This window comes from Sceloporus undulatus, chromosome 4 (assembly GCF_019175285.1).
Source record: "Sceloporus undulatus isolate JIND9_A2432 ecotype Alabama chromosome 4, SceUnd_v1.1, whole genome shotgun sequence".
Lineage (NCBI taxonomy): Eukaryota > Metazoa > Chordata > Lepidosauria > Squamata > Phrynosomatidae > Sceloporus > Sceloporus undulatus.
Window position 1 is genome coordinate 102,503,813 of NC_056525.1, and position 124,168 is coordinate 102,627,980.

Sequence of the window (124,168 nt, forward strand, 5' to 3'; positions counted from 1 at the left end):
GCAAAATATGAAAAAGCAACAACAAAAATATTGCTACATTCAGAAAGGTAAAACTCTAATTAAAAACAACAAATAAGGAATGCATCACTTGTTTGTTGTAAACTTTTTCATACTACACATTTTGAGTAATTATATCCTTGCCTTGAAAAGCATTTTGCTCATCACAAAACAGAAAGTATAGCCGGCCCTCTGTTTTCGCGGGGGATTCGTTCTGGACCCCTTCTCCCCGCGAAAACTGAGGCTTGTGCATATCCAAGCCCCACAGGCTTGAATGGGGTGCATGCCCGCAAGCACATGCAGGGTGCATGCTGTGGGAGCGCACCCACTGGAAACAGAGGCCACCTCTCCGTGAGTATTCAAGACTGTGGATCCCAGATCCGCATGTTAGGAGAGGCAACTGTATTTCATAAGAATCCCCTCTCTCTATAAGAGTTAACTGTATTTTGTACTTTGTAATGTCTACATGGGCAAAGTGGCACCCCTTGGGCGAATGGCCTTTTAAAAGGATGGAAAAGGAGAAGGAATTTATTTGCACATGGCATAAGCTGGTGGAAAGCTATTTTGCCAAGGAGGCCAAGGAGGTGATTTGGTCCCCCTAATTTTTGGGGGGCTTCAGTTCCCAGAATTGCTTGTCCAAGTGGGGCTTTTGGGAACTGAAGTCCAAAATACCTGCAGAACTAAATTTTATGAACCACCAGTTTAGAGGACAAGTAACTATGGCCCGGTATATGGGCGGGAAGTGGTGTGTTGGCGCTGATTCTAGGGTTCAGGAGCACGCAGCAACCACACGCTCCTGAATCCTAGTCGGTACGGAGGTTGCCATCATGGCGGCCTCCTGTCTGCATGGGGGGCACCACAATGATGCAAGCACCGTGCAGTGGCCACATGTTGCAAGCAGGAAGTGATGTCATAGCGACACCCTTTCCTGTTTGCGGTGCTGCAAAAAAGAAGCGGCTCTAGGCAGCTTCTTTTTGGCAGCGTAACAGTGCTGCAGTGTGCGGCTGCTGCAGCACCAATTTGGGGCAAAGATGAGCGGCACGGAGCTGCTTGTCTGTCGAGCCCTTATGTTTCTCCCTCGTGTTGCCACCCTACTTTTTTCAATATATATTTGTCTACAGAACAGTTCTGCTGGCATAGAATGAGATATCATCTGAAATACAGAGAAACATTTTGGGTGCCCCAAAGTGACATTTTGTCAGTCCTGGTTGCTTTAGGGTGGCATTTTTGGTCCTTTTCTTTCAAAAAGGTGGGTGTTTGCAGGCCTGTTTTGCTAATCTGCTTTGGATTCCAACATAGGATCTTGAAATCTTGCCTTTTGGTCAAAACTATAAAGAATCAACTTTCCTGAAGTACACCCATGTTTGTATTGGTTCTAATCTGGTGTTTATTGGCTACTAATTTTGGATTATGGCTGCAACATAATACCAACATACAGCAATGCCTTTTTTAAAAAATGAAGGAAGACTTTCTGTTCATGAGTGGACCAGTTTTCAGGGGGGGGGGGGGGGTATTCATATTTGATGAATATGATAGTGAAAAGTCTTTCTGCTTATCAGGACAAAATCAATGAAAGCTATGTGGTAGGAATTGTGTACATTGTTTGAATGAGTGGGTAAAATTGCTCAATTATGTTTTTTCTTAGAGTAAAAAAATTGGTTGGCACAGTGTAGTTTATACATGTCTTAAATGTTCTTATTTTTTCTTTATTTCTGTTCTGATAAGATTCATTGGCAACATGGTTGGTTCAAGTCCTGATTGCCCTTTGTGCATTTCCAGTTATTCATCAGACCTTGCTGGAATTTATGTCTGTGAAGGAGAATTCTGCACGCAAGGCAACTGTGTTATTGACCAGCTGACAGACCTTTAAAGGAAGGGTGTGTCATTATGCATGGGAAGGATCAAAATACACCAACTTCTATAATGTACACGCAAACCTTATATAAAAACATAAAAGGTTACATAATAATCTTCTGTGATGTACATACAAAAAGTAGAATGAGACAGAGAGGTTATTTACAACTTTCCCTATAAATGTTCCATCATTTTGAATTATGAATCACATAGACTCCTGAGGCCCTTTCACGCTGCACAGTTATAGTGCTATGATTCCACTTTATTTGCCATGCTTCCATCTTATGGAATCCTTTGAGTGGCAATTTAGAGAGGGCAGCGGCGTCACTAGGGCTGGCGTCACCTGGTGCAGTAACTCATGGTGTAGCCCCCCTCCCTTGAACCCCCCCCATACCACACTATGCAGAATCCTTTGTGATTTTTTTTGTACTAATGTTACTCATAAATCATAAATACTGTATATCACTGAATGTAATGGCAATAGTTGTGACATAAACAACTAGTAAAAATAAATGTATACTTTTAAATTACAATATCATATGGACAGCCTCAGTGCATTTACATGTACATAGTTTCATGTTGGTAAAATATGATGTTTTAAAAGATTTTTTAAAATTTGCTTTCCTGAGAAAAGCAGTCTAGTCCTCCTTGCTGTCAATCCAGAGTCATGATGGCTATGCAGGGAGCACAGTTAAGCTATTTTGAGGGCCAGGTTCAGGTTCCAGTCCAGATAAATTCATGTTGGCTTGGGAATTATGGGAATTTAATTCCAACAAGACAGTTTTCCAAGCTTTGGTGAGTGGGCAACTGTAGTTGCTAACCAGATCCTCTGACAGCACTGATTTGCTGACTAGGAAATACAAATTGATCCAAAAAAGTCTATTTAAAAAAAATATTTTTACAAGCTGATAATTTTCTTTTTGTGGAGCCTATTGTATGCATAACATCTGACAATAAATTTTAGAAGTACATGCTAGCTGCATCTCTCTATGTTTATAACTTGCTTTCCAAACTCTTAGATACTGTTGTGACTTATAAAATAATAAAACCACAAGACCAAAGCAGTTAAACAACAGGAAAGAAAGGTAACTAAAAGTTCAGAAAAGTTGTACACTTATAATTAAAGTGAGCCAAACAGACAATAACAGTATAAAAAAGAACAACAGAATAGAACAGAAAAACAACAAAAGGTTAAAGCACACACTCTATAGTAAAACAAATTCAGTACTCAAAGAAAGGTTCAGGCAAATCGAAAGATCTTCACTCTGCCATACTTTCAAGTATTTCATGTATGAAAATGAGAATGTGTGGCCAAGCAACATCAAAATGTGATCAAAATGGCAATATTTATTAATGAGGAAGAATAAACAAACTGCAGCAGTTTATTTTTGCCTGAGCCAACTGGGAAGGACAAGATTTTCTATCTTCCTCGCCACTAACAACCCCCCCCCCTCCGCTGAGGTCAAACTATTTTTCACTTTGAACTTAGTTTATAGCAGTTGAATAAGCTGAGAACAAAAGGGGAAAGTGGGAGGAGGAGAGAGAAAATGAGACATTTTAAAAACTGCTAAAAACAAAAAGTGGGATGACAGAGAATTAATCAGGACTGCCAAATCAAGATATTTGGAAATATGCTCTGTGCCTGATATTTAACCTTGGACAAGAGATTCCATAAACAGCTCTGAGAAAACCCTATCATTATTTGATGTTCAACTTTTCTCTGAAGATAGGTGGCAGACCTTAGCATCCTCTGGCTCCTTTGACTGAGTGACTGGAGTGAGCAAACAACAGGTTTGCATGCAATTGCTCCAGGAGACAGGGTGGATTTGTGGACTTTACTCTGCATTTGTGTCTTGTGAAAAGCTCCCTGCTCCCCCTTTTCTCACTGTTCCTCCTATTCCACTGCCTTCTGGAACCAGCCTAGGTCTGGTTCCAATCCAGTGCTTATTTCTAAAGGGAGAGATATTATTCATTAGCTCAGGAAAAGCCTGATTTACCATCACCGGAGCCTATTATAGATTATCAGGGACACAAATGACTTCTGGAAAGACGGAGGAAATTGATCAACACTATTTCAAGAAGAGGTTGAACGTGAATTCTTGTAGCAAACTCTGTAATAATGTGGTGTTGTGGTTTCCTACTTGCCCCTTTATGCTAGGGGTGAACAACTGAGTGGAGGCTGGGGACCAATAGTATCCTGTGGGCCACCATTGTACAGCACCCCTTAAACTTGTTTTTTTCACAGTTCCTCCCACGGACCCTCTTTTTGTACTAATGTTACTCATAAATCGTAATTCCCATATAACACTGAACGTAATGGTAATAGTTGTGACATAAACAAGTAGCAAAATTAAATGTACGCTTCTAAATTTCCATATCATATGCACAGCCTAAATGTTTTTACATGTACATAGTTTCATGTGGTTAATGTGAAAAAAAATTGTTTATCTGGTGTTTTTAAAGAAAATTTAGAAGGAATATTTTTTAAAAAAATGTAATTTTTAATTTAAAAATATTTTTTTGTTAAAACCTGGGGCCTCAGCTCAATCACACCAACTCTTAAGCATCTTAAAAGGCCACAGCCCATATCTGCCCAAAGGCAGATGTTTGGTGAACAGTGCTGTCACCCTCTTTTGAGTGTCACCTGTCGTGGGCTGCACTCCCACATCCCCTTAGTGACACCCATGTTTGTATGCTCCTTTTTTTTCCCAACTGATTAATCTATTTCAGTTCTATTCAAACTGGTGGCCCCTGAACTGGTGCCAGTCCCTAAACTATTGCCTCCTACGTACTCTCCAACTGTCCTCATTTTGTAGGTACAGTCTTGATTAATCCTCTGCCATCCCAGTTTTTTAGCTGCTTTTAAAATGTCCCAGTTTCTCTCTCCTCCTCTCACTTTCCTCCTTTGTCCTCATCTTACTTCAAATGCTGCAAACTGAGTTCAATGTGCATAGCAGTTTGAACTCAGTTTTGATCAGGGGCAAGGATGAAGAGGAGGAAAAGAAAATCTTGTCCTTCCTGGTAGGCTTACGCAAAAGCAAACTGCTGCATCCTTCTCCTGGCTTGTTATTAATTATTCCTTATTAATATCTCTTGCCATCTTAACCATACTCTGAAGTTGGTTGGTCAAAGATGTCCTGGTTTTCATTTGTGAAATGCTGAAAGGTATGCTGTTGGTTCTTGGCATGTTTCCAGGAACATAAGCAACAATTGTATGGAATGGGCATAAACATAGTGCTGGCCCTTGCCCTGGCACATTGGAAAAAATAATTGCCAGCCTGCCACATCAGACAGCATGATGAGGAGCACTGATCTATTTCACACATGCACTGCAGATTAAAGCCTCACTGACTGATCAATGAATGAATCATTGATTCCCAGGGACCACCTGCATTACCCTCAAGGATCACTAGAGGTCCATTGTTTGGCACCACTACTGTCAAGCATTAATGCATCTCTTATATTTCTTTGCTTTCTTTCTTCTTGCCTTCAGATGTTTGAATTCTATGATGCAAGTAGCCTTAATACAGAAGCTCTCAATCTTCAGATGTAATCCAGAGCTCTGATAGCTTGAAATTCAGTGTTCCACTGAGCAGCAAGAAGTTCCCTTTGCCTCCTAGTTTCTCACTCTTACAGCCTACTGACAGAGTGATCTGTGATTTTTACCAGTACCTGTAGCATTAATGAGGTAATGAAGAAAGAGATCTGTTGTACAAAGGGAAAGTTTTGGATAAACTGTGCTTCCATATAAACTGTGTTAGTGTATTGCTTATTATACGTAATTCATGCCCTGCTGTTGGAAGAGAATAATACATTTAATAGATATAGCCATCTCCCCCTCCCCACCCCCAGATAGATATTTGGATAATCATATGCAGACGTTGATGTTATACAGAACTCTTGATAAAGAGAAAGTCACTGTGGTGGATTAGTTAGAGCGTGGGATATGAATGTAACTAATAAATAAATAAATGAGAAGGATATTACTGCTCCAGACTTGGCAAATGAATAATGAAGTAATGTTTTATCTTGTATAGCACAATTGATTCTACCATATGCATCAGGCAGTAGAAGTGTATCTACTGCAAATTGTAGAAGATAATTCCTATGTTGGGATTTGTCACTTTCAGTAACAAAGCGCAAATCAACTCTTGGAACTGCCAAATATCCAAAAAGGATATATGAAAGTATCTTGCTTGAGACTTGCTAGTTGCTTCACTAGGCAAAGACATAAGTGTATGCTCCGGATTACAGGTTGCAGTAAAGGTGAGTGAGTTATTAATTCTGGTTACTTTTGCAATATCTAAACTCCAGTGAGAAAAACTAGAGTTTTTCTCACTGAGCTATTCTAGGATTTCTTAAAAGTGCTACTAGATGTAAACAGATGCTTGATTACTAAAGAAAAAAGATTGGAAAGATGAGAAATATAACAATTTTATTGTAAAAGAAAAAAAAAACCAAAGGCGTAAATTTAAAGAAAATAAAAATATGTTGAAATCTGCTACATCTTAGGAGTTCAAATGGATAGATCCTTCACGATTTTTATCCCATTCAATAGTTAGATAACTTTCAGAGAAGGTTTCAACCTTGACCGTGCAATTCTGCAAATGTTGTATCTGAAAAAAGTCCCATTAAGTTCAGTGGGACTTGGAAGTTTAACCTAAAATTGATTAAACTAGCACCACAAATACTTTTTTAAAATCAACAGCAAAAATTAAATTAAATTAAAGCTATCTTACCCACAATGTTAACAAGCACAGATGTCAATTGACAGGTTTTCATCTGGTGCTGAAAAGACAGCAGAGTCAGCACCTGGCAGCTGAGGGTGGGTTTATGCTGGCTCAAATACTCTGGGCTGCTCCCGGAGGACTGTATTCTGGCCCTGAAACTGCCCTGAATTCCCTCAGTTAGCTGCACATTTTGGAATGATGCTGGGTGGTTTTTTTTACACAGCATCCCATTGTGTTCCTTGGCACTGCCATTGGAAAAGGTCACTCTCTTTGAAGTCAAAAATGTGGCACTCAATATCGATCATATGATAGGGCATCTTGTTGTGACCTTGATGGACACTATGTAAACAGCTACCCTGTGTTGCTCTGAAGTGGTCCAGATTTCCCTGAAAGATCTGGAGTAAAAGGTAAGTTATTTTAAACATGGCCCACATTCAGTGTGGAATTGGCTTTACCGCTTGAAGACAGTATGAACTCAAATTGAGGTTTTGGACATGCATTGTCTGGACAGATGATGTGAGGATGTGAGGGGGCGGCAGTTTTAATGGCCCATGTAAAGATGATCTGAGCTTTCTTTGAAAGAGCATTCAATACAAGGGGGAAAGTATCAATCAGAGCCTTTTTTAGCTGCCAGTACAATGGTCTGATTGACTACAGGGTACCTTCACATGACCAATGTTTTGAGAGAAAATTAAGCCAATACATAATTACCATTCATGTCCTGGGACCCCATCTTTAGCCCAAAGTTGCAGAAACTGAACTGATCATGAAATCACATGGTTATCTATTTGGGCTTAGCAAGACAGAAATTGGCATTTCAGAGAGACGTGGGGGAAAAGATCCTTCCAGCCCTATTATCCTGGAAAATGTGGCATTCAAAGTGGCACAGAAATGGTGTAATGTTCATAGGACACCTTTCCCAAACTGGTCTATTGCAGCTCATAGGAGCCGTATTGCAAAACTTTTGTGAGGAATTCTATCCTGGATTGGGAGGGGGATACTATACTGGAAACGACAGAGGTGTCTTCATGCTTTTCTTTTTATGCTATCTTTCAGGTAATGATGGTGTTTATGAAAGAATAAAGTACTTTGCTTATGAATCATATATATATATATATATATATATATATATATATATATATATATATTGTGTATTTCACCCTGGTGACACATAGGCACAACAGCACGTAGCTTAGGAATCCTTCTGATACCACCTGTTTGTTCACTTTTTTTTATTTGAGCATTTTATTGTACTATCAAATGTATCTACCATTCTCTCAGCAAATAAATAGCTAGAAGGAGATGTGTAACGTATACATGGGTGAAGGTCAGTAGCTCTCTTGAATGAGCAATAACAAGAAGAGGTGTGGACTGTGAAGCATATTCGGAGAAAAGTCTGTGCCTTTGGTACACTCCCAAGCATTCACCACACAAACCTTCTAGTAAGACCTGGGGCTCAATCACATCATACAGTTATAGAGCTATCATTCCACTTTAACTGGCATGGCTCCATCCCATGGAATCCTGTTACTGGCAGTTTGAGGAAGGGTATAGAATCATTGAATCATAGAATTGTAGAGTTGAAAGAGACCGCAAGGGCCATCCAGTCCAACCCCTGCCTTGCAGGAAATCACAATCAAAGCATTCCCGACAGATGGCCATCCAGCCTCTGTTTGAAGACCTCCAAGGAAGGAGACTCCACTACACTCCGAGGGAGTTTGTTCCACTGTCAAACAGCCCTTACTGTCAGGAAGTTCCTCCTAATGTTGAGCTGGAATCTCTTTACCTGTAGTTTGCATCCATTGTTCCGCATTCTAGTCTCTGGAGCAGCAGAAAACAAGCTTGCTCCCTCCTCAATATGACATCCCTTCAAATATTTAAACAGGACTATCATATCACCTCTTAATCTTCTCTGCTCCAGGCTAAACATCCCCAGCTCCCTAAGGCGTTCTGCACAGGGCATGGCTTCCAGACCCTTCACCATTTTAGTCGCCCTCCTTTGGACACGCTCCAGTTTCTCAATGTCCTTTTTTAATTGTTGTGCCCAGAACTGGAGACAGTATTCCAGGTGAGGCCTGACCAAAGCAGAATAGATGGCACTAATACTTCACTTGATCTGGACACTGATGCAGCCTAAAATCGCATTGGCCTTGTTAGCTGCCACATTGCACTGTTGACTCATGGTCAACTTATGGTCTACTTGGACTCCTAGATCCCTTTCACATGTAGTCTTGTTCAGCCAGGTGTCCCCCATCCTATATCTGTGCATTTCATTTTCATGTATTTGTAGAACTAGCATCCAGAATGTTCCTGTGCCTCAACAAACTATAAATCCCAGGATTCCATGGGATGGAACCATAACAGTTTAAGTGGAATAAATGTGTAATTTGAATGTTGTATTTAACAATGCAGGTAAGAGGTGAACTTGTATACCCCATTCCTGTGGCAAAGTGCATGCTAAATTTATATGCTAGTGGACTCAAGCAGTCAAAGAATTATGTTGGGTCTATCGATTTTAGGTTTTCTTTTGTTTTAGTTTAAATTTCCCATGTTTTCCCTTTCCTTTCCTTTTCCTTTCTTTTCCTTTCCTTAACTAACATCGCCAAAGGAATTCACAACATTTTCAGGCTATGACAATTTCATGAACTCTTTAAATACATAAAGAAAATGGGTGCTTCTCCTTTGGAATATTTATTTATTGACATATTTTAAAGAGAAGAGCCCTGAAAGTACGATGTAACAACTTTAAAAACAAACTTCTACCAAAGCAATTGATTTAAAAATCCACGATGTACAATCTATTCAAAACTCATAAAAAGCCAAATGCTCTTGTACATTTTTCACCTGGAGTCCTGTGTTAGAGGAGATTCTACTGGATTATATCTTCCATTGGATGATATAACAGTGGGCCCTTGGTATCTGCTGCGGTTTAGTTCCAAGGCCTCTTGTAGATACCAAATCTGTCGATTCTCAAGTCACATTAAATACAATGGCATAATAAAATGGTGTCTTGTATATACAATGGCAAATCAAACTTTGTCTTTTGGAATTTATATTCTTTTTGAATATTTTCAACTCCCATGGACATCTGAATCCATGGATAAAAAATCTGTGGATACTGAGGGCCAACTGTACTTGGGAGTTCTGTGGCACAAGTGCTGTGAAAAATGTTGAAGCAGAGAACTTGTTTGTCCCCTTTAAAATTATTCTCACTGTTAAAATTAAATGAAAACATTTAATTAGATGTACTGAAAGCTCAAGCTCATTTAAACGCACAATTAATGGATCATTATGTTCATCTTTGAACAAGTTACTCAGATGTGCTATTAGGATAATTTCTAGTGGATATTTATAAAATGCATTTCTACAGAATTACGATGATGTTTGATTCTGACTAGAAATGGCTTTCCAGAGTTTCAGGCAGAAGCCTTTCTCAGCTATACTGCTGAGGCTGAACCTTGTGACTCCCTCATAGATAGCATGGACTCTGCCAATGGGATATTGCCCATTGCTGTTACGGCTTTTTGTTACTGGTGGTTTGGGGAAGGCTTTACATATTGTTCTTTCTTTCTTTCTTTCCACTTGCCCAAGTCTACCTTTCTCAATTGTTTTTTTCCCATTCTATTTCTTTGTCTTTCTATTTCAAATATATATTAATGTGAGTGTTTTTAAAACTGCACTAGTTTCCTTTTGTGAGCTCCTTGGATCCCATTCTGAGAGAAGGGCAGCATATAAAATAAGTAAATAAATAAATAAATATTAGTAAACTGGGGTGGGGGAAGTTATACTTTTTAAAAGAAAGCAGCTCACTGATAGCAGATCAGGTATTTCAAAATTGCTGGAATCTAGGTTTGGAATGTTATAACCGGAATGAGGAGAATGTTTTTAAATCAAACGTTGTTGTTGTTAATTTATATGCTGCCTTTGTCCAAGAAAGGGACTCAAGGTGTCTCACAGATATTTTCTTAGAATAGGCACACTATTCCTTTGGTTCAATGACTTGTTTGTTAACATGAAAGCAAGTAAAATCTGTGGAGAAAAACTGTTTTGTTTTCAACTTCAAGATATGAAGTAAGAAGAAGGGAAAGTCTTCTGGAATTGAGAGACAATTTTGGAAAGGTTGCACCCATAAACACTTCTACCTTGACACTCCGGCAGGCTGTTGCCAAGGAAATATTTGTGTTTAAACCAGAGGCTCTAACAAATATGGCATTTACGTGGCCATTCGTAGAGCTGATAAAACCTTCCCGCACTCTGACATATCCAACAGAGTACAGAAAGTTATTCTTCCTTAGAAGGATAGTGTCACTGCTCTTGCCAAGCATAGTGCCATAACCATTACACTGACATGTGAACTGTTATCTTTAGCAACTTCTTACCTTATTGTAGGCATAGGTTTATGTACTTTAAGGAAAAAGATGACTCATGAAGCCATACTGTGACACTCAGATTTTACTACTTAGATCTTTTTATGTTTTTCAACGAGAATTAATATACACAGATAGCCATTTCTTAATTGTAGAGGAAGAGTGGAAAATATGTACTGTATATGGTTAACCTTTGATACACAATAGAAGCTTATTTCTAAGTTTAGCAATGATAAAAATATAGTTTCTCATTGTAAGGGTTATAAATGTACAGTATCCACCTGCAGTTTACAGCAGGGCTATCCTGTGATAGGTTTTTCAACAAAGTTATAAGAATATGTATTTGTATGGATTTTTTTGACTGTGACAGACTTTTGATCACCATTGAGGAAAATAGTTTGTGGTATATGTGTGTAGGTATGTTAAAAACGGCATTCTTTTAGAGGGCCCTAGAACAGATCAAGACTGAACTCTCCCTGGAAGCCAAGATGACTGAACTGATGCTGTCATATTTTGACCACATCATGAGAAGGCAGAAAAGACATCAGACTGGATGTCTCCCTTATGATGACATACACCAAATGTATGTCAATATAAACCACTTTTCCGGTCATTGCTGAGATCAGGGATTTTTATGCAGTGGCTAAAACCGCCTGACAAAACCAGTTTGAGATGGCCATTTTCATGTTGGAGAACAAGAGGAGCAGCAGAGTCCAGCTACTTTCCATCATCTGGACATTTAAGGCGTCTGTTGCAGTGCATCCAGCTACAGGAAACTAGCTAGATTAGTCGCTGCAGCCTGCCTTGCACTCCACCAATCCAGAAATTGTTGTCTTGGGGGGATGCAACATAGAAAATTTGGACTTCGGGGTTACCTCAGGAGATGTAGACTTGCCTCCCCCTCTATTACACCCCTATTGCTACTGATACCAAAATTGTTTGATACCATCTAGAGGAAGATGCGTTTCTTCCGCTAATCTGCCTGAAATTTTAATGTATTCCTATTGGTTAGTTTTAAATTCTTTGATGTTTAATCTCTTTTTGAGTGAATCACTGTTTTTATGATTGGGGGGAGGGTTGGGGTCTTGGGGTTTTTAAATTGTAATTTTTATTTGTTTGATGTTTTATTTATACTGTTGGAATCTGCTTTGATTCCTTCAGGAAAAAGTGGAATACAAATAATAATAATAATAATAATAATAATAATAATAATAATAATAATGTAGTGCAGTTACAGGCCAGAGATATAATAATAATAATAATAGTAATAGTAATAATAATAATAATAATAATAATAATAATAATAATAATAAATTTTTTATTTATATACCGCCCTTCCAACGATCAGGGCGGCTTACAGTAGAGATTTAAAACAACAGGAGCAATCCATACAGCAAACGATTAAAATACAAAAGATTAAAATACAAATACTACAATTATCCAAAATAACAGATAAAAAGCCCCATAGCCCAACCTCATGGCCACGGAAGAGGAGGGAGGCCCACAGGATTTTTATTCGGGGAATGCCTGTTGGAACAGGAAGGTTTTTAAATCCTTCCTGAATTGGGCCAGGGTGGTAGATGAGCGGAGCTCAGTGGGCAGCGTGTTCCAAAGGGCTGGGGCAGCCGTGGAAAATGTCCTCCGCGTGGTGGAGGCTAACCTTGCCCCAGGCACCTTCAGTAATTGCTGCCCAGATGTTCTGAGGGTGCGAGGCGGAATGTACGGGGAGAGGCGGTCCTTTAGGTATCCTGGGCCCAAGCCATTTAGGGCTTTATAGGTAATAACCAACACCTTATATTGAGCTCGGAAGCGAATGGGCAGCCAATGGAGGTCCTTTAAGACCGGTGTTATATGGCTGGTCCTGGGAGCACCAGTGACCAGCCGGGCTGCCATATTCTGCACCATTTGCAGCTTCCGAGTTTGGTATAAGGGTTGCCCCATGTAGAGTACATTGCAGAAATCCAGTCTCGAAGTTACCAGAGCATGTACAACAGTTTCTAGGTCCCTCTGGGCCAGGTATGGGCGCAGCTGGCGGATCAGCCGGAGCTGATAACAGGTGCTCTTGACCGTCGCATTCACCTGAGCAGTCAGGTGAAGCGACGAGTCAAGAAGCACCCCCAGACTGCGCACGGAGTCCTTCACAGGGAGCGTGACCCCGTTCAGGACAGGTGGAACCACCGCCATTCCTGGACCAGGAGAACCTATCACTAGTACCTCCGTTTTCTCTGGATTCAATTTGAGTCGGTTTTCCCTCATCCAGCCCATTACTGACTCCAGACAGGCCACGAGAGGAGAGACGCCATCCCCGGTCACTGCATCAGTCAGAGACATAGAGAAAATGATTTGGGTGTCATCAGTGTACTGATAACCCCGCGCCCCATGTCTCCGGATGATCTCTCCCAGCGGTTTCATGTAAATGTTAAATAGCATGGGAGACAGAATGGCTCCTTGAGGGACCCCAGTTTTTAGGGGCCTCTCGTCAGAGCACACGTCTCCCAGCTGCACCATCTGGGACCTCCCGGAGAGGTAGGACCGGAACCACTGAAGCGCAGTGCCCCCGATTCCCACCTCTGCCAGGCGTCCCAGAAGGATACCATGGTCTATGGTATCGAAAGCCGCTGAGATGTCCAAGAGCACCAGCAGGGACACGCTTCCCCTGTCGATGGTCAGACGGAGATCATCGACCAGGGCGACCATGGCCGTCTCAACCCCGTAACCCGCCCGGAAGCCAGTTTGAAATGGGTCCAGATAATCCGTTTCATCCAAGACCGCCTGAAGCTGGATCGCAACCGCCCTCTCGATCACCTTTCCCAAAAATGGTAGCAGCGAAACAGGCCGATAATTAATATGTACCAGGGGGTCGAGGGAGGGCTTTTTTAAAATAGGTTTTACAATGGCCAATTTAAGTTGTGATGGAAATAGCCCATCCCTCAGAGATGTATTAATTATCCAGTGTAACAATGATGTTACCACCGGTCCCCCCTGGGCCGCTAACCACGAGGGACAGGGATCAAGAGAGCAGGTTGTTTTCCGAACACTTCCGAGGATCTTGTCCACATCCTCGGTACTAACCAACTCAAACTGATCCAGTTTAACATAGTCCACGGAGGCTCTGGACACTTCTACCCTAGGTTCTGCTATAATGTCGGCGTTCAGACCTTCGCTTATACGAGAGGTTTTATCCGCGAAAAAGTCGTTAAACAGGTCACAGCAGGCCTTAGAAGGTTCAAGGATCTGGTTCAGGGCGGGAGGGAGCTGAGTTAGCTCCCTGACCACCCTGAACAACTCTGCCGGACGCGACTCAGCGGACGCAATACGAGCACCATAGAACGAGTTCTTTGTTGCTTGTATTGCCTCTCCGTAGTCCTTTAACAGTTGGTCTAGGAGAGTCTTGTCGTCTAAGCGAAGGTGTTTCCGCCAACGGTACTCTAGCCGTCGCAGAACCCGCTTCCTTGCCCGGAGATCTTCTGTATACCAGGGCTTACGTTTGGAAGCGGGCCTGAGAGGGCGCTTGGGAGCGATCCTGTGTATAGCCCTGGAAAGACCGGTATTCCAAATACCGGTGAGGGCATCAACAGAGTCGCCGTCATATCCAACCGTGAGCCCCTCTAAGGCTTCTTGGAACCTCTCAGGTTCCATCAGCCTTCGAGGGTGGACCATTCTAATAGGTCCACCACCCCCGGAGGGGATCTGGGTTGAGGCCTTGATTTTCACCTCTACCAGGAAGTGATCCGTCCATGACAGGGGGGAAACATTAGCTATTTCCACCCACGGATCTTCCGCCTCCGAACAGAAGACCAAATCGAGAGTATTACCCGCACAATGCGTAGGACCCTGTATCAGCTGGGACAGGCCCATGGCCGCCATGGTATCCATGAATTCCCGAGCCGCACCGGATGGAACATAGCTGGCCATGAGGGAGATGTTGAAGTCGCCCAGGACAAGAAGCCTGGGCGTCTCCAGCATCAGCTCAGCGACCAGCTGTGTCAGCTCGTTAAGGGAGTCCGCTAATGCACGGGGTGGCCGATACACTAACAGAATCCCTAGACTGTCCCTAGCCTTTAGGGTCAGGTAAATACACTCGATGTAGGAGGTCTGTCGGATGTGGTTCCTGGTGAGGGACACGGTGTTCCTATGTATCAAGGCCACACACACCCCCGCCCACCTAACCTGCGCTGGTCCTTCACCGAGTACCCAGCAGGCAGGGCCTGAGCCCACACAGCGTCCCCTTCAGGCCCCAGCCAGGTCTCGGTAATGCAAGCCAGGTCCTCCAACAGATCCTGGAGGATGTGGGTCTTGTTATTAAGAGACCTGGCATTGCACAGGAGCAGCGACAGGGTTTGTGGCACGGTTGGAGAGACCCTCAGGTCCTTCAGGTTGGGAGGGGGACAGGAAGGCGAGATAGATAGATAGATATGATGCATCGATCTCGCCTTCCCCTGGAACGAAAGTCCCTTCTCCCACCACCATATGCCTCCTGATGCAGGAGTTTGGACCACAAAAGTCCCATCAACACTTGCACCTTCCAATTTTTATCCCCAAATGGAGAATTCCATCATACTGTAAGGTCACAGTATGTTGAAAAGGTTCTCATGTGCATGTGTAAAGGGGAAAGCTCACAATGTTTTTAATTTATTTATTTTTACTTTTTGTAGCCATATGGGTCCAGTTCATGCCAGACTGGATGGCACACACAGCCTTGTCTCCCTCAGCGATAGTCAAATGCCTGTGTCTCAGATATGTAAAGAAAAAATGTGTCTAATGCATGCATGGCATACATGTCAAAAGTAAGCAAACCACTTTTCTTTTCTATCAAGGAAGAAAATAAGATTACTGGAAGAAACAAAGGAAGAGTTTGGTACATAATGTATAAAATCCCAGGGTTGTGAAAAGACATATACAGGTTGAGTATCCCTTATCAAAATGCTTGAGATCAAAAGTGTTTTGGATTTTGGATATATGTTTTTTTAAGATTTTGGAATATTTGCATACACATCATGAGATATTTTGGAGATGGGACTCAAGTCTAAACTTGAAATTTATTTATGTTTAGTATATACACAGAGATTGAAGGTAAATTTAAATAATTTTGTGCATGTGACAAAGTTTGTGTAGACTGAACCATCAGAAAGCAAAGGTGTCACTATCCCAACCACCCATGTGGACAATTTTGGAGTTTTTCACATTTTGTATTTCAGCATAAGGGAGGTGCAACGTGTATACACTACACAGACAGCTGGCGGGGTTGACACTGGGTGGTGGGTGGGTCACCCCTTTGGGGGAGCCGTTTCAGGGGAGGGCAAGGGCCAGTCCACCCTTGGAGGGTATATTTTATTATATTTTAATGTAATTAATTTAACTGTATTCTGATGTTAACTGTAATTTGATTAATTTAACTGTATTTAGTTAAGGTAAGGGGATGAATTTTTAGTTGTGTATGTGTTATGTAATTGTTTATGTAACTGTTTATGCATTTTTGTAAACTGCTTTGATCTGTTGGAAAGGCGGTATATAAATAAAATTTATCGTCATCATCATTATTATTATTATCCGAAGACTGACCAGTTATGTGAAATGAAACGTTAATAAATGTACTTGTCCTAATAGGGGATTCATTCATTGAGACAATTGCTGCTCCTGTTGAGTAATCAGAATCTGGGTGGGCCTTTCTTCTTCAGCTTGTGCACTAACTAAAATTGGGGGATATGCAGGCCCCTCCTGGCAACAGTCTACATAAACTGCTACTCAGATGAGTCATGTCAGCAGCATGTATTTAAACTGAGTAATCATAAAGCGTGTATCTCATTTGTTTGGCTAGCTCAAGGTGCATGTGTGCCTCTTGTAAAAGGAGTCAATTTAAACTTTTTGCCTGATTTTAAAGTGTGATAAAACACTGTGAGTGCAGCAGAACTGTTTGCCTCAGTGATGTAGCAGTTTCAACTCCAGGGGAATAGGACACTTGGAGAAGGCACATTTTTTAATGTTTAGAAATGTGATGCATTCACAAGATTTATTCCATCTACACTTGTTGATACATAGTCTGTGCTTCTCTTCCCTCCAAGAGTTTGGGTATATTACTTTTACTTTTCTATTTCTTCCTGCCAGAACCACACTGAAACAACCCACACCTGATGCATAACCTCCTGTCACACATGCCCCACTGGCCTCTCTAATGTGAGGGGGCAAGCAAGGATGCCAGACTGCCCCACTACTCCCCTTTCCCAGGGGGAAGGGGGAAAGAGGATGGAGTTAATGTGAACTACAGAGCATGAGTGGGTGTTACCCCTCTTCTGAGGTGTCACTCAGTGTGGACCACATCCTCCACACACCCCGACATCACTGGGATGAGGGTACTGATGATGAAATGAACTGTCCATTGTGGTATCTGATGGTAATTTTCTGTTCCCACAGTGGAGAAAAAATATAGAGGCTCTGCAAAATGTGATTACAGGAGGTTCTAACTGCTATCTGGTTGCAAACCTGGAAAGTAAGAAGATGAAAAGACAGTAGTGTTTAATTTGCAGGTATATCAATAAAGCAGAAAGTTATAATAAATGGCTTTTAATAGAGCACATACCCAGGGCTAATGTGACTAGATTAAAAAATGAGGGAAGCTGGGAGTTTGAGACGGGGTGGGGGTGGGGGGTGGGATCGTTTTTGACAAACTTCTAAATCCAGAAAAACTTTTGACTAGAAGTCATGTTAAAGGCTGACACCTAAGAGCAAAATTTAATTTACAATTTAAATACCATATATACTTGACTATAAGTCTACCTCATGTATAAGTTGAGGGCAGGTTTTGGGGACAAACATATGGATTTTTATATGACTCATGGAGCAAGGGGCAAACTTAGGGGCATGTAACAAAGGATCTTAAGGATGAAGCAGGGGAAAACAATGACAAGGAACTTAAAAAAACCAAGCAGGTATAACTGCTTTTGCACACCCTAAAGGCTGGGGGGCTGAGAAAATAGAGAAGGATCAGTGCTTCCAGGACAACCTACACGCCTGACTTCTACCAGGGGAATGACTCCATTTAAATAAGAGTTAAAGTATAGTACATATATTGACCTGTAGATAAGTTGACTCAGAGTTTTTGGGTCAATTTTTGACTAAAATTTCTAGACATACATGAGTAGATACAATAGATGCATTTTTCAGTTTGTATGTCAAATCCTACCGTTTTATGAGAAACCATATATATATATATATATATATGAAACACGGCTTTTTGGACAATGCAACTTTCCCTTAGTGCAAGGGCAGGATGCAGGGGGATGGAAGATATGCCAGGCAGTGCATGGTAACTGATAAGCAACACTTATCTAATGAGTGCACATGGTTGGGTAGGGATGGTTCAAAACTGAAAGACAGAGGAACAGCCTACCCGGTATTTTAGAAATACAGGCGTTTAAACAATGCAAATTGGGAAACAAAATTATAATTAATAGTCTCTTCAAATTAACCAATAAGAGGCTTCTTTGAAAGGCAGGGGGCCAAGGGAGTGATTTCACTAATGTTCACAGATCTCCATCAGGCTTTTCACAATCAGAACCAAAGACAGAAGCCTAAATATAACATTCTTCTAACAGTATGTAGAGAGATCTTGTAGCACCATTGAGACTAACTGAAAAAAAGAAATTGGTAGCATGAGCTTTTGTAGCTTTAAGTCTACTACCTCAGATGCATTTAAGCCTACAAAAGCTCATGTTGCCAACTTCTTTCTTTCAGTTAGTCCCCAGGGTACTACAAGATCTCTCTACATACTGACATTAGACACTAACACGGCTACATCTTCAAATTCTTCTAATAGGTAAGTGCTGTTCTGTTTGTTAACTCAATAGAAAGGAATTAGTAATCTAGTATAAAGTTACACAGGAGTTAGTTATCTGATTTACATTTAACAGGGGTTAAAGGAAGAAGAAGAAAACCATCCGGATAAGCCTGCCAGAAGAGAGTGGTCTTTAATGCTCTTTTAAATTTGGACAGCGTATTCAGATGTAAAATTTCTTCCCGCAGGTCATTCTACAGTAGGGTTGCCATCCCGGGGGACCTCAAAACTGGGAAAAATGTAGGACAAGGCTTAAAATGTAGGACATTTTTTTAAAATTTCCTGGCCAGGAAATTAACCAAAAAAAAGGTCCTACATTTTTAAACCTTCTCCAAGGCCTTGCTGGGCTTGGGAGACAGCCTCTCCCAAGCCCCAGTGAGGCCTTGGAGACTCTAGGGCCCCGCTGGGGCCTGGGAGACTCTGTAGGCAAGAGGTGCACCATGTTAAGAACTGCATTAAGCAAACTTAGGCTGCTGCACACTGCTTTCACTCTCATCACTCCATCCTATGGAATCCTGGGATTTGTAGTTTGTTGTGGTGCCAAGGCTGGGCTTTGAAATCTCAGGCATAAGAGAGGCAAAAGGCTTGGGCTGCATCTACACTGGAGAAATCATCTGGTTTGAGACCACTTTAACTGCCTCAGCTGAATGCTATGGAATTCTGGGAATGGTGGTCTGTTCCAGCACCACAGCAGAATGGCAGTTAAACCCCTGGAAAGCTATCTGACCAAGGTGACCAATGTCCTCACCCCAAAATGTAGGGCATCCAAGCAAAAAAATGTAGGACATGGCCAAAAATAAAAGCTAAAAACACCCATGTAATTATAAATCCATGCTTCTTAGCCATGATCCAAATGGAGGACATGTCCTGGAAAAGGAGGAGGATGCCTGGTCACCTTGTCTCTAATCCAAAATGCACTGCAGAAATAAAACAATGCTGGACTAAAATGCCCAGAGTTCCTCACCAAAGCTGCATCCACACTGAGGAAAGAATCCAGTTTGAGACTGCTCAGTGCTGGGGAATCCTGGGAATTGTAGTCTATTGTGGCACCAGAGCTCTCTGACAGAGAAGGCCAAATGCCTCAGACACCAGAATTCCAGAGCATTGAGCTTTGGCAGTTAAAGGGGTCTCAAAGTGCAGGGGGGGGGGAGAGAAAAGCCTGGGAGTGTGAATGAGCAGCTCACCTTGGCTGTGGGGCTGCTCCGAGAGGAAGAGGAGGCGGAGGCGGAGGGAGGGAGGGAGCCAAGGGAAGTGCCAGGACCATCCAGAGCAGCCTCCTCTCTTCCACCGCAGCCCCCAGGCAACGCCTCCTCTGTGGATTATTCAGGCTCCTTTTGTCAAAAGAGCTCTGGTGCCACAAGAAACTACACTTCCCAGAATCCTATAGCACTGAGCCATGGATGTTTAAGGGGGGAGTCAAACTATTTCTGCAGCCTTTGCTACCGCAAAGCCCTTCCTATTTACAAGCAAGGCAAAAGCTCTTCCTTTACCAAGCCATTGAAAACCAACCCAAGCGGAGGGCTGATTGCTTCTTTCTCATTGGTCAGCTTCGGGATAAATTTGCATATTACAATTAAAGGGGTTTAGGGCCTCAAAAACGATCCTGTGATAAAGAATTACAAGAATACTGACGCGGTTTACATTTAAAAGATGAGGCAATTAAACTCCCAGTGAAACATGAACGATTGATGGCCTTTTTTTCTTTGCTCACTGTAACCTGAAAAGTAAGGCTTCCTGAGGGTATATATACCAAGTGGGCTCACTTGGTATATAATAGCTCTGAGTGGCAGATGTTTTAAAGAGCTGCTCTCTAGGCTACACCAGTGCGCCAGGTGGGGAGAGTGGCGCACAGCCGCGCGCGGAGGAGCGGACCCCGAACCGGGAACAAGGCATGGGGGGGCCCCAAACTGGGCCGTGACCGTGAGGGGCCCCCCAAAAGCGTGATTGTCACGGGGGCCGCCGGGTTATGGCATCCCTACAGTCAAAGGATGGCTAAAGAAAATGTCATCTGGCTGACAGCTACCAACCTAGTCCTGGCTGACTGGAGTAAACCAGCAGAGGACCTGAGTGTATGGGGTGGATTATAGTGTACGGGGTGGATTTAAATTCTCCATATCAACGTATGAACTTGAATCCAAAGAGACACCTGGGAACCACTGTTGGTAGGTATTCATCAGGCTACCAGCCAGTAAGGCTATGACTGTGCCTCCTCCTTATTAACACAGCCAAGAACCCACAAATTCAGATTAAAACAACAATGGAAATAAACTACAGCTACCTGATTCTCAACTATCCAGACTAGCATATGACATCCTCACCAGGGCACTTTGATGACCCAGGCCACAAAATTGTCAGAAAATTTTCTGTACTGTTATGTGTGTGTGTGTGTGTGTGTGTGTGTGTGTTTGTGTATGGATTTATACCCAAACCACCCAAATCCTGAAGGCAGGTGGCTTGCCTGGCCCACATAAGAGCCATTGTCACCCCAATGTGCCTCAAAAGGCTTGACTAGGCCTGAGGATACAGACCCCTCCCATATCCTCTGCTACTAAAATCAGTCCCAAAAGAGCAAAGGGGGCAATGGCCAGCAGGCGATGGGCCTCTGACATCAATGGCCAATGGGCCTGACAACAAACCCACAGACCTACTGGGCCTACAAAAGCCTCAATAGAAGGGCCAACTAGGGAGCTAAGACTAAAAAGGGGGGAGTCGAGAGAGCAGTGATTCCCAGACTTTGGTCTTCCACAAGTTTTGGATTACAACTCCCAGAAGCTCCAACAAGGTTGGCCAGCAGTCAGGAATTCTGGGAGTTGAAGTCTGAAACAGGTGACTGGGAACCACTGTTGGCTCTTTGATGAACTGCTACTTAAGAGAACTAATAGGAATGCTGTTAATTCACTATTAGTGTTTTATTGATTGTATTTGTACTATTGTATTATTTTATTGATATAATCCTGCTTCGATCTGTGGGAGAGGCAGGAAATATAAATACACGTTTATAATTATTATTTATTATTATAGAGCAAAGATTTCTAAACGTTGGTTCTCTAAGTATTTTGGATTTCAATTCCCAGAAGCTCCAACAATGTTGGCCAGCAGTCAGGAATTCTGGGAGTTGAAGTCTGAAACAGGTGACTGGGAACCACTGATACAGAGCAGAGATTTCTAAACTTTGGTCCTCCAGGTGTTTTGGATTTCAACTCCCAGAAGCCCCAGCCAGCTTGGCCAGCAGTCGGGAATTCTGGGAGATGAAATCTGAAAAATCTGGAGGACCAGAATTTGGGAACCACTGCTACAGAGCAGAGCTTTCCAGACTTTGGTTCTTCAAGTATTTTGGACTTGAACTCCCAGAAGCCCCAGCCACCATGGCCGATGTCCAGGAATCCTGGGAGCTGAAGTGCAAAACATTTGGAGGACAAAAATTTGGGAATTGTATAAAGCATATAGGGGTCTACAAAGAAACCAAAAGAAGGGGGGGCTTACAATTAAACCAATGAGGCCCACTGGGGCCTACAATCTTCCCAGAGGCCAGTAGGCCTGCTCCAAATACAATAGGCCTACCAAGGCCTAACTTTACCCCCAGTCCTCCCAATAGGCCTACTGGGGCCTCCAAAGGCTTTCCTACACAGGGTGACCAGAGGTCCTCCTTTTCCAGGACATGACCTCCACTTCAGCCTTCTTCTGTCCAGGAGGAATTCCAAAAGAGAAGAAACATGAATGCTTATTTCTATGAATGTTTCTAGGTTTTATTTGGCAATGCCCAACATTTTTGGTGCTGCTCCAAAGCATACAACAAGAAAGAGGAGGCGAAGGGAAACAGGAGGACATAAATATCCTCTGGCTCTGCCTCCATCAGTTGATGTCCAGGTGAAACTGCAACTTACACTTGGACTGTCCCCATTGGAGGCAGCATTAGCAGCCCCTTTTCCCTCAAAAAGCTTCATGCTCTTCATGGAGATGTATAATTAAGAGACCCGTCTTCTTAAGAAATGGTTGCCGTCTATATCTGCTAGGAGCAAGTCCCTGAATGTTGTTGACAGAACAAAGTCTGCCATAAAATACTCATTAAACACAACACAGGTTTTCTCTCTGTGTATGTATATGTGAATACATATTTACGCACACACTTGCATAAATAACCCATCTGTCCCATAATTTCTGTCCAGGATACAGTTTGACACAAGCAAAGATGTTGAACCTGTGGCATCTTTTAATGGTGGTGGTGCTCCTGCATGAAGGGTCGAAGGGGACCCTTGTAAAGCTCAACAATGGTGGATTTGAGGACGTTGTTATTGGAATTAACCCTGGGCTACCTGAAGATAACAAAATCATTAACAACATACAAGTAAGATCACTAGTTTCTTTAATGTATTAATTTAGAAATTTAGCCATTAGTGACTTTATTTACAATAATGCAGGAAAATATTCTATTAGCATGTATGTATATTACAGACTGTTACAGGGAGGATCTACACTGGAGAAATAATGCAGTGTGACACCACTTTAAGTGCTGTATCTGCATCCTATGGAATCCTGGTGCTGATGCCTCACAAAACTACAAATCACATCCTACAAATCCTGTAGGATGGAGCCATAACAATTAAAGTGTGTCAAACTGCATTATTTCTACAGTGTAGATGCACCTACAGTCTCCTAAGGCTAATTCAAGGGTATAAGTGGGATCTACAACAAAAAGTTGCAGTAAGATGTGCTTCAAGGAGCCAGTGTGTCATAGTGGTTTTTGTGTTTGACTACAGACTCTGGAAACCAGGGTCCGAATCCTGGCTTGGCCATGGGGTGATCTTGGACAAGTCATACTCTCCCAGAGGATGGCAATGGCAAATCCTCTCTGAAGAAACCTGTCCAAAAAACCAAAAAACCATGAAAGTTTTGCCTTAGGGTCACCATAAGTCAGAAACGACTTGAAGGAACACAACAACAAGATGTGCTTCTGTGAACTTTTTCAGTCACTCAGCCATGTCCCAGGACAATTTATCCCATTCTTCTTCCCACATATTCCTCCCTGCTCTGCTTTCTAACAGTTGGTTGCTGTTCTATGGCCGTTGAGCATGGGTCATCTTCATTACATTTAAGCTTTTTTTAGGGTAGGAGTTGTTGGAATATTTTTTATACTTTGGCAAACTTTTGAGCTGGGAGTTCTTCCAACTTGTTGATATTACTCTGTTGTGCACAAGTAGTAGCAGGTATTTTTGGGTGAGGAGAGGCGTATATAAGCAATGCTATTTTGAACACTGGAAAGGGAGAGAATTATGATTATAATAAGCCAACATCCCTTCCTGTGCATGGTTATGTTAACCCTCTGTCTCTATCCTGTGAGGTCATTTTTTGTGAGTTTTGATTATTTAATAAAACATCACATTTACAGGCATTTCTATTAATGAGATGTTCATGCACCAAATTTCAATATATAACTCAATATCAAAATACGTTAATTATTTGGGGGATAAAATTTGAAGGGGAAAATATAAATACTTCCCTTCAGCATTTTAAAGTGATTCATTTATTCGCTGATGTTTGGCTTTCTCCCCATACTGGAACCAAGGTGACTCACAACATGATTTTAAAAGAGGTCAGGACTAAAAAAAAAGCAATAATATTAAAACACAAAGAAAATGATTATATTAAAATAGCAACTGATTTTTTTTTTAAAATGTTAATAGCATGCCAGGAGAAAAATGTTCTACATTAAAGCCCACTTCTTCAACAATAAGTCAGTGGCCCAAAACATGGCCAAATGAGAAGGTCTTTTTTGGTGGCAAGAAATACAACAGAGATGGGGCAGGGACCCAAGATAACCATCCCTTGCGTCTTCACAAAATTTGCCTGTAAGAGTAAATTGGCACAAAACCCAATAAACTCCAGATCAAAGAAATGTCAACCCAAGCTCCCAACAATCCCTAAAAGATTCCTACCAGCATCCACAATTACAAGGGACCAGCTCCACTGCCCATGATCAATACAGAGGGCCCTTGGTATCTGCTAGGGTTCAAGTTTTTCTTTCTGGAATTGATATCTTTAAAGATATATTTTCAAGCTGTGGATGGTTAAATCCATGGATAAAGTATGTGTGGATATGAAAGCTGGCTGTACAATCCACTTGGCCCTTCATATCCACAGATTTATTATCCACAGATTCAAGCATCCACAACATGAAAATATTTTAAAAATATATACATTCCAAAAAGCAAATCTTGATTTTGCCATTTTATATAAGGGGTGCCATCTTACTATGCCATTGTATTCAATGAATCATAGAGTTGGAAGAGACCACAAGGGCCATCCATTCCAACTCCTTGCCATGCAGGAATGATTTTGGTATCCACGGGGGATCCTGGAACCAAACGCCAGCAGATATCAAGGGCCTACTGTACTTACAGAACCCCCCAAAAGGGGAGAGTTAATATGTTCCCTTCACCAGTTTTCATTCCTCAAGCCCAGTTGAAACTGTTGGCGAATCCTCCTAGAGGAAGCATAGGCAAGGTGGTACTTTCATGAAGGCCCTTCCCTTTCTGCTTTCCCCATCTCAGATGCCACTGGTAGCAAAAGAGACCTCCATTTCAGCACACAAGCATTCAGTTTCCTTTGAGTGCTGGAGTAGATCAACTGTTTTGTGTACTCTTTGGTTTGCTTTCTGCTTTGGTTGAAAGATAGTTGTACAAATGTCCCATTGCAGACATTTCTACTAATTTAGGTGCTGTGTATATGCATATGCACCAAATATCAGCTGCTGCCACACTGCAGAAGTAAAGTAGTTTGTCACCACTTTAATATCCATAGCGAATGCTATGGAAATCTGAGATTTGTAGTTTTGTGAGATATTTAGCCTTCTTTGTCAGAGCACTCTGGTGCCACAACCAGCTATAGATGCCAGAATTCCTATAGCACTGATCCATTGAAGTTAAAGTGGTGTCAAATTGCTTTATTTTTGCAATGCGGCAGCAGCCTTTAACTTGTGAACGTACAAATAACCACCCAACCTAAAATGGCTGGTTATATACTCTAGCGGTATAAACCTATATTGTTAATAGCCAAGTTACCAGTACTACCAATGTTTTAATGGCTCTTCTCCTCTGCTTCTAACAGCAGACAGTAGCTCAAAAATGGCATGTTCCCACCTGTTTTCTCAATACCAAGTATAGCTTCATGTGCTAAATCAGTGGTCCCCAAACTTTTCCGGTTTACTGCCCCTTTTTCCTCTTGAGCGACCATCCTAGTGCAGCCCAATGGCTATTTCTTGATATTAGGTCTATTTTTAGTGCAGCTGCCACTGGCGAGCAGCATCTCCCTCAGCTGCACCCAGCTTGCCACTGCCTCTTCCTCCTCTGCCTCTCATGTGTGAATACAGCAGTGGCAGTGGCCCAGGTCTACTCCTCCCTCTCAATTGCACTGGCCTTACAGCAAAATCAAGCCCAGAGAGCCAGCTGCTAAGTTGCTCCTCCAAGTGTGACCAGGAGCAAAGAGAGAAGCAATTGAGCAGCTGATCGAGCAGCAACTGAGGAGTCTTTCACCATGCTGATCTTGTGTGCTTGACTGGGGCTCAGTCACTGCTCTCTTTGTCAATCACCTTAGGAGCAGCAAGGCAGCGGATGGTTGAACATTGACTGAAAAGTCTATGATAGCCTTGTGGGTTAAGGCTGGCATGGGCGAGAGGATTCTCAGTCACTGCTTGACTAGGTGCTCAGTAGCTGCTCCAAAGGCAACTGGGTACAAACAGAGAAGCTTCTCCCCGATGAGGAAAGACTCTCAATCCTTCACCTGAGTGGAGAGGGGTGCAACTGGCTTTCAACTTTTCTCCCTGGCAAGGAAGGACTCTCTCTTCAAGAATAATCGACCCTGGATACTCCTCCCGCTCCTTTGTTTCTTCTGCTACCTCTTCTCCCGACCTGTCTAACAAAAGACAGCAGGAGCAGCACCACAGCTCCAACCTGCCAGCCAGGTCCCAGTAAAGCTCACAAAGCTTAAGCAGGGTCCCAAATGTGAAAGCTCCTTTTTGCCACTGATTTCCCCCCACCACCATATGCTCTAACCTCTTATCCCCACCACGGTCCTAAAGATGCTGGTTCCCTTTGCCTTTCTTGCACACCAAGTCTTTGACTGAAGGCCATCCCCTCCCCCCCCGCCTACTGCCTCTCCCCCACCCCGATCTTTCCAGTACCCCCATGGGGGATGTACAGCCCACTTTGGGAATCACTATGCTAAATAAATTTCTGCATTGTCAAAGTGCTGTTGAAGTTATAGGGGGGAATCTAACAGTATGAGGGGTAAAGATGTGAATTCAGCCTACAAGCTTAAGAAAATGTGTCTGGGTCTCACTGGTTTCCATCCCACCTATTACATATTGCCTTTAAGAAATACATCATGCAAGAAATCCAACTAAACATTTGTTGGCAGATACAAATGCAAGTAATGTAAACTGTAACAAAAGATCCTAGCACCTGACCTGAATATAGCTCTGAAACACATTACGTACTCTTTTTCTGTTCCTGTTAGGATATGGTTAAAGAGGCTTCATCTTATCTCTTTAAAGCTTCAGAGCAGAGGTTTTATTTCAAGACTATAAAAATTGTAATACCTTCAACATGGACATCAAAACCTGAATACAGAAGAGTCACCAGAGAATCCTATGATAATGTAAGTGGGCAGTATAAAGCTACCTTTAAAATCTAAATGTAATTTTTGCCCAATCTTCTTTTTTAAAAAAGCACAAATGCAAGATAACACAGTGATCAGATACATGTTTAATAGAACGAAAATGTTTTGAATGCAGTGGGACTTTCTGGATGGAACTGGGCTGTATACAATTTAATGTTCCTATGGATACGATAATAGCTTTAAAGAAAGATTCATTAGATCAATTAATAGAGGATCGATAATGGTCATTGTTAAAGCCATAACAACCAAAGGTAATTTCCAGGTTTACACAGGGATCACATACCTCTGAATACCAGTTGCTAAGGTGAGATAGGGAATAATCTGTGAAGTGTTGTAACTTCTAAATCCCACTACTTATAATCTTCCAGAAATTATCTTGGAAACAAGATGCTAACAATTACACCCTTAGCTAGATCATGTATGTTCAAACACTGTGGTCCTTATTTGGATACAAGCTGGCCATGCTGAGACTTGTTTTTAAACAAATCTTCATAATGGTCATGATCTTCCTCTTCCTCCTCTTCTTTTGCATCTGCTGCTTTTACTTCTGCTTTTGTTAGTGCTCTTTAAAAAGGTCTCATTTTATTTTAGGCTGATGTCATAGTGGCAGAACCTTTCCTGAAATATGGAGATGATCCCTACACCTTGCAGTATGGAGGATGTGCTAAACAGGGACGCTACATTCATTTCACTCCTAACTTCATGACAAATGACAGTTTGCGTGATTTTTATGGATCACGAGGTAGTACCTCTTAATTCAAATTAAAATGTCGGCTTTTAGTCAAAGTTTCAAAAGATCTCAGAATTAGGAAAGCCATGAGAAAGCATTAATGCCTTATCTTCAGTACATTCTTTAATGGATATTAAATTTACATAAGAATTAGCGGAATTCCATGTTTGATTCATCACTACATTTTTCAAGCTGCAGAAAAAAAATCTTTCTGAAGCCATGTGGATTGCTATTGGGTTACATTATTATATGTCTTCAAAATTTGGTGCTTTCTGCACCGGCATTTGGGACGTCCGGAGGACGTCCTATTTTTAAAAAGGGGCGTCTCTTATAGACGTCCCTGGGCCTAGTACGGACTCCGTCCGTACAAGATGGCGCCGGCCCTTCTACATGGCCGGCGCCATCTTTGCGTATCGGACGCTGAGCGTCCGTACGGGTCGCGTCCTTTGTGACGTAGCGAGTGCACCCCTGGCGCCTCGCTACGTCGCAAATGCGACGGAAAAAGAAGCTCCATTTTGGAGCTTCTTTTCCGGTCCGCGCGGGAGTCGCGCCGTGTGGAGGCTCCGGCTCCCCTGCGGACCTACCGGCGGCGGCGGCAGAGCGCCGCAAAGTGGCGGTATGTACCCCGCCCATGTGAAGAACAATAGGTGGGCTGGACAGCTTCCTTACATGACCTGTGCTAGGAATGAGGTGTGTCAGCATGATATTGGTAGACAGAACTGTATACACAGCCATCTCTATGTCCATTAAAGTACAGTGGTACCTCGGGATACGAATGCGCCGCCTTACGAAATTTCCGGGTTACGAAAAAAATCCATTCAAAAAAAATGTTCCGGCTTACGAACGTTTTTTCGGGTTACGAAAAATTTTTTGGTGCTTTTCGGCGCTATTTCACACGAAATCGCGGCTTTTCCCCATTAGCGCCTATGGCTTTTTCGGCTTACGAAGGATTCCGGGTTACGAAAGCGGCGGCGGAACGAATTAATTTCGTAACCCGAGGTACCACTGTAGTCAGTACACAGTATGGGAGGGGGAGTGATATTTGCTTGTGGCAGCAAAATGTTTTTGGCAGTCTAACTGTGATAAAATCAGAATGCTTCCATGTAGTGCACATGTTCTTTCCATTACACATTTTAATCTGAAGCCATCACCAATTCCTTTTGTTTTAATTGGCGATGTATATGTTGGTCAGAATCCTGTTGGGCCACTAGGCTAGTGTAAAAATAGTTGTACAAGCAGTTGCACAAGCGTAGTCTCTAGTGAATTGTAACATATATGGCTCTTGAATAATAGCAGTATAAGTATGCTTTCCAATATTCCCTTAGCAGCACATCTATTAAAGAGAAAAGATCATCAGCCCAAACAATTGCCTCTCTCTCTCTCTCTCTCTCTCACACACACACACACACACACACCCCTACTGTATATACTCATGTATAAGTCTAGAAATTTTAGTCAAAAATTAACCCCAAAAAACTGAGTTGACTTATCCACAGGTCAATGTAAGTACTGTACTTTAACTCTTATAAAAATGGAGCCATCCCTTGGTGACAGGCAAAAGTGGAATCTGTCCTGAAAGCACTGACCTCTCTTTGCTCTCTCAACCATCCAGCCTTTAGTGGGAGCACAAACAGTTATGCCTGCTGCAATTTTGTTAAGTTCTTTGGCATCATTTTTCTTTGCTTCATCCTATAGAGCTTTTGTCATATGCCTCTAAATTTTACCCTTGACTTATACATGGGTCATACCAAAATCCATAATTTTAGCCCCTGAACCTGCCCTTTTCTTATACATGGGGTTGACTTATTGTCGAGTATATACGGTATTCACTTTCTGATGTAAATAATTTCCAATGTTATCTTAGACCATCGGTGGGGGTTGCAGGAGAGTTATCATATTTAAACAACAAAAATGATGCTGCTACAATTAGGTTTGTTTTTATTGGGTTTCCACAGGCAAAGTCTTAGTCCATGAATGGGCTCATCTCAGATGGGGTGTCTTTGATGAATACAATAAAGATGCACCTTTCTATTCTACTGGGGGAAAAAAGGCTGAAGCAACAAGGTACCATGGTAAAAAGGTCATTTTGAAAGAAGTAATCTTGCTAGCTGTGGCATCAGTGGGGGGTGCGGTGTGGCCTGCACTGGGTGACACCTCAGAACAGGGATGACACCTGACTGGGTTTACCACTAACACCACTAAATCAGTATGCACATAGCCAGTTTACAAAGTTCCTGTTTTGCTGTCTTGGTTTTAATCCCTTCAACAGGCTTGTAAGAAAGATATGTTGAGAGGCAGAACTGTCCCAAGATCACATGGCAAATTCCATGTCCAAGCAAGTATTTGAACCTGACTCGCTTTGTGTAGCACTCTGTTCTGAGTCCAGCATTTTCTCAGAGGAGTTGTCACTATTATTATTATTATTATTTTTAAAAAAGTCACCAAGCTGCTTCAGGCACCAATTAAAAATGCTACTAAGGCTAAAACATAGTGATAGAAAATTAGAATGCAAACTAAAAATAGGGATACTTATAATAATTTGCACGAAATGCAGAATAGATTCCTGGGTTTGAGCAACCCACCTTTGCACAATTTATTTTCCTGCCTCCTCAGTCTTAGCAGCAGTGTCTTAGGGAACATTTTTATATTTTCTAGCTTTTAAAAAAATAACAATGAATTATAGCAGATCTGCTCTTTTTTGCTTCTAAGAAGCCTTTTGCTTTAGAATTGCTCCTTAAAATTGGCACTGCAACTTGGACCACGACTGAGAGGGTTTTGACAAATTTTGAGTTGTTTACAATGATTGCCTATGTGTTTTGGCAGGTCCTATGGTAGAGTTGTTAAAATTCAAAATTTTACTTATGCTCAGGAGTTGAACATTATAGTACTGAAATGAACTGAGGGCCAAGTTTGCCAGGATGAAGGATTCAGGTCATGTCAAATTTTCTGCTTTGGAATGTAAACAATTTGGAAATGGCTCCAGATTTTAAGTTGATAGCCCAAATAAAAGGAAGTACTGCAAGAGAAAGTTTAGGGACAGTGAAACAAAACATATCGATAAAAGATTGATTGATGGCTAACCCATGTGAGATAGAGACGTATGTTAGGACAGCCAATGAATATACAGAGGTGTAAATGTTTAATTCAATATAACCAATGAAAATGTGATTTCTATTTTCCTTTGTTCAAAATACTATAAAAACTTAGTTCATTTTAGAATCGTGGTCCCAGAATTTGGAATATGAATTTCCTCTGGGAACAATGCTGCAGCTGAAAATAAACATGTTTCCTTTCCAATCGAGCTCTTTGTTCTCACTGCTGATTTCTGGGTTAAAATTCTGGTTTTAAAATAATAAATAATCAATAATCTATAGCAGTTCCACCATATATATATATTCTTCTAAGTGATCTTCACACACACACACACACACACACACACACACACACACACACACACAGAGTTAAGAGACATAGGGGCGAAGCAGACAGGCATGAAGGAGCAGCCTCTGACCATTCTGCCCACAATCAGCTTGTGATCAGGTGGGGACTGCATGGCCAACTCTCAAAGTGGGCTGCTAACGCGGTCCCAAATGGGCCGCTGCCAGGAGCAGTTTTTCACTGCTCCTTTCTCTGGTGGCCTCGGAGCAGCTTCCAACTATTCTGGGGGTGTGCACTCCTTTTGACCCTTCTGTTTCGGGCCATAGACACAGAAACATGGATGATTTGGAATGTTGACCTGAAACTCAGTACTGCAATTTGGAGAAAAACCTTAAAAAGCCCTGTCAAATATTGAGACATCTAGCATGATGCCCCAAGGATATATGGCTGACATAGACATAATTTTCTATTATTATAACTGAAGAGGTTTTGCTTTTTCATTTAGAGTACCTGAATTTAAATGGTTCTTAAGCTTATCACACAGGCCCTGGGGAACGCAACCAGAGCGGAATGGAAAGGAGCGAGAAGGGAACGGAATGGGGAAATAACGCATATTACCACATGGGAGAATGCCGCCAATGCTGCCAGAAGTCCCTGATCCATTCCCCATCTTTTCCATAGGAGCCGATTTTCAAGAACTGTTCAGAATCGTTCTTGAAAATTGTTCTCCCGTGTGATAATATGCATTTTTTTCCATTCTATTCTGTTCCATTCCGTTCCTTTTCTGCTCTGTTCTGCTCTGGTCGTGTTCCCAGGGCCTATGCAATAAGCTTATCTGTTAGAGCCTAATCAGCCCACAACCACAGGATGTTCGGTGTTACATTTAAGTTTTGAACAGACAAGAATTTGCCATCGATAAAAGCAGTTGATTGCAACGCTTAAAAATATATGTAGAATGAAGAATCCCTGTTTTCATATACAATTTGATTAATATGAAAACAGACATGTATGGGCTGCCTCTTGCAGAACATTAGCCTTTAACCTTTCTCAATGATTTTTATTTTACATCTTCATAACTTTATTATCTACATCTCTTACTATATATAGTACTCAGGTGTAAGTCTAGATTTTTTTTTGTCAAAAATTGACCCAAAAAAACCTCAGACAATGGGGGCCAGAAAATGGTGGTAATGGCTCTTTTGTGCTTCCTCTCAAAGGAGTCCTGAGATGAATAGGACTTTGAATGATGTGAATAAGTCATTTGTGTATGTTTGACAATTTTTCTGGGTTAAAATTAAACAAAGTTATTACATTAAAGTTAAAGACTATAATTACTGCTAACATAGAGACTGTGCAGACCACCCCTATGGGGCAGCCTACAGCCACCTCCAGCTGTCCTGGATCAGGGCTGTGGCAACTGCATGCTGCGGCCCCCGATCTGGCCTTTCCAGGGTTCAAAAAGGAGCAGCAAAAAGCAGCTCCTTTTTCATCCTGGAAAGGATGTTCCCCCTACCCCCACCCCATTTTTTTTAATACACAGTGCATAATACAAATTGTATTATAATTTTCTCCCCTCTCCCCCCTCCCAAAAAAGAAAACAGTGTAGACAAAGTTACAATCCAATCAAATTGGAAAGGATGTGATAGCCGTGGTGCCACAGCTTTACAGCGCTTCTTTGGTGCTGCGTCATGTGGACACAGCACCATAGGAGTGCCATGATGCCGTGCCCCGTATGGTGCAGCGTGTAGTGCCACGCCAGTCTGGGGGCTAGCCAGGACATGGGTCATGTGGATGCCATGCTCTGACTCCGCCTCAAGACTGGCTTTTCCTAGAAGTATCACAGCCCCATAGCTCCAAAACAGATGGATCAAAAGAAGTGGCTTATGGCCACTGTGGCATTCAGATGGTGCATGCCCCCAGAGTAGACACAAGCTGCTCTGAGGCTGCCAAAGGCAGCCCAAAACTTCTGAAAAAAGGAGTGGCAAAAGGCCACTCCTGCCAACAGCTGATTTTGGGATTCTGGTGGTGGCCTGCTTTGAGAGCAGGCTGTGTGGTCACCATGGTCATGGGCTGATTATGACCTGATTGCGGCCTCTGGCCACTCCTTCATGGCTGTCTGCTTCACCCCATAGTCATTTTCTTTGCTTTGCTTTTTCATCCTTCTTGACATGTGTGCATTTTCTGAGTCCCACCTGTGCCTGCTAAATTTTACCCTTGACTTATCCAAATCCATAATTTTATCCCTAAAACCTGCCCTCGACTTATACATGAGGTCGATGGATAGTTGAACATATACAGTGTTTACAGTTTTATGAACTGCTTTTCTCGGAAAAGTAGAAGTAAAGAGAGCACCTAGTGAAAAATGCCAACCTCATTAGTGGGCACTGGATCTTGTTGTAGTCACATGGTTTACACATTACCTTTGCATCACCATAGCTATGTAACTATGTTACATTAATGTGATCAGCCACTTTTTAGTAATGTGCTTTCTCTTCTTTGTTTTATCAAGAGCAGTGTAGTACTATTTATAGCAGAATGTTATCAGTCTTGACTTTTTGACAGGGTAATTCTATTTGTTTCTAATACTCTTCAGATGCTCAGCTGATATCACTGGCCAATATATATTCCAAACTAGTATGGGAAAAACCAGAAAATGCAAAATTGTTCGTGAAACTCAGCTTTATGAGCCTGGATGCCAGTTTATTCCCAACAAAAAGCAAAAATCTCCAGCATCAATAATGTACATGCAAAGTCTCTCTTCAGTAAGTATGTCAGTAGGAATGTTATAGAAATTAGTTTATTCTGTGTCCAATTTGTTGCTAAACAAAATATTTTCCAGGATACTATAGTATAAATTCCTGCAGCTAATGCAAATTTGGCTGTAGGATTTTCTAATTGTTTTTATTAATGACCACAGATATTCGTTCATGTTTACCTTTTCCTGTTCCTCTTATTGTTCCTTCTCCTAACCTTCCCATTACTATTTTCTTTTCTTTTTGAAGTAGTTTTATGTGGGATTTCAGATCAGTAGGTAAACTGGGACAGACTTGTCATTATGTTTTTATGTGACTTGAGGACATACTATATTTCAAATCAAAAATTCAAAGAATCTCTGTAGCCTTTTTGTATGGCCTTTGTACCATCATTTAATAAAGCAGGAATGGCTGTCAGCAACTAGGAATTGTTAAAGAGGTTGTAATCCTGACCTATTCTTACTATCTATATACTGTAGATTACTCAATTCTGTGACAAAAGTAGTCATAACATTAAGGCACCAAATATGCAGAACAGAATGTGCAGCTACAGAAGCACGTGGGAAGTGATTATGAACTCCACTGATTTTGCCACTTCATCTCCAATTAGTACACTTCCTCCTGAACCCACTATTTCCTTGATGCAAATGCGGGAGAGAACTGTGTGTCTAGTACTTGATGTTTCTGGAAGTATGAGTAGGGTAAGTATGTCTCCCATTTCTACTAGAAATGTTTGAGGTCACTATTTCTGTATCTGATTACTGGTAGATATGCTAATCTGGATATTTCTAAGGAGATTATCACACAGTTTAAAAAAACAATTTACCACTACTGAATTCAATTTGAATTCGGGATACATCCAGATTTTATTGCATGTATTTTTGCCACCAATGCTGCTGGGCAGATGCATCCTGGGTAACATCCAGCTAGAATCTGAGTTCAGCTACCTGATTTGCAAAGCCGGGAGCTTCCTGGTTGAAAGAGCTGCAGCCAGGCTGCTAATAGGCAGGTTACAGAGATCATACAACACCCCTGTTGAAGCAGTTCCACTGGTTACCAGTTTGCTTCTGGGCAAAATTCAAAGTGCTGGTGATGACCTTTAAAGCCCTGTATGGTTCAGGCCCAGAGTATTTGACAGTATCTCCCTCTATGAGCTAGCCGGGGCTGTAAGATCTTCAGGGGAGGCCCTTCTCTCCATCACACCACGTTCACAAACACGGTTGGTGGGGACACGAGAGAGGTCCTTTTCTGTAACTGGCCCTAGACTCTGGAATTAATTTCTGTAATTTTTATGTATTTCAAAGCTTTCAATAAAAATAGTATAAAAACAATTTATGGACTTGTCTGTATTTTATTTAAAAAAATCAAAGTACAACAAGCTAGAATTAAAAACAGAACCTTCTCAATAATTTTAATTCGTTCTCTTTCCTCTAATGCCCCATCTCCACCCCCCCAAGCAGAATAATCGGATTTCTCGTCTGAAGCAAGCAGCAGAACTATTTATTCTCCAGATTATTGAAATGGGATCCTGGCTTGGAATTGTAACATCCAATAATGAAGCAACAATAAAGACTGATTTGCAACATATTGTCAATGACAGTGTGCGCCAAAGTCTTACAGGCTATCTTCCTATTACAGCAAGTGGTGGAACTAACATATGTGATGGAGTGCTCACAGGATTTCAGGTGAAGGAGAACATTTTTAAAAAAAACATTATGTATACAGCACAGATCTGTATAGATTCTATAAATGGTTCCAATTATCTATAAATACTTTTGTTTGCTTTCTTCTCACCAAATTAGTTAATTTATCTAGTTGAGCCATCTCCATCAATTTTTGAGGCTACTCCTTATAAGTTGGGATTTCATTGGCTTTCCACTTTCTTGTGAGAACCAATTTTGCTTCAATTACTAAATAAGGCGGGGTACAGACTGCCGCTTTGCGGCGGTCTGCCGCCGCCGCCGCCAGGTCCGCGGGGGAGCTGGAGCCTTCAGACGGCGCGGCTCCCGCGCGGACTGAAAAAGAAGCTCCAAAAATGGAGCTTCTTTTTGAGTCGCGTTTGTGACGTAGCGAGGCGCCAGGGGCGTCCGATACGTAAAGATGGCGGCGCCCGTATGAACAGGGCACCACCATCTTGTACGTATTCAATACGTACTAGGGTTAGGGGGGGTGCGGAAGCACCGCCCCTTCCTAACCCTAGTACGTATTGTATACGTACTATTTGGCGGTCTGTAACCCGCCTAAGTTATCAAATTTCTGTACTGTATTTCACTTCCTTTTTGTTTTCTAAAATATGGAACTTATTTTAGAAAATAAGTAAGAACTTTAAAGTCTGGTGATGTTTGAAGGTTAACTGGAAGGAGCCATAGCATATCCCTATGTATTTTTAGCAGGTGCAGTGCTACAGTAGTGCTTTTCTCCCTTTTAGTACTTTGGTAAAGGGAATGACTCTGACTCCCAGGGAAATAAGCAATCTGTTATGGCAGTTGTAACAGAGGAGGAGCTTGTTGCTGTGTGCCTTCAAGTAGTTTATAGCTATTTTGGCAACCCTAAAGTTGACCATTGAGGAGGATCATGGGGTTCTCTTGGCAAGATTTGTTTGAAGGAGACTTGCCATTGTCATCCTCTGAGAGGCTGAGAGAAAGTGACTTGCCCAAGGTCACCCAGTGGGTTTACATGGCTGAGCTGGGATTTGAACCCTGGTCTCCAGAGTCCTAGTGCAATACTCAAACCCCTACACTACACTGGCTCTCAGCAACATGAAGCTCAACAAAGAAGTCACTAGAAAAAGCTAGGACAACCATTTTGTGAAGATTTATTTAGAGGGCTGCCCTGATCCATAATATAGCGAAATGTTCTGTGTTGTTTATTTATTAATACTGATGTTCACTTATATTCACCCATCTCACCAAACATTGCATCCATTAGAAGTAGGAAAGTATTCATCTTTATTTCACAACCAAACCCCACTATGTCCTAAATTGTTTAAATGTTTTTCTTACACATGAGTTTCAGCTAGCTTCCTGTTATTCCTATGTTATTTTTTTCATTATTCCTAAAATTCTGAATCTTCTTTTCTGTCTAGGTGTTTTTACAAAAATATACGAGTACAGAAGGCTGTGAAATTGTGCTTTTGACAGATGGAGAAGATACGGCTGTAAGCTCTTGTTTTCCTAAGGTTCGAAGCAGTGGGTCTATAATTCATACCATTGCTTTGGGTCCAGAGGCTGCAAAAAACCTAGAAAAACTGGCAGAGATGACAGGTAAATGAGCAAACAAAATATCAGGACTTTGGGGCTTGACAGACAGGGGGAAAGGGGTGGTTAGACGCCGCCCCTTTCTGCCCCCAATGGACACCGCAGCAACCAAACGGCGCAGCCTCCGCTAGGCATAAAAAGAACCAGCTCCTGGATGGGGGCAAGCCATGATGGTGTCTGGACAGCGCAGTAGGGCCTGGGAGCGTTCGGATGTTCCACTCTCCCAAGCCCTAAAATCAGCCCCATGCCGGCACATAACACCAATCTGTACTGGGCCTTTTTCTTATGTGCTATGAAATGTCAGCTGGGTGGTTTGTCAAAAATGAAGTTACTACCCAGCCATTTTTTCAAGTTACTTTACAATGTCTTTCCTACTTTCTCTCCATATGGAACATTTCCTAGTAGCCATGATAACAAAATGAAATCTGCAGGTGCAGAAGAAATGTACAGATAAGTTTCAGATTCTGGGAACAAAAAATCAGGAGAACACTGAGGATCTTGTAAACTTCTCATAAGCTTTTGGTACAGATATTAGACTGAGATAAGTTATTTGCCCAACACCACATACAGAAAACCTAACTAGATGTGATGCAGATGGCTTGGGTCCAGACTACCTGAAAAACTGTATCTTCTGATATGAGTCAGCCTGAGTTTTAAAATTCTTGGAGGGGGGCACTTTCTCTTGATCCCATCAACATCATAGGCATGCTTGGTTGAGGACACAGGAGCGAGTTGTCTCAATGACTGCTCCAGGACTGTGGAATTAGGTTAGGTTGCTACCCTCCCCCCCCCACCCCCACCTCAGTTGCTCTCTTTTCACTGGCAAGTGAAGGCTCAAGCCTTTAAGCATTGATTGTTTGATGCAGAAGGTCTTTCAATTTTGGTATGTTGTAGGTTTTTGTTTTTTTTGACATTTTAATTGCCTTTTAAAACTGTTTCAAAATAATTATTTTTCATATGATTCTTTAATTGATTTTTAAAGTTTGTTTTGTCCATTGTTTTAACTCATATTGTGAGCCACTTTGGATCCCAAACTGAAAATGGCAGAACGCTAATTAAATAAATAAAATAAACAAATAAATACGTTCAGATCTCTTCACGTTTCCCCCCCAAACAGCATCTGGATCCCACCCACCCTGAATTGAGACTGTGAAGATGGGTGAAAAATATTTTCTTTATTTGTTTATTTATTTATTTCATTTGTCTCACAGAAGGGATCCAAGATGGCTGACAGTAAACATATTTTTTTTACAATTTTTTAAACAACAACAACAACAATCTGTCTTCTGCATGGTTACAGCACTATTGTTTATTATCTTCGGTTCCCCACCTTTCTTGGTTTTCTTATTTGGGGTGCTCCATCCTTGGAGCCCTCTGCTACTGGGAGTTTATATCTGGAGTTCTTAGAAACAGTACCTTTAAGGGTACTGGGAAGGTAAGTGTTAGCATCCTACATTTCCCATGTTTCTTTCAAATCCAAATTTTTAGTACAAAAGTTCATCCTTTCAGAATCTAAGTGCCTTTCTTTCATATTTCCAATCCATGCTCCAGATACTTCTGTGCTTTAAGTGTGTTTCGCCTGAGCACATAGCAACATAATCCCATGATGCATACGCTATCTCCTGACATAGGAGTTTGTGGTGTTACATGATCAGATGCAATTATTCCAGCTCGTATATCTGTCCTTGGCTGCATCTGCACTGCAGAAATAATCTAGGTTGACACCCCTTTAAGTGCCATGGCTCAATGCTGTGGATTCTGGAAATTGTAGTTGTGGTGCAAAGAACTCTGGCAAAGAAGGCCAAATGTTTCACAAAACTACAATTCCCAGAATTCCATCGCAATAAGCCACGGCAGTTAAAGTAGTGTTAACTTGGATAATTTCTGTAGTGCTGATGTAGCCCTTGTGACATGAGTAGACCAGGATGTGGGAACAGTGTGTTTGGGATGATTGGTTTCACTACTACAAAACATGCTATGTGCTATCTTTTATTCCATTTGGAAAACTATTCTTAATATTATTCCAATCACATTTCAGGAGGTTTGATGTTTTCTGTCACTGATAGTTTGGATTCCAATGGCCTCATAGATGCTTTCAGTGGGATATCATCAGGAAGTGGAATCATCAGTCAACAATCTATTCAGGTCTGTATTTTAAAGATTTTGAAGGAAGCAGCATTTGTTGGTAGCTGTAGAAATAAATCATAGCATGCTTAAAATTTTTAGGTACTAATCAAACATTTGAAAAGACACAAAATGAAATGAATTCTATAGTATGGTTTTTCCTACCATTGCTTGGTTCAAATGTATAAATAGATGGGCTATACATATACATTGTTTAACCCTTTCTATCTTTCAAAGTCAGATGTTTAGATCATGTTGCTAAACTATAATTCATTACATTGGAAGTCAAACCTGTTCTGATTTTTACACATTGCTATTATCATGTATTGTGCTATGAAACAGATTAATATGTAATTAGAATGTCTGTTTGAAATGTTCTACTAAGCTTCATCCCCCCCCCTTTGACTGCCATTTTGTATATTTGCTTGAATATCTCTGCCTTTTGCTTTAAAGCTTCTAAGACCTTATAGAGAATAATAAAATACAGATTCATTGGGGTTAGGAGCACAAGATCCCAGTGAAAATGAAAAAAACAAACTCACACCTTTTTTTAAACCTGAGAGAATACCTCTCTAGAAATCTCTAGGTCCTCCAGCACAACTCTGTGGCCAACATCTAGCAGAAGTTGACCACAGAATTATACTGGAGGACCTACTAAGCTTCATTAGAGAATTGTTTTCACTATGAATCTCTATGCCTTCCCACATGGAAAGTCAATGTCTGGCAGAGATGAGCTGGATGAATCTAGAGATTCCTAGGGAGAACATATTAATCAAATTTGTGAATAATCAAATCTGCAAGGGTCAAAGCCACAGATGTGGAGGGCCAACTTTATATAAACACACAAACAATAGCAACAGACAAAAAATTACTTAGGACATCTCAAAAATAGTGCTTTCGGATGTACCTGCAATTGCTCTTAAGTGCAAGATGTGGCTGCTCAACAGCTTAGCTATGTTTAGCTGTAAGACACTGGCAGCTGATGATTCCTATACCAGTAGGGCAATGAATCTACTCCAGCTTTTAGCTAGCTTTAAAGAAGCTATCCAGGGTACTGAATCTATTTATGAACAGGGTTTAGCACCTTGGAAAATGCCAATGAAACCTGGGTTAAAGCCTGAAATGGATTCACAGCTTTCATATAGTAAGTTTCAGTTTGATAATTGATGGACCAGTGGAATGTGTACAGCACAAGACAAATCTTATGGCTGCCTTACCAGCATGAGTACATGTCTAATTGTACTAGAGCAAATTCTAGCATAACTGGAGGCGGGCACAAGGTGAACACCTTGCCGCAGACATACAAGCACCTAAAAAACTTGTTCCAGACTGTCGGGAAAACGATCTGAAGCATGTCTTTGTCTGCAAGTGGTACAGAGAGGAGCCAAAAGGCCAACAGTATTGCATGCCTCATGTTGGATCTCAACCTATGTGTTTTTGGTCCACCAGAATATGCAATGTGAGACCACTGAGGCAATGTCCTGATCAGTGTGTGTCGTGGTGGGGGGAGGGGGGCTATGTAATATACTGTACTTGTTTTTCTGTTATATCAAAGTACTCTTTATTCCTCCCCACCCACAACAGCTTGAAAGTAAGGGAGAAACCATTGGTCCCATGAAATGGCTGGATGGTACTATAATTATTGATAAAACTGTGGGAAATGACACTTTCTTTCTGATTACATGGAGTGCGGGCAAAAAAGCACCAGGGATTTTTCTGACAGATCCCAAAGGAAAGAAGTACACTACCACAGACTTTGCAGTTGATAACACTAATGTTCGAACAGCTAGGCTGAAGATTCCTGGAACTGCAAAGGTAAAATCTGGATTTTATTTCAGTTTTATTTTAATTATATTTTATATATATTTAATTTAATATTTAGTCATTAAAATGTGCCTATTCCTTATGTGAGAGACAGCAATCTTACACAGCTGCTGGAATTACAGCATTGATCGCTACAGATAAAATAGCATGACAGATTATACCAATAATGGATAACTATTTATTTCCAGAAGTCCTATATGCAGCTTTTCATACTGTAACACTTTGATTTCCAGACAGGAAACTGGTATTATTCAATTCTGAATACACACACAGCAGCTCAAGTCATTTCGATAACAGTTACCACCCGAGCAGCATCTGCAAATGTTCCTCCAGTGACTGTGAAATCCTACATAAGTAGTAATAGCAACAACTTTCCAAATCCAATGATCATTTATGCAGAGGTCACCCAGGGGTTTTTGCCTGTTGTTGATGCAAATGTCATAGCCACAGTTGAATCAGCATCTGGGATATCTTCAGACCTAGAGCTCTTTGATAATGGTTTAGGTAAGTTTATTTTGAAGTGTTTGGGATATTATGTGCATTTTATTGTTGTTTTTTTTTTAGAATATTATTCACATTAGTATTTGCCAGTGTGCATCTCAAAGGCGGTTAGTGCATAAAATAAGATCTTACTTAACCAAAGATTCTGGAGGTAGTTCTATCAATATGTAAACCAGGTGCTGTGCAACTGAGCTGGAACACTCCCACTCCCATTGAGCTAAATGTATGTATAAACCTAACTGAAGGCTTGGAAAATTAACTATTCTTGGTCTATAACAGTTGCGACTTTCAGGATCCTCTCTTTGACCAAACTGTCACCTTTGAGCAGTCTTCCTTTTCAAACTCAAGAGGACAATTTAGTTTTGTTTTGCACTATATAAATTATACGTTGGCTAAAACCGATATATAGCAGATATTATATATATATATATATATATATATATATATATATATGAAACACTTGCTTACCAAAGTTGCTTTATGCATGTGGAAAGACACAAGACAGTAACAATTAACAACAACAACATCATCATCATCAACAACAAACTAAATAAAAGAATGCAAATTCCCTCTATAATTGTATTACTTCATAGTTGGAACACACTAAGGATCATCCCATGACATTTTGTTGCCTAAGGTATAGGACACAAGGCTACTCCTCCATCCACTTAAAGAAGATTCCGATTGGCAGTTTACAGATTCAGAGTAGCAACGGAATCATAGAATTTATAGTGTTATATAGTTTATTTTGAAATGTTTGAAATACTGAGCAGTTTAGAATTTTCCTGAGAGATATTAAGCAGTTTGTTTAAAAAAATTCCTGTGTATTTTCTTGGAAGTTGTAAACATATAAGACAAGAGCATCTTTAACTGGAGATGCTGGAAATGGATGCTTCTGCATGCAAAGCAGGTGGTTTGCCACTTAGCTTTGGCACCTCCCCTTCCACTGAGCTTTTAAAACTGTAGTTGGGCACACTAGGCTAGCAGGTAGCTGACACACTGGAGTGATTAGGACAAATGAGTGCTTATCAAAATTATGTTAGACATATGCTGTGTAAAGTAGCAAAAATCAACCCCTCATTCCACTTTTACAACCCTTTTACTTTATAGATGGCGTCAAATACACTGGACCAACATAGGGCCAGCCCATGATATTTTATTGCCATTTAAAGAAGTGGACCTGGTTGGCAGCTCATTCGTACTTTGACACAAGTGATGTGACAGTATCCTTTTTTGAGGGTAGCAGCTTAAAACCTTTTCACACTGCCCAGTTTATAGCTCTGTGGTTCCTCTTTAACTGCCACGGCAGCTCACTCCTATCTGTGTCTCCTTGTTACTCCAGGATTTGGCTCTCAGTCACCCCTCTGTGACCATTGATATCAAATTAATATCATAAGGGGTATTTTGGGAAATAACCAAAAGGGGTTTTTCTAGTGCAAGAAATGAACCATACCATATTAGGAAATCTGGATGTCTCAGCATGGGAGAAGCCAAAGGTGCTTAGCTGGTGATCACTTTTGAAATCAGTATAATGCCTTCACTGAGGAAAGTGGTAATTGAGAAGCTGGACTTGGTGATTGTTTGCATACAGCAGACAAAGGGAGTTCCCTTCCAAGAATGGAACCCTTTTTGTCTGAAGACATTCATGCTGATTATCCCGTAATTACCGCATATTGTACCCTATTCTTCTTGCATGGGAAAGTAGTTTAATTTCTGGAAAAGCCATTTAACTCCTCAACACTGGCCTCGGACCCATCCTGCACTATAAATACATGTGCCTACGCACCAGCAAATTGGCTAAATAAATCTTCTCACTGAATATAATTCATGGGTGCCCTCTTGGGACCCCCTGCAATTTAGGTAACATCCCCTGGGTTAGGTGAAGTTTTGGTTGAAAAGGAAACCCCATCTCCACTGATGGGTATGTACACTGATTGCAATGTTATGCTGCCAAAAAGAACCAAAAATACACATTAAATAAGTCACCAGTTAGAGCAGGGACTTCTGTTTTCAATGCTAACTTTTGTTTTCTGATCCCTGAGCCACATACCTGACCAATACAGTGGGCTCTTGGTATCCACTGGAGTTTGGGGATACCAAAATCCATGGAATATAATGGCACAGTAAGACTATACCCATTATATAAAATTGCAAAATCAAGGTTTCCTAATATTTTCAAACCATGGATGCTTGAATACATGAAAAAAAACATCAGTGGATTAAAATAATCAATGAATACGGAGGGCTGACTGTACATACACACTGGGGATTCAGGACTATACAGTACATACACACCAAGGATTCAGGGAGGGACCTGCTTGTTCTTAATATTTCTCCATATGTGAGGGAGAAACTACATACAGAGACAGGAAGAAGGATGAGGATAAAGAATCAGTGGTGTCTGTAAGGGGGGGTGCGGTGATATGGCCCACACCAGCTGACAACCCAGAAGAGGGATGACAACTGGTTGGCCCCCCCATGCCATTCTGCGTGTGCTACTCCCGTGCCGTCCTGACCCCAGAAGCCCCACCTCCAGAAATCCCATCCCCAGACCAGGTGTGGGGACACTACAGCTAAGTATGAGAGAGACTCATTGGCTGCCTGTTAAAGGAAAGAAAGCTTCAGAGGCAAGGATCTTTAACTAAAACATATCAACCTAAATTGCTTAATATTGAACAAATACAATCACTTTTGAGGGTTTTAATTTCCCCCCGCAACATTTCTTTTCATGTAAACATTTCTAATTTTCTCTTTTTACATTTTTTTTTTAAAACAGGTTGTTAGTACCACAAATACTTCACTAATATATTGGATCTGTACTATTCACTATTTAGGTTTTGTTTACAGGCTGAGCAATATAATAGTTTGGTGAACCGAATAATACTAAATACTATATATGCATTAATTTGACTTTTCTTCTAAAGTCTAGCTTTTCCATCATGTTTTTGTAAACTATACCCTGTTATTCATCTCATATGTAACAGTATGGTCCTACTTCCCACTTCTAGCACATTCAAGTTTTAATTCTATCAGCCCCAGCACTGTAAAGCAGTCTACATTTTTGGGCCTTTCTATGTTTAGGTTCACCAAGTCATACCCTGTAGTCTATGTGAAATGTTGGAAAGTATGATAGCCACTAATCTGAACAGAGTCACTAGTTATTAATGCCATTACTTGGCAATAATGCCATCACTTGGTTTTATTGTCTGTCTGTGACTGCAGAAGATAGGGATGTGCCAAGCCAAAAGCCATGTTAGTATAGTATGTTCGGTTTTATGGATCCCACGCTGTATAGATATGTGGTATACTCACATTAATATAGCAATCTGTTATGGGTTCATTCTGGCATTTCCATTAAAACAGGGGAAGAATGAACATCTCATGTTACGATTTTTTTTAAAAAAACGACTAATAGTAAGATGTTTATTGCATATGTTAATTCTCCATATTTTATGTACTTAGGTGCTGATATTATAAAGCATGATGGAATCTATTCAAGGTATTTCACATCTTTCAAAGAAAATGGCAGATACAGCATCAAAGTACGTGTACAAGGAAAAGACAAGACTGTTAGAAGAACTCGTAGGCAAAGTCAAGCTATCTATGTACCGGGTTATGTAGACAATGGTAAATACTGAAATAGCATTGAATTCTAGAAAAACTGCAGAGAATAATGTTAAAGTGTGACATAAGATCCAAAGCACACTGCGGAAATGATCCAGTTTGAGACTGCTTTAACTGTCCTGGCATAGTGCTAGAGAATCCTGGGAATTGTGGTTTAATGTGAATTCTTTGACAAAGAAGGCTAAATGTCTCACAAAACTACAGTTTTAAGAATTGGACCCTGGGGGTCTCCCTCATCCTTGCCATGCTTGGATCCAGCGATCCAAGCATGGCACGGATCCGGAGAGGACCCCTGGGGATCTCCCTTACTTTTGCCATGCTTGAATCCAGCGATCCAAGCATGGTACAGGTCCCTTGGGGTCTCCCTCTCCTCTGCCATGCTTGGATAGAGCCTGTGGGTCCTCCTTCTCCAGGACATGCCCTCCGTTTTAGCTCCCCCTCCAAGCTTGTAAATCCAGGCTGCTTACATCACAATGATTGATATGTCTTTTGAAGCTGGGCAACTAGTGGGAACAACAACCAAGACATAAATAGAACCAGTTTCATAGAGGTAAGGAAAAAAAAACCTTTCATAGTGAGAAGGAGGGTCCTTTTGGAATCAGATTGCAAAAGGCACCGAGAGCGAATCAGGATTCACTTCAAACTACAAGTACGAATGTTCCCAAATTTAACATTTTAGTACTACTGCATAAAAACCCATTGTGAGTGATCATCAGTCTGTGTTTCTACAACACATTTAACAATGCTTGTGAGCTTTTCTGCTAGCAAATGTTTCCAGTATCTAATCAGAGTTTAGTTTTCTTGCAAGTTTTTATAAGCCACAGTTCCCAAATCTTGGAAGTCTTCTTGATACACAGTTGACCTGATGCCATTTTTAACATGAGCCAGAGGGCCTCCCCACTTCAGCTATAGTCACTGTGAGAGTGCAAAAGACGTGCAGAATTGCACAGACATTTGGAAATAAGCTTGAAATGTTACGTTAATGAATCTTATTTACGAGTCTCAATGTTTCCAAAGTAGTATCTCCAAATATAAACAAATGAATGGCTTCAGATATTCCTATTGTGGCATTAGAATGGTGCTCTTCAGTGAATGACAGAAACTGAAAATTATCATCATGTGAAGAGGCATAGCTTCATATTTCAGAGGGGTTTACTAAAATGAGATTGATGGCAAAAATTTTCCTACTAAATATATAGCTAAATTAATTCATAATGAAATATTCAATAATAAAATATGAGACCAATTTGTCCTTATCATTAGTAATGTTTTAAGAAAGCCAACATTTGAGGAAAAAATGGCAAACTGAAGCAAATATCTGAGAACTGAAGTTATCAAAGATAACCCACAAAAATAAATAAATGAAATTAAAGGGAAGAACAGTGAGGGCTTTTTAGGTTTCTAGTCACATATTCTGCTAACTCTTTATTTCAACCTTTCCTCATAGGTGTAATAATATTGAATCCCCCAAGACCTAACACTACTGTAGATGAAAACCCAAACATAGGATCTTTCAACAGAACAACATCAGGAGGTTCTATTGTGGTAACAGACGTTCCTACTGTAATTCCCTCAGATGTCTTTCCTCCAAGTAAAATCACCGACCTTCAGGTTGACTTTAATGATCATGAATTCTTTTTGACTTGGACAGCTCCTGGGGATGATTATGATTCAGGAAAAGGTGGGTAAAGTTCTGCTTCAAACAAATGCTCTTATGGGTTCGTTAAGAAAAAAGGTGGCCTTTTCTGCACAATAAAGGGGAAGTACAGTTTCCAGTTCTATTTATTCCAGCATTTCCCTCTCCTTAATATCTTAGAGTACAGTGCACCTGCGTCATATGTGGGCACTCTTTGAAAGCTGCACAGGGAGGAAGGGACGGCATGTCCCATAGGGATGAATGGAGCGTGCACCACTGGCACGTGTGCACCGCCATGCTGTTGCACCACTGTGTGCATGAGCCGCATACATTTAAATGGGGCTCGAGCACAGGCGTTTTTGGTTTACGCAGGGGAGCCTGAAACAGATCCCCTGTGTAAACAAAGGGCGCGCTGTAGTATGACACTGCTGCTGTGGGAGAAAAGGTTTCAGCCTTTAAGTTGGTACAGTGTTACTGCAAGGAAAGTTAGGTTTATTATAAGGTAGTGGTGGGCAAGATGTAGTCCCATATTTGCAAAGCCCTACGATAACCACCACCACCAATATATATGTGTGTGTGTGTGTGTGTGTGTGTGTGTGTGCAAGTGTGTGCACAGACCTATATTATCTAATATAGTACAATCTAGGAAAGGTTTTTTGAGAAGAAGTCTTGGCACAGCCTCCTTAAGGCATGTTGGGACCGTGCCTTGTAAAAAGGCATTAATCACTTTCTTTACTCATTCAGCCAGTTCTCCTCTTGCCTATATACATGCGGTAGCACTCACATCTCCAAGGATCCTGTCCATGTCCTCAGGCTGCACACATTGAAAAGTATCCATCAACAGTGGACAAGCAAGTGCCAAGGTTACATCCACTGGAATTGTATCAACTTTGGCATCTAAGGAAATTATCGCACCCAGGAATTCCAGTGGGAGAGATGCAGTATCTAAAAGACAAAAACGGATGTTATCACATTTACCCATGTCCAGGCTGTAGGCAGCCCATATCTACTTGGACAGCCTGTCTGCAAACCGAACTTCTCCCATGCCTTTTTCAAGAATGAGAAAATCGCCACTCAAGGCTGATTGACTGCCCAAGCGGATACAGGCTTCCTACAGCCCAGACATGGAGTAATGCGATGATATCAATTTTAGTCTTTTAGATTCTGCATCTCTCCCACTGGGAGTCCTGGATGCGATAATCTCCACAGTCAGAGTGAATCTGAGAGAATTTTATCTGTGAAATGGTGGGCAAATTCTTCACAGCAAACTGTTATGTTGCTTACATTCTCCTCTGAACCAGATCATAACAGATCCCTGATCACTCAAAACAGTTCGATTTCCCATTTCCAACAGTTCTAGAACATGGCCGCATAGGCAAAAATCCCACAAAAAACTATAATTCCATTTTCTGCTGAAAGGTTCTGTGCAGATGCAAGAAAAGCCTTTTCTGCTACTTTTCATGCCCCATCATAGACTTTAAAATATATTTTAGCCTGTTTCTGCTGGAGTGTTTTCTGCCACTGTCTCTCTACTCTCCATTTCATTTCTTTCTTTCTTTTTTTATTGGACAGTTATTGTTTATTGACACAGCTTACAGCAATATTTGTTGTTACATATTTCATATTGCTACATCATTGTACACAGTCCTGTTTATCAATATTTTTACTAGGTCATCCCCCCCCCATATATCATTTTATTAATTTTGTTTGGTTCTTATCTGAGCCAATATAAAACATTATTCTTTCTTTCATTTATGCTATTTTGTTTTTATCCGTGTTTTGTCACAATGGTTTGGATTGTAATTGTTGTCTGAACTTCTGAATAGTTATCTTTCTGTTTTCTTTATATCACATTTTCTTTGCTTCTGATTTGATATTCTATATCTTGTAATAGTAAAGTTGAGAGATGAATATATTTGATTTTTTGTAATTGTATTTCTCGTTTCCAACAGATATCTTAAGTATTGTATTCACTCAGTGTCTTATTACCTGTCTTGTTTTTCTACATTCTCTTTTCTGATATGTCAATTTTTATCTATTTTATACATATTTACATACATGCATAAAGATATTTACATACGTACAAAGAGACATACATAAATTGTATTCTTAAACCATACTATAGTTTTATCATTTATCTATTGTGCTTGTTTCTTTTTTGTATACAGTTCATTTAAGACCCACGTGTTTTGCAAATGTTTGCTAATAAGTCCCAATCTTTGTTCCATCCTTCTATCCATTTTCCATTTATTATCATAGTTTGTCTGTCTAATTCTATCATATCAAGACATTTTCTTAACCATTCGTCTAAAGTTGGTGTTTCCTTTAACTTCCATTTCTTTGCATATGCTAATCTGGCTGCCGTTATCATGTATAGTATGAATTTTAGATGATTTATTTTTTCCTTTTCTTCAATGATATTTAACAAGAAACTCTCGGGTTTAAATTTAATTTGAATTTGTAATATTGTTTGTATTGTTTTGTGTATTTTCCCCCCAGAATTTGGTTGCAGTTGGGCATGTCCACCAAATGTGGTATAATGATCCTTCATTTTTGTCACATTTCCAGCATATACCTGTTTCGTATTTTTTAAAAATTTTACTAAATTATTTGGCATCAGATACTAGTGATGTACCATTTTATAGAAATTTTCTTTTATATGCATGGAAGATGTGAAATTTAGAGCTTGATCCCATGCCTTTCCCCAGTTTTCTAATTTTATTGTATAGCCTATGTTTTTCACCCATTTGATCATATATTCTTTTATAGTTTCATTTTCTAATTCTCTTTTCAGAAGAAGATTATATAATTTAATAATAATAATAATAATAATAATAATAATAATTTATATCCCGCTCTTCAGCCAAGGCTATCAGAGCGGCTTACAATTTGTTAATTAGACATTTCCCTGCCCTCATGATTAATTGTGGACTTTTTTTTAGTTTAAACTCATCTAACTAGATTTGGTGTTCCTAAAGAGCTTCTCTCTTTTGTATCTTTCGTTACTTTCCATTTTATTCTTGCTTTTTTCTTTGCCCAAATGAATTTCAAGATTTCCAACTCCCGTATTTTAAATATATTTTCATTATATAATATTGGCAGGTTTTGTATAGAAACATAAACCTGGGAAGAATGGACATTTTTATTGAGGAAATTCTGCCCAGTAAAGACAAGTTTAAGTTTTTCCATCTGTTTAATTCTTCTTTTACTTTTTTTCCACACATCTGTGTAATTGTTGTCAAACAGTTCAGAATTCTTTTTTGATAGTGTAATTCCTAAATATTTTATCTTTTTACAAAGTTGAAATCTGAATTTCTATTTTATTTCTTTGTCTTCTTTTTTGGATAGATTCATTGTCAAAATATTTGATTTACATTTATTAATTGTGAGTTCCGCATATTTTCCAAATTTTTGAATTTCTTCCATTAATTTGTGTGTGTGTGTGTTTTTAGGGTTTTCCAAATTTATTGTCTAATCATCTGCATACGCTCTGATTTTATATTTGTTGCCTCTGATTTTTGCACCCTTAATCTGATTGTTGTTTCTTATCTTGTTGAGGAGGGTTTCTAGTGTCAAAATTAATAGTAGTAGGGATAAGGGGCAGCCTTGCCTGTTACCTTCTGATATTTGACATTCTTTTGATTTTTCTCCATTTACAATAATTTGAGCAGTATGGGATTTGTAGACAGTTTATAAGCGTGTCACCCAGTTCCATACCTTTCATTGTTTGGATTATAAAGTTCCAGTTGACAGTGTCAAACACTTTTTCTGCGTTTAGAAAGAGAATTGCAGCTTAGTGGGGCTTATTGTTTTTATTGTTGTATATTGTATTTTCTTTGTTGTTACCTGCCTCGATCCTCAATCGGAAGAGGCGGGATATAAATAAATATTATTATTTTTTATTATTATTATTATTACTTGAGTTTTTGTCATAATATTCTATTAGATTGATCATTGTTCTTATATTTTGTCTCATATGTCGTTGAGGTAGAAATCCACATTGATATTCAGATATGATTTCTTGTAGAATTAAAAAAAATCTTTTTGCTAGAATTGTGGCAAATAATTTATATTCAAGATTTAACAACAAAATGGGTCTGAAATTTTGCAGTTCAGTTGGATCTTTGTTTGGTTTTGGAATGAGAGTTATGCAATCATCCAAGAATTTGGAATTCCTTTTTGTTTTACTTCATTAAACAATGTAGTATGGGGCTCAATTCTGCCAGAAATTTTTTATAACATATGGCCGAAAAACTGTCTGGTCCTGGAGCTTTCTGTTTTATTTCTTTTATTCCTTCTATTAGTTCCATCATTGTAACATTTGACTTTAGTATTTCCTTCTGCTGTTCTTGAATTTTGTTTAATCCATGTTTTTTTAATGTAATTTTCAAGATCTTTATTAATTTTTTTATCTTTTTCCTCTTCTTTGAACAAATTATTAAAATACTTTTCAAATATTCTTTGGATTTCTTTTATGTTTGTAGTTAATTTGTTACTGTCTTTCATTTCTGAGATCATTTCCCTTCTATTTTTCCTGAGTTTATATGCTAATAATTTTCCAATTTTATTTCCTGATTCAAATTGGGTTTGTCTTATAATTTTGAGTTTCAATTTTTTCCATTGTTATTTCAGATAGTTGATTTTGAAGCAATTTAATTTGGTCTAGAATTCTTTTACTCTTTGAGTTTTTTGTTAGTTCTTGTTCTTTTATTTTTATTTGTTCATTTATTTCTTCTGATATCTGTGCTTTTTTTGTTCCATTCTTCATTTTTTGAATAAAAAACCCACACATCATTGCTTTGCTTGTTTCCGATACTGTTTGTATTCCAGTTTCTTTGTTTAGGTTTTCTGAAAAATAAAATTTTAAATGTTTATTAGCCTGATTTATTATTTCTTCTTTATTCAAAAGATATTCATTAAGCCTCCATGACAGCTCTTTTTTCTCTTTTTTTAGTCTCATCATGATTGGATTGTGTTCCAAAATTTTTTGGGGCATGATTTCGATTTCAGTGACTTCTTTATACATATCAGTTGAAACTAGGAACATATCTATCCTCAATGCTGATTTGTGTGCTTCTGAGTAAAAGGTGTACTCTTTGAGGTTTTTGTTTTGCACTCACCATGGATTGTGAAAGGATTGTGGCAATTTGCCTTGATCTTTTTAAAAAAAATTCTGGCATAGGCCTCGGTCTATAGTCAGATTCATTATCCCATTCAACTCTTCCATTAATATTATATTTTTATAGTCCAATATCTATTTTGAAAGATTTTTGTAGAATTTGATTTGTTTTCCATTGGGCTATATACTCTAACTACTAATATTTGTTTTCTTTCATGGGTAATCTCAACAGCTATACTGTCATCCCTCCATATTTGCGGCTTTGATATTTGCGGATTTGATTATTCACGGATATCATTAATATGTTCTCTCTAGGACTGTCTAGGTCCTCCAGTGCAACTCTGTGGTCAACTTTAACTAAAAGTTGCACTGAAAGACGATTTGTAGCTACTCCAGTGCCATTCTATGGTCAATGTATGTTGGACATTGACCACAGAGTTGTACTGGAGGATCTAGACAGTCCTAGAGAGGTGTCCTCTCAGGTAAAAACAGTGTTTTTGTTATTTGCGGTTTTTCTATATTCACGGTGGTCTTGTTCCCCTAACCCTAGCGAATATGGAGGGACAACTGTATATTTTCCTTCATCATTGTTGATTATTTCTTTCACTGGTATTTGATTTGACACATATATAGCCGCCCTGCTTTTTTTTTCCTTAGCTGTGATGAAACTCTGTCCTAATTTTGGATTATTTAGATACTTTTGATCTTGTTTCCTAATGTGTGTTTCTTGTATGCTAATTATTACTGCTTTTTCTTTTTCCAAGAGATGAAATATTTGCTTTCTCTTATGGGGGGAATTCATTCCCCTCACATTCCAAGAGATAATCTTTGTCATTATTTTCTTTTAGCTGAATAAAATATTAACTAATATTTCAATATTTGATTTAGTTCTGTAATTCCATAATTTTGTCTATACCAATTTCTTCTTATTTTTCAGGACCTACCTCTTCTGTCAAATTTAACACTCCTGCTGCAACTAATAACTCTTCGTCTTCCTCATCATCATCTTTGCTATATTTTGCTATATCTTGTCTTCTTTTATCTTCTTTGGTGTTCTGTTTCATTTCACTTTGTGTTTCTTTCTCTTGATCTTTTTGTTGGATTTCTTAATTGTTTATGTCCGGTTGTTTTTCCTCTTCTTGTTTATTTTTTTTCCTTTTTCTCTTCTTTCTCCTTAGTCTCTTTTTTTTAGTCTCTTCATATATTTGGATTTTGTTCAGAAATTTGCTTGCTTTTTCTACTGTATTTAATTTATACATTTTCTCTTTCCAAGTAACTATTATTCCTTACGGTCATTTCCCATCTGAATCTTATGTTTCTTGCTTGCAGTTCTCGAGTTAAGAACAAGTAGTCTTTTCCTCTGCTAAGTACCACTGGGGGTATATCTTTGACTATCTTAGTTTCTGAGTCATTTACTCTGACGTCTCTTCCATAACTTGCTTCTATTATTTTGTCCCATATTCGTTCTCTCATCAGGTAAACTACTATATCCCTTGGAAGTTCTCTTTTCCTAGCAATTGCTGAGTTGATACAAAAATCTTATCTACAGTATTTCCAGATCCATCACTTCCAGGGTTATATCTATTAAATCTGCTAAAAACTGAATTATTGTTTCATACATATCTTCATTCGGTGTTTTGCTTAGATCCCTCATTTTCAGATATTTTTTCTTGCTTTTAGATTCTGTCATCAAATTATCTTTACTCTCTTGTTTTTGTGTCATTTCTATTCATTTTGTTCTTTTCTCTAGATCATCTGTTTTGTTTTGTAAGGTGTCATTTTTAGTATGGGCTTCTTTTAAGTATTCTGTCAATGTTTTGATGGTAGATTTTAGTTCATCCATCTCTTTTTAAAAATCATTTCTTATTTCTTGTCTGGGGTTTTTAAATTCTTGTCTGAAGTTTTTTTCCCCATTTTCTCTATCGCTTCCAGTATTTTTGAGTTGGAGTCAGTTGTCTTCGTCTCTACTGAAAGTCTTCTTGTTTGAGAAAAAACTTGTAGCTTTTGTGCCATATTTCTTGTTATTATAGACATTTTTTCTGTCCACTAGTTAATGAGTCCTTAATGAGCTTAAACAGATGGTTGATTAAACATATAACCAATTGCCCACATATTCAATTAATCTATTTTCCTTACAACCAATAAATTCAGTTATTCTCTGATATATTTCCAACAAAAATCACTTAAAGAATTATATATAATTATTTATATATAAGAAGATATGTATAAAAATGATAATATTACCCCCGAGTCCCAATATATATACTTATATTAAATTATTTTTTCCTATATATATTCTAAATTGTCTTATTGCTTTCCAACTACTTTATCTCATTTATTACCTGATATTTCAATATCTTCTCTTTTTTAAAATAACTTTAATATTTTACTTAATTACTGTATATTAATCCCTAACACTTAATTGTTCTTTTTTAAATATACTTTTTATGTCTATTTTTCAACAATATTTACTGTCTTACTCTCAGTGGGTGTTATCTCCTTTCCAGTCCAGTTTCAGCTATTTTCTTTCTTATTTGATTTTATTTTTCTTTCTGGGCAGCTTTTATCGCCTAGTCTGTGGTCTCCATCTCATTTGTTTCATTGCTGCCAGTTCCTTAGTAAACAAGGGGGCTGGTTTAGCTCCATTCCATGAGATGGGATGCTTAGGAGCAATCATGTCTACCGTTATTTCCCCATTCCAGAGATCATCTAGGGCTTTGACAGGATCACCTTCCATGGCAGTAGGAAACACCCCAAGAACCATCAGGAATCCACCCTGATCCATAAACGTCCCAGGATGGACCATTTTAATGGGTTCCCCACCATTGCTAAGATTTGGTGAATCCCAGAAAATCTAAATCTGACCAAGAAGTGATCTGCTCATGAAAATGGAACAGTAGAAAGTTCCTTCATTCCCAGATCACCATCATCCCCTCTTGTACAGAAAACAAGGTCTAGAGTGTGTCCAGCAGTATGATTGGGGCCAATACCTTTTGGGACAGACCCATGGTTGTTATCGCAGACATGAAGTCCTGAGCCACTCCTACCAAGATAGCCTCAGCTTGGATATTCGAGTCTGCCAGCAGCACAAAGTATGGAGACTGTAATACCAGCCCTGTAACCACCCCAGGTAGCTCAGGAAGGAAGACTATTGAGCAACAGCCTCTGCTTACTCTGAATTGTAATCATTTAGGGATCATGTATGGTTGCTGGGAGGGGAAAAATTGGGAGCAAAGAAATAAATAGGGAGCAAAGAAATCCAAGGTGTGGACTAAGTATATGCAGTGTGTCGCAGCACTCAGGTCATGCTCTCAGTTGTATAATATGACAGCAAATCTCCTCAATGAATTCAGACAGAACCCCATGCAGACTGAAAGAATACCCCAAAAGGCACACCAGACCCCCCCCTCCGGCCTCTCTCACACACATGAAAATAGTATATTCAAAATCAACAATATTTCTTGAGGGAAGTAAGTTTGAGATCCACCAAAAGGAATGCTTGTCATTCTGCTATCCACTATTATGCAGAATGTGCCTGCCTCCTCAGGTAGCAGATGCTGGGGTTTGAGAAGTGATGGCAATGTCCTGGAAGATAGAGCTGCACCACATGCCATGTGGCTTATCTTCCAAGACCTAAGATAGCCTGCTTTCCTTCAGGTACTGTCCCATGAACATTGTCAAATTAAGATTCAGCTATCAGTCTGCTTGGCTGTTTTGTGTGTAGAACTGGGGATCAAGGGAGAGTTTAGAATTATGACTGAGTATCTGTAGTCTGATGGGCATATGTTGTCTGTGTCTTGTTTTTCAGCTGAAAGATATGAAATAAAAAAGAGTGAAAACCCCTTGGAATTAACAGATGCTACATTTCCTAAAGCCACCTCTGTGAACACTTCTGATCTGATACCTAAAGATGCTGGAGTCAAAGAGTTCTTTTGGTATAAGCCAGAGAACTTTTCCAAAAAAAATGCCGCCTCGGTCTATTTTGCCATTCGTGCCATTGATGACAACAACAATGTTGGAGAAGTATCTAATATTGCAAAGGTGTCTCTGAATCTTGATGTATTGCCTAGTACTCCTACTAGTTTCACTACTACTGCTCCTAAAAACAGTTCATCGAATACTTTTACCACAACTATGATCATAGTTTGTCTCCTTGTAGTTATTAGTGCCATTGTTCTCATAACGATATATACTTCACGTAAGCCAAGAAACAGGCGTCCTGAGACTAACATATAAGATAACTATCATGGGTGAAACTGTTTCCTAGTGATAATGTGAAGTGAACACCTACATAGATGTTTCCCCTGCATTGGTGGTTCTGCATATACTGTGTCCAAAAGAGTGACAGCATGAAGTTCATCTGTTTTTTCTTGTATGCACACGTGGATGGCCTAAATGTACACTCTGAAGGCAGCAACCAGAAATCAAATATCAGAGGAGAGTGATGGTATTCCTGCTGTGTTCCTGTTCCTATACAAAAAAGATTGGGGAATCTCATTTATAATTAGCAGAAAACTGTGAGTCTGTTTCAAGAATTCTTGTAGAAACAAAATGTTTTCAAAGCTACAAGAATAAACTGCCAATTAATTTGTGAAATTTGTTTTCATCATTTGGTATTTAAAGAAATCTGAATTTGAAACTAACCTTAAATTATCTTCTCCCAAGACAGAGAAAATCTACTTGATCCAGGTGAATTAGTGTTAAGGCATCCATATTAGCCAGTATTTCACCTAGTATTTTTACATCACCATTTATTAAAGAGACTGGTCTGCAGTTTTCACTATACAGTGGTACCCCGGGATACGAATGCGCCGCGTTACGAAATTTCCGGGATACGAAAAAGCTCCATTGAAAAAAACTGTTCCGGGATACGAAGGTTTTTTCAGGTTACGAAATTTTTTTCGGCGCGAAATTCAAACGCGACCACTAGCCGCGCTTTGGAAAAGCCTTTTTCGGCTTGCGAAATGCATCGGGTTACGAACGCCGCGGCGGAACGAATTAATTTCGTAACCCGAGGCACCACTGTATGTGACATTTACCTGGTTTAGAAATAAACAGAAATGAAAGACTAATTTTAAAAGATGGAAAATAGGTTGACTCAAAAATCTTTTTTAAAATGTTATATTTATTAAATTTTGAAGTATTCAAATATAGTCACTACATCCAATAATAATTAGTCAACATATGTAAGCAAAACAAAGAAAAAGGGGAAAGCCAAAAACGAAAGGAAAGAAGACATCCTATATACGCACAGTAGCTATATAACTCTAAAACGTAAATTTAAACTAACTAGCACGATTCAATAAAAACAGAACAAGACCCAAATACCTTTAGCTACAACTTACTACTCTTTTGATGCAAATGGAAAAGCTAAGAATTAGCAGCTGTGAATATGCATTACCTGTATATCATTTGAGAGAAACAATCTGGACATGAGTTTTCAATGTCTCATAATATCAACTATCTCTTCCATTTCAAGAGAGTGACACATGTTGCTTATGTTTTATATCCAATTATGCAAGGTTAACATTTTAAAAAAACAATATTACATTTAAATTTTCATATCTTCAACTTACATATAAACTGTGGAATAAAAGTAATGAAATGTACTTTTGGGATGTGCTATAAAAGCTATATATAAAAGTTGCAATCTAATTAAGACATGATACAAAAGTAAATAAGGATGGAGGGATTTTAATTTTGCCATTTTATATAAGGGATACCATTTTACTACACCATTGTATATAGTGGGACTTAAGTATCCACAGATTTTGGTATCCATGAGGGGTCCTGGAACCAACCCCCAGTGGATATCAAGGGCCCACTGTATACTTTTCCATCTCATATATGTTTTATGTGCATCCTATTTACAGAGCTTACATTGACTTATGGCATACAGCTGACTTTGACTTATGGCAATCCTATGGATGAGAGCTCTCCAGGCTCCCCTGCCATTAACAGCCCTGCTCAGGTCTGTCCATCTACAATGTGGTCTCCCTCTTTTCCTACTGCTCTCCATCTTGCCAAGCATTATTGTCTTTTCTAGTTAGTCTAGTCTTCTCATGATACATCCAAAGTGCAACAGTCTCAGTTTAGTCATCTTGGCTTCTAGGGAGAGTTTAGTCTTTATTTGCTCTAAGACCCATTTATTTGTCTTTTTAGCAGTTGATGGCATCTGTAGAACTCTTCTCCGGCACTACATTTCAAATGAGTTGATTTTTTTCCTATCAGCTTTTTTCACTGTCCAGCTTTCAAATCCATAGTACATAGAAATGGAAAACATGATGGTGTGGGCAATCCTAACATTATTCAGTGATATATCTTGATACTTCAGGATCTCATCTAGTTCCTTAATAACTGCCCTTCCAAGTCCTAGTTTTCTGATTTTTTTAAATCCTAGTCTCCATTCTGATTCATGACTGAGCTAAGGTATGGAAAATCTTGAAGTATTTCAATGTCTACATCATCTACCTTGGGCAAGTCACACTCACTCAGCCTCAGAGGAAGGCAAGGGCAAACCTCCTCTGAACATAGTCTGCTAAGAAACCCCCATGATAGGTTTACCTTACTGTTGCTATGAGTCAGAAATGACTTGAAGGCACACAACAACAACAACAACAACAACAATCTTGTGGAAGAGGTCTCTTGTTCTTTTTTTTGTCACTTTCTATTTCTCTGCACTGATTATTATAGTAGTTCTCTTTGTCCCTGCGCACAAGTCACCAAGAAGATGCATTTTGGGTTCTTACGCTATTTCTGTCACCTTTTACTTTTGCTTCCTGTCTGTCCTTAACTGCTTGAATAGTTCTATCTGTCATTCATTGAGACTTCTCTTTCTTTTTGGTTGCAGATAGTAGACTTCCTTCACCAGAGGCCCTCACCAGTATTATTCTGTTTGATGCAATGCAAAGATGCTTTTATTTCTCCAAGATTTTTTAGCACTTATCCAGTCAGATGAAAACAATCTGCACTGAGTGATGTATTTACTGACCTGGTGGGTATTCCAGTGTCCATTAAGGGATAGAACTGATGTCCCCAGAGGAGCATTTGTTGGTAAAGAGTGTTCTATGATACCCAGAAACCCAGAGTAAATAATGCATGTTCACATGGGAAGAAACATTTGTTTTAAGTAATATAAGTAGCTGATAGACCTCCTTCCATTAATACATATTGACATATCGAATATACTTTCTCCGTCTAAAAATACCACCACTATTATTTTCAGCTGAAACAAATGAACAAACACACTTTTCTGGAAAATTAGGAAATGGACATAAACCCTGAAGCAAGACTGGGTATGCTTAGTATTAATAGTATAGTGTGGTGCTGCCTTAATAACAGTTATTGTCTGCTGGGGGAACACTCCCACAATGAATGGTCACTCTTTGTGTCATTCTAAGCATACCTCCCATGCTGCATTGTCTGTTTGTTTATTTAAAAATCTGGTGTGTTAGTGCAAAAGAAACAGGAGGTGGGAATACATGGTTTATTCTGTTGAATAAATTTAAAATTACATCCTTCTGCCAGTACTAAACTGGTGAAAAAATGGACTCCCTCCACATCTTGTCCACTATGCAAATATGGTTCAACTAATGTTGTCAGCACACTATAACCAAATTAGAATTCGTGTTGTGTATCAGGCTGCCTGCTGAGGTATATATTTTCCTCATTTTACATGGCATATACTTCCTGAATGGTTATTTATTCATTCATTGAATTGCTTATATCTTGGTGGCATTCAGTTAAACCTTCCAACAAATACCTGCCTCTTTTGTGCCACATTTTCCTGGTTTACATGCCGTATATTCCCAGAATGGGCCTTTATCTCTGAATTCAACCAGCGGTTCATCAGTGGTTGGATCCTTCTCTGGTGTGTTTGGAGCTGTTCAACAAACATGGAGTCTAAATGTCCTGAAAAGCAGCCACTTGGCCAGTGACTTTATGTGTTGCTCTTATTTCCTTGTGGTTGAACCTGACACATCCTGTGAATGCACATAATCTCTTCAGACACATCTATTGCTTTGAAGTGGCAGCACCATGAGACTGGACGCCATGGTTCCTTCAAAGCTTCATGTTGTCCATAATACAGCTTTACCATCAAGAACAATAGGGCACTATTTATCTTCAGCTCAGTGTTGTCAGAGGGCTTTCAGACTCTGACAAGGTTATTCTCCTCCCATGCCTTGAATGCATCTTGCACCTCTCTCTTTGTTCCACAGATTATGTTGTAATAAATGCTCCCTGTGAGGAGCAGTTCCAAAGTTTCTAGCCTGGTTTTCTTTTCGTTTGATTTTTTGAATGAAGTTTCTGGTTACTTTAGGATGTCTCTGGAGGTCTGCAGCAGATCTTTCCATCCCTCCCTCTCCTGACCCCAGCATTTTCACTTGCTCTTTCCTCAACTTGAGCAAGCAAACATGTACTTGCTGCCCTCTCACCTCTGAGTAGAAAAAAGGGTTGTTTCCCATCTGAACATTCACAGCAACATAGGTGTGGTAAACAATGCTGTGGATTGCAAGGAGAATAAATGCTTCAAAGAAATTGGATAAGGACATAAATGTCCCAGAAGAAAATGGGTAAGTACTGATAAGCTTATTGAGGAAGCACACACACACACTCACACACACACACACACACAAACTGATAGTCAAAGAAATCAATCAAGAGGCTGAACACACATGGAAAGGATTAAGAGAAGGAAAAAATATAAAGAAAATTTAAATGGAATGGGCAGAATCTGTCACTTCTCATATATCACAAGGGTCTGGAAGATGTTTATTTGGACAACCTCCAGAGCAGACTGGCCCTCTTTTAGCCATCTGACTTCGGTTCTTCAAAATGTTTCTAGGACAGGAGCCCCATTCTATGGAGTTTATCACATTGTTGTACAATTAACCCAAACAGAAAGTGGACAAAACCCTCAAAAGCAGGTTGCTTTTCACATGACATAAGGGTTAATGAGCATTAATGTAACAATAGCCTGAATGAAAAGTAGACTCTCTTTTTTATTTTCGGAAAATCCTGTAAGTAATAAGGAGCGGGCTTTGTCGACTTTCCATTCATGTTATCGTTGCATTGTTGCTTATTAACCCCAACGTGTCTAAAAATCAATCCACTTTTGTGGTTTTTTTCTGGATTTTTACATTCTGCACGGGATCTGTCCTGTGTGATAAACTCCTACATTTCCGTTCTTTCTAACCTTTACCTCAGTTCTTGTCTTGGACCAGCTCCTAGACGTCATCCTTTCTAGCTGGAGCTTCCCACTGAAAGGCCAAAGGTTGAAAAATACTGATATAGAGCTACTGTACATCTGTCAGTGAAAAGAACAACAGCATAAAGGGTTTCACAAAATTGTATACAAGAATGTAGCAGAGACTTTTGTGGTGAATACAATTTCTCGCTACCTCCATATTTCTGTGTAAATATTCATTTCCCACAAAACATTTCACTTGAAAAATACAAAGCTCAATTTGCTTGAGTTATGCAGCTCGCTCTCTCATATTCTATCTAAGTGTAAACTCTGTATTCTTGTGCAAGGGTCATGGTTTCATGCTGTAAACTAATTATATCAGGCTATGAGATAGCATGAGTTGATATTACAGAGTAAAGGATCGTCTATATTATTCAAAATCTAAGTTTTTTTCTAAATATTTTATTAAGTTTTAAAACATACATAACTTAAAAACCCATAATCATAGGCATACCATAATCCTAACCTGAACTAAAAACATAACCCAGGCTCTACTTCTCTACATTACTTGCCCATCCTCCCACTTCCCCAATACCCCCCTACAAAATCAATAATTCACATATAATTGACTAAACAAAACACAAACTATACTTGACTTCCCACTTCCCCAACCTGAAAATACTAACACTCAGTGTATATATTTTCTCAGCAATGCTATCTTGTTTTAATGACATTTAATGGCTGGCATCCTGTCAGTGGCATACAAGCATAGGTCCAGCTTACTCCAGTGTATGTCTCTTTTTTTGTCATTGCAGTAGTTGCTACTCCCTCCTTCCTTCCACAATGACCAAAGGGCCAACCCTGATTTAGGGTTGAACTGTTGTAGACCCTCATCCATTCCATGGCTGGTGGAAAGCAAGAGGGGATCAGAGAAGTATTGGGCTATGTTACCATAGCCAAGTATGAAATGATGACATCTGCTGAGACTTCAGCTGATCTCAGTGAATGATGTAATCATTTTGCATCCTGCTAGGGGGACATGGCCAGACGCAGTGGCATCCCTGGCCAGAGTGTCACTTGGTGCAGGGAGTGGAGCTTCCGAGGGGTGGGGCTTCCAGGGCAGCCCCACACCCCACTGCTGCAGCAAATAGAATGGCACCATGACAGTGAGGTGGGAAGCACACTCAGCCCTCTCAGTAGCCCTCAAAGCCTTCCATGTCTCAGGTAGCCATGGCTGTGTGGGACCAGGAAGGCAGCCACTCCCCCCCCCCCAGCCTTCTGAGACCCACATGGGACCCAGAAAGCAACTGCCTGCCTGCTCCTGCCTTCTGAGTCCCATGTGGCCATGAGTCCCACACGGTACTTGGAAGAGAGCAGCAGCTGCCCACTACTCTACTGGCTGTACTATCCCACTGGGTGGCACCCCCTTCTAGGGTGCCACTTGGTGTGGTCTGCACCACCACACCCCCCAGTGATGCCACTGACCAGTTGCTTTTACAATTCTCTTCCTCCTCTGCACCAGCCACCAAATGGCTGTGGCAGGCTGCAGTGGCTTAGTGGTAAGTCCAGGGGGAATTGAACAGTCAGATGCAATATACTGTAGTTCCACACACTGATCATTTATGCTGCTCTGTGCCGTGCTGGATTATGGCTATAATATGTTAACTTGTTACACATATTCAAAAGGAGGCAAATCATAATATTTACCACCTGGAAGGAATTCTCTTTTTCTTCCAAGACTGCCAGAATCAAGAAATTCACCTATCCCTCAGCTGCTGCTATTGTGGAGTGGGAGGTGGGAGTGAGAATAGCTGAAGCTATATTTATTTATTTTGACCAGTGCTAAATATATCACTTTTTCCTGTTCATCTTTACTTATTTAATAAGTCACCAGATATGATAGGATGGATACAGAATCCAAGTTCATGTCCTGGGCATTTCTTCTGTTCAGCATGCTTAGCTCTAAAGCAATCCAAAAGTTCTAAACTGCTGCTGTGATTTTCAGTTTTCATGTGCTAAGAAATGCTTACATAGCATTTCTGATAAGTGGAGAACAAGGAACTACGGATTTGATTTATTTATGATCTCCTATAAAGAGTTACTCAGACTGTTAACATATAACCAGAATTAACAAAATAGTTGAATTTCCTTAACAGAACAGAGTCCCGTCATAAAACGTAACAGGGTGGTTTGTGTGTGCGTGTGTGTGTTGCAAGAACTTGTATAAATGCATAAATACTCCAGCCCCATACACATTTATTTCTTACCAGGATACAGTTTGGCACAGGCAAAGATGGTGCTGAATCAATGCCATCTTTTAATGGTGTTGGTGCTATTACATAGGGTGGCAGGGACCAATGTAAACCTCAACAATGGTGGGTTTGAAAATATTGTTATTGCAATTAATCCCGGGTTACCTGAAGACAATAAAATCATTGACAACATAAAGGTAAGATAAATATTTTAATATATTGATGTAACACCTTAATCATTACTGAGTCTGACAAATTATCATAAAGTTGAAAAAAATCTGTACAATTTGTAACCATAGATGTATGCTGCTGCTACTGAGCATCCAACCCTCCCCTACAGTATTCAAATAATTATTGTTTGTTGTTGTGTGCCTTTAAGTAGTTTCCGACTTATGGTGACCCTAAGGTGACTGTATATGGGATTTTCTTGACAAGATTTGTTCAGAGGAGGTTTGCTTTCCTCTGATGCTGAGAGCATGTGACTTGCCCAGGATAACCCAGTGGGTTTCATGGCCAAGCTGGGAATTGAACCAGTGATACCAGCAACAAAATGTTCCATTATGAAAGTGATATTGTTTCTGTTTGTTCAGTCAGCCATGGCTATTTCCAAAGTATGGTAGAATGTTCCATACCTCTTCCTGGTCAGTTTTCTTATTTTTCTTTATTTTTACTGATGTGAACATGTCAATTAAGCTGGGGTTTTTATTATTATTATTATTATTATTGGAAGGGCGGAACTCATTCCCCCCATTACAGTTTTTGTTGTAAAGATTTTCCTATACTTCTACAAACCTTTGAGCTTGAGACTCCTCCAACCTACTGATTTCTCCCTCCTTGTGATGTTTTGGCTATCTTACAGTTGTAAACCTCTTAGACGCTGCTTAGGCGGTATGAAGCGGTATATAAATGAAGCTTGGTTTTTAAAAAAATCTAATCCATGTTGCTGGAAAGAGTGGGAACAATGATTACAACAAAGAGCAACAGATTGCCTGAAATCCAACATTCAGTCCTGTCTGTGGTTTTCTTAGCTTTCTAACAGAACATTGCCTCTACTATATTAGGTAGTTTGTGTGAGTTTTGCGTATTAGATTGGAAAATGTCCTATTTCCAGACGTTTGCTAATGAGAATGATTGTACAGGGCTATTGTAATCCACAGGATGGCCTTATTTGAGTCCACCATATTCCAGTTTTTTTCCCCTAGTATTGGAGGATCTCGCTGTATTGTTCTCCTCTTTTCCATGCCCTTTAAAGTAAAAAATCTCACGTATATCAACCCAGAAAATTATTTTGGTCTAGGATGATGTGGACATAGTGCAGTCTGTGGGGCTGCATTGACATCCCAGTCTATTTCTATAAGCCCTCAGCCCCTCCAAATTCTCTGGACTACCCTTGGCTACAAAAAGAGCAATTATCTTCTACTGAGAGTCTCCAGAAACAATTTACTTTTTAAATAGATTGCAGGGCCCCTAACAGCAAAATCTATCCATTTCTTTCTATTTCTGGTTTTGTTTCTTGCTTTTGTTTATTTGGTAGTTCATGCCTGGAGGGTCTCTGGCAGAACATTGATTGCTGGATAGTTGCCCTCTCATGCTCTAGCTCTATATGTATGTTTGCATATGTGCCAATGTTCAACTTAGTAAGTCTTGGAGAAGTGCTTCCAAAAACAGACCTACATACTATACACTCTGGTACCGGGGGTTGAACAATGTAGATAGAAGAATAAACATTGTTTTTGGTGGTGCTACCTTCCAAATCTGGTTTCATTTCTATGCCCTTAACATCAGGTGATGCCAAAACAATTAGTAGGGAACAGTTTCTTTGCACCCATTTTCTGTGTACCAGCAATAATATTGTGTGCAAGATAAAGCCTCATATGCAAAGCTATAGTTGAATGTACAAAGTCACAGGAGGATATGTTCAAGTGCTACCTGTGCACAGTTTTGGATTTGTCCTACCAGCTTCTAAGGATCAGAAGATCAGAGTTTCTGAGAAGAGTGTCCCCATTCTTCTTAAAGCTAAAATTACAGACCTACAGTTAAATAACACTTAGCAAAGTGTTGGGAAATAAAAACATGAAATTCAATTCCTCGCTATTGACTTGAACATAAATCTCTAACACATAATATACCCTTTCTTTTCTTTTCTTGTTAGGATATGGTTAAAGAGGCATCTTCTTATCTCTTCAGTGCAACACAGCAAAGGTTTTATTTCAAGACTGTAAAAGTTGTAATTCCTTTGACATGGACAACCCAGGATGGATATAAAAAAGTTACCACAGAATCCTATGAAAACGTAAGTGTGGAGTGTACTTTAAAATGAAATACATTTGTGCTATTTTTAAAAAAAACTTTGGGACAAAAGAATCCTCACCTTGGGACAAAAATTTCAGAATAAGAGTATGATCCAGTACCTGTCACTAAAAATAAAATGGGGTTGACTTCTGAGTAAACAGGATCAGAGTTGGGTAGCGCACAGTTTAATGATCTTAAAGATGTGGTGATGGCTTAAAAAGAGGATTCCTAAGGGCCCATTCACATTATGAAATAACCTGGTGTGGAACACTTTCACCAACTGCACTCAGTGCAGTTTGCGGGGGGTGGGAGTGACACAAAAAAACCCCACTTGGCCTAGTATATTTGGCACCGGGTCATCTAGTGAGTCTTTTTCATGGCGCTGCAATGGTCTGGATCTTTGGTAGTGAGAACTCACTTCTGGATTGATCTGGATCACACGGGATAATTTTGAAAATGGAGGCACCTCCATTTTCAAAATGATCTACTGCGTCTGCTGTCTCTTCCTCCTCCCTCCTCATCCTCTCCCTTGCCACTGCTGCATCCTCCTATGTCCTACTTTATCATCCCTCCTCTTTCTCCTTCCTCCTCTCCCTCTCCCTCCCATCATGCTATGATTGAATCCCTTGTGACATTTTATCCCTATGGTAATTCCCTCCCTGAGTGTGAACAGCAATAGGGATAAAATGCCACAGAGAGATTTGATTATAGCAAACAATAATGAGAACTTCAATCTGATATAGAATCTGAGGAGACCCAGATCTCCTCACAACAAAAAAGTAACTGTGAATGACCCCTAAGACAAATTTCAGGGCACAAAACTTTGTTAATGGTTAGAAGCCATAACATGTAACCTCCATGATTAGAACGACGCTTTAGACATCTAAATACCAGTTGTATGTACAAGGAGAGGAGAGAACAAACACTGGGGAAGGATTGTTCCTTCAGGTCTTGCTTGTAGTTTCTATAAAGTGATTTTCCATAAAATGGACTATTTACAGTCTTGGTCTTATACTAGGGAGCTCTTCTTAGATACTATAATATGTAGTATATGATATATTATTATGTATATTAGTATATTAGCAATACATATTTTATAATATAAAAAATATTGTATATTTATTCTTAATGTACCATTTAAACTTTTCTTGAACCTTGCAATTGCTGTGGGCACTAATCTCTAATCGGATTACATTGAAATTGCACTATTGTGCTACTCCTCTGATATTAAAGAAAATCATTTAAAATAATGTTTTGGGGTTTTTTAATAAAAAACAAACAAACCATGCCGGAGAATGGCAAAGGAATGTATAGCAGTAATCTTGGGAACTTTTTGGACTCCTGTTGTCCTCCCAGCCCAACCACCAAAAGTAATATTGGGTTTCATTTTTGAAGATCCCTGGGGAATCTCCAAAGGAAGAGTAAGGAAAAATGAGACATTTGTACCTAAAGTCATTACTAAACAATGGCAGGCTAGAGGGACATTAACAGATTATTTCCAGTGGTAAAAGAATTTCCAAATGGCCCAACAACAGTACATCAGGGCACATCACTGGCCTGACCCCTGCAAACCTGATAGAAACATTATTGACCCATATATTGTACTATGTAGCTGATGTAGAATACTGGTGGTTATTAGAACGTAGTTGTTCATTGTTTACTTAGCTGTATTCCTAATTTATTTTAGGCTGATATCATAGTAGCTGATCCTTTCCTAAAATATGGAGATGATCCTTACACCTTGCAGTATGGAGGGTGTGGAGAACAGGGACGCTACATTCATCTCACATCTAATTTCCTGACAAATGACAGTTTGCACGATGTTTATGGATCACGAGGTATTGTCTGTTAATTTAAATTCAGTTTTTAATTAAGTAAGGGAAGTTCTGTGAAAATTCATTTCACATCTAACTTTTTGAGAAATGACAGTTTGCATGATGTTTATGGAACATGAGGTTTATTTTCCTGTTAATTCAAATGCAGTTTTTAACTGATTAAGGGAAGTCCTATGAAAACATGAATGACATCTATTCAATACTCTTCTGAAGTGTCCTAACTTTACATAGGAAATGGCAATGTTAGGTTTATTAGTACATTTTCAAGCCATAAAATCGCTAACTGTAGCAGGGTATGCTCTTGTTTAGATTCAGCAACGTTAGTACCATGTACCTTCAGATTATATGCCATCAGCCCAGCTATTAGCAGGCTGAAGCAAGTGTGTCATGTTGCTGGTGGGGTGTTGAGCCCAGAGCTGTCTCTAAACAGTCATCACTGTGCCGTGTAGGCATGAAGCTGGACAAAGACCCAGCCGGATAAATTTTCCTTCATGGTCATTATGGGGTGTAGGGTATAGTTGCTAAAATATTATTTCACTCCAAAATGTTTTTGCAACTCTTTCTTGGTAAGCTTGCACACCATTATTGTGTGCAAATTAGGCAACAGCTCTGTGGCAGTGAAAAATGTTTCTGCTTTGAAATGGATGTATTTGCAACAGTTACTGTCCACACTGCTTGGACAGTCTGCGCCTTGAGCATGCTCTAGGTCTCCTAAATATGAAAATCTTTTCCATCTCTGAAATTGGTTCTTGCAGCTCTTTAAAAACATTAATTTGCTCAGACAATGTTTATGTGCTTTGGACATGCTACATGATCACTTTCCCTCTCTGAAATGGGCGCTTGAAATAGAATGATGGAATCATAGAGTTGGAAGTGACCTCAAGGGCCATCAAGTCCAAACACCACTATTTTATTTTGTTTTATATTTGCTGACCTCAGCTGAAAATTTTTCCAGTGTTGATTTTGATGTTTCCAAGCTTTAAAGAAACTCCACTCCTTGGACCCTAATATATGTTGAATATCTCCATCTCTTGCAACCATTAAAGGCACAAGAGTGCTGTAAGGAGATAAGAGGGTAAAGATAAAGAAAAGGGATTATAGGATTGCCCCAGACACCTTGCACTACAAATTGTGCACCCTGGGTTATCTGGAAAGACTCTAAGAAAACATAGCTTAATGATGTATATTATCATTCTGAAAGGAATGTTTCTGAATGGAAAATTAGTAGTGCATGATATGTGTGTGTCGATCAATTATCTTTCATGACTCAGTATGTGATTTAAAAAATATGCAAAATAAGAATATGCTGCTGTCTGACTTCGGAGAATCAGAGGAGTTAATCACACTGGGGCTAATTTCAGCATTAAAGAGAGATTAAAATGCATTTAAAGCATCCCACAAATAAAGTGAAAATGGCGAGTAAATGCATGAATGATTATCACATGCAATTGCACAAATAAAGTGATATCGGAAATGCATTGTCTCTGAAATCCCAAAAGTAAAAAGATGTGCGTTAATGCTTCCTTGTGACCACTTTAGTGACGGGTTTTGTGTGACATCATGTGAAACAGTTTTGTGTAATTACGTGATTTTTCCTGGATATTCACATGATAAACTCCTGATCTCCTTCATGTGATAAACCTAAGAGTTTAGTAACTCTTAGGCAGAGGAGAGAAAAACACATGGTACTTGGAGAGGAAAGTTAGGAGAAGAAGAGGCTGACTGAGCACAGGGATGGAAGGAGAGAAAGACCAGCAAGGAAGAAAATGGGGATGGGCGAAAGAGAGCAGAGGGAAATAGAAATGTCACTGAAAGAAACAAAGGTGCTTCTAACCCAGACAAAGCTAGCAGAGGCTGAATGAGGGAAGGGAGGCAAAGATCAGTTGAAAGGGAAAAAATGATTCACGAGAGTGAGAGGAAAATAAGGGAAGGAGCACCACAGTGAAGGTAGAATTAACAGGTTTTTAACCCAGTGAAGCTGGATACTTTCACATACTTTTTGACAAGTTGTAAATATAAATCACAGTGGTAATTATTTTCTTACTCTTCACAGGCAGAGTTTTGGTACATGAGTGGGCTCACCTCAGATGGGGTGTCTTTGATGAATATAACAATGATGCACCTTTCTATACTACTGGATTAAACAAGGCTGAAGCAACAAGGTACCATCCTGGAAGTATATCACCAGTGGTCATGAAAAGTCATTACTATAGCAAGGATCTTTGTTGACAGTTCTTCTAAATGCATGTAGAATACAGGTATTTTACATACCTGTAAAAATGATTAATATTAGAATAGATACCTAATATTCAATGCATGGCTGCTCTATGTAGGAGATAAAACTTCTTCTACCATTTATAGATTACTCTTTCATCACTGTATGGTTCCAAAGATAATGAAGTGACAAATTAAAATGCAATTACCTGTAAAAAGTAATTCAACTTTTCTTTCTATATTGAAAGCACAGCAGAGCTAAATTTCAAAAGTAATTTCCAGAGTGGCATTACTTGTTTTGTTGTACAATTAATGTATTTTCTCTATTTTAACAGTTATTTTTATAGGGCAGTATTAGACATATTTAGAGGCATTTTGAAGGCTCCCCCCACTCCCTAAATGTAATCCATTCTTTCATGGTATTTGAACAGTGAGTGAACAGTATACATGTTGTTGTGGTTTGTGAGGATGGAAAGCAGGGAAGAGAAGCAGCAAATCAGTGTTATACAGTTTCTCAGTGGGCCTTGGTTCTCATTTTAGCTGTAGTGTTGTGTTGTTGTTGTGTGCATTCAAGTTGTTTTCGACTTATGGTGAGCAGAAGGTGAATTTATCATAATAAAATAATAAAAATTTTATTTATATACCACCCTTCTATAAAACCAGGGCGGTGCACAACGATCACAAAATACATAAAATACAATATACATACAGACAAAATCCAATAAAAACAATAAAAACACTCCAGCCAGCGTGCCACTGCTGACGTGGAAGAGAGGGCAAAATTAGTCGGGGCTTATATCCGGGAATGATTGTCTAAATAAAATGGTCTTCAGCCCCTTTTTGAACTGGGCCAGGGAGGTGGCCGAGCGGAGCTCAATGGGCAGGGAATTCCAGAGGGTAGGGGCTGAGATGGTAAAAGTCTTCTTAACAGTAGAGAATAATCTAGCCCCTGGGACCCTCAACAGCTGCTGGCCAGATGTTCTGAGAGTGCGGGACGGATTGTATGGGGAGAGGCGGTCCTCGAGGTATCCTGGGCCCAAGCCATTTAGGGCTTTATAGGTAATGCCTATCATGGGGTTTTCTTGGTGAGATTTGTTCAGATGGGGTTTGCCATTGCCTCCTTCCAAGGCTGAGAGAGTGTGATTTGCCCAAGATCATCGAGTTGACTTCCATGGCTGAGCATGGAGTCAATCCCTGCTCTCCAGAGTCATAGTCCACCGCCCAAACCATTGCACCACACTGGCTCTCTGTAGTGGTGTGACATAAACCATATCCTTGCATCATTAGCATGAAAATGTTTTGATATTATCAATCAACATATTAGCAAGGTTTCTTCTTGGCTGTGTTAAATCTCAAACATAATAGCACAATTTGTGTCAAAAATAATTTGTGTCAAAACATGGTCATTTCTTGATCATTTGGCCTGCTAACTATATTTGTTCCTAATATTACTTAGATGTTCAGAGGGTATCACTGGACAGTATATATTTCGAACTAACAAAGGAACTACCAGAAAATGCAGAGTTGAACATCGAACTCAGCTTTATGAAGCCGGATGTCAATTTATTCCAGACAAAAAACAAACCTCATTGGCATCTATAATGTACATGCAAAGTCTCTCTTCAGTAAGTATAACTAACGTCTCTTGGAAAGATATTTCTTTAGTCCTTTGTCTTCAAGAATACAAGAAATTTTTGAATTTTTGCCATATTAAATACTGTATGAATTTAAGACACTCACTGTAGTTTGCATTCCTGCAGCTAATGCAAAAGTGGGATTTTGCTAATTACTTCACCAATAATCCCAAAAGTTCATTCATATCTCTCATTCCCCTTCTAGTTTCTTCTCTAGTTTTTCTCCCCCTGTTCTCTCTAGCTTGTTCACTTTCATTTTCGTTTCTGCTTCTCTTGATTGCCAGTGCAATTCTATGATATTATAAAGGTGAATTTTTTTTTGTTTTTCTCCTGCTCTTTTTTCTTTATTTTTTCTTTAGTTTTCTCATCAGTTTTATTAATTATTTGTCTTCTTATAGCACCCATGTCCATTTTGTTTTTATTTGTCTATGATGGTAGGTCACCATTACACTTATGGCATGAATTGCAAATGGGCTTCAGAAACTGTGGTTTTTAAAGATATTCTTGTAATTGGGAAGAAAAATTGTTAAAATTACATGTCCCTTGCTTTCAGAAGAAAATTGGTGAAGAATTATATTCTTATTGGAGCACCACAGGCTAGTTGCAATAGAAAAGCAGACAATGCCAAAGAAAGCCCCCAAGAGCAGAATCCCTCTTTCTGGAACAGCACTCTTGAAAGAGCCAAGAACAATATGTCATTTGGTGCCAATTATTGTTGTGTGCCATTTTTTTCCCTTTTAAGTCTATGAGTTTTAATAGTAATGTTAATGACTGACATGATGACAACTTAAGGTGCATAGGTCATAGACCTTCTTGGCAACCATATGTGAACATAAAATGGACTGGATTTTTGAGCATACTAATAGTTAACAAAACGTATTAGTACAAGGTGGGGACATCGGCACAAAAACAGCTTCTTACAGTTCTGTGGCTTGGCACTGTTAGAGTAAAAGTATTGTACAGCTTCTCAGTGGGTCTTGGTTCCCAATTTAGCTGTAGTGGTGTGTTTCTGTTGTTTTTGTTGTGTGCCTTCAAGTCTGTGCCAACTAAGCAGCCACTTCACTCTGGCTAATGGGAGTCCTCATTTCCGGCATGGCCATAACACAGCCCTGTTGACAGAGATGCCATTTGAATAAGGACTACACTGCTGTCTCTAACCTAGGATTGCATATCTTTCCCCAGTTCTGCCTCCAACTGTCCACAAACAGCACACTGAGCTCTGTGCATGAACTTCTATGTGTGTCAGCATCCTGTCCTCAGAAACCAGACTGGGTTCTAGGTCTCATAAAGTGTTGATGGAGCCTGGGGAGTTCTGGGAACGGTTGTCCAAAAAGTAACTTTTCTAAGCTCAGCCATAGGAATTCATCCCTAAAGTGTGAGAGCTGGAGCAACGAGAGCATGATCACAGAGGCAGCATGAATCATGCAACCCTGCTATTCCTTGGTTACATGTGGACTCCTCACATGAGAACCCCTTCACATGCATATTGTGTGAAGTGGGCAATAACAGTATAAAAATGTAAATCAAAATAGCATGATTACATAAACATAACTCAACATTAGAATAGCAAGAATGGACAATACATTAGGAATATCGAACATCAAAACTAGGAGACTGTCCTTAATACAGGCCGGTTACAAATTGGCACTTGGGACATCCGCAGGACGTCCCATTTTAAAAAAGGAGCATCTCTTCTAGACGCCCCTGGGTCTAATATGGACTCTGTCCGTACAATATGGCGCCGGCTGTTCCACACGGCCGGCGCCATCTTTACATATCGGACGCTGTGCGTCCGAACGTGTTGCAGCACCTGTGACATCGCGAATGCGCCCCTGGCGCCTCGCGACATCACAGAGGCGCCACAGAAAGAAGCTCCATTTTGGAGCTTCTTTTTTGCTCCTAAGGGAGCCACGCGGTGTGGCTGCGACGGCTCCCTTACGGAGCAAGCAGCAGCGGTGGCAGACTGCCTCAAAGCGGCGGTCTATAACCCGCCACAGTAATGGCTGAACATAAACTTATGTCCAGGTAGAAGGAAACAGGTGGTGATTGTTGAACTTAAGTGACTCTTGGGGAGTTTCCAGAATGGAAATTTCTTTGTTGTTGCTAACTGCCCTCAAGTTGACTTTGACCTCTGGTGATCTCATGAATGAGGCATCTCTAAGACAATGACCCTGCTCAGTTCCTGCAGACTTAGGAGCTAAGCAGACTGTCTCTTCTGAGTGGCCTGCTGCTGCCCCTTTCAGGGCCAGAGTGGGACTGCAAATAAATAACTACATGCCATGGTCCCAATCTGGCCTTTCCACATGCTGCTCCTTTTTGCACTGAGGGGGGAAAACACTTTTGGCACCGTAGTGATACTTCTGGCACTCCTTTTGGCGTTGCATCATCTGGACACCAGAGGAGTGCTGTGACACCACCTGCCATGTGGTTGGGTGCACAGCATGATGGCATCATCAGGGCAGCATCGAGGTGTGTATGTGTTGTGAAGATGCCAGGCCCCCACTCTGGCCCAAGGCTGGTGTATAACACTGCCTCTTAGGGTCATGTCCTATTTGATTGAGTCTGTCTATCTGGTATGTGATCTAGCTCTCTTTCTACTAAGCATTAAAGTCTTTTCTAGTGAATCATGTCTTCTCATGTTGTGGCCAAAATAGAACAGCTTCAATTTAGTCATCTTGGATTCTAGGGAAAATTCAGATCCGATTTGTTCTTGTACCCATTTGTTTATCTTTTTCTCTGTAGTATCTGCAGTCTTCTCCAGAGCCACATCTCAAATGAGCTGATTTTTTTTCTATCCACTTTCTTCACTGTCCAGCTTTTGCACCCATGCATAGTGATGGGCTAAAATTTGCTATCTAAAATTTCTATTGCTATCTAAAATGTGCTCTTCCATAGTAAATAAGCAGAATTGTAATGGACTTTCCATATACTGGAGATGTTGTGCTTTTTCTGTTTGTATATCCTGTTGTTTTCCCACACTCATAGGCATGAGTGGGGAAGGGATAATTCACCCGAGTAGGCACTATGGTTTTAAAAAAACAAACTGAAATCTTAAAAGGATACTATATGAGGCTAACATATAGCTGCAGTGACCATGACACTGTGGCACTGCTCCAAACTTCTTTATTTCCCTTTTTAATACCCTTTTACTCCTTTGTCACCTTGTGCCACAGCTGCCACCAATCCATGGTGAAGTCCTACTTTTTCCTCAAACTGCTCAATCGGACTTAATACCAAAATATTTTGCTCAATGTTGGTAGTGTGTAATTGTATCTTTGAAAACACTACAGAAAGTAATTTATTGAAACAACATTGTAAGTTTATTTGCAGATTAACTTAAATACAGTATCACTTATGTGGGACATTGCTCACATTTGATACGTTATTGACATACTTTATTTGTTACACTTAAGCTTACCGCACAGCCCCCAGGGACACTCCCAGTGCAGAAGAAAAGGGAGCGGGATGTGAACAGAATGGGGGCTATCATGCATTTTATCACATGCTGGAATGCTGCCACTGCCAGAAGTTCCCATTTCATTCCTGATCCGTCCCATAGGATGCAATTTTCAGGAATTGTTCAGAAGGGTTCTGGAACATTGCCTCCTCTGGGACGCATATGGAACATAATGGGAACTTCTGGTGGTGGCAGCGGTGTTCTGGAGTGCAGTAAAATGTGTGAGAGCCCCCATTCTGTTCTCATCCCACTCTCTTTATTTCCGCACCAGGAGCGTCCCTAGGAGTGTGAGGTAAGCTTAACTGTTTTACCTTTATGATTTCTTGTCCTTATACTTGTTTGTAACAGTAACCCAAAACCATTCAAAATTTTAATTATACTCTTGTTCAGGGGTAGGCAACCTTTTTGAGCTGGGGGCCAGGTTGCTGTCCCTCAGACAACTGGGGGGCCGAAGCCAATAAATAAATAAATAAATAATTTTTAAATAAATAAATAAACTGGGACAAATGTAGGACAAAGTTTTCAAATGGTGGACACTTTTTTTTTAAAAAAGTGGAGGACACGTGAAAAAATTTGCTGGTTTTTTAAAAAATGTTAATATAAAAGCATGTTTCTGAGGCTTCTATAGACAATTGCCCCTGCGCGCGAGAGGCCAAAGGCCCCGGCGGCAATCAGCGTCAGGACCGGGCTGGGGCCGGTCCCAAGGCCTCACTGGGTCGCATCCTACCCCTGCTCTTGTTCCTTACACTTTTATTAACTGTTTGTGCTTCACTTTTCACTGTCTACTATTCTCAGAGACTAACACTTCACTTTCCCCTAGGACACTCTTAGGCCATGTTCCCACGATGATTTAAAGTGAATTGCTAATCGGGTTATATGACTGTTGTTCCCATTTGAAACCAGTTCTGATCGTACTATTATTGGTTTCAGTCATGGTGTAGCAAATACAAAAAAACCCACTCTTTCCTGACACTAGTTCTTTGGTGGTTCTTTTGAAAAGAATCGATTCTTGAACGTGTTCAACAAGTGAGAATGATGGATCTGAAAACCTATCAATATGGAGGGAAGGAACTAATGGCAGAGGGATGTTTACCATCCCTCCTCAGTTTTTGGTAGATCCACCATCCCCCCCCCCCCCCCTGTCAGTGTTGTATTTGTGCTTGTGGTGTGACCTATGGACACATGATTTTAAAAAATTGATAGGAGATTCGATTCATTGATTTTGCAACTACTTGCAATCAGTGAGGCAAGTAGCTGCAAAACCAATTAATTGAATCTTCTATCAATTTATATATATACACACACACACACACACACACACACACACAGTATACACTGGGATATGTTCCAGCCCCCCCTCCCCCATGTATACCAAAATCCATGCATGCTCAAGTCCTATAGAACTCAATGGTGGCATGGCGCAGGCACCTCAGCTGGAACAGCCACAGCCCCATCTGCACAAGGAGAAAAGAGTCTTTGGGAAGAACAGGCACAGTGGGGGGAGGTGCCTGGATCCTGCAAGAGCTGCCCACCTTCCTGGTCCCTGTGCTTCCTGGCCTCCCAAAGCCCCCCCCCCCAAGCCTGCTGCCCCTCAGCTCCCGGGGGTCACTCCCAGCCCAGCCGCCTCCTCTGCCTTCCTCCTGCTCCTCTTCTCCCCCTCCATTGTGCTGCCGTCACTTGTCCTTCTTTTCCTTCCTCCTGCTTCTCCTCTTCTCTGCTCTTCCTCCTCCTTTTCCTTCCTTCCTCCTTTTCTTCTCTGCTTTTCCTTGTTCTCCTTCTTCCTTGTTCTCCTTCTCCTTCTTCCTCCTCATCCCTGCCACTCCCTCCTCCTCTGCCAATGCCACACCTCCCCTGCACTGGCTTGCCATCAGCATATGCTTAAGTCCGCGGGTGCCAAGTCTGCATATACAGAGGGTGGACTGTAGTTCCCAAATGGGCTGCTGCTTACATCACTGATGATGCACAGATGATTTTGCATTTTGCAATGCCTTTTGAACGGTGCAAACTAGTGGGGATGACAATTGTGCCCCAAAAGAAGCAAAGGGATAATGAAAAGATCCGCTTTCATAGTGGGAACCTTTTGGAATTGATTTACCAACACAGAGCAAAGGTAAATTGCAAACCGGTTTAAATGTAAGTGGTAATGAGCCCTTAGTCCTCTCTTGAGTGCTTTTTAAACCTTTAATTGCCTTTCTGTGCAGTATAATCTAGCCTCTCAGGCTCTTCACCCCCTCAAGGTAATTCATGTCTTGACCCTCACTGGTCCCTAACCAACTGTCTATCTTGGGTACCTAAAACTGTTTTAACTGCCCTTCTCCGCAGTATAACCCAGCCACCAAGGCTCTTCATCCCCTCAGGGTGCACTAAAACATCGCCTCTAACTAATGCCAAACACTGCTCTGTTCCCCTTTATATCCCTCCTGGCTCCACTCTCATTGGCTGGCACTTGACCTATCCTGACTGGATGCTGCCAGGGCTTCCCTCTGCCTGCTCAAATCTGCCTTATCTCCACAGATACTAACATAACATGAGAAACATTTCTCTGTGATCTTTCAGAGCAGCAAGTAAACTTGGGCTGTTGGACACACTGCAGAATTAATGCACTTTGACACCCTTTAATTGCTAGGGTTCAATGTTATGGAATTCTGGGATTTGCAGTTTTGTGAAATACTTAGCCTCCTCTGTTAGAGAGCTCTGATGCCACAAAAACTAGAAATCCCAGGATTCCATTGGCTGCAGTGATAATAGCGAAAGTAGTGCCAAACTGCATTAATTCTGCAGTGTGGCAGCAGTCTTGGATAGACTCTTTGGTCACACATTATTATATTCTCGTGAGATTATGAAGAAAATCTATTCAGAATTTAAAATCCACTTAGCCCCTGTAGCTACCATTTCTTCCCCACCCACACGTTTGTGCCAGCATTTTATATGAAAGAAATGACTGTACGTATTCAGATAGAAATTGCTAGTAAGGCTGTAATCCTGACTTTTCTTTTCTTTTTATTTAGGTCATTCAGTTCTGTAATGAAAGCAACCATAACATCAAGGCAACAAATATGCAGAACAAACTATGCAACTTCAGAAGCACCTGGGAAGTCATTAAAGATTCCCCTGACTTTGCCAGTTCATCCCCAATAAATGCGCCTCCACCTGAACCCAGTATCTCATTGCTGCAAACCCAGGACAGAGTTGTATGTTTAGTACTGGATGTTTCTGGTAGTATGGCTTCAGTAAGTTCATTTCTTTCCTATCTGGAATTTAATAGTAATGCAAACACCAACACAAAGGAACTATATCTCTATTCTCTCTCTCTCTCTCTTTCAAACTTAAACTCTAACTCTTCATTACATTAGAAATGTTATGGTTGTTTTACTATATCTGATTAGATATGTTGATTTAGATGCTTCTTAAATGAGAGTGACAGATATATGCTTCAGTGACAGATTACTGATTGAGCGAGATAATCCAGCTTCATGAGAATAGACAGAATGGTCATAATCCTGTTTTGTCAGTGAAAAAGAAATTGTCTCTTTGTCTGTTGTCAGAAGATCTGCAGGGAAAACTGGGGGGAAAAGGGCTCCTTTGATAAGGTCAGCAGGATCTGTTTTCAGGGAGTCTCTCACCTAAAGATGTGAAGGCCCCCAAAAACCCCAGAAAAGTTAAAACAACAATAACACTTTCCCCAGGTTTTTTCCTGACACCTTTCTTGGTTTTTTTTCTGAAAAATTGAAATAAGGAAGAAAATTTAAGACAAGGTGCTCACATATTTTCTAAATCATTTCTAAAAACTATGTACACTATCAAATTATTCTAATTTCTGTGCATTGAATGAGGACAAGCAAGTCCTAGGTTACAAAGTGAACACTCCAATGGAAGAGCAAGATGCATTTCTTCCTTTAGGGGGCACCAAAAGAACCTGGTCTGTGGAGTTTATCACATGAAGGAGATCGGGAGTTTATCCCACGAATATCCTGGAAAAATCATGTAATTACGAGGAACGATTTCACACAACATCGCACAAAACCCACCATTAAAGTGGCCACAAAGAAGCATTAACGCACATCTTTTTACTTTTGGGATTTCAGTGACAATGCATTTCAGATACCACTTTATTTGCACAATTGCACATGATAAACATTTGCACAATTACTTGCCATTTTCACTTTATTTGTGGGATGCTTTAAATGCACTTTAATCTTTCTTTAATGCTGCAATTAGCCTCAGTGTGATAAACTCCTATGCTTGGAAACACACACTAAATCAAGAAATAAGCTGACATGTGAAAGGGTAGATAAGCTTGTTTCAGTTTGAGTAAACCTTTGGTTTTTGGAAGTCCATGATAACTGTGATGATGACAAACATACCAAAGCAGAAGCAGAGACTGATACTGATAACCAGTGTTGCATCTGCACTGCAGAAATAATGCAGTTTGACACCAGTCTAAATGCCATGGCTCAGTGCTGTGGAACTCTGGGAACTGTAGCTTTTTTAATGAAATATTTAGCCTTCTCTGTCAGAGAGTTCTGATGCCACAACAAACTACATTTCCCAGAATTCCATAGCACTGAGCCATGACAGTTAAAGTGGTGTCAAACTGGAACATTTCTGCAGTGTGGATGCAGTCCAGAGCTTGGAAAATGAATCTGGTTGAATTTCATTCCTTAGTCCCTCCTTCCTACCCCCTCCCCCCCCCCCCCCCAGTTTTTTTAATGGGAATTGATGCTTTATGTCTATTTGATACTGTGGAGAGGAAATGTGAATAATTTTCTTTGTTACTAATGTTGATGATTTCTTTCTTTCTTTCTTTCTCTTTCTTTCTTTCTTTCTTTCTTTCTTTATTTATTTTTTTGCCTGCTCCACATAAACTAAAAGTTCAGGAGATTATTACTCCATTTGTTTTAAAAAAGTAAATTCCATTTGTAATAACTGTTTGGATACATAATATTTTAATATACCAGTTGTGATAATTTAGTGCCATATCATATTGTACATAGTCATAATTTATGTTCCTAAAATAATAGAGTGACTTTCAATCTGTAAAAAGGGCCAATGTTGTATTTTCTTCAATTTTTTCCTTCAAAACCTGGAAAAAAACCTGTTTCCCCTCCCCATGGCTTCAAAATTTCTGGACATTTTACAGAATCTCTACTCTCAGTCCCCCCCCCCCCCCCAGCACCACCACGAGCCTTAGTTACTTGTAAGTTTGTCCTTCTAGAAGACTTTCATGTTTTCTGACCAAACCCACATTTCCTATGTAGGAATAATTCAATATATTTTTGTACAAGTGGATTTTGCTCTGCAAAGCTCCAAAGTACAAACAGTGCTCAGAAGGAAAAGAATTCCTGGATAAATTGTTTTAACATGCAGGGATGAAATAAGTGAACATTTAGATCCCTGGTGGAGTGCATGACCCTGCTTTTAAAACAACTGTTCCCACTGCCAGGCCCCCAGCTCTTGCTGGGTGGTAAAATCCCATATCCCTGACAATCCTGACTGGGGCTTCTGGGTGCTTATTGATGGATGGAGATATTGAAATCATTTGATCTGCCTATGTTTCATTAACAAAAGTTTATTAATTTCAGTTTTTCCTAAATAGACCTACATGTCATTAAGAACAGAATCTTTTCAGTAATGGATTCTCTCTTATATAGTATATGTATTCAAGACTCTACATCTTCTCCCCAAATGCAGAGCAACCGAATTACTCGGCTGAAACAAGCTGCAGAACTTTTTCTTCTACAGATAATTGAAGAGGATTCTTGGGTTGGAATTGTCACATTCAATAGTGCAGCAACAATCAAGACTTATTTACAACAAATTATCTCTGACAATGTGCGTGAAACACTTAAAACCTATCTTCCTACTACAGCAAGTGGAGGAACTAGCATATGCTCTGGAGTGCGTACAGGATTTCAGGTAAAGGAGAAAAATGTTCAACTAATCTCCTTTTTGTAAGAGTCAGAAGCAGGGTTTTGTAAGCTTGTTTTCTGCTACTTAATATGGTAGGATTTAAACTTACAGATTCAGATTACAAGAAGGGAAATTCCAATTAACTATTAGAAAGAAATTCCTGATTTTAAGGGATGTTTGTCGGTGGAACAGATTAAAATAGGGGTGGTATTATAAATGCTCCATACCTCTTAGTATTGTGGTCAGGTAATTCTGCCAAGCTGGGCATTTACCAAATATGTCTCCTCCAGAAGAATGCAAAAATGTGCTACAGCTGTTGAGTGGATAAACAGAATCTAGGGAGAGAAGAGAAGGGCAATCACCCTTATGATGATTTATTTAAAGTCTGTCTAGCCCACAGTGTCAAGTTTGATTTTCCACCCTCAAAATAAAAAAGTAGCATATGGTATGCTTCTGTAAATAGCAAACTACAGTGTGTACATCTTACAAAACCCTGCTTCTGACTCTTACAAAAAGGAGATTAGTTTATCCATATTTCATGCCATAAACTGGCTGTTTCTGTAGAACTTAGAAGATGTTTCTCTTATATTTTAACTCCAGGTAGCTTGTTCTTGCATCTGCATTATTTCTGCTAAATACTTTTAAATACTTTTTTCCATCTAGGTGTTTTTACAAAAATATGTTAGTACAGAAGGCTGTGAAATTGTGCTTTTGACAGATGGAGAAGATGGGACTGTAAGCTCTTGCTTTTCGGAGGTTCAAAGTAGTGGATCTATAATACATACCATTGCTTTGGGGCCAAGTGCTGCAAAAGAACTAGAAATGCTGGCAGACATGACAGGTAAAAAAGCAAAAAGGCTGTAAATTTGTGCTCTTAACCAACAAAGAAGATAATACTATGCATTTTTGTTTTACTGATGTTCAAATAGTGGATCATTAGTCCATATCATAGCTTTGGGACCAGATGCTGCAATAGAACTAGAAATGTTGCCAAACAAGACTAGCGTGTGAGTAATCAGAATATTGCTCATCATATAGCACTTGAAAGTATATCAGCTCTGACAGATTTAAAATCTGATCATTATGATTTAAACCTAAAGACTGAAAACTGAGTTCTGCTGGTGGAACAAGGATAATTGCACCCTGCAAAATATTCAGGAAACACATTGGAAAGATATGGGATATCATATGGATCATATGGAAGAAGAAAAAGACAGAAACTGCATTTGCCATTTTCTTCTTCCATGAGCGCACTCAATCCTGGTGTTTAGCCAACTCTTTTGCGACCATGTCAAAACATGCTTGATCATTTGTCAAGGCTACAGTTGCCTAGTAGGGGCTTTTTCACAATACATAATTATAGTCCTACGCTACCACTTTAACTGCTGTGGTTCCATCCTATTGAGCTTGGATTTGCTATTTAGGGAGGAGTATTTAGAGAGATCTAGGTGCGTTACAAATGCACCAAAGGGGCATACTAGGGTTAGGAAGGGGCGTAGTAGGGTTGAGAAGGGGCGTCTCTTCCGGACGCCCCTCAACCCTATTATGGACCCAGTCCGTAACAAATGGCGGCGCCCGTCCACACGGGGGGGCGCCATTTTGACATAGTGGACGCTCTGCGTCTGCACGTCACACAGTAGAAGTGACGTTGAGAGTGCGCGACTAGCGCCTCGCGGCGTCACATCTGGGGAGCAGGAAGAAATGCGATTTTCGCACTTCTTTTTTTGCTGCGTCCGGGAACCGGGCGGTTTGGCTGCTGCGGTTCCTGGATGCAGCAACGGGTGGTGGTGGCAGACCACCGCTTTTCGGCGGTCTGTAACCCGCCCTAGTGATTCAACAAACTACAAATAGTTATGGCAGTTAAAGTGCAATCACAGCACCGGGTAGTGTGACATTTGTCCTGGGCCATCCATGTAAATGTACACGAGGGTGGCTTTTGTTGGGGACAGGGAGAGATGTCTTTATAATTCTTATATAAGATGTCACAATTTGTAAAATTCCTTACATTAATCTGGATGTCGAGCTAGTTGTAAATGTACAGGCTTTGCCATTAAAAATAGGGGGGGTTATTTTTGCTGCATTCTTTTGTATAATAGAACAATGCTGTTTTTTAAAGAAGTTATGGAGCCTAATACAACTATGAGGTTGTCCACGCTGGTCAAAAGGCCCATGTTCCTCATGGCTTCATGTCATCCTGTTTAGATGGCACAGGCCAAAACCCCAGGGGCAGGATTGGGCTAGATCCTAGCAGACCAGATACAGATCTGGTGGATCCATCACAATCTGGAGGTAAATGGCCTTTATCCTAGGTCAATTTGACACCAGATTTCCTGGAAACTTTGCAGCAAACCCTAGCTGTTTAAACAAACACACACACACACACACATACACACACACACACACACACACACACTAGTGCTCCTTACCTTGCCATGCTATTGCTCTCCATGTGGGTGCAGCCAGGCATCCCGTTTCCATGTCAGACATGGTGACAGGAGGCTTCACAGTAGGAACGTTGGTGCGGCAAGGTAAGAAGAGTGTGCTGGTAGCAGGTCCCAGTGTGCCATGGGAATGGGCATGTAAGGACATGCCTGTCCCCTGCTGACCTGGGGACCAACCTGGGTGAGCATCCAGGCCAGCATAGCACAGGTGCAACCCATATCCTGGCCTGTCTGTTCAGCCCCATATCTATGTATAATAGTGGGCCACTGGATGTGCAACTATTCTTGCACAATCTCACTTTCATACATTACTATATATGTACATTTTATTTCAGATTTCAGCTTATCATAATTACTCTTCTAATCATATTTCAGGAGGTTTGAAATTTTCTGCCACTGATACTTTGGATTCCAATGGCCTCATAGATGCTTTCAGTAGAATTTCATCTGGAAGCGGAAATATCAGTCAACAGTCTATACAGGTTTGGATTTCAAAGATTTGGGAGCCAGCAGGGCTTTTGAGAGGTAGTGTTGATAAAAGTTGAAAGTAGTAGCATTCCTGAACTTGGTAGGCAAGAAATATACAAAATACAAAATAGAATAAAATCTGCAGTCTATGTTCATAATCCCATTTTGGGAGAAAGTGAGATATCAACCAACCAACCAACCAACCAACCAACCAACCAACCAACGAAGCAAGCAAGCAAAGCAAGCAAGTAGTTGTGTTTTGTAACTACTGCACAAATTTTGTTGATACATCCTCATTAGTTCCACAACTGACATTCTAATGGCAGCGCTGTTACTTCCAGTCACTACTCTATTTCTATTTTCTTGTTCATTTGTTTTACACTTTACTATTATATGGAATCATGCTAATGAAATATCTTCTGAACAATTCAGACATGCCATCGAAACATGCTACTAAGAAATATGCATCTTTGACTCCAGAGTTTTATATGTGAGCATGAATACCTCCATGTTTCAATTTCAATTTCAATTTCAATTTAAAATTTCCTAGGCAGCATACAGACAAAAACCCCTTATAAACACACGGATACTACTACTAGTAATACTACTAACACCCCATCTTTCTTTTAATATGGGGACTCCAACAAATTTAAAACAGTACAAATAAAAAAACAATACAAAAGTATTAATATTATTATTATTATTATTATTATTATTATTATTAACCTTTATTTATGAAGCGCTGTAAATTTACACAGCGCTGTACATGCAATCTTTTTAGTTAATAAGTGTAACTATACATTAAAAAACATTTAAATGATTTAAAACCATTATACATTAAATCTTTAAAATGTATTAATAATTATATACTAACCTCAACATCTGATTTGCACAGGATTTAAAAGAAGTGCCTTTTCTTCATTCCCACCAAATGAGCCTGAGAGGATCAGAGAGAAGTGCCTCTTCTGATGATCTTAGGGCTTTAATGGGCTCAAAAAAGGAGATACAGTCCTTCATATAACCTGGACCCAAATAAATATATTTCATGAAGACAAAGAAGATTAATTAATGATTTATATAATAAATATATAATATAATATACGAACGATAGATAGATATAATTTATATTTATACTAGGGAATTTTAGAGCTCTTTGACAGAGAAGGCTAAATATCGTATAAAACTAGTTTCCAGAATTGCATAGCAATGAGCCATGTCAATTAAAGTGGTATCAAACTCGATTATTTCTGTACTGCAGATGCAGCCAGTGACATCACAAGTATCTTGAGTTGAGACCAAAAACATATTGTCAGTCTGTACAATTATTTTAAGACTGGCATTGTGTGCTGTCTTGATGATATTCTAGTCAGTAGTCAGGCTGCTGCATTTTGCACTAGCTGCAGCTTAGTATCTTCTTGATAGGTAGTCTCACATAGATTTCATCATACTAGTCTTATCAGAAGATTACAAATGCATGAATTTATATGGCTGGGTTATCTCCAAAAAGTCTGCAGCTGGCAACCAATTGAATCTGGCCCTAAGTATTTCAAGCCACAGATGCCAAGTGGGCCTCCAGTGATAGGGATGGATCTGAGACTACTTCCAGGCAATGCACTTGCTCCCTCAGAAAAAAACAAAACTCCATTCAGGACAGGTGATTTACCTAATTCAAGAATCACCTGTCCACAGAGCCTCCAAATTGTCAGAATTCAGCTTCAGTTTATTGGCCCTCATCCAGCCTATTACAGCATCCCAGAACTGGTCCAGCACCTCATTTGACTCCAATGATAAGGATAATTATTGTTAAACATCGAATGGCATACCAGTTTCTTCCAGAGATATATACCAAACCCCCTATGATCTAAACCTATGGCTTCATGTAGCCATTTAATAGGAAGATGAAACCATCTGCTACTCCACAATTTAATGGTCATGGGGCTGCACAGGAATCCCCTTAATGCTTCTCTCTGCAACTGGCTCTGTAGATATGAGTGGTGCCACTCTGAGATAGTGCCTATCAGTGTTGTCTGGGCTGGATTTTAAGTTATTCCTATATACTAGACATAGCAGTTTAACAGATTAGTTATGTCTGGGAATAGGCTATTGAGGGAGGTAGCACATGGTGCATATTGCCATGCACAGTGTAATGCTCTGCAAGCACAGTTCACTACTCTGATTCTGCAGGAAAGCCCTTTCCAAGCCATGCAGTTATTTAGTGGCCAGTGGGAGGAAGGAGCCATTCAGTCAGTATTCAGCTGCATCTCTGGGAGAAAGGAGCTGACACTGTACTTTCCAGTGAGTACAAATGTACTTACTAGCAATCTCGTAGGTGAAATCAGCTCTCTTTCTGACTGTAAAGCTGTAGCTGGACACTGCTCCAGACGCTTTTTGTTCTTCCCAGCCAAGTGGCCTTCCCAGTGGCCAAAGCAGTCGCTCTAGTGCTTTAAAGCTGCTCTGTGTGTGCGCGTGTGTGCATGTGCACACGTGTGTGTGCAAGACACTGCATGAAGAAAAGAGAAAAAGACATCCTGCTTGTGCAATCCCAGTTTAAACCTATACTTATCACCAATGGAAGTCAGGGCATAGTCTGATTTCAGTTTGACTACCACTGGAAAATGACAATCTATAAAGCACAAAACAGCATTTGTGTATTTAAGACCATTATGGGGTGATGGTTTTATTTTTGTTTTGTTTTTGTCCATTAGTATATCTACACCACAGATACCTTCCAGGCAATGTATCAACTTAAGTACAGTATAAGAATTGAAATAAGATACACAGTCTAATAGATATTTCCTTTTCTGCTGTATTTACTGCTGCTATTAAATTTTATTTTATTTTATTGTAACAGCTTGAAAGTAAAGGAGAAAGCATCAGTCCCCATAAATGGCTGGATGGAACTGTGTCCATTGATAAAACTGTGGGAAATGATACTTTCTTTGTAGTTACATGGAGTTTGAGCATATATCCACCAGGCATTTTTATGATCGATCCCAAAGGAAAAAGATATTCTCAGACTGATTTTGTAATTGAGAGCACCAATGTCCGAACAGCTCGACTCAAGATTCCTGGAACTGCTGAGGTAGAAACTGTTTTTTGTCTTGATTTTTATATTCAACTTAAGTCATTAAAAATGTATCTATCTCTTCTCCGAAATGGGAAAATGGCTGTCTGATGGAGCTTTTGAAATTGCAGCTAAGTACAGATAAAGTAACATGACAGACCATACTAGTATGGGACAATCTTTTCTCGCCAAAGTCATATATGCAGCATTTCATATTTTAACTCTGATTTACAGGCAGGAGAATGGACTTATTCAATTCAAAATACACACACAACAGCTCAAGTCCTTACAATAACTGTCACTACCCGAGCAGCGTCTGCAACTGTGCCTCCAGTAACTGTAAAGTCTTATATGAACAGAGATACCAACAACTATCCCAATCCAATTGTCATTTATGCAGAAGTCAGCCAAGGATTTTTGCCAGTTATTGGTGCAAACGTCACGGCCACAGTTGAGTCAGAAAAAATATCTACAGAGATCGAACTCCTTGATGATGGTTCAGGTAAAATTATTTTGAAGTGTTTGTGGAGCTCCATGCACTTTGTTGTGTAGAATTTGAAGTATTATACAGTTTAGGATTTTCCATTGTACATCTTAAAAATGTTAATGTATAAAATATTATTTTCCTTTGTATTTGTGGTTTATTTTGAAGTATTTGAGATATAAAGCAGTTCAGAATTTTCCTATGTTCATACCTCTTGGAACTGGAGATGCTGGCTGTAGCTCACACACTGGGCTAGATAATGCACGAATGAAGAATCAACTCATTCCAATAAAAGACATAAAATATATATCTAAACATTTATCCAGTAGCATCACTGTGGGCGTGCTGGGGGTGAAGGCCATACAGGTGACACCCCAGGAGGGGGGTGATACCCCAGGAAGGGGGTAACACCTGGTCAACCCCACCCCATGCTCTGTCCCCCGCTTGTGCTGCTCCATCCTCCCAGTGTGTGCTACTTTATCCCCCCATGCACGCTCTGTCTTGCGTCCACTGTCTGGTGCTTTTCCAGGGGGGCAGAGTGGTGTTCATGCCCTCTCCCTGTGCCACCCCCGTGCATGCCACTCCATGCCTCCATCTCTTGCCCACCTTTCCCTCCTTTTGCTGACTGGTGTGTGTGTTGGGGGGGGGGGAAGAGTGGCATGCACAGGGGGGTGATACAGGGAGAGGGAGTGTGTGCCATCCCGGAAGTCCTCAGAAGTCCTGCACTGGAAGTCCCGTTCCCTCTAGCCCTGCCCCCCGCACTGGGTCACATCTGGTATGGGAACACTGCTGCATTTATCTATTTTCATGAAAACAAGGTTGGATTACACAGGCTGTTGGGGTTGGGTTTTTTTACTGATCATCAGTACGATTTTTAAAGATGTTCTCTATGTTTTATGTACTAAGGTGCCGATATTCTGAAGCACGATGGAATCTACTCAAGGTATTTTACAGCCTTCAAAGAAAATGGCAGATACAGCATCAAAGTGCGTGTCCAAGGGAATGACAAGATTGTCAGACGAGTCCGCAGGCAAAGCCAATCTCTCTATGTACCAGGTTATGTGGAAAATGGTGAGGATTAATTATGAAATAACATTGCTGTAAAGGAATGGTGGTAAAAATGAAGCTGAATACTTGGGGGGAAAGTGTAAAATAGTTATTCTTATAGAAATACAGGCTACTTTTTGCCATTTCTGTGCCAGGGCCCATACTGGGAGAAGGGCAGGATATTAAATAAGTAAGGCCTGTTACAGACTGCCAAAATAAAGCTGCTTCGAGTCTCTTTGGAGGTATGCTGTTTAAATGATGCATGCATCCTAAGAATGCGGAAGCTGCACCAAAGCTGCACTCCAGTGCTTAGGAATGGAGTGTGGCTTTGGCGCGACCATCGAACTCTTAGGACCCATGCATCGTTTAAATAGCATACCTCCAAAGAGACCCAAAGCAGCTTTATTTTGGCAGTCTGTAACAGGCCATAGTAAATAAATAAATACCCCCTTGTCTTTGAGTAGGTCATGTAGGCTTATCGTATGGCATTCAAAGGAACAGGAACATAAAGGAACAGAAGGGAACGGAACAGGGGAAAACAGCCAATTTTGAAGGATGATTTTGAACCGTTCTTCAAAATTGGCTGCTGTGGTATGGCTAGTGAATGATTTGGGGACTCCTGGCGGCATCGATGGTGTTCTCCTGTGCATTAACACACATTCCCACCCCCCCAATTCCGTTCCCTTCTGTTCTCTTCCCATTCCTCCGAGTGCTGTGCAATAAGCCTATTGATTTCATAAGGACACTGAGTACACATTTAGATGTACATGCCTACATATACACTCTCACATACAGTAACAATAATTATTTTTTCTGCTACAGTGGGCCCTCGGTATCTGCAGGGAACTGTTTCAGATCTCCCTGTGAATACCAAAATCCCTGGATGCTCACGTCCCACAGTACTCAATGGATACTATGAGCCTCTCTACTCCCACCATGGCAGGCAGGAGGGGCTACCTCTTCTTCCTCCTCCTCTTCTTTCTCATCTTCCATTGCCACTGCCATGGCTTTTCCTCCTTTTCCTCCTCCTTTTTCTTCCTCCTTCTCCTCTTCCCCACCTCCTCCTCCTCTTACCTCTCTCTGTTGCCGCTGCCACCACTCGTCCCCATTTTCCTTCCCCCCCTCCATCTTCCTTGCCTTCCCTGCCTTCTCCTCCTTCTCTTCACCCTCCACTGCTGCTGCCACCACCACTGCCCCCCCCAATGAGCTTGCCATTCATGGATGCTCAAATCCATGGATGGCAAGTCCATGGATATGGAGGACAGACTGTACAATACAGTACTGTAATCAGCCTTGTCCCTTCTAATTCAAGAGATTATTGCACCTGGGAGCTTGCTGTTTTTGAAAAGCTGCTGGATAAGCGTGGCTGCGGTCCAGGTTGCATACAGGATGCACTCACCTGGCTGCAGCTGCATGTGATAACATCTGGTTTTGACTTTTCAGTCCCACGCATATCCCAGCATGGTGTGATAATCTTCTTATTGTTTACAGAATATGCTGAAAATTGAAGAAATATTCCCCTAATTCACAAAAAAATAAAAAAAAAATAATAGCCTGACATCTCTGCTTCAGCTATATTGATGCATCTTATGCAACAAACTGCTTGCTGATTTATGTCATCACTGGGCAGGGGAGAATGTGGGGAAAGATACAGATGCTCCCTTACAATATTGTTTCTGGCCATTTACCACAACCATGCAAAGACCAACCACATCACTCCACTACACTCTTATAGTGCTGCTGTTCCATTATTACTGTTCTGGCTGCCTCCTGTTGCATTCTGAGACTTGTAGTTCAATGAGGCCTAAGAGATCTCTGGCTGAGAATTGTAAATGACCCTCCTTAAACTGAATGCAATAGGAGGCAGCCAGAGCAGTTATAGTGGAATAGCAGCCACTGTAGTGCGGTAATGTGACAGGTGTGCAAAGCTTTCACTGTCAGCCTTCCCACTGAAAGAAGCAGTATGACTCATTTCAGCAGTTCTTCTTCTTCTTCTTCTTCTTCTTATTATTATTATTATTATTTATGGTATTTATACCGTTATGATCACAGAACCACTGGTTTGGGTCAGATCCTCAGAGATCATTTGCCTGACCCTCAAACTCATAAAGATACAAAGGAAGCATGTTCCTAGAGGAGGACAAAATAAGATATATATAAAGGTTCTGAAGGCTCAGAAATGAAAAACAATGGCACAGTACAGACTGCACAAATGCGCTGTGCTGGCGCCGATTTTAGGGTTAGAGACCGCGTGGCAACTGCGCGGTCTGTAACCCTAGCACAATGTGGCGGCATAACAATGCTGGCGTCCCATGTACACAGGTACTGCTGTTGTTACATAAGCACCATGCAGCATCCGCACAGCACCATGCAGCATCCGCACAGCACCGTGCATCGTTTACATCACAAGTGCGCCATTGGAGCACTCGTGATGTCAGACCTGCAGTGAAAAAAGAACCAGGTTCTTTTAGGGTTAGGGACCGTGCAGCCAATGGGACACCGGCATTGTTACGCTGCCACACCAAGCTAGAGTTAGGGACTGTGCAGTGTGCAATCCCTAATCCTAAAATCAGCGTCAGCATGGCACATTTGTGCGGTCTGTACCGTGCCAATATCACCATAACTGATTCTGGGGACAATAAGATAGCAGGTAAGCACACTTGTCAGCTCCTTAGTTAAGAATGTTTCTTTCTTAAGAAGCTACAAATGAAACCAGAAATGTATCTTTTAGGAATATTTTAAAGTAAATTAGAGAATAAATATGAAAAAAATTAGTATCTGTAGCGAGAATAACTTTAAAAAGTGAAAAACAGAGTCCAATAACCATTCTTTATTAAACTATTCGATATAACTGAAATCGGTAGAATAACACAAATAATTAAATACAATTCATTAGCAAAATCTGAGAGGGAATGATCCACATACCCAAATATTTAAAGGAGAAATTGGGTAGAATGGCAATACTTAATTATCAGGACAGGATAATATGCTAGAAGAATAACAGCATATACTATATATGGAATGTATTGTTTAATGAACTTATTGTTTTTGTGTGAAATGTATGTTGTATGTGATTGATTATATTTTATGTGCTTAATAAAATTTAATTTATTTTTTATCATCTTTATTAATTTTCCATAGAATCATTACATTATGAATTGAAGAATTCCTACATCAACTACACATTCAAAACATAGCATGCTATTACAAAACAATCACGTATTCTCATCCTCTCCTTCAACAATCAGATATATTATGTTAATTTCCTTAAACCTTTCCTTATTACAGTTTTAGTTACCGCACCTTCTCATTTTCTTTTGTCTTAAATAAAATTTAATGTAAAAAAGAAAGTTTCTTTCTTAGTCAAAAAAGAAAAATGACAATTTTTTAGCAAAACTAGACTGGACACATCTGAGGAACAGAGTACTGTAATAAGAAAATTTGGAGGTTTGTAACCACATAGTCTGATAAGTTTTCTTTTCAATATAACTTTTTCTCTTAGGTATAATAAAGCTGAATGAGCCAAAGCCTGAACCTAATGAAGATGAAATCCAAGCAAATCTAGGAAGTTTCAGCAGAACAACATCAGGAGGTTCTTTTGTGATGAGTGGCGTTCCTAGTGGGACTCCCCCAGATTTATTCCCGCCAAGTAAAATCACTGACCTTGAGGTAGAACTGAATGAGGATGATGAATTCCTTTTGTCCTGGACAGCTCCTGGGAATGATTATGATTCTGGAAAAGGTAAGTGCAGTGCTGCTAAAGTATGGGACTCTTCTTAGTTCTTCTGAAAAACAGATATTATTTTCTGCATAATAAGGTGAAAATTCAGTACCAGATTCTGTTTATACAAGCAATTCTATCCCTTCAAGATCTTGGAGCAGCAATACCCTGTTCCTATGGAGAGTTTCAACTGGCACATGGGTCCACCACTACCTGTCTCCCTTGGGATTTGCAGGAAGAGGTGCACATATTTTAGGCCAGTAACAGGCAACATGTGGCCCAGCCTTTTGAGGCACAGAAAAGGAATTGAAGGTTCACATACACTGTAGGCTGCATTTTACCCATCCTTGTTCTAGATTAAGGTAAAATCAGGATCAGAGATACTGAAAAAAGGGCAGAAAAGAAGAAGGAGTAGAAATTCACACAACAAAGGGATGTGCCAGAAAGAATCTTTCAGTCAGGTTTTCGGTTAATTCCAAAATCACTATCAAATAATGTTTTGGTAATAAAATTCAGAATAAACAGGGAACATTTAGTTCTAGGGAGTAAGTAGCCCATTCTTATTTTTTATGAGCACTTAAACAACATTGTACACATGTTTACTTAATGTTCATATATTTTTAGAATAGCCAGGGACATAAAAACATCCACTCTGGGAGGTCTTCAGTCTTTAATCTGTGTGCAACACAATGTTGATTAATGTTCATCATGCCATAATCACTAACAGACAATGGGTTTCTCAAAAACAAATCATGCCAGCCAAATCTTCTCTCTTTGTCTGTTTCTCTTTTTGATAGAGTTAGATCTTGGTAGATGAAGGAAATGCTGTGGATGTAGTGTATCTTGATTTTAGTAAGGCTTCCAATAATGTCTCCCATTATATTCTTGCATATAAGCTAGTAAAATGTGGGATAGACTATGTTCCCAGTGGCATCACTCGGGTTGGTGTCACCCTGTGCTGGGGTGGGGGGAATTGCCTTGAAGGCCAGACTACTGCAACCCCGCCTCAAGGCCTCCAGAGTCCTGTATGGGTTGTGCCATGCAGGGCTCCGAAGGCACCTCTACCCCAGCAGCTGCTGCTATAGCAGTAGCAATTGTAGCTATAGTTCTTTACTGCTTCGTACTGAACTAAGCAGTCTCTAAGCAGTTTACAATGTCTAAGCTAATTCCCCCCAACAAACTCATATTAGTAACCTCAAAAGGGTGCCAGGCTGAGGTGACCCTGGAGCCCCTGTATGAAACTGAACTCACAACCTTGTGGCTGTGAGTGAGTGGCTGCATTAACCACTACACTACCAGGGCTCTGCTACTGAAGGGGATGGTGCTACAGAGGGCCCATTTAGGTTCTAGTAGGGCTGCTGGGCAAGCAGGAAAGCCCTTTCTCACTTGACCAGTAGCCCTACCGGATCCTTCAGGTGTACCACCCAATCAGGTGACATCCCCCTCTGGGGTGTCACCCGGTGTGATCCACACCCTCCACACCCACCTAGCAATGCCACTGTATGCTACTGTTAGGTGGATTTGTAATTGGTTGACCAATCGCTCCTTTTCATCTTGAAGAGAATTGACTAGCAGGGTGCCATCTTTATCATTGACTTGGATGATAGAATAGAGGGTATGTTTATCACATTTGCAGATGGAACCAAATGGAAGGGGTAACTAATACTCCAGAGGGCAGGATCACAATTCAAAATAACCTTAACAGATAGGAGAACTGGGCCCAAACTAACCAAAAGAATTTTAACAGGGAGAAATGCAACGTGCTACACTTAGGCAGAAAAAAAAAATGAAATACACAGATATAGGATGCATGACACCTGGCTTGATGGCACCAAATGTAAAAAGATCTAGGAGTCTTAGTAAGACCACAAGGTGACATGAATCAGCAGTGTGATGTGGCAGCTAAAAAAGCTAATGCAATTCTAGACTGCATCAGTAGGAATATAGTGTCTGGACTGAGGGAATTAAAATACCACTTTTTTTTTATTTGGTCAGACCTCACCTGGAATACTCTGTCCAGTTCTGGGCACCACAATTCAAGAAGGATATTGACAATGTGTCCAGAGCAGGGTGACAAAAACGGTGGTATGTCTGGAAACCATGCCCTATGAGAGTCAGTTTAGGGAAATGGGTATGTTTAGCATGCAGAAGAAAAGGTTAAGAGATGACATAATACCTGAATTTAAATATTTGAAAGGATGCAATACTGAGAAAGGAGAACACTTTTTTTGTGTTGCTCCAGAGATTAGAACACAGAACAATGGATTATAGTGTCATTAATCTTTTCTGCCAAAGAGTGCAAAACTGCAAATCCCAGGATTCTGTAGGATGGCAGTTAAAGTGGTATCAAACTGCATTATTTCTACAGTGTAGCTACAACCTCAAAAAGGAGATAATTTAACTGAAATTTCCTCTTTATTTTTCTCCTGTTGATAGTAGCAAGAGTATCCTTTTTGTCAGCAGTGAGGGCTGAGGACAGTAGTGGCACAGGAAATAAGGCCCTCTTTGCTGATATTTAACAATTTGAGTTTTCACTCTGTATGGTGTTTCCTTTGCCAAATAAAACTAGGTATGTACAATGTGTTTTGCTGCTTAGGTCATGCTTTCAGTTTGTAGAGAAAACAGCTAATCTCATCACGCCTAGAGAGGGAACATGATTAGCAATGGTGATCATGTCTCAGGCACACATTAGAGCTGTATGTGATGGACAAGATATTCACAGGGTTCTGATAAGACTATAAGTTTGAAATCCACCAAACAACAACAACAACAACAACAAAAAACAAACCTGTGGGGCTCTACAGACTGCCCCTTTTCACGCCGGATTGGGACCGTGGCAACCTCATGCCATGGCCCCAATCTAGTCTTTTGAGGGTGCAAAAAGGAGCCTTTTTGCACTCTTGAAAGGGTGCCATAGCCACGGTGACGTAGCTATATGGCGCTCCTTTGGCACTATGTCGTATGGACGCAGCGCAGGAGGAGTGTCACTGTGCCCTGGGGGCAGAGTCAGGGCATGAGTCATTTGGATGCGGTGCCCAACTCCTCCATCAGTCCAGCCTTTCAGGCTGGTCTGTACAGGGCCTTAATCATTCAAGGACAGCCATTCCTCTAGGACAAGTGAGACGTCCATCTAGAGCAGGGATTGCAATGGTGGTGGTGGTGGAAGTTTGATAAATGGTGGAAAGATACTTGAAGACAGGGCTGTTAAACGTACCACGTAACTTACCTTGCAAGCCCTGAGCTAGTCAACTGTTTTCAGGTGCTCTCCTGTTGCCAGTAAATGTTGGTATGGCCAGCTTCTACATGGAGAATTGAATGAGGACAATATCCTTCAACTTTGACAGCAAAATGCCCAGTTGTCATTGTTAGCTTTGAAGTATGAGAAGACATATTTTAACACACACACGTTGTTTACTTTTTATTTTGCAGCTGAAAGATATGAAATAAAAATGAGTGAAAATCCCTTGGAATTAAGAGATGTTAGCTTTAATACTGCTACTTCTCTGAACACTTCTGCCCTGATACCAGAAGTTGCTGGGGTCAGACAGTCCTTTCTGTATAAATCAGAGAACTTGACAAAAGAAAACGGCACCTCCATCTACTTTGCCATGCGTGCCATCGATGACAGCAACAATGTTGGAGAACCATCTAATATCGCAAGAGCGGTTTTGCTGCTTGCTGCACTGCCTGTTCCCACTGGTCCTGCTGGAACTACTTCAGATGACATACATAATACTCCCCAAAGTTCACCAGGCACACACACTACTCCTTCTCATGGAAAAACCACTTACCCAGCTGCTTCTGATGATGGAAACAAGAACAGTGTGTTAAATACGACTACTGTAATTGTAATCATAGTATGTCTTGCTGTAATTGTTATTTGTGCCATTGTTAGCATAACAATATGTGTTTTAAATAAGCGAAAAAGCAGACACCCTCAGACTGGAATGTAATATGAACACCATGGATGAAATTGCTTCCCAATGAAATTGCTTCCCAATGAGTAGCCAGGTGTATTTTCCCATTTGTTGGTTTTGCACACATCTGTGGTCCAAAATAAGTGTAGCATCATTAGTGCCATCTCTTAAACCAGGGTCTCCTCTATTTGCATATAGCACAGGCCTGCAGAACTGAGGATCATAAAAACTTATTTTAAAATGTATGCTGGTTTTATAAGAATGTGGCATTCTAAATCCAAAAATGGCCTCAGACATGCTCCATCACATAGATTTTTTTCAAAATGTTTTCATGTTTCTCTGCTGTAATATATGACTGAATAAAATGATCCTTCAAAAACAATTATCCTGCAAAGAGTGAGAAAGGGGTTAAAGTCTGCCAATAGACTTTCAAAATTCTTTAATTTGCTGATATGAAAAAAAATCCATTCAAAAGCACTAAAAGAAATCACACTGGGACAACAGTGTCTGCATTTAATCAAAGATGAGTAACAACTGAATTGATAAAATATTTTGAAAGAGCTGTGTGCGTTATTACATTTTTAGTGTGGTTTTTTTTAATCCAGCACCCCAAAATAACATTAAAAACTACAGGGTTGAAAAAAGTTTTTTTTTCATTGCAGGTCTGTGTAATGTGAAAAGTAAGGACCTCATTTGGATAAGTGGACAGGGGGACTGGGTGCTAAACCTGTTGAGATTTACATTCCCTTCCCCTCCTGGTGTTATGTTGATCCATGTAGTTTCCTCCTTTGTGCTGCTCTAGTTGTGACTCCTTAGTGAGCTGTGATTCAGGGACGTAGCCAGGATTTTAGGAAGGGGGGGGGGTCCAGACTAAGTGCCACCATTATAATGGGGCTTGGGTGCGGCAGCACAGCAGCATGCATCATTCATTTTTCTAATGGAAGGGGGGGCGGACCCCAAGAACCCCCCCCCCCCCGGCTACATCCCTGTGTGATTGGAGAAAAAGACTTGAAGGCAAGAGTTTAAGCTGCAAAAGTCAGACTCTATGAATGCAGGACACCCGGAATTAAACAACTAGGGCCAACACTGCTATATCTAGTTTGGCCCTGAATGTTAAATCTCAACAAGACTTTCAGTGGCTTATCTGGGAATATGTCCTTGGAAATGAGGATCTCTGAAATCAAATTTTGATTCTAGGCCTTTAAAACCATTATAAATAAAGAAGAAAATTTTAAAAAAGGAATTATTGCTTCCCTTTGTATAATTAAATTTGCTGAATTTTTACAGGTTTTCATAGAAATAAACAAGCTAATTCCACAACTTGTTTGGCCCCTAGGTTTTTTTTATTTTTGGGAATTGCAGCTGTTCCAGTTTTGTTTATTGAATCAGAGAACAGAATTACACTTTAGAAATGAAGTGGAGTTATTACGAAAAATGTCATCTCTGTGTTGATCCCCCTCTCCATTTCTTCTCCATAAAATCGGTACCTGCCCACCACTGCCACTCCTATATCCTGGTGCCATTTTATTACATCTAATAATAATTTAATAATTTTGGGTTAGATAAACCATTTCCCCTCATGTATCAAAAAAGTGATTGCTTAGTAAACATCCCACATTGTTATGCATTTCCCTCCTTCATGTGCAGCAACCAGTGATATAGATCTGGAGTGGAAAAATAAAAGATCTTAATGACAATGCAATCCACAACAGGATTATTACATATAATATAGAGGGAAAAAGAGAATTCAGGACAAGAGGTACCAGTTTCAGTAGCAGATCTATGTATTTGTGCAACTTCTGTGTCATTTCTAATGGCATCTTTGGGTCAAGAAATAAATGTTTCGGATGGATTACAACATACTAACAAAAGTATCAACACCAACACATGTGATGTTGTTACTGTGATGCTACAAATAATATCATACAAAGGCAGGAGCTTTGGTTGGTTTTTGCAGATGCCATGTTGCTACCCCGAAGTTTTATTTCCTTCATTTTTGGTATAGTAGAGATGTCAAAGTTATGTTTGGGTGTGGTGCTTAATTGTGCAGCAAAAGTAGTTTAAAGAAAAGTGAGAGAACATTTATTAGATGAATTTCACTTAAAAAGAGGACGTTAAACCTGGGGTATTATGCATGCTTGTGTGTGAGAGAAGATGGCAGTGATGAAGAAACTGAAGTCTTCATGTGAGTATCACTTCAGACAAGATAAAGAAAGGTATGCCCCCTCCAAGCAATAACATGTCAGCAAGTTTTATTGGAACTTGAATGGCAAGAATATAAAGTAAATTCTGTGATGGGCAGTCTTTTCTCCTTCGCACATTACAAAATACATTACTTGTCAAGCAACAAATAGAGGTTTTTTTTGCCTTGCCTACTAGTAACCTTTATTGTTGAAAATCTCTCTAAAGATCGGCTATGTGCTCTCTTTCCCGGATGAGTATAACTTAACTAATGATAAATATTTTCACAAAACAATAGGGAGAAGGGGAGTGATTCCAGCTGGGCATGGATCTGCCTGCTTTTATCTTCCTTTCAGGCAATGAAGGTCATGCCTTAGGAAGTCAGGCAAGGTTTGTCTATTGCTTCTGGATGGGGAACATACTCTGGGCCTAGTCTGGGTTTTGTTGTTGTTGTGTGCCTTCAGGTTTTTCCAACTTACGATGACCCTAAGATGAACCATGGTGAAATTTGTTCAAAGGGGGTTTGCCTTTGTCTTCCGTTGATGCTGAGAAAGTGTGACTTGCCCAAGGTCACCCAGCGAGGGTTCCATGACTGAGCTAGGATTCACACCCTAGTCTTCAAAGTTATAGTCCAATGTTCAAACCACTGCACCACACTCCCAAGGAAGCACATTAAAGAGGGTGCTCCTTTCAGTTATGTGCATGGTCAAGAAGATTTTTTTAGAGTGTGCATGAGTGTTTGCATGCTTGCATGTAACAGTGCAACTTGTCAGCTAATTTGACAACTGAAGAAAAGTGTTGTTCACCTGGGTTGGGTTGGGATAAGAAAGCTCATATCCAAGTATTTCTCTTGGAGTCAGCCAGTTCACTGGGTAGAGAGTTTAATTCAGAAGCTCAGCTGCCGATTGGGTTATTGTAATATGGACACAGAAAAATCTACACTGTCAAGGAGCCAGACAGAAATTGCTAGAACACTGAGGATCCTCATAGGACATGGGGGTTCCTCACTAGTCTGGTTGGTAGTCAACAAGGTGTGACACTAAATTGAAAGGGTCACAAAGGGGTTGATCACAGGTCAGGTGAACATTTTAGATTGTTGTTTTTTGACACAACTATGGAGGTCTTTGAGCTGACTGATGCCTGTTATGTATTTGGAAGTGAGACATCTGGGCCCACTATTGGTGTGTGGCAGAGGATGCAGTTGTAGTAGATTCTGATTGTAGTAGCTCTGCTAATGGTGTGGCAGATCCTTTCCCCCAGGTTGGACCTGCACTTCCAGTCCTTGGGACCCTGCCACTCACCCTGCCCTTGTTTCCCCAGTGATTTTCCTTTCTGGACTGGGTTACTGGACCTAAGGGTGAGCCCTTATACATGTGGACTTCTAGTTGTGTTGTTGTGTGGGTTCTTCAGTTTGACAGCCAGCCAGAGACAGGTTTAAAACAAATCTAAACCTGGCTGTCCAAAAACAAAACCCTGTCTGAATTCTTTCAGACATACTCTCCTGCTTTTTGATACTTTTTGATTCCCTGCAGCCTCCCTTCACTGTCCATCTCAACCATCATTGAAGCCAGGTCTCCCTATCACCTCCTTCAGAAATAGCAATACCCTATTTGTTGAATTCTTATCCCCAAGAACTCATGGTGTGTGGGTTGTTTTTTTTTTTTGATGCAACACAAAATTGCTTTCATCTTCCCAAACTTTAAACAAATTATTTGCATGTATTAATGTTTATTTTAATTTGTTGCTTATGTTTTGTTTGAGATTTGCCTTGTTTTGTAACTCACTCAGTCACCTGAAGCTTTGCTGAAGGCTAGTATAGAAATACTGGAAGTCAGTAAGAAAATTCTGAATTATATAGATAACTGGAAAGTACTGCAACATGGAAAGGCATGTGATTTAAATCCATATTACAACTGACTGGACTGGCTTGGGGTGGGAGGAGAACATAAGAATTTCCCAACTTCCCAACTTTCTTACTGCTGATCCAGCCTAGATGATGATGATAAGGATGATATTTATTTCTATCCCACCTTTTGCCCAGATTGGGACTGAAATGTATTGTAAATCTAGATTTACACTTCCAACTAGCTACTATTTCTGCTCCCACAATATCCTTCATAATGGTGACCACATACTTAGTATTAACAGAAAAGTTAGAAAATATCAGCCTTCCACTTGTGACCAGTTTCTTAAACAGGAGTCACTTCTGCGAAGGGGATATGTGTATGTAATTTGCACATAAAAGAATCATTTTCAATGCTTATGAATGGGGTTGATCTTAGAAATTTCCAATTAGTAGTCAATTCATACCTCACAAGCTATATGGCAAAATAAGCAGGTGTGTATTTGTCATGTTATGATGTGTGGGAGTCACTTTTTTGGTTTTTAATAGTTGCAAACAAAATAAAAACAACTGAGATTCACCCAGAATTGAAGCAGTATTGGAAAGGTGGCACTCATAAACACATCTCACTTGGCATGTCAGCAGTCCGGCTCTATGGAAATGAAAAGTAGGCTCTGTTTGCTTATTTCATTGCATCCTATCCCAGATCATCTCATTCCTGTAGGAATTGTGACAGATGCTTCTGAGTAGTATCAGAAGAAGAAATGTCTTGCAACATCACAGGAAATGGACAATTGTTTTATATAATAAAAGCTGCAGGGCTCAGAATGATCAAAGCCCAGAGTGGCCATAACCTCTTTTTAAAATTCTTCTAAAATGTGAAATCTGGGCCTGGACAGCAAGAATAGAAAGGGAAGCCGGACATGGATCAAGATTGGGGGTCAAGCACAGCTCTACACACTGCAGTCAAAACAATACTCAAACCAAGTGCAACAAAGTGACCATACTACTGTGAATCAATAGAGAAAGTGTAGCATGGCAGAGAGGACTGTAAGAAGAGGACTCAGCATGGTGTAGTGGTTTGAGTGTTGGACTACAGCTTATCGGCCATAAAAACCCACTGTGTGACCTTGGGCAAGTCACACACTCAGCCTGCAGAAAACTCTGTGATAGGGTTGCCTTAGGGTTGCCCTAAGTCAGAAATGACTTGACGACAACAACAACAAATAATTATTAGGCTGCCCAAAATCTAACACTTCATCCAGTTGTAGACAAATCTAATGATCAAGAATAGAACAGACACCTTCTAGAGTTGCAAGAGGGGAGAGGAGGAGGAGGAGGAGGAAACTAGCTCTCTCCACACCAAGCCAAGTAAGAAAAAGCAATGCTGTAAAAGAGGAAATAGAGGTAAAGGCCACAGCTGCAACAGAAAAAAGTGATTTCCTACAAATCGAGCCAAAACATACAACACACACCTGCAAAATAAGCTCAGTAAACAAATTCAGGTTTATGCATGTGGATGAGTGCTTTAGTGTGATTCATAACTGGGACAAAAACACATCTAAATCTGTCTGGTTTTGGATTCTGGATTGAAGTAGAGGGAGTTTAGCACGCAGCTAAACAATCTGGTTTACTTTGCCCAGTTTGAATTCTCTTCCGGGATGCAGCCGGATATTATCATATGCATTTTGCCGCTGATGCCGCCTCCTGCCTAAAATCCGGCTCCCAGTCATGCTCAGCTGGCTTTGCAAATTGGCCGACTCAGCTTGGGTTCTAGCCAGGATTTAGGTGGGTTTTAGGAGGGTGGTGGCATTGGCGGAAAAAATGCATATGATAATATCCGGCTGCATCTCGAAAGAGAATTATAACTAGACAAAGTAAACCAGATTATTTAGCTGTGTGCTAAATTCCCTAGTCACTTTATGGGAGACATTTATTGATGGAAGAACTAGAGCAAGTCAGTCCTAATACTTTTGCTTTATCTCTCAGTGATTTTGATATCATCAGTCATGGTAACCTTCTGAATTGGCTCAGTGGGTTGGGTTGGCAGACCTGCACTTTAATCATTCTCTTGACTATAGGGCAGATTACAGAAAGGGGCACTGGGAAATTATTTCTCTGACAACTATGTTCTATTTATTTTCATCTCCTTTCCAATGCTGTTTAATATCTGTATGAAGCTGTTGGGAGTGATCATCTGGAAATTTGCATAGATGATCTGGATTCATCTATGTTGATGGTAGATACAGTGAGTGAGAGAGACTCTGTGCACACAGGGGCCATAGGCAAACTGTGAGCACAAGGTGGCTTTGTCTGTGACTGATATTTACATCCAGGTTCATAGCCTTGAGCAGTGGTGTCACTAGCATTGATGTCAACTGGTGTGTGTGGGGCTGAACTGCCTTGTCCTCCCCCACATGGCCAGACAATACTGCAATCACCATCTCCCAAGTCGGAAACTTCCAAGTATGCTGGACTTGAAAGGCAGCTTTCTCCCACCCATCCTTATGAGTAGCTACTTGAAACTCTCTCTTGTAAAATACTTACAACTATAGGATCCTATGTCTTCCTGCCTGGCAGAAGGGGGTGGGACTGGATGCTCCTTGGGGAGCCCTTCCAATTTTAGGATTCTCAGTATTCCTGCATGGCAGAAAGGGTCTGAACTGGACGCCTCTTGGTGGTCCATTCTGACTCTAGGATTCTATTTATTCCTGCTTATGTCTCTCTATGTAAAATACTTACAACTACTTTATTGCTATCAACACCTTCCAACTCAAGGATTCTTTGTATTCCTGCATGGCAGAAAAGGTCTGGACTGGATGCCCCTTGGGAGTCCCTTCTTATTCTAGGATTCTATTTATTCCTGCTTATAGTGTTCCAAAAGTTATTGTAACCTCTTAAATACATGCCTGACACTAGATTTCAAATATAAAAATATGAAACCCAATATTCAGTGAGAGGGGTATAGGGTGTGCTAACAAGGCTGGTTTGGAAAGTTTGATTAAAGCAGTTTGCTTCTATTAGTCTTCTGAAGACAAAAGGTCAACAGATTTTTTTCGGCCCCATTCCCACTGGCTTATAATGCGGATCAAGAATTGGATTATGGGTGCATCGTTCCCATTTGAGCACTCATTTGATCCTCACTGCACCGATTTCATTCCCATTGGAATTCGGATCTGATCCCCATGTATTCGATTTTTCCTTGGGAAACCCAAATCAGTGGTGGATAAACCGGTTTAAACATTTTTAGAAGTTTTTCCTGAGCCTCCTGAGTCTGATTTGGGGCAAATGAATGGGAATGACAAGGGTGTCTGATTCGGTAACTTGGGGATTGGAGGAGCAGTGCTCAAGGGGCTGGCTTGGGGGAGTCACCAGCTTTGTTCTCTTTCCTGCATTACTGGCGCCATTTCCCCTCATTTGCATAGCCTTTCCCTCGGTGGAGTGGGAAGCAGGGTAAGGTGATCACATGTGTAGACAAATGTATTTTTTAAAAATTAAGCTTTCGATTGCCTAGGCGCTCTGTCGGGTGTCCAAACATAGCAAATTGCTACACTGACCTCCAAACACATTAAACACATTACGCCCCCCTGCAACCTGCCCCCTCCTCCACATGCATAGATCGACGTGTGAGGAGATCCACTGAACACCACTTTTAACTATTTTTTCCTTTTTTTTTACATGCCTGCTCGATTGCCCCCCAAACAGCCCAGGGAGCAATGGGGGAGGCAAAGGGACTTGGGAGATGGAGGCTCCCTTTTCCCTTTCCCAAAGGGAATCTGGGAAGACACAGGAGAGCCGGGGAGGCAAGGGGATTTGGGGTGAATAGAGGTTCCTTCTCTCTTTCCCAGAGGGGAAAAGCACCTAAGCGATTGATTGGCTGTGACGTTAAGCGCTTAGGTGCTTGATTGATAGCTGCTTTTTAAAAAAAGAGGTTCTGGAAGGGCAATGAGAACAGGGAGCAAAAAAGTCCGCTTCCAATTACAACTTAGAAAATTGCAATGGGAATGAGAACATGGGTAAAAAAAACCCCAAGTCCTTTCCCCCTTTCGTAATGGGAACGAGGGAGCAGATTTGAATGCGACTCAGGAAAAAAATCCGAGTCAGAATCGCAGCAATATAAGCTGCTTTTTTTGTCCAGCGGGAATGGGACCTTCATGAACTTTAAAGGGTGAATCTTCTCCTGACACCTCCAAGTGAGACAAGCTACCAGGAGCACATAACACCTCTCCAGTTTTGTGTTTGGTTTTTAAAGGCCTGAACAACTTAGAGCCTCATTACTGTGAGACTGCCTTCTCTCTTGCAATCATTAAAGCCATCTGAAAAGCTCTCCAGGTTTTTCCAGATGTCCCTGGGGTCCACACAGTCATTATTCAGAACATGACATTACACACTTTGATATCCATTATGGGGAAAACTCATTCTGCTGAAATTTGACATGCTCCAACTATTTTTAATTTTACCACACATTTGTTGAAAACCGAAGCCAATTATGTAAGCCTGCACTGTCCAACCTATCCCCTATTACATGGGCAATACAAATATTATATTTTAATGTTGTTATTTGTCTGTATTGCCTGTTTTATTATTACTAAACACTGCTCTGGAATATTTAATCTAAGCTTTATTTTTTTAACAACATTTTCCCAGCTAATAATAACAAAATACTATGGTCTTATTTTTACAAACATTTTTTATCAGAGTCATAGAGTGCATGTAAACCTAGACCACCTTTACTTTGGATGTTGTTGTCATTGTTTGTTGTTGTTAGCTTTAGATTGAATATACAGTGGTACCTCGGGATACGAAATACCCAGGTTACGAAATTTTCGGGATACGAAAAAATCCCATAGGAAATCATTGTTCCAGGTTACGAATGTTTTTTCGGGATACGAAGAAAATTTTTGGTGCTTTTTTCGGCTTTTTCGCACGAAACGCGGCTTTTCCCCATTAGCGCCTATGGCAATTCGGCTTACGAAGGCTTTTCGGGTTACGAAAGCGGCCGCGGAACGAATTAATTTCGTAACCCGAGGCACCACTGTACATGGAAGTGGAAGATAGTAGAAATTTATTTATTTATTTATTTATTTATTTATTTATTATATTTGTTTATTTATATCCCACTCTTCTCCCAGGACTGGGACTCAGGGTGGCTTACAACATTAAAAACAATACAATTAAAAAGATACAAAAACAATACATTAAAACAGTATTAAACTACTACAATAAAATAAAAAAGAAGATTAAAATGTCTAAAATACATTAAAACAATATAGTATCCCAGGACGTTCTTTAAAAGTTTTCTGTTTTGAATGCCTGTTTGAAAAGGTTTTCATCTGTTGGCGGAAGTCCATCAAGAAAGGAGCCATTCTGGTCTCCTGAGGAAGGGAGTTCCATAGTCTAGGGGCAGCTACAGAAAAGGCCCTCTCTTGAGTCCCCACAAACTGTGCTTGTGATGGTGGTGGGATGGAGAGAAGAGCCTCCCCTGAGTATCTCAGAGCCCCGGCCAGCTCATAGAGGGAGATATGGGCTGCCAAATATCCTGGACCTAAGCCATATAGAGCTTTAAAGGTCATCACCAGCACTTTGAATTATGCCTGGAAACAAAATGGCAGCCAGTGGAGCTGTTTCAACAGGGGCGTTGTGTGATCACTGTAACCTGCCCCTGTTAGCAGCCTGGCTACAGCTCATTGGACCAGCTGAAGTTTCTGAACACTCTTCAAAGGCAGCCCCAAGTAAAATGCATTACAGTTGTCCAAACGCGATGGAACTAAGGCATGTACTATTATGGCTAGATCTGATATCTCAAGGAACAGGCGCAGCTGGTGCACAAGTGATAAATAAATAAAAATCATTTTTTTAAAACAAAAATCTTCCACTTCCATTATATTCAATGTGTCAGTATATTTTCCTTGAGTATCTGAATAAATGGAGAGCCAGCATGGCATAGTGGTTTGAGTGTCGGACCATGGCTCTGGAAACCAGAGTTTGATGCTCAGCTCAGTCATAAAACTCACTGGGTGACTTTGGGCAAGTCACATACTCTCAGCCTCAGGGGAAGGCAATGGCAAACCTCCTCTGAACAAATCATGCCAAGAAAACTCCTTGATAGGTTCTCTTTAGGTCTCCTTAAGTCAGGAAATAAGTTGAAGGCACACAACAACAACAACAAATCTGAATAAACAGAAAGGGGGGGGCAATATGCACACATATTTTATATTTTCACATCCTCCAATTGTCCCAATTAATCTTCTGTCATCCTATTTTTGAACTGCTTTAAAGTGTCCCAGTTTGTCTCTCCTCCTCTTCCCACTTTTCCCCTTTGGTCTCAGCTTACTTTAGTTGCTACAAAATGAGTTTAAAGTGCAAAAGTAGTTTGTACTCAACTCAGCAGGGGGAGCAGACAGGAGGAGAGAGAATGCTGTTCTTCTCAGTAGGCACAGGCAAAAAATAAACTATTGCAGATTCTACTACCTTGTGTGTCTTCCTTCACTAATAACTTTTTTTTTGTCTTGGCCTCACCTTGATGTTGCTTGATCACACATGTCCCCAATAGCATAAGTGAAATGTTGGCAGGCTCAGGCAGGGACGTAGCTAGGATTTTGGGAAGGGGGGGTCCAGACTAAGTGCCACCATTATAATGGGGCTTGAGTGCAGCGGCGCAGCGGCACACACCATTCATTTTTCTAATGGAAGGGGGGGTCCAGACCCCAAGAACCCCCCCCTTGGCTACGTCCCTGGCTCAGGTCAGTGTTGATAGAGCATCTCAGTCTCAACACCAAGACTGGTGTGCATCACATCCATTAAGGGATACTTATCTCTAAAGCAAATCAGAAGTTCTGCATAACTGTAATTCCCTTTCTTTCATATCGGGAAATGCTTCTATTGCTATGCAAATACATGTTAGATACTTCTGCCAACATTCACTTTCAGCTTCTCAGGAAATGTTTGCACTGTTAATATGAACACAATGCAGGCTTGTTTCTTTTTTCCTACCTGTCTTAAATATATGCTTGATATGCTAAAATGTAATCAAAAGTACAAGCAGTACTAATCAATAGCTGAAGTCCCTTTACAGAGCAAACATCTCTCATAAAACATAGTGTGTGGGGGAAAAGTGACACTATTTGTGTTGAATAATAATAATGAACTGTTTAGTTATTTTAATGCAGACATACTTCCCATCTACACAGGCCAATTAAAATGGTCTCACCTTAACCTCACTGCAACCTGACTTCATGACACAGGGCCAAATTCCTGATTCAAGTGTAGACTATCTTCATGATGTAAGGCCAGTTCTGCACTAGGTCCACCCTATCCCTCCATTAAACTGGTTTTTAAAAACATACCTTTTGCTCTGGATTTTGCAGGAAAACCTTGAGCGCTCAGTAGCAATGCTGGGTTGCTGTCTACACATGCACCCATGCTGTGTTGCTCAACACTGCTGCCACAGGGACAAGTCATTCCCTCTGAGATCACAACAAGTGACTGACTCATTTCTGACCTCAGAGGAAGTGACTTGCACCATTGATGGTGGTGACAGGCGATGCAGGGGAGATGATGCCAGGCAACACAGTGGGGACGCATGCATAGATAGACAGCCTGCAGCACTACAGAGTATGGAGAACTGGGAGAATCAAGGACAGCTCTAGGGCCAGGATACTCCAGGAATAGCTGAGAGCAGTTTCTGGTCAGTTTAGACAAGCCCATAGCTTGATAGTCTTATCCTGATTTACTATCAAGAGGCTCCATAGAAATTGCCAGAGCACCAGGGAAGCTAGCAGGGACATTGGAAAGTCGAGGTCCTTTAGCAGGCATAATGTGTGGATGGCTGTAATCACCAGAAAATTACATCAGATAGGAAAGTGTTCCAAAGGGTGAATGTATCTGTCTAGAAGAATAGAAGGGAATTTAGTGAGTTCTAATAGCCACATGCTATACAGCTTTCTGAGTGCCCAGAAGATTGAATAGCTCAGCAGCATGGGCACTGTCTAGTTAATCAAGCAGGTTTCAGACACAAAATAACTGGTACCAAGCAAGGGCAGCTTTTCATGTAAAAAAAATTCTTAAAGCTACAGGAGCTCTGCCAAGTTACCTCACCTTTCTGATAAAGTCCAATGAATTTCTCCTCCCTTGCTAGATAGTGTGGACTCCCTTTTTCATAGGAAAAATACAAGTTATAGCCCTCAAACGCTATGTAGAGCAGGACAGAGGAATAGTTAAGATTCAACAAAGGGCAAGCCTGGTTGGTCTCTCTGTAACATGCATATATTCCAGCCTAAAAGTCATTGGTCTGTGGAATCACTTACTGTGATGATCTACAAAGATGCTCATAGACGTTTGGAAGAAATGTGCTTCGATTAACTGAAAGGAAGTGTGAACTATCTTTGCATTTCTTCTTTCTCTATCCATTTATCACTTGCATATAATAATAAACTGGCTGGAATCTTGTTGGCTATGGACATATATGTCTGCTTTTGGACACCGCACAAGGAGCTATTCACTAGCTACTTGTGAAACATTCAAAAAAGGTCCCTACAAATCAGACGTCAGGGCACAGGGGAACTGCCATGGCATTTTACTGGCTGGAGGAAAGGCAACAGCACAACCCATCCTGGCTGTACTTCTGAAACAAGGGAAGGAGGAATTGGGTAAGTTTCTGATATTTGGCTTGACCGCTGCTGGGACCAAGGAGGCAGAGCATGGAGCTGTACCAGAGACCATTATGTTCCATGTGGTTTGATCTAGGATCTTTACTATTCTCATCTTGTTTTACTCATGACTCTGTTTCCTTTTGGCATCTTTCTTAATCTGGTTTGTCTGGGTCTGATCACACCTCCAGAAATACCACAGTGCAAAAAGTAAAGGTGAAAATATTGGAAGGAAGAATATTGTAGGTTGTTGATTTTTGTTACATGTACAAAAGTCTTGGACATGACAGGCTGTTATATCTTCTGGAAGCGAGGAATCTGGTGCCACTAGAAGCATGTAGCAGAGGATGTCAACAATGGGAGAGATAGCAACTGAGACAAACTCTTCCAGTTTGCCACCCACACTCAGTAACCCTGGTACTTGCCTGGCATCCTTTTTCTATAGATATGCCTAATATTTGTAAGATCATTTAATGGGAAAGAGTATGTTATTTCACAACCAACTGTGAAAAAATATGCAACCAGGTTTACCTTACTGATAGTTGACTGGGTGATGGTGGAAGAGTGAGCCAGTACCACCAGAACAGACATCTACCAGAGTTGTGGGAATAGTATCAGTTCAAGGGGTGGGGAGGGAAGGTAGTTTTCTATGAGGACTTCACCTTCCTGGTTAGGCATCTGAGTCAGTAGCAAACCAGCTTTGAGTCTGGTGTTGAAATTTTGAGAGAGGATTGTGATCCTCTTTATGTCTTTGTTGTAGGAATAGAAATCCTAGCTTGTTTTGTGCTTCAGAACTACATGATAAATGCAAAACTTCAGCAGCAGCAACAGTAGCAACAACAACAGCAACAACAATAACAACAACACCCTCATGGTGAAAGTTAGAGTACATGTCTGTCTGAATCTGAGATCTTTTGTAGACTGATTTTTGCACACCTGTGTAAATGTGAAATAGCAGTTGCCTTGTTGCATGGATAATTAACAAGTGAATTTGTCCTTTTACTTTCTATCTCGCTTTCTCCTAGAGAGGAAGGGAGTCATATTAAAGTAGCTAAAACCTATTAACACAAAAGTTTAAAAAACAATTACTATTTAAATCAACAACTCTGTTAAAGAAACTAAACTTAAAGCAGTTTAAAACCATTTAAAATATATTAAAAGGATAAAGCCATGGAGTACCAAAAAGTAGGAGAGTCCGGTAAGACGCCTGCACAGAAGAAGCAAAGAAATTAAACATCTGATGAATGAAGAGATCATGATCAAGGAGAAAAAAAAAAAGAAATTGCAAAATCCTATTTAAGCAAATAAGTATCTTAAATTTAATCTTATCAATACAAATAAGTTCTCCACAAAGTTGGCAACCCCCTTGGAGAGGATTTTGGAGCAGCACATTCCAGAAGGTTCTCCAGCTTTGTGGAATGTCCTTTCAAGGAAGCTATGCCTGGCATCTTCATTAGTACTCTTGAGATGCCAGGCTATGAAATTTCTCATCTTGCATGTCTTACCACCTTTTGAGCAGGGAAAAGTGGAATCAGATAATACATCTGGCATTTTCCTCTGCTTTAGCACATTTTGATTCATGGAACCAAATCCCAAGATATTTAAAGGTTTACTTGAGAGCCACCAGGCCCCATTTATACCATACATAGCTGGGTTCGATATGCCTTGAGGTTACCTTTTACCTCTTCTTTATAGAAGGCCCCTCATCAAAGACACCTGCCCAGTGTCTACTTTTTATACATTTTCCTTAAATGTATAAGGGCTAGGGTCCCAAGTGTCTTCCTTTTATAAGTTTAATATCTTAGAACGTTTGTCTTTGTCTATAGGGTTTAGAATTCACTCAGGCAGAGGCTTCTGTTTTAACCGATAAACATTAGCTTTATTGAATATTATTTAGCAAGAAAGTAGCTTAGGTAGAATAGTTCAAACATGGTCTGGTTACATTAATATAACAGTTTTGGGCATTTCACAGTTTCTTCTTTACAGTCTCCAATACATTTTCTCTCCCAGTCACTATCCTTCTCTGACCATATTGAGACCCTTTGTCTCTTTCTCCAGTTACTCTCCTTCTCTTGTCAGAATACCTATCTGACCCTCTCTAGGCCCAGTCAGATTCCCTTGAACTCTTACTCAAGAACTTCCTCTGAACTCAGGCCTTCCCTCAACTCAATTCTCTTGTAGTCTTGTAATTTTGACCCTTGCCCATCTTGGCTCTTAAGATCTACCAGATGTGGATTGAATGGGTTGGTCCAAGGGGTAGTAAGTGCTTCATTACATCAGGGAGAGGTGGCTGCTGCCTCGAAGGAGGCTGTAGTGTGCCATCTCCTAAAGAGGACTTCCCTGGACCCAGAGGTATGTGAGAACTACTGCTCTATCACTAACATCTTATATTTGGGCAAGGTGCTTGAACACGTGGTGGCTGGGCAGCTTCAGATGTTCTTGCAGGAAACAGATTATTTGGAACCATCTCAGTCTGTTTTTAGGCAAGAGTGCAGTACCAAGACAGCCTTGGTTACTCTGACTGATGACTTACTCCTGGAGAAAGACAGAGGGAGTACTATCTAGTTGATTCTCCTGGATTTCTCAGGGGCATTTCATACTATTGATTGTGGAATCTTACTGAATCAGTTGTGGCAGATGGGAATAGGAGGCACTGTTTAACAATGGTTCCACTCCTATCTCCAAGAGAGTGGCATTGGAGGAATCCTGCTCAGCCCCATAACCATTGCACTCTGGGGTGCCACCAGGTTCAACACCCCCCCCCCATCATTCAACATCTCTATGAGGCTGATGGGAGAGGTCATTAGGAGTTTGGTGGTTCTACTTCCCCTTGTTATTAGAGGCCGCAGGGGCTGTGGAGGTGCTGGACCAGTGTCTGGATGCTGTAATGAACTAGATGAGAGTGAATAAACTGAAGCTGAATCCCAGTAAGATGGAGGCTCTGTAGATTGGTGGTTTTTTAGTCTGGGAACTGGGTAGCTTTACCTGCCTTGAATGAGACTGCACTTCCCCTGGAGGAAGAGGTGCATAGTCTGGGAATACTCCTAGATCCGTTCTTGTTATTAGTGGCCCAAATAGATTCAGTGTCTCAGAGTGTTTTGAGCCAGATGTGACTCTTTTGCCAACTATGGACTTTCCTGGACAGGGATTACTTAGCTACATTAGTCCATGCATTGGTACCTTCCCAATTAGACCTACCACAATGCACATGGGACTGCCTTTAAAGATGACTTGGAAAGTGCTGTTGGTACAAAATGTAGTAGCTAGACTGCTCACTGGAGGCTCTTTAAGAACTTGTATAATAACACTAGCTCTTAATTGTTGTTTCAATTTGATCGTATTTGCCCTGAGATCTTTGGGTAAGGGGCCAGATATAAATATTTTAAATAAATAAATAAATAAATAAATAAAATATCTTTAGCCTGACACTCAAATGGATTGACTGTCTTTAAATTTAAAACTTTAGCAGTCATCACACACAGAAAGGGCTCTTTGCACAGTTGTCAAAGCATTCCTTGAGCTACTTGGAGAATTCCAGTGAAAAATAGGTCTCTGATGACTTCTTGTCTCACAGTCACTCCTGTTTATTCTTCTGAGGGAGTTGGCAATTTCAGAAAATGGGCCTCAAGAGCAGAATTTTCCTGAAAAACCAAGAAGTGCTGCTTTAAACAGCAAAAAGTTAAAGGTGGCTATAAACCATGTCTGCAGTTCCTGTAAGTCAGAGGCGGAAAAGTCAGAGCAAGCAAAGGAGCGATACTTCAAAGAAGAGATCTCTAGTATTTCTCAAATGAAAACAATCCAAAAAACACAAACCCTGAGTCCAAAACAGCTACCGCACCCTGTTCCTGATGAAGCAAATCAACCTGGATCATACTCAAAGCCCATGCCTGCTTATAATTCCCTGAATAAATTGTTGCATGCTTGGAATGAATCCTAGCTATGGGCTGCAGGTAAAGAAGTAATAGATCATCTAGAAACTGAAACATTTATCCAGCTGTGATCAATCCAAGGCATATAAGACTCCTTCCAGAGCTGCAAGGCAGAAGTAAAGCACTTTAATGAAGTTGCACCAATGCAAAAGTCCTTCAAGGAACAATGGGCAGGAGTTGCATCTTGATCCCAAGGACAGATTTCTTTAAGCTGTGTAAGAATGCAAACAAGGTGAACATGGATATTAAAAACCACATGGTTAGAAAGCCATGCCTTCTTGAGGGGGAGCAGATATAAAAGAAAGAAAAACAAATCTCCTATCACAAATGGAGGAAAGAATCAACTGAAGAGTGAAGCTGCAATGAACATGGGCAAAAAAAAGACAGATTCTTTAAAAACAAAGCTCAAATATGTATTTTGTATCTGAAAAATAAGCTCAGTAAACAAATTTTGGCACGTGATTCAATAATGGAATGGGGCTCATAATACATCTGACATGGATGCTGACCCCATGACTAGACTTTCATTCCCAGTAGGCAGATAAAGTATATTCAGCAAATTTCTTGGCTTCAACAAGAAAGAGTATCTGAACAGACTGGGACACGCTGTTGAAAAATCAGCGGCTGTCATGAAATTTTTCATTATGAAATTGCCTTGATTAAATTTACCTTTTTCAGTGCTCCCTTGCTACAAATAGATAAAAGATGGATTTCCCCCACCTTCCTCTTCATCATTCATTTATATTCTGTCTCCAAAATATTGGGACTCAAGAGAACTTAGAAAAATTAAATAAAGTTTAAAAGCATGTACAAAGACATAAATAAATACATATAAAATACATATAATACATATACTTGTAATAAGTATATTGTGCATTTTGGTTGGCCAATAAACGTATCACTGTTTGGTGGATTTTTGTTTGAATTTATTAAATGGCTAACAGAGCTATCCCTGCATGTTTTTCTGACTGTGAGATACCACATTGTAGCTGCAAGAGGGGAACCCTGAAGAATGAGCCATTGGACTGGGACCTTCAACCAAGGTAAAACTTTTTTTTCCTCTCAAATTTGGACCTCAACACCTATTAAAATGTTCCTGATGTAAAACATGGAGACTTCTTGAGGGATCCATTGTCCTCGGCCTACAAAGAGGCTTGTGGCCTCACAGGAATGGAGACATATTGGGCTGCAAAAGAGGAGTCCTTGTTGATATACAAATGGACTTTAAATTTTCTGGACTGCCCAATTGCCACATGGCCAGAGGAGGAGGGGCCAGCCTGCTAAAGATACCATCTTAACTAAGGACAGAAACAACAAATTGCAGGCATCTTACTAACATCTCCAATTTTTTCTCCTGTTTGGTATGTAACATCTTTCCTGATGAAGAAGACAGTGGAGCTTCAAAAGCTTGCAGCAAGTATATTGCGCATTTTGGTGTTTGGTGGATTTTTGATTGAATTCACTAAATGGCCCATGCAGCTACTCCTGCATGTTTACATATAGACAGTTATTGTTAAAATGCAGGTAAACTAGCCATAGTATTAAAACCATTTAAAAGCAAATCCAGCAAAAGACAAAATATAAAAACCAGCAAAACAATACACTATTAAAAATCAAGACTTCTGGGAGATGAAGTCCAAAAACCTGGAGGATCAAAGTTTGAGAACCACTGTTAGATCCTGTGCAGGCTGCTCTAGGAAAATAGCTTCTTTCAGATAGTCTGGACCCGAGTCATTTAGTTCTCCTGGCTCCACTTTAAACATGTTTCAAAGCCTATTTCCATGGGAAGGATAGGGAATAGTAGACTGATATGTTATTGCTGTTGTTGTTGTTTTGTGCCTTCAGGTTGTTTCTGACTTAGGATGACCTGTCCTAAGGTTAACCTATCGTGGAGTTTTCTTGGCAAGCTTCTGGAGGGGGATTTGCCATTGCCATCCTCAAAGGCTGAAAGTAAGATTTGCCCAAGGTTGCCTAATGGGTTTACATGACTGAGCTGGGATTTGAACCATGGTCACAGTCCAACACTCAAACCACCTTGGCTCTACTGACATAGTTGACATCTCTTCTGGATCATATGTGGTTAGAACAATATAAAGTGGGGAATATGATATCAGAGTCATCTTTTCAGATTTTGTTCTTACCATGATATGAATTCCAGGATGTATCTGCCATCTAAACATTTATCTGGTTTCCTTTTGGTTATGTGAAATACAGTCAGCCCTCCATATACTGTACACGAGATTTTCATTCACAGATTCAAGCATCCATAGCTTGAAAATACTTTTAAAGGTAAAGGTGGACTCTTGACATGAATGTCTAATTGTAACTAACTGTAGGAGGCAGTGCTCATCTCTGTTACTAAGACGAAGAGCCAGTGTTGTCCGAAGACAACTCTGGTGGTCCTGTGGTCAGCATGACTGCACCAAACAATGTTGCCTTCCTACTGAAGTGATACCTATATATTTACTTGCATTTACATGCTTTTGAACTGCTAGGCTGGCAGAACCTGGGACTGGTGACAGGAGCTCAGCCCATCATACAGCACTCGGGCTTCGGAATGCCAACCTTCCAATCATCAGAACTGGCATCTTAACCACTAAGCCACCACATCCCTATGAAAATATTTTTAAAGTATATAAATTTCTATAAATATATAAGTTTTAAAAAATAAATAAATCCCATTGAGTTCAGGGGGACTTATTTAAGTGCAGGGGGTTGGACCAGATGGTCTTAGTGGTCTCTTCCAAATCTATGATTTTATGATTTCTGAATAAATGGTTCACACTATAAAGCCAGAGAGAAAATCACATTCTGACTTTTCCTATTAGTTGTTTAATAGCTGGTGTTTGAACATGGTGAATGCACCATTGTTCAGGATTCACCTGGAGTTGTACAGTGAGGAGGGAGCATGTCTAGTTTGTGGTGCAACACAAGCATAAACAAGGTCAGTTAACCAGCATTAGAGAGGAGCAATTGGCAAGAGTCATGGCCAAATAATTAAAACAAAAGGTTGCCTTATGAATGTTAGAGAGAAGGAAGTAAAAGGACTGGCATTTAAAAGAGAAAGAAAGGATTATGGGGTACCAGAGGGACTTTTTTTACATGTTTACTAGCAGTAGTATTTTTGGCAACTGAAAAGTAATCAAGTAGTTGACGTGTAGTACCTGTTATATCTGATGGAATAGGATTGAGGAAGGCACATTGCATTTTGGAAGTTAAACAAATTAACTTGTAAGTTAATCTCAAGGAAAAGGCATTCTTTGTATTATCCAGTTTGACCCTCAGTTACGCAAGATAGCCGATGTAATAAAAGGGAATTCTGGGGGATGCTTCCAGTATGGTGTCATAGTTAAATCATTTGCTTATGTTTATTTGCACCCTATTCGTGGTATTAACATTTTGCCTTTCTAGGAAATGAAACATGTATCAGTGATCATATATGTCCACAATGATGTTTTTATACTGAGAACCACGTGAATCCATTTCAGACCACCATTAAAAATGTATGTATGCATCATCATCATGCTAGCATATTTTCTATTCCTGTAACATTCTGGTTCTGTTCTGTATTTCTCCCTCCTCATGTCTGTATAATTGTCTGTAGACCGCAAAGGCTTGTATTGAAATAAATTGGTTAGTGTGTGTTTTTATAATATTTTGCATTGACACTAGATGAATCTCAGGTTTCATACAACCATCTATTAATCAATGCTTGACATGCTTAAACCCTGAAGAAAGTTCTTGTTATACAGTATGTTTCTTCAAATCTTAGAGGAAACCACAGTGAAATAAGTGATGCCTTCCTGTATCTCAGCACTGATCCCTGATTTATTTGCTCTGTGGAGAAACGGGAGAATTGTTGAAATTGATGTAGGTCGGCGGGGGGGGGGGGAGTTGCTAGGCATGCCAATTTCATTTAACATGACTGATAACAGCACTCATTCAAGCAGAAACTGTCTTACAGAGCCACCGACTTTCAATATAATATACAATGGCCTCCTTTTTTATAAGTCATGTGCTTCAAACACTGTGTTTCGTGATTACATTCCTACTTACAGGATGAATTTTAGAGGATACAATAATATCAGCATCCATTCCTTGATGTGCTGCCATCTGAGCTGTGAGGATCATCAAGGTGTCATCTTATTCCCATGCTTTTTAATATTGATATGAAGCAGCAGAGACTTTTAAGGGATTTGAAGCAAAATGCCATTAGTATGCTGATGACATTCAGCTTTTTCTTTTTATAACATCTGGATAAGGTGAGGCTGTGCAATTCTTGGAGCTGTGTCTGAACTGAAGTGTTGTTGTTTTGTTTAAGGGGTCTAATTGATCCAGGAAATTCCTAAGCTTGTGCAAAAGTATCTCTTTAGCTTTTTAAAGTTGTTTGCAAGTGTCAGCAATCATGTAGGTGATGGGAATATAACAGATATAGCCTAAGACCCAGCAGTAACATGGGCAAGCTGTAAAGCTCTTCCAGTGTTACTATTTATCCTGATGGCATCAGGGCACATCCCAAGGGTCCATTAGTGGATAAAAGAGTGATGTGGTGCTTGGTCACCTTCCAGGTGCAGTTTGATAGCCAGGAAAAAGGAAGAGGTGTCTCCCATCTGGACCTCCAGCATAGCACTGCATGCCTTACAGCAGAGATCCAGGAGGGCAACATTCTTCTTCTTTGTTACTCATAATACCTAAGTGCCTCTACATCTTCTTGTTGCCTGTGGCCAACTGCTGTTGAGTTGCACTAAACTGTGGAAGGGTACGCTGTGCAAAGAGGAAAAAGATCTCTCTGTGTGTAGCATACATCAAAGAACATATGCAAACAAAGGATTATGGGTGCATCCAGTTTGGCACAACGTTAACAGTCATGGCTCAGTGCTATGGAATTCTGGGAACTGTAGTTTATTGTGGCACCAGAGTTCCATAGTATTGAGCCATGGCAGTTAAAGTGGTGTCAAACTGGATTATTTCTCCAGTGCAGATGCAACCTTATCTTGTGTATGTCACCGACAGAATCTGGCCATAGTTTACCTGGACAGTCAAAAGACTTTTGACTAACTCCCTCACTAAAGCCTTCTGAACAAATGTAGCAATCATAAAAAGAGAGATTGGTAACCGGGTATAGAGGACAGAGACATAGCTGTATTCGTCTGAAATATCAGTATGTATGTAAACTGATACATCAGTATGTTTCTCAGATGTATCTGAAGAAGTAGGCTAAGAAAGCTTATGCTACAGCACCTTTTGCTGGGTTAGTCTCAAAATATGCTACAAGATCCTGGCTATAGAAGAATGAGCACTGCTTTCAAAGGAAAAAAGCCTGGACAGTGGCAATTGACTGGTCCAACAGATAGGTAACACTTGAGGACAGAAAGTGGAATCCCACAGCCCATAGACTTTATATAGTCCACAAGGGTCTTTTGTAATCAAATAGGAACAAATACTTCCCCTATAATTGTTTATAATAGCAGTCTCCTAATTAACTATCAAGTTAAATCTACAACCTGACAAGTTGAAATTTGCAGGTTGTGGTTGGGAATCCACATCATCTTGTTGAATATACTTTTTTTCTTTGGCCATCCCTAAAATCCCAGTATGCGTTTAATGCATTCTGACTGGCATGCTGCAATTTAGGGTGCACTGTGTACACGTGGCCCTTTGGAAGAAACCAGTACTTTTCAGTGGCCATCCTCCATCTTTTACTACATCCTGCTGAAGCCACCTTTTTAGTGCTATTTTATCTCAGTGTCACATTGCAGTGAGAAAAAATGTGGCAGGCTATTGTGAAAACCTTTACATTGGGGTAATTTCTACTGATAGGTGTAGCTCTGTATGTACTTTGGAGCAACGGGCTGAGGTTTGTGTTCTAGAAATGTGATATCCACTGAAGGTTAGATGCATAAAAGATGACCATGTCAAGAATTCCTAAGGGTGCTTATCAAGTAAACACATAGCTGATGCATGAGGGGAGATAGTATGTCCAGCCCAAAATGATATCATTTTCTTTTTCCATTTCTTCCCTTTCTTTCTCTTTCAATTCCCTGTGTACTCAATCTTTCAGTATATGTCCCTTGCCAATCTGAATATATCTCTATCTCTATTTATACCTCCTTGCTCTGATCCAAAAAAAGCTGCAGAAACCCACAGTCAGCATAGCTTGGGAATGCAAGGAGGAACTGTAGTCCAAACAGTAACTCTGTCCTCAGCTTGCATAGGTTTCATGCACCTGTATATATGATTTTATATATCTTTATTTAATTATACCAACCTGGATGCAACTTCTGATATCTGAAAACATAGTTTCTACCTTTATCGTTTACAGACTGGACAAGTAACTGAATATAAAACTGCTGACAGAGAATGCCAGTCTGATCTCCTGGATTGGTGTGTATTTCTTCTGTTCTCAGGTAGTCAGAAGGTTCAAATTACTGTGATATTCTTTTCTTTGGGCAAGTTATCAGAAATTGGAAATTCCCAACTGCTGCTGTGATTCACTTCTTTTTGGCTTCTTGGGAAATGCATTGTTTTTATGGGAAGAGTAGAACATGTAAATGCATGTTTGATTTATTTATAACCCCTGTTAATGTTTTTCTTGGCTTAATAGCCCATTTCCTCACTAAAGCAAACTCTCTGTCATCATAAAACAAACTATTTGTTGAGGGTCAAGGTTTGGGTTTTTTCCCCTTTTTCTTTCTTTCTCTCCCTCTCTCTCCCACTATGTGTGTGTAAAACTGCATAAATAACCCTTCTGTGCTATCACTTTTGCCAAGGTGCTGATGCGAAAGCCACAAGGAAAGATGTTGCTAAATCAGTGGCATCTTGTGATGGTATTTGTATTACTGCATGGAGTGAAGGGAACAAAGGTAAAGCTCAACAACAGTGGGTTTGAAGACCTAGTTATTGCAATTAACCCTGGAGTACCTGAAGATAACAAAATCATTGACAACATAAAGGTAAGGTTACTAAATGTTTTTACCAGATTACTTTAGCAATTTAGCCATAGCTAAATTGCAATAATCTAGAAAAATCCAGGCATTCCATAATCATATATGCTCCCTTGAAGGGCACACTGGAATTCCTCACCCCAAAAAGATTCACTGAAGTGCTCACATGGGAACTGCAACAAAATGTTGCAGTGAGGAGTGCTTCTGTCCTCTCTTCTAGTCAGTCAGCAAGCCAAGATTCTTGTTCCATTTCTCCTCCCTCATGATATTCTGTTGTTTTAACATCTGTTCCATTCTGTTTCAAACATTCAATCCATGATCATGGGAGAGAGTTATACCTCCTTATGATTTTAGTACTAAAGGTTGTTTTTACTTCTGCAAACATTTGAGCTTGAGCAACTTACCAGCCTGGATCTAGATCATTATTGTGACACACCAACAGAACCAAGAAATGACAGATCATCTCAAAACAGAAGCGACTGAAATGAGAGATGAAAGACCCCCACGAAATAAATGTGAAGAGGGGGCCAGCCTAGCCTCTCCAGGGAAGGAGTTCCCCAGGTTGGGAAACAGCCACTGAGGTCTGATCTGCATTTCAGAAATAATCCAGTTGGATACCACTTTAGCTGCCATGGTTCAATGCTATCGAATTCTGGGTTTTTTTAGTTTTGTTAGTTAGCCTTCTCGGTCAGAGAGCTCTGGTGCCACAAAAAGCCTACAAATTCCATAGCATTGAGTTACAATGCTTAAACCGGTGTCAAACTGCATTATTTTTGTAGTACAGACTAGACCAGAAAGGGCTCTCTCCTGTGTCCTTATCAAAGGTGCCTATGATAGTAGAGGAACCAAGAGAAATCTCAGAAATGATTTGAAGGCACACAGTACACAACACACTTGTTCTTTTCCATCTACTTTAAAGATGAGAGGTACAAATATCTCACCTCTGACAGTTTCTAAAAAAACCCTAAAAGTAAAGGTTAATTAATACTTGAATTAAAATTAAATTTAAAAATTGATGTAGTTCTCTGTGCTTGTGTATGTTTGTGTTTGTGTATGCATGTGTGCCAAATTTCAACTTAGAATACTGTGTATTATTTTAAAATAGAAAAAGAAAACAGAGCTGCTTGCACACTTTAGCATTGGGTTTGCACAGTGGAGTTAACAACAGTGTGTTTGGCCAATGCTATCTCTGTCTAAAACCAACCCTTTTGCTGCTCCTTTAGTAGCAGATGACACCACAAGAATTTATCAGGTACACTCCCTCCCCCACCGTTCTCTCCATATCTACAGCCTATTCACACTACACAACTATAGTGTTGTTATTCCACTTTAACCACTATGGTTCCATCCTCTCTGGCTGAAAATTCTGGATGTCCCTCCATAAAATGCCAATCCCAAGATTTCATGCAAATGAACCTTGTCACTTAAAGTTATTTGCAAGGCCTTTTCACACTGCACAATGATAGTACTATGATTCAACTTTAGTCACTATGGTTCTGTCCTGTGGAATCCTGGTATTGACATTTTAGGGAGAGGGTGAGCCAGTAGTGATTCGAGCATTGGACTATGACTCTGGAGACCAGGGTTCGAATCCTGGCTCTGCTATGTAAACTCATTGGGTGATCTCAGGCAAGTCACACTCTACCAGCCTTGGAGGATGGCAATGGCACACACCCCCCCCCCAAAGAAATTTGCTGAGAAAACCCCATGATAGTTCTGCCTTAGGGTCGTCATAACTCAGAAATAACTTCAAAATCAAAGCACACAACAGCAACAACAAATTGAGAAATATCAGGCACAACGCTCTGGTCCTTCACCAAATCTCAGGATTTCATAAAATGGAACCATGGCAATTAAAGTGGAATAAGAGTGCTTATAACTGTATAGTGTGAAGGTCCCCTGGGAATAACTTCATATACTAAATAAATCCTTGCATAAGCATATCTCAAGCTATTTTTAAAGTTACAGGAGGATATTTACAGAGGTTCTAGATACAACAAACTAAATGGACCTTGGAACCTCCTTCAGTTCAGGAATCAGGCAGGAAGATATGCCTAACTGCACACACACACACACACACAGAGAGAGAGAGAGAGAGAGAGAGAGAGAGAGAGAGTTAATTAAAAGCAGCATGCAGGATTTCCAACTAAACAGAAGGAGAGATTATCTGCCAATTTTTAAAACTTGAAATACAAATCCAAGCCACTTACCTACCTGAACATATCTCTCAAACACATATATAGTAGTATGCCTTTCCTTTTCTGTTTCTGGTTAGGCTATGGTTGAAGAGGCTTCTCCTTATCTCTTCGATGCTACAAAACAAAGGTTTTATTTCAAGACTGTAAAAGTTCTAATTCCTTTGACATGGACAGCCAAGCCCGAATACCAAAGAGCAGCCAAAGAATCTTATGAAAAAGTAAGTATGAAGTGTATTTTAAATTTTAAATGCATGTGTGGTATTTTGAAAAACAATAGGAAAAACAGAAAAAGCACTGAGATGAAAAAGATTGATGGTCAGATATACAGTTGGCCCTGCATATCCATGGATTCTACATCCACAGATTCAACCACCCATGATTTGAAAATATTCAAAATATTCAAAAAGAATATTCAAAATATTCAAAAAGAATGTCCCAAAAGTAAACATTCATTTTGCCATTTTATACGAGGGACATGATTTTACTACAACACTGCATTTAATGGGACTTGGGCATCCTTGGATTTTGGTTCTGGAGCCAAACCTCAGCAGATACCAAGTGCCTACTGTATAATCACTGGAACTGAAATTGCTTTAATCCAGACAGACAGGCACAGAATTGGGCTCTACACAGTTAGTGTTATACAAATTCTCTATTGTTTATTTATTAAAATGTATGTGTTTACTTAGAGACTCTAAGAGATTCATGGAGGGATATCTTCAACAGTGGCAGTTAGCCATCACAACCAAATATAATGTGGTTGTTAATGTTCAGGCAAATGGGGGTGGGGGGTAGATCACTAACTATTGGTTGTGGGGCTGAAGGTGAATCAAACAGTGGAGAAGAGTTGTTGCCTTTGTGATTTGCTTGGGAACTTTTAGAAAGTTTCTTGATAGCTACAGTCAGAAACAGGATGATGAACTAATTGTACCCTTGCTGCAGAGTTCTGCACAATTCTTCTTTCTTTAACATGAAAAGTTATATCTTTAAAACCGCTCCAATTTTATTTTAGGCTGATGTCCTTGTGGCAGATCCTTTCCTGAAATATGGCGATGAACCCTATACCTTGCAGTACGGAGGGTGTGGGGAACCGGGACGGTACATCCATTTCACACCTAACTTCCTAAGAAATGACAGTTTGCTCCGTGCTTATGGATCACGAGGTAGTACTTTTTAATTCAAATGCCTGTTTGAGGTTTTGAAAGTACCTTTCAGTTGACATAAGGGAAGACCTGACAAACTATTAATGGCTTCATTTTACTCGGTTCTCTCTCCAAAGCATCCAAAAGGAATTGGAAATATTTACTCTTTATGTCAATCAGTAACTTTCCAAATGAAAACAGAAATTAATGGCAACTAAAAGAGACTCTAGCTGGCTCTTGCCTAGGTTCAGCAAGGTTACTGTATCTTGTGACTTCAAACTATGTAAACTGTCAGGGGCTGGCTCTTATGAAACCAAACCAGCCTCAGATGGCTGGACCTGGGAAATGACTTGCAAAGTGTCAGCAAACAGAACTGCATCTGTATTTAGCCTGTTTTACATCCACAAATCTAACCCATTCAGCATCTATACATGGAAATGGGACTGGATGCCATCTTGTCTTCACTGCTGGCAGCAATATGTCTTCATTTATCCCCGGCTTGGATGAAAGTGGAATGGGTGCATCAAGCGCCCTGCCATTTCTACACTCGAATCTAAGCCACTAACAATTTACTTTGCTTTTCTTTCTGGGTCCAAGTTATCTTAAAATGCGCTTGCTACTTGAGCAACAAAATTGTGGCTCCATCTTCCATAATGCCCTAACCAGCGGCAACTGCTCAAGGCCTAGGAAAGAAGCCTTTGTTCTCAAATATTGACTTTCTCTTATAGACATGCTTTCTGATGTGATGTATAGCAGTTCCATTTTTTTTAAAACAAGTCAGATTGTATTTTAAGAAAAATGCTATAAAACCAACCATTTAATCAATTATATGCATATAAATTTAAGGGATTTTGTTGGTGTATCGGCCACCCCGTGCGCTAACAAACTCCCTTAACGAGCTGACACAGTTGGTCTCGGAGCTGCTGTTGGAAACGCCCAGGCTACTTGTCCTGGGCGACTTC

The 124,168-nt window shown here is 40.3% G+C and overlaps 3 protein-coding genes across 5 annotated transcripts in view; all 3 read left to right on the forward strand.

Moving 5' to 3' along the window:
* The first annotated feature begins 18,691 nt into the window (after window positions 1-18,691).
* On the forward strand, window positions 18,692-56,634 carry LOC121928113 (calcium-activated chloride channel regulator 1-like). Of its 3 annotated transcripts, none has more exons than XM_042462406.1 (15): window positions 18,692-18,761; window positions 22,946-23,124; window positions 27,291-27,431; window positions 28,044-28,194; window positions 30,138-30,246; window positions 34,154-34,322; window positions 34,793-35,014; window positions 35,774-35,998; window positions 37,399-37,576; window positions 39,609-39,715; window positions 41,279-41,509; window positions 41,752-42,022; window positions 45,482-45,646; window positions 47,091-47,324; window positions 56,207-56,634. In XM_042462406.1, the coding sequence occupies exons 2-15, from the start codon at window positions 22,969-22,971 to the stop codon at window positions 56,632-56,634; spliced, it is 2,787 nt and encodes a 928-aa protein (XP_042318340.1). In that variant the 5' UTR covers window positions 18,692-18,761; window positions 22,946-22,968. The 3 variants fall into 3 exon arrangements, with proteins under 3 accessions (XP_042318340.1, XP_042318339.1, XP_042318341.1); XM_042462405.1 differs by lacking the exon at window positions 18,692-18,761 and adding an exon at window positions 20,761-20,941; XM_042462407.1 differs by lacking the exon at window positions 18,692-18,761 and adding an exon at window positions 21,577-21,605.
* Window positions 56,635-56,781: 147 nt separating this feature from the next.
* On the forward strand, window positions 56,782-96,410 carry LOC121928116 (calcium-activated chloride channel regulator 1-like). Its single transcript, XM_042462410.1, has 14 exons — window positions 56,782-56,915; window positions 65,990-66,130; window positions 67,817-67,967; window positions 70,018-70,126; window positions 71,635-71,803; window positions 78,278-78,499; window positions 80,961-81,185; window positions 81,843-82,020; window positions 83,996-84,102; window positions 86,940-87,170; window positions 87,387-87,654; window positions 88,543-88,707; window positions 92,186-92,425; window positions 95,834-96,410. Exons 2-14 carry the CDS (start codon window positions 65,993-65,995, stop codon window positions 96,355-96,357), a joined length of 2,727 nt encoding a protein of 908 aa, XP_042318344.1. The 5' UTR covers window positions 56,782-56,915; window positions 65,990-65,992; the 3' UTR covers window positions 96,358-96,410.
* A 23,026-nt stretch (window positions 96,411-119,436) lies between these two features.
* LOC121928114 (calcium-activated chloride channel regulator 1-like) overlaps window positions 119,437-124,168 on the forward strand; it is a 29,070-nt gene continuing 24,338 nt past the window's right edge. The window contains exons 1-4 of the mRNA XM_042462408.1: window positions 119,437-119,469; window positions 119,693-119,875; window positions 122,142-122,282; window positions 123,077-123,227. Of these exons, the coding sequence (XP_042318342.1) occupies window positions 119,452-119,469; window positions 119,693-119,875; window positions 122,142-122,282; window positions 123,077-123,227 (493 nt within the window). The 5' untranslated portion in view covers window positions 119,437-119,451. The remainder of the gene's footprint in view (window positions 119,470-119,692; window positions 119,876-122,141; window positions 122,283-123,076; window positions 123,228-124,168) is intronic.

What these genes read in the sequence shown, in the direction of transcription:
- LOC121928113 (XM_042462405.1), top strand. Translation starts at nt 20,851, where the DNA reads ATGGGGTGGATTATAGTGTACGGGGTGGATTTAAATTCTCCATATCAA. An exon ending in ACATGCAAAGTCTCTCTTCA is followed by an intron (nt 34,323 to 34,792) that starts GTAAGTATGTCA and finishes TATATACTGTAG; the next exon opens with ATTACTCAATTCTGTGACAA. An exon ending in TGATTATGATTCAGGAAAAG is followed by an intron (nt 47,325 to 56,206) that starts GTGGGTAAAGTT and finishes CTTGTTTTTCAG; the next exon opens with CTGAAAGATATGAAATAAAA.
- LOC121928116 (XM_042462410.1), top strand. Translation starts at nt 65,993, where the DNA reads ATGGTTAAAGAGGCATCTTCTTATCTCTTCAGTGCAACACAGCAAAGG. An exon ending in ACATGCAAAGTCTCTCTTCA is followed by an intron (nt 71,804 to 78,277) that starts GTAAGTATAACT and finishes CTTTTTATTTAG; the next exon opens with GTCATTCAGTTCTGTAATGA. An exon ending in GAGTGCGTACAGGATTTCAG is followed by an intron (nt 81,186 to 81,842) that starts GTAAAGGAGAAA and finishes TTTTCCATCTAG; the next exon opens with GTGTTTTTACAAAAATATGT.